Source organism: Poecile atricapillus, chromosome W (assembly GCF_030490865.1).
Source record: "Poecile atricapillus isolate bPoeAtr1 chromosome W, bPoeAtr1.hap1, whole genome shotgun sequence".
Lineage (NCBI taxonomy): Eukaryota > Metazoa > Chordata > Aves > Passeriformes > Paridae > Poecile > Poecile atricapillus.
The window spans coordinates 27,640,187-27,781,499 of NC_081288.1; the positions used below are offsets into that span (position 1 = coordinate 27,640,187).

Below are 141,313 nucleotides of genomic sequence, written 5' to 3' on the forward strand. Positions count from 1 at the left end.
ACTGTACAGGACACAAGTATTGTCCGGATATTATCTAAGTTTTCCCTTTATTCCCTGAATCATCTGGCTTTGATTGCAGACTACTCATGCCAACACAAAGTGAAAGAAAACTCTAAACCTGAAGAGTAAAGGAGAGAACCAAGTAATCCTGTGAACTGACATTGCCTTTTGGGTGTCACTCTGCATTCAGGATCTGGTGTTTCAAGAAAAGCCCATCCTTCTGTGTGTTCTGTTACTTTTGATCGCTTTAACTACCTCAGTAGCTTTTGCTACCTCAGTAGAAAAGGTCTTTCCTTAAAATCCTCATTGTTTGTTGCTCTTGCTTTACATTTGAAATCTAACAGGCACAATACAAGTTTTGTGTACCTCCAACTTTTCCCCATGCCACTTGGTATACTTAATTGATTTGGCTGCACTATATTTAACAGATAAGAAATATACTGTGGCAGAGATCTTTCCATCCTGTCACCTGGTATTTTCAAAACATTTCTATTGGAAAGCTTGCTCTAGATTGTATGTTGAATACCACTGAGTGTAGTTAAAAGGGTGGATGGCCTTTTACATGACCCATAACCTGAATTTGCCCTGGAAAAATTTTTGGAGTAGGTCTGATGTGGGCAGCTTGTCCCAACCCCAAACAATGACTAGGAGGATGTCTCTGTGAAACATTATTCCATACCTGGAGGAGAAGGGTTGTGAGCCTATGTACACACACCGTGTGCTTTTCTGCAGATTTCCCTTTTCAATTCAAACAGGGAGCAGCTGATTGTAAGGTACACCCTTACATTCCTTTCTTCAGTAATTAATTCAAGAGAAGTGCCTAAATCACAGAGCAATTTCAAACAGAGCACTCAGTGATGGATAATCTCTATTGCTTGTTTTGAATTCATTATTTCCTCTATCTTCTCAAGCCAGTCATGTCATTATTTTGCTCTCTTTTCAGACTCTTCCATTCAGTCTCTTGTAACCTGCTTGCACACAAATCATTATTTCATTTTATCTGGAGGTGGCTGGACTGATGATAATACTTAAAACATTTCAGGAAGTTTGAGGTCACCAGCATCAAGGAACAACAATTTCCCTTAGCTTCTTTATTAAGTGCATTCTTTTTTTTCAATAAAGTATTATTTTACCACAAAAGAGAAGTATTCTTGAAATTTATACTTGTTGCAGATATCATATCCTCTTCCACCAACTTTGAGATAGTTACATAAACCAGAAGATTAAAAATATTTTTTATTATAAAAATCTGGGCAAGGAAGAAGTGGAGTCTTTATTTCTAGCTTTTTTATGCATTTTAAAAAAGAGTAACATTTTAGGCAAAAGATTAACTGATTAGCAAAAGTTAACAATATGAATTGCAATTAATGAAGGTAAATTATTCTAGATAGTAAACCCAGATCTCATATTACAGATGGGAACCCAGAATTTTTAGATGACAAACAGAAATCTCTTCTAACTCTGTACCATTATTTTAGTTGTTCCACAGATACAGAAATCCACAGCTGAATTGTCTAAATAACTTATTTTAGTAAATAGAGCTCCTTATTCAAAGTACACATGCAAATAATTCCCAGCCAAATATTAGTTATTGACTTCTAAGTTAATGCACATTTTGAAGAGTTCCCAGTACCACTCTTCTCTTTTGGACATCCCATTAAAGCAACATGCAGTTTCTCACTTTTCTATAAGAAAAAGGCAATTTCTACATAAGGTGAAGAAAAATGTAATTTAAATAAAAGCGTGTTTTATTTTGGATATTAATATCTATAATAGCAGCTCTCCTGAAGAGAGAAAAAACATTTTCTATCTAAAGAGACCTCCTTAGCAGTTATTTTTGTTACATTTCTATGGACAATTCAGATAGTTTTTTAGAAATCTGTATAAGATACTGAGAGGAGCAAAGCTTATGATTTCATAAGTCTTATGAAGAAGGATGTTTTTCTCTTGTGCATTAATGTGTTTCATTGGAATTCCTGGGAATCTGTCCAGCTATACATAGTAAATGTTTCACATACCAATAAAGTGATTCCTCAGCAATTCAGCCACTCAGCACAAATGAGGTTTAATTTGTGATGGATATCTGCACCTGTTAAACAGTGAAATAGGCTCCTGATATAAGTGATTCTTTCATGCTGTTATTTCTCTAAATATTTTTAAGATCATATCTACCTAGATTTACCCCAGGACACTCATGATTTCAAAAACAGCTCATGATTTCAAAAACATATCCACATTTTGAAATTTCATATTGAAGAAGGAATTTATGTGCTTTTGAGCTAAAGTGCATATATGAAGTGTTTAGATCAACACCATGAAAGGCAGGCATGAAACATGCCTATTACTAAATTAGCCTTTTGTTTTGTATATCTAATGATAAAATCAATATGAGGCTCCATCAGAGGAGAGATCCATCAGCCTCCATCTTGCTAGCACTCAGTCAAGAGATTGAATTTGCAAACTTCAAGGGGGAGAAATGTTTCTCCATTTTTTGACAATCCATATTACACTAATTCAGACAGCTTTTACACAGAGCTGCAGCAGTTTACTCAAACATTGCTTTCAATATCATTTCATTAAATCAATGCAAAAGGTAGTGTTGACCTTTTAAGTATATATTTAAATCTGATCAGTGAAGCTTAAATCAATTTGGAACAGATTTTAGACAATTCTTAAGGCAAATAAGTGTGTCCACATGGGGTTCCTCAGCTGTTCAACGAATTGATGTGAAATCCAATTTAAATTAAGCCACTGCAAACAAACCATTGTTGTGTTGTAGGTAAGTCCCAAATGTGCCCTCCAAGTTTTTCAAGAACTTTCTTTCCAACTTGAACAGAGGACCCAAGGGAGATACAGTTAATGGAGTGAAAGCTGTTCATCCCTGTCAGGAAAGGAGAAATGACTAAGAAACGCAGTAAAAAGCTTCCAAGCAAACATCCAGGGTTCAGCCAAAAGCTGTGTTTGTAAACCTGTTCCCTATTGGTTTTTATTCTTTTCTTTTGACAGCTGTAACTGTAGTGAACAAGGAAGAAATGCCACCACCCACCAGATTCTGGCAGGAGGAAGCCTCTGTATCTCACAGGTTTAAAAGATCCAAAGTGAGTTCAAAGGAAATCCCCTATAGTTCATGTTTGCTAGGGATTGGGATACCCAAGGTTTTCAACCTTCAGTTTGCCTTTGCAGGAGCTTTGGTGTTTTCATAGTGTAGATTTTTACACTCTCCTAAAACATCACTGAAGACCTTTGCAGGACTGCAGAGAAGCCCCTTGATCTTCACAGGCCTGAGGTCTACAGGGGGACTTCAAAGAATGTGCTCTTAGAGCAAAGAAATGCAAAATGAACTTCACTCCATATTGATTGGTAATGCAAATAAGATGGATATTTGTAGAAGGGAAAGATTACCTGATAATTTCTACCTTTCAACAAACCTGAAACCAGGGTTTTTAATGACTGAGTTTAAAAAAACCAAAATCATAGAATCATACAATAAAATAGGCTATGAGAGAAAGCAGGGGTGAAAGCAGTAAGCAGGAGGAAATAAATTGAGGGAAAACTTGTTTAGTATAAGCAAATACCTGAATTACTAATCCAATAACATGGAAATGCAAGTTGCACTCCTGAACTTAAGGAGGCTAGTGGTCCCTCAAGCTCTCCCACCCACTCTTATCCAGATAAATTATCATCTGCTCCATTTTCCCCAGTCCTAGAACTGAGTGAACAGTTTTCCTTATATTCTCCAAAATGTTTTAATTATTTGACAGTTTTGCTGCATGAAAGAAGAGTTTTAAGGGCTCTTCTTCAGTTTCACACCTCTTTCTAACAGAAGGTTGCTGTTTGATAGGCATTTTAGAGCTCTCTTTGCCAGTCCAAACCCCAGCAGGAGAGAAATAAATGCAAAGGTAGGTTCTTGTATGAACAAAGGGACGTAAGAGAATGGGCCTTTGTTTTGTCTCCCCCAGGGATTCAAAAGGGTCTGCTGGTAACTGCTAATGGTTTGGGTGTGTGTGGTACTGGTAGATTTCTGGCTTCTTTCCAGCTTTCCTGGTTCCTCAAAATTACTTACAATATTCCCATTCAAACTTGTGCTGTTGATTATGTTGAATGGTTGCAGACTCACAAAAGGTTACAGGATGTGAGCCAACTTGAACATAAGGATCTTCCATGATAAACTCATGAGTATTTCTACATTTCTACATTTCTATATTGAGGTAAAGGAATTAACTCCATGGTACTAAGTGGAATAAACTTAGAACTTTCTATGTGTCTTGCTGAAACCACCCCAAAGCTGTTTCATCTTGTTGTATTCTTTTATTTTTTAAAGTCTTGTTGACTGCTGGTGAGTGGGAATGTGTTCCTAGTGCTGGATATGGCTCTTTCCTCTTTCTCCTAGCACAGGGCACTGAATCCTTAAACTGGGTTGAGAAATAAAATTTATTAATGTGGTGAGCAGAAGAGGAAAGAAAACCCACAAAGCCCCCACCATGACTGGAGAGAAGAAGAGACTTTGTCACTTTGCAGTGGTAAATTACCAAAAGCATAAACTAACAAAAGTAAAAATTACCAAAGCAGTAGACTCTGCACTTACACTTCCTTCTCCGCTTGCTCCTATTTTCTGCATTTCCTGTGGCTGTCAGAATTGGGGAACTCCTGTGTTCTGATCAGTGAAAGCTCACTGCCTCAAATGGTTCTTCTGTCCACTGATGTTCTGGAGATCCAGTTGTGCTGAATTTGGAAATTAAAGGAAACAGTGTTTAACAGAGCAAGATACATTTAAGGTATGTTCAGTATAGAACTGGCAGAGACACCACCTCTTGTGGGATTTGCTGACCTAGATGCTGTAATGAACTCTCCAGTGAAGTCTAAAGCAAGGCTACTGTCAGTATATTGACATCTAGGCATTCATAACAAACAAGTTAAATGCCAGAAATACTTTAATACTGCCTTCTGAGGACTGAGTTAGGTACCACAACTTTCTGTTCCTGCTGGTATGGGAGGCAGAGGATTGATCCCTCCCACACTCTTGGCTTCTTTTGTAATATCCATATAGTTTTTGAACCAGAAATTGCCATGTCTGTGAGCCACCTATTTTTTTTCCCCATTCCTTTGTGTATTTCTAAGAAGAAATGATATAAAATTAGTCAATTTTTTTGCCCTGAAATCACATCTGAACTCACTTCAACATCCCCCCTGCCTAAAACCAAACAAAACTAACAGTAACAAAAAAAAAAAAAAAAAAAAAAAAAAAAGTGACAGAAAAACTTGGATTGTTACAATTTTCGATTGTCAAATGGTGCCTTTGCTATGGCTACCAGGGACTTCAACAAGATGCTTTTACTGACAGCAGCATATTTCCTATTGTGACAAAGAAGCATGGCAAAGGCTAATGAATTATGTCTTACTGAGCAGGGCCTGCAGTTAGGAACTTGATTCCCTTAAGAGATCTTTGGAGCAATTTTGGGATACTGTATTTCTTGGGAAAAGAACAAAGAATTAATATTGGAAGACAAATGCAAAACTATAGCTCAATGGTTGTCACCTTCTTTTCAAAAATCATCACTATCTTCGACTCAGTGGAGGTAGCTTCCAGACCTCTCTTTTTTTGAAATTTTTTTGTCTGATTTTAGTGCTTGTTGCCTCTATATGACTCTCTCCCCACATTCAAGACTGTCAGGGAAAAGCTGTAGATAAGAATATCTGTAAACAGTGTTTTAGTATCTCCCACACAACAGTCTGGAACTGCCTCCCCTCCTGTTTCTGAAGGTTCATGGATTTCCCAAATCAGTAGGAGTTTATTGATTTATATGCAGGCAAGCTTGTGTTACTACTTTGGTTACTCTTGTGCTTTTTCCTGGCTACTGCTAATTAGCCTGGCAGATCTTCCAGTGTTGCTTACATGCAGTAGTAAATGAATATAACTACTTGTATTGAGTTATCATAATGTTCTTTTTTTTTTTTTTTTGTATGCTACTTAAGAGGATAAAAACTACTTTGAAAACTCTAATCTGAGCAATGAAAGAGATTCAGACTATGACCTGATACTGAGATCAGTCTCCTGCACTTGAGCTATCCCATAGCCTCTTGTCACCTCAAGCAGTTTTTTCTGGGATATTCAGGTTAACAATCATCACTCCCTTGCTACCTCTTTCCTGTTAGTTACCCTCTGAAAGGCTTGTCCTCTCTCTCAACTACAATCCTAGCCTGTCTGAATTCGCAATGTGATCCCAGCTCAGGTTAAAGATTCTTTCTCTCTTCCAAGGCCTCGCTCTTCCCGGTGTATAATTTTTTTTCCCCTCAGTTTCTGTAGGCAGTCTCACCCTTCTGTTTCTTCAGCCTTGTGAGTAACAGAGGTTCCCAGGCTGCAGCTGACCTAGAGGTGCGGCGACTCTTGGGCCAAGTCTTGCCTTCCCAGGCTGCAGGCGGTCCGTGAAGCCCCGGCTTCCCCGCGGCCCTCCGTGCAGGCTGGGAGCCCGGCTCTGGAACGTTTCCTTTCCTCTGAGCAGAAGCCAGGATGCTGCTTTCTCTCGGGAGGTGGCAGCACAGCCAGATGTGATCACTGTATGCAGTTTGACTCCCAGAACTGCAAAGGGGTGGCAGGGAGGTGGGGTTGGTGTTGGATTCCTTCTGAGATGGAGCTCCTTAGCTGGGAGCAGGGATTAAGATGGGGAGCACAGGGGTGCTCATGCATAGGAGGCATAGCTTCAAGCCCCTTCTTGAAGCAGAATGGAATCAGCCCAGCATCCTCACGGTAACATACTGGGATGCCTCTGTCCTGACCATGTTCCTCTGTATCAGCTGCAGCTGATTGTTAGGCGTGGTGTGGGGCCCGAGATGCCCACTGTGGGGACAGTGTCATTTGCTGAGCCTGCAGGCGCAGCCCCAAGTGCTTGTTTTAATCATGTGTGGAGAAGGGCTCTGCAGGAGTTTGGGCAGAGTCAGTATATATCCTGGGTTTTGCAAGCACCCGCTTTCCTGCAGCCTGCCAGAATGGTTGCATGTTATTTTAGCTATCAAGCAGTTTAAGGTAAAATGCCAGGAGAAAGGAAGAGCAGCAATCATTCACCATCCCATTAAATGCTACAACCTGCTCCTCTCTCAGAACCTCATCTGTTCTTTCTAGCCAGTTTGGAGGCTCCCATTCTCTCCTGATGTTTTAATAATGAATTATAAAGACAGGGGTACTGTATGGGGTTTAATGTGACCGTCATTTGGAAAACATACACAGAAGCAGGGTGTTTAGGTTTCCACTGAAAGCAAGCACAGTTTGGTCCAAAAATCTATGGGATATATTGCCTAATCTACCCCTCTGTCTCTGTTCTCTGAATTCAATTTCCCTGTGCCAAGCACTCTGGAGATGCTACAGAGACTTGTAGAGAGCTTTGTTGGGTGGTTGTCTACTTCAATTTTGAGAAAGTTTTGCGGCAACACAGAATAACCGTAGATTCAGCTTTGCCCCAACAGTAATTTGTGAATGCTGTCTGTGGGCTTGTGCATCCAAAAGCAAAGAGTGCTAGAAATCCCAGCTTAGGCAACTCAAATAATTTTACTAGCATCAGCAGCTGGAGGGCAGCCAGCCAGTCAGCCCTACAGTTCTTTAAAAAGTAATAAAGTGCACCTGATTTTTGCTCCTTGGATGGCAACCACTGACTGGCAACTGGTCCCATATACCAGGTAATTCCTGCTTGATGCTGCTTAGGGCACCATTGAAACTACACCTTAAGCAGGAAGCACTGAGAGGGTGAAGCAGAGAAAGGCACGAGAAAAACTGAGGTTTGTAAGCACTTAGGAAAGGGCCACCTCCCTTTTTTACCCCCCTCTTTGCTCTTGGCAGTCTTGGAAGGCCCATTCTTACTCTCAGGATGTGCTCTGAAGAGTGTTTGAAAGTGCTGCAATTCTCCTTCAGAACAGTTTTGTTCCTAAGTGACCCAAGTGCCCCAGAAAGATCCTGTCACACTGGAGGACTAGTCATGATAACTGCTCATCTTCTGTGGGGCTGGGAAGCAGAATGCAAACCGTTCAGGCAGTGAGGACTAAGCAAATCCACCTTTCCTGTCTGCATTTTCCTTCTAATTCAGTTCTGGGGGATCCTCCCACTGCCATGTGCCTCCCTCTACCCTGGAGGGACAAGTTGTGTTAGTATGACCACCACCAGGCCTTCTGCCCGGTCCCTGTGCAGGTGCAGAGCCAGAGCTGCAAGCAGCCACACCTCCAGGAGCAGTTCCACAGCAGTCCAGTCAGGAACATGCATTCAAAGAGTGCATGTAATGGAGGAGGGAAGTATTTGAGGGATAAATCGCACATAGGAAAATGTTGGTGACTGCAGAAAAATAAACAGCAAACCACCAACAGAATGAATGTATGGGAAAAGGGCAGTAACCAAAATCCAAGACACTGGCTTGACCTTTTGAAAGGTTGGCGGTACCTTGCCTTTTAGAACGGTCTGACAATTGGGAGTTTGTCTCATTTTAATGGGGACTAACCATATTCACAGTAGTTGTCACATGTCACCTAGTCTGTCTGTCTCCCTGCCTTTTCCATTTGGTAGCCTTCTCTTTTCCCCCTGCATGTCCCAGAGATTTGAAAAATGATCCATTCTTCAAAGCATCCCTGGTAATTTGGACCACAGTGTTACATTTTTGAGACTGATGCCTTTCAAAGCTGCAGCCTTTCTTGCTGCAGCAGTTCCTCACAGCCCTCTCCAACATATAGGCTTAAGAGGGGAAAACAGGTCTGAGGAGATGCACTTTTACTAGGAGGAAAGACATTAGAGATGGGACTAAATCAACAGAAAACAGATTGTTTCAAGCAGAGAAGGTAGCTTAGCCCTTTTTATGAAGTGTGGGACTATACTGTCACTAATTTCGCTTTGCAAAGTGTACTGGAAGTCTCTTCATGCACTTGTTGGTAAAATGTATCGGCATACACAGATCAGCAAATATTAATTAATTAAATATGCTTATGCATATGCGACATGTGTTATGTCCTGCACCATATTTGCTATCTTTTTTGTTTTCCTAAGAACACCCCCACCTTTTTAGCAAGACTTAAGATCTGTGTTGCTACGTTGTTTTTGCTGCCAGATAGGGAAAGATAAATCTAGACCACAGGATTGCTGGCTGCATGGCTTTACCCCACTGGCAACCACCTCCCCCTGGTGGGAGAGCTGAGGTAGGGAGACTATAATTTTATACTACAGTAGACACTTAAAGTGAAAACTAATGTTAAGATCTCGGATATGTGTATGCCCTAGTCTACATGTTTGATCAATGTCCTGGTTTCTTACTGAGAAATGTCCTACTGGTGATGTTGCCATACACATTTATGAATTAGAATTAGAATTGATGCTTCTATTAATAAGAAATCTTGCAAATTCTGCTTTGAAAAGAGCTATTTTCTTTAAGGTGAAAAGTACATTTTCTCAAGCACCTAACTCTCATTTTGAAAATACCCCTTTGCAATAGTCCTGAATATGAAGCAACAGGACAGAAACCTGCATTTGTGCAGCTGCAATTGAGATGCCTCATAACCAAGCAGCATCTGGGGAAAGGGCTAGTTCAGTGAAATGGAAGCTTTCTATGTATGTAATGAGAGGTGTTAAAGGGTGTTTATATGGTGGAGGGCATTTTTCTTCTTCAAACTTACGATTATTGTCTGTGCCACTCTCAGGCTCAGCCTGACACTGCAAATATTTAGGTATGTGTGTAACTCAAGGCGCAATGTCTTTCAAATATTAATCCCAAACCAATTATAAAAATTATTCCTACACATCCAATGACAGCATCATTTCATTCTTACTGAAGATCTCTGCTTTAGGTTTAAGTCTATTTGGAGACTGCCAGACACCCACCCCAGCAAGCACTGGGTCTCAGGAAAAAGCTGTATGCACACAGCAAGAGGGGTACAATGGAGTCAGACCACAACAGTGCTGCTGGGCCCGAGTACTTGTGAGAGGTAGAGTACAGATATTGCTTGCCTGTATCTATGCAAGAGAATGGCCTTTTAGTGCCTCTAGAGCTTCCTCTTTCCCACATCCATGGAGCAGCACAGTGCACAAATGGATTTAGAAGGGATGACTCTGCAGAGAGATCGCATCTCCAGGGACCTGCAAAGCTGGGTGAAATTTCAAGACCTGCAGTTGTCCTGCTGGGGAGTGTATTGCCCTCAGTTTCCAGATCATGGGGAATACTACCACCGACCTTCTCGGGAAGCTCCCAGAACCAGCTCCATCCTCGCAACACAACAGGCAAGGCTTGGGCAGCTCTGGCAGCACCTATAAACCCATGTTGATTATAACTCTTGTAAGCCCAAATCAGACACCCTAAGGTGAGCGTCCTGTCTCCAGCAATTCCACGTTCATTTAAAAAAAAAACTTGGACTGCGGGAGAACAAAAGGGCTACAGCAGCAGCGCCGCCCGCCTCCACCTCGTCCTGCACCGATTACAATGGGCGAAAACAAGTTAGAAGTTTATTGAGGGCTGAAGGCCCTCATATGAAGAGGGCAGGGAGGCAAATCCCAAGGGATTGTAGTGAGGGGCGGTACCGAGAGCCCGAGCGCTGGTGATGAGGTAACTGGGCGCGGCCCCGCCCTGGCTGCGGCCCTCGGGAGCGCGCTCACGTGACCGCGCCATCAGCCCCTCCACCTGCCGGCGCGGGGAAGGGGGCGGAGCTAAGGGAGGCGTGGCAACTGTGTGGCACCTCCCACCACCCCGCCTCCCCGCGCACGCGCGCGGAGCAGGACGGGCCGAATCACGCACCCAAAATGGCGGCCGCAATGGATGTGGACACCCCCAGCGGAACCAACAGCGGCGCCGGCAAGAAGCGCTTCGAAGTGAAGAAGGTGAGGCCCCGCCGGCGCGGTCCTCCGGTTGCTGCCGGAGGGACGGGGTGGGGGGTTGGGACCGGCCTGATGCCAGCGAGAGGGACGGAGACGGGGGCGACTTCCCGCTCCCCTCACGGAGCCGGACGCCCGGTTCCGCACCGGAGTGGTGGGAGGGGCGAGGCGAGGCCTGCGGGGAGTCCTGGCGTGCGTCCTAGCCAATGGCTGAGGGGGGCCGCCGCACGTGCAGTGGGAGCTGGCCAATCAGCGGGCGCGGCTGGCGGGGGCGGGAGCAGGAGCGGGGGTGCCGGCGGGGCCGCCCCGGTCGGGGGATGCCCCGGTCGGGGGATGCCTTCAGACGCTGCCGTCCCGACGGGCCTGGGCTGCTCCGTACCCAGAGCCTCTGGGCAGCTCGGGCTGGCGAGCAGCGCTGGAGTGATTGCGCCTCCCCATCACCTCCGACCGCTGTGGCCCAGCCACCCGGGCTGCCCCATGTGCCGCATAAAATGTTTTCTACAAATGTCTGTAGCTGACTTTTTTTCTCCTTGTTATTTAAGTCGAGCCATAGCAACGTGTTAGTGGGAAAATGTTCTCATGCCACCCTGGCTTTGCCTCCTCGCTCAGAGCAGCCATAATATGGCTTTCCTAATCCAGTGCCACCCGTTGGTCAGCTGGATCACGGTGATGGTCCAGGCTCTTCCCGAGAGTGTAGAGAAGCAGGGATAGATTGTGTGGGCTTACACTAAGGTATAATTAGAGGAAAAGTGACCCTCTAGACTGAATATCAGTAAACATTTCCAGTGATTCCTGCTTGTAGATGAGTTTGTTTGAAATGCAGCTGCCATCAGTGATGATGGAAACCCCGGATGTGTGCAGAAGGAAGAGTCTGGGTGACATAATTGCTTGTCCTTTGGAAATAGGGACAGATATAATGAGAGTGGTAGGAAGTAGCACCATGTATGTGTCAGTGGCATTACTCCTCCCCAGCTTGGTCCTACCAAGACCTTTATTGCATGTGTGGCTCAGTACAGGTGTGTGGGCTATCAGAGTAGACCGTGATGGGACAAGAGATTAAGTCCTGGAGAGTATGGGAGAGATAAGGGTGCTGAGAACTTTTATCTCAGCTGCCTTGAAGTATGGATGAAGTCCATGCGAGATGAGTAGATGGCCAGAAGGCCAGCTAGACTTGAAGTTGGGAGATTGGGGAAAAAAATTAGATTGCTGCTGGTGTATGTCCTAAAAGATCTAGCAGTATTGGGAATACTTTTTATATCAGTACTAATGAAAAATTGAAGAACTTATCAAAGTCCAGTACTGCCTATCAATACTTGGAAGTTGGCATTCCGCCTTTAGTGTCCCAGACTGAGGGAAAGAAATGAAAACATTGAGATGGAAATGGAGCGCAGTAGAGAATATTTACTATAGTACAGTCAGTGCAAATATATACTGAAAAACCGTAAGTGGGAAAAAAAATCTATACCACTTAAGTAGTAAATCAAAATTATTCTGATTGCCAGTAGAATATTTTGGATTGCATTGGATGTTGAAGGCAGACCCACTTATTTAAAGAGTTTACAAAAGACCTGATTATGGGTTTTGTCTGGATGAATAAAAAGGTACCATGTTTTTCTGCATGGCTTGCCCCTAAAGTCCTCAAACCCTTCCCCTGAAGTAGCATGGGATAGTGCTATTACTTTTTTATATGTATAAAGTAAGTCCTTGAAAGGTGGATTTGGTAGTACTTTGAAATTTTTATATCCAGCCTTGATGATAGGTTGTTGCTTATTAACCTTTTGTAGGGAAGATTATTCAAGATTCAGTGGAGAGTAGCCTTAGAGATTTAGTTCCTGACCCCAACTGCTCTGAAGGGTGATTCCTAGAGGAACTGCTGCAAATAATGGGAATTCCTCTTACAAAAATCTCATCTGAATTGGTCTTTCTCCAAGGGACTGTCCTTTCCTTCAGAATTGAGGATTTGGCATGAGCTGCACCCTTGCCATTGGATCTTGAGTAGAAATCCAGATATTTGCATTTGATTCACAAGAAGAAAAAAAAAAAATGCTGGGGGAGGAGGGGAAAGGTGGGCTGTGTGAGTTACTTTATTTTTGAATTGGGAAGGAGACATTGTGTCTGGGAGGTTTGTGAGAGGAATGTACCACTGCTTCCTAGTAACCCGAACTCATGATGAAGAATTGTTCTGGACTTCTAAGATTTTTTTTTTCTTAAATATTCCAGCTTTTCTATTTCAAAAAGTACATGGGATCTTGAAGAATAGTGAGGATTTCTGTCCACTGTAAATTAAATCAAAACTATGTTTTTCTTTTTTTCTCCCTCTCTCCAGTGGAATGCCGTAGCTCTGTGGGCATGGGACATTGTGGTTGATAACTGTGCCATTTGCAGAAACCACATTATGGATCTGTGTAAGTAAATGTGAGGGAGCACAGTTTGTACTTGTATGTGATGAACAGCTGAATTATATCCAGCTGAGGATATAATTCAGCAAAGCTTTCTGTTCGTAACTAACTCTTGTGCTCACCTCTATTTTATGTAATGCTGAAGTCTCATAATCCATTTTTGTAACCTCTGTCACCATACTGCTTCTCCCTCACCCTTTTCTTGTAAAGGGTAGGATCACTTGATGCCAGATCAACAGACATGATGCTGCTGAGTGTATTTTGAATGCAATAAAGAAGAAAAGGAGTAGTAATAAAGAGGAACTGAAATTATTCGGGGTTCACAGACATTGCTTCCAAAGAGAGGTATTATATTTCAGAGCTGGGGAGGTTGCTATGAGTGTCAACTTCTCAATGACACTCATTAAGATGAAGTCTTGTAACACTGTGTCTGTGTCTGGCAAGGAAAGGCATGGAGTAGCAAATTAATTTGACTCCTCATTCTATAAAACCTACCTTGCCTAACTAATTTAGTACATGTTATAGAAGGGGGAATTTTATAGCCACCTAGAAAAATATTTTTTCAGTTACAAAGGAGAGGAATAAAATGCCAAAATAAAAAGCGATACATTGCTAGTATTGGTTTGATTTGAATTTTTTTTTTTTGCTGTATAATCTTGATAGTTCATTGCTATAGTGAAATAGGACTGTGTGCATGAAGTCACTGTTTTCAGTCCCTTAGAGTATTAGTAATGAGTACAAACCTATTTTTTTTTTCTCCTCAAAAGTGACAAATTACTGTTGGCACCGTAACTGTCTGTCTTGTTTCAATCATGAAGGACAGAAGACCTTTTAACATACCCAAGATAGAAATTTGCCTATGTTCCTATAATGTGAAGCTGATGAAATCCCCCAAAACAAGCCCAGGTCCAAGGACAGTGCCTGGGCACAGCCTGTCCTGATCCCATTGGAATAGTTTTGTTGCACTTTGGTTTTATGCAGTTGCCCTTGGAACCAATAGTATTGGCAACTTCTTGTCAATAAGACTGTATGGGAATAAAGCACTGCAGAAAAATGAGACTTCAAGTTTATAAACTTGAACAGCTACTGAGGGATGCACCTAATTTTACTCCATATTTAAATAATAGTTACAAAATTACTCTCAGAAGCTTTGTTTGGGTGATTTTTTGTGATTTTTTTTTAATAAAGAGGAAACACACTGTAACACACCAGTCTGAAAATGGGTTAAGCAGGTTCACTTCTCTTCTTGAGGACTGATATGTTTGCATTTTGAGCCAGCTACTGCCTATCCATGCTTCAGTTTATTCTTGGTTATTAGACAGGGGATGATAACTCTAAAAAGAACAGGGATTATGAAACAAGTTGAGGTCCTTTAATGTAAAGATTTCTTTTTTAAGTGTCTCTAACCTGTACTGTCTTGGAAAGAAGGTAGACACTGGACTACTACTTAGTCACTCAGGTTTATAATATATTAGAGAGGAAAGCATTTTGCTGACAAAATGGAATTTCAAAGATTTATTAGAACATGTTACATTTATAGAATTTACGGATGTATAGAATAAATATATAAAGTCCTGTAATTCAAGGTAATTATTCATGATAAGAGGGATGTATTTTAAGATAGGAGATGCTGGGGTGTTTCTTTCTATCAATCTGCCTCAGAACTAATTGTACCTTCCATGACAGACCAAATACAGTCTCATATATTTGCTTTTTTTTTTTTTTTTTTATAAATAGCAAATAGGACATATGGGATGAAGGAGAGGTGTGGAGAAGCTGGAAGGAGAATGGACAAATTCTATTTTTCAGTAGTACATTTTGTTTATCGGTTCTTAAAAAATATTTTAAAAAGTCCTACCAATATGTGGGTGGGGGTTGAGAGTATATAGGTAGATTAGGAAAAACAGTAAAGAAAAAAGGCATAGGTAATTTCTTTTTCTTTTTTGAGTTGCTCAATCATGACATGTTATTAATTTGTATGAGCAATGTTATGAGAATCCTGGACTGCAAATGACAGACTAAAATTGACAGCATACAGAGTAGAAGGGATATCTAAATTGGTATTCCGAGATCAGTGTTGGCTCTGGATTTGCTTACTTCCTTATTACAGATCATTAATGTTGTTAAAAAACCCTTTAATTAGATTTTCAAGCATAATATGTGAAGTGATGGCAAATTGAGAAAAAATTAATAGAATGTGCAGGGAAGAACAACACAAGATTCGATTTGATAAAATGCAGGATCCAAATGTCTCCCACTCCTAGCGATGAAGAGAAGCCTAGAATGGGAAAACAGTAGGAGAGTGATAAGTAATGCCAGTCATGGCAACGAAAGTTTATTAATGTTGTAAAGTCAGACATCAAGGTTAAGGTGTCATGCAATTCTCCCCGTGCATATGCCTTATGACTGGGTAATAATGTGATTCAAAGGATCCCCCCTGCCCTTAGTTTGGTTTGTATTCAGTGTACAGAAGGGGTGAGTAGATTTCAGTGTTTTGGTTTCATTCTTCTCTGGGAAGGCCCAGGTTCTGTTTAGATTTTACTTTGGTCTGTCTTCAAAGGCTTGCTCTATGATGCTGTCACTGCAACATGGTAAGTTGAGGAGTGTTAACAGGTTGTTTAGTATATTGGATTATCTTTTGGTCTAAAATGTGTAATGGCTTATTATAGTAAAATGACCAGCTCTGAACTGTGTAATATGTGCTGTCAAAATACTGTCCCCTTGCTTTGACAGTAACATGCTGTGAATCCAGCTTCACAAAGATAGATATGTTGCACAAAATCCAGAGAAAAGTCTCAGGATGTTTATTAGATGGAATGGGTTTGGATTTTTCTCTTGATCTGTAAATATACAGTTGATTTCTGCAATACAATTTGCATAGGAACCATGGGCCGGTTCTTAAGATGTCAAGATTCAGAAGCTGCCATTATATAAGATGCATTTCTGCAACCCCCTGAGTTTAAATGCTTCCATTGCATCTTTCACAATTATTTACAGGTATTTCAGGTTTTAGCTGTATCTTTCTGTCCTCACCTGCAGATACTCTGTCAAAAGCTAGGCAGCAGGAGAGTCATTCAGTATTCCTCCAGTACCTGTTACTATCTGACTCTCACTGCTTCTTTTGGGTCAGCAGATGGTAAATAGCTTCTGTTTCTTTCAAAAGCCAGAATCATCAGCTTTTATTCTAGGATGGAGATTGTCCATGTGTGTTATTTATGGTTTGGTTTTTATTTGTTGATATGTTTTCCTTTTCTGAAATGAAGCAAGTAGGAGACCAAAAAGTGCTTCAGCTTTTGGGAGGCCCTTTTTTGGCAGCCAAATGTAGCAGTGCTGGCAGTAGCTACCACTCCAGTGTGTTTGAGGGAGCTAACCCTGGGTGTCTTGTTGGAAGGGCTTTTCATCACCACCAAGGAACTCCTCCTCAGCCACTTCCACCAAAGTTCATCTGTCCTCTTAAACTTTTTGGACTGTCATGCTTTAGACTGTCAGTGAAAGTTTAGGTTTGTCAGTGAAACTTTGAGTAATGCTTAAATGAATGTCAGTGCTGCTTCTTTTCTTTGCCTAAACCATCTTTCTTCCCTGTCACTCCCGGTAAATTACAGAGTCCTTTAAATCCCGCAAAATTAAAAATTGTGTTCAAGCAGCTCTAATGTTAGAGCCTCTTAAAAAATAATGGCTAGGTGGACTTCACATCTAATATGCCCAATATTTTGTTTCCAGCAGGGAAAGAGAAGAAACAAGATAAGTATATTGTGTGCTGGAGTATTTTCCTTGCTTTCAGGAGAAGCTTTCTGAATGAAACTTGGCTTACTTCTTGACTTTTCTCCCTTCAGATGAATTGCCTCATCTTTTCCTACTACTCATCTTCCCACCATTATCTGTTACTGTACAGACTCTGGCCAGATATTTAAAAGTTAATATACTATGCCCCATGACCATTAGTCTATACTGCAGTAACAGTAAAATTGTTGCAGTTATCTCAGGTGTAGAATTTTATACAAGTATCCAAAAAAATCAAAGTTCTTCAAGGGTCTTGAGTATCTTCCACATTCTTAACCAGATTTAGTTTTATTGCAGTATGTACTGAGAGATTTAGGAATTAAGACATCAGACCTTTCAGAAGTACTTCTATAGGCAGGCAAGGGATTGAGCTTTTGACTTCTTGCTGTGGTATATCATACCTTCGATGTAAACCATATGATAAATACAGGTTCACTCAAATCTTGCAGAACAGCTGTTGCTACTGAGTTTCTTTAGACATCAGTCTTGTTCTGAGTAGCTCCTCATGACCAAAGTTAATTGACATCTTTGCATCTCAGAAAAAGTGGGCCTTTTATTTTGTGCACCTCCACACCTGAAAAGCATGAATAATGGAGAAAGGGATGAACAAATAAAGATCACATTCTTCAGACAAACCTGTAAGATTTGAAAGTTTTTGAATCTTCAGTTGGTGAATCAAATTCCTTTTCCTTTAAGCATATTCAAGCACACAAAGAGTGAACAGAGAATTGGAGCTCATTCAGACATCTTCTTTGCCAGGACAAAAAATCTGAAAAACAAGAAAGCAGCAAGCCCTTGTATTGAGCTCTAAGCTGATCATCTCTCAGCAGATCTTTTTAATTCATTTGGGTTTTACTCTTAAAGAAGGCATCCTTTAGCAAGAAGTAAAATGTTAGTGTTATAGGTTTGTGCTGATGATGATGGAGGAGTTGGAAATATCTTTTTTTCTTCTGAAGTTTCTTCTTGAGCTGGAGCAGAAGTGAATGGTTCACTCTTTAGAATGAAGAACTGGCTTATAGGATTTATTTTCTCAGTATTGTTCTTCTTTCCTCACTCTTTTTCATCTCCTTCATCCATGCTATCTGACACAAAAGCCCAAAATATGACCCAAACTCATAAATAGTTAGGGCTGGGGATCCTCCTGGGTACTCAGCTTCAAGGCATAAAAAGTCCAAACCTGTATTTGCTATTGTGGATTTTTGGGATGTACTTACCTATCACATGACTATAAAATAAAGACAGTAAAGTTACATGAGCAAATTAATTTGCAAATTAATTAAAGTACATAACGTCTGACAGGAACATATAGGAATTTGTATTGAGAGAAACCTGGGTAAGAAGTTAATGTACTGTCAACTCATCTTCAAAAGACATCTCTGTGAACGCAAGAGGAAAAAATGGAAAATATTTATCCTTGAAATTTGCGAAGCAGACACATGTTGCCAGCAGATGAGCTATGTACTCTTGTCCTCTGGAACTTTGGAATACTAAAATGTAGAGGAAGGAGGAAATCAGGATTACGTATGTTTTGATATGATACTTTTGGAAAAACAGTACACATTAAACCATAGCTCATGATACTTTTTGGTGTGTTAAATACCACAAAAGAGCTCTTCCTCCCCTGCCTACATTTGCTATTATGAAGGAATCTACCAGTTAGTATTGTACGTACATCTTAACTCCTGTGTATATTTGTTCAATCTTTATTTTCACAGGCATAGAATGTCAAGCCAACCAAGCATCGGCTACCTCTGAGGAGTGCACAGTTGCATGGGGTGTCTGCAATGTAAGGAAAATTTTTATTGTGGAGCTTGTGTGGGGTGATGCTATCCTGCTTTTTTGAAGACATGGGGCAGAATGAGTTCTGTAGCGTGTTTCACATAATCTACCAGAAATAAGGATTTTAAAGTCCGTATGTTTACTAGAATGTAGAAAGGAGAGAGAAAATGAAAGATGGAGAGATTTAATAAGACACAGAAGCAAAGGGAGGAAGATAAGCCTTAATTTTTTTTTTTTTTTTTTTTTTTAAGGAATAATAGATCTTTCATTCTGAACATGATTTTCCTGATCATGGTTTGCCTAGGAGTTATACCTTTTCCTTTCCCCCAGTAATAGGATCGCTCGGATGTCAGCCTGCTTGATTTGTCTATGTGCAGGCTAATTCAATGAGTCAGTCTGGGATAGCCAGGTGATTTGCTTCCAGTTTTGGGGGAAGATCAAATCGACTGGTCACACTAGCACGTGAACTCCAAACTTGACTACCTCACTAGCCTGGGCCTGAGTTGGAAAATAAACTATTCCATGGTGGAATAACTTCCTGATCCTCAGTCCCATCTTTACTGTGCTGTGGGATCGAGTTACAGCGTGATAATGCTAGAACAGGACTATAAATGTTGCAATTCTGTTTGCAGAGGACAAGAGCAAAATTTTTAGCCATGTCAGGATATTCTAGTGTCAAAATTATGTTGTTGTGTATGAGACTCACCACAAGTAGAACTTTGATTTTAAGTAGCTGTGTGGAGTAAGAGAAAGGATGCTCTTATTAAACACATAAATGAGATTTTTTTTTTCTTTCTTTCTAATTTTGCAAATTCCTTTTTATTCAGGCTCTGGTATCTCCTGCAAACTGACAGAAAGCTTCCTTCAGCATTTATACATTTATATCATCCCTGCTACTCACTCTGAAATCCTCTCTTTTCTTTCTGATTATGCTTCTTATCAGCATCTGCTCTGCCAATTTTAGCAGCTGCTAAACTCTGCACTCCCTCCTTCAACAGAAGTCAGTCAGATGCCAATGAATGCACTGTGGAGCAGGCTCCCTGCTGCGGTTTCACTAATGTTTCCTCCTCTCTGAAAATGTGGATCAATTCCTTGGTGTTTATCAGCTAATTGACTGATCAGTTGTCCCCGCCTTTGCCTGCAAACTCTTGCTACTCTCTTCTTATTGTGATGTTTTCAGTGGTAGTTTTCACATTGAGATGCTTTCATACATTCTGAAATTATGTGATCTGAACTTTGTCTTCCAGCACGCTTTCCACTTCCACTGCATCTCTCGCTGGCTCAAAACTCGCCAAGTATGTCCACTGGACAACAGGGAATGGGAGTTCCAAAAGTACGTATCCTGCACAGATTTCAAGATAAAAAGTCTACTTGCCATGTAAATATAAATGATCAATGTCAGATTGGTGTGTCTGAGGGCATAATTACTGTTCAGAGAGGTTCTTTCCTTAGTCACCTGGGTCTGAGATCTAAAGGAAGTCCAAACACATGTGGAGTATGTGGGAGCTGTTAAAAAGTAGTGATTTCTACTGACGGTCTCTAAAGAATGGAGGGCAGGAGAGAAATTGAATTAGCTAGAAGTAGAGTCTCAGATGAATACTGTGCTGCTGCATGAGCAATTTGGGTTTAGGGAATGACCTGAATTCAGCTGCTTGGGTTCCAAAGTGTTGCTGCTGAGGTGCCAGACATCTTATTGTGTCCCTCCGTTATCTTGATGCTTTGTTTCATAATTCTGATAGCCTCAGAGATTAATAGAGCTGATTTCCTAGCATTTGGAAATCAAGTGTCCATTTAGCCATTCCTGCAGCTTTGGCCCATTTATTTATAATTGCTGTATTGTTTATTTAATGTTTTTTAAAGGTCTTATGTTAAGAATAGCGGTAGGTAATCCAAGAATGGATTTTTGAGGGATAATCATATTTTGAGAGGTAATTGTCTGTTGAGAGTAGTTAGGAAGTTTGCCTATCACTTGCTTCATTCTGCACCATTGATCTAGTAATGTTTTCTTAACTGTGTATTGTCCCTCTCCCCACCCACTTTAAAAAAAATAAATTAATTCTGGCCAGAGTCCAGACTAAACGAAAGCAAAACAGGTATTATAACTATTGAGGATTGTGTTTGGGCTCTGATACAGTCAGTTGTGCAAATCATCATTGACATGACAACTGAAGTACCATAGTTTTGATATTAGCATGTTTCCCTGAACACACAGTGAAAACTGAGTCCATGTTGCCTGGCTAATCACTTCATAATGCACGGGCAGCATGATGAGAAACAGAGACATGAATTAATATTTTCTTATGTGTGCTCAGTGTTACTTCAGGGGCTGTGACAAGCCTTGGCCTTGTTTCGTGCCAGATATATTTGAAGTGGGATTCAGGGCAGAAGGTAACTGGTACTGAGATCTCTTTACACATGGTGTTGTGGATTGCTCAGGCTCTCTTCTAACTGGTGTCTGGGTAGATTTTTTGGGGAAGTGAAATGTGGACAACTTCCTAAGATTTTCTTAACAGCATTTCACCTTCATCCCATTTACATGTTAATTATGTTGTGGTAGAATGAAAATAAATCCATCCAAACCAGCACGCCAATGAATTGTAGTTTTTAAGGAAGCATTAACATATTATCTATTTACAGGTATGGACACTAGAGAGATGGTCACACGCTTCTTGTTATGTCATCGAACTCAGTTGTTCTTGTCACTATGGGTTTGTTTTAGTGACTTGGAAAGTCAGTAATGTATACGATTCTTCTTTCATGCTAATTTCTTCCTATTGTATACCATTGAATAAAGTCTTGCTGGAGCTTCCTGTCAAAGTTTTTTGTCTTGTGTTCAGGAGCATGGGGGAGGAGAATTATCTGCAGACTGGGGACTTAAGCTAAGTTAACTCTTTAGATGGGCAGTGCTGCTTCTTTGCTGTGCCAGGCTTTTGACTGTGAGCTTGGTCTTACTCCCACACAACTGAGAACCACACCTTTGGCTCGCTGAGGTTGGTATTAAGCTCCATTGAGTAGTGCATTGGGTGCAGGATTTGGCCTAAGAGTAGTTTATGCAAATAGCTTTTCGTGTGGACATGCTTTATTACAGCAGAGTTGAAATGATGATCTATACAATTAGGGGTTGTGTCATCCTTAGAAACTATTCTCTCACTTCTGCTCTTGCGTTTGACTAGACCACCTCCCCTGCAGAGGAAATTTTCACTAACTTCCCAGTTCCAGCTGTTTAGCTTTGGGGAACGGAAAAGGGATGTCACTTTTTGTCAGTGTTCATAAAGCACATTCATGTGTTGAGTGAAAGTAAACTCAGGAAATTCATGTTCTAGATTGGATGGAAAGCTAAAAGTAAGCAGTCTATAAGAAGTCTACAAGAAACCCAATTCTTAGTTGGTTTCTAGTGGTCTTTTTCCCAGTTCCAGTCCAATTGGCCAAAAATCATTCCCCTGAAAACTATATAATGTTCTGTTTGGTGTCTCCTCTGCCAAATGGCCTGGTATCCCACTCATTGCATCAAATTTTGCCCTCTATGTCAACAGCTGCAGCAGATGCTGGGAACTGAAACAGCATTCAAGAAGTTTTGCCTGCTACAAAAGGCTGCCTTTGTATGTCAGCATTAGTGGACATGGTAGATTTCTGTCCTTGGCTATTCATGATGCCATCTTTGGATGTCATTTTTTTTGCTGGTTACTGAGGATGGGAAATTTGATAGCTGATGCTAAACATTAGTGTACTGTAGTGATAGGGGATAAAAATGGCCAATGACAGAACCAAAACTTGCAGGTTTTTCAGTAATTGCTGGGGCTTTCTCTAATCTGCAGCAAGCAAATGTCAGGATTATTTTATCAGTTGGTGTCATTGCTCTGAAATTATATTGCTCGCTGTTTTCCACCCTTAAGAAGAAAACAGGAACAAGTAAGACTGGAAGAGTTTATAGCTAGACAGTTTATTTACCATGTTTCTTGGTAGAAAGCTCATCCTGTATTTGCCAGGTAGTTTTGGTGATGGAGGCAGGAAGGGAACAGAAGAGGAGGGGGAAGATGATCTCAACAGTGGTCAAAGTATTCATCCAGGCAACAGGGTATCCAGGTTAAATGCCATTCCCTGAAATTTGAACTATTTAATGTCCTGTTGAGATGAGTGAAATGTCAGACGTTCCCTGTTTTTGATTGTCCATTTTGGTTGCAGTGTTTGGTTTTTCAGGACCTGGTACCCAGATGTTCACCAGTTTATATCCTTGAGAACTTTGTTTTGGGTCCAGCTACATTGTTCTGATTCATCCCCCTTTCATCTGTGCATATTGCCCTGAGCTTATTTCTTTTAGATGGGGACAGACACATTTTCCTCTCCTCTGTGGCTTCGTGTACATTTGCTTGAGGCTGTGCCTGCAGAAAGACAAGGGGGTTTGGTATTTTTTATTGCCTTTTTTTTTAATGTACCCTCCAAATGGCTGGCTACAGGCACTCTTCCCTAAACATCCTTTGAAACTCTGTTCTGCTGCAGTGCGTAAAACTCTGTTAAATTTGATTTCAGATTGCTTTTGTAGTGTCTGTCCCAAACCTGGTTTTCCCAAATGGAAAAATACAGAGTGTAAAGCACCAATTGCATACATCCTCAGGAAAGAAAATCCTTTCTCAGCTGCTGCCTTTTGCAGTAGCCCTGCTGCCATTTCCCCTGCTGCAAAGGTGATGGGCCATGGCTGCTGCAGCATAGGGCTGCTGGCAGCCCTGTTTTCTGTAGTGCAGAAATGCACTAAGGATTGTGTTTGGAGGGACAAGGAAAAGCTTCAGTGAGTGAGCTCAGAAAAGCTGTGTGGCACAGGCAGCACCAGGTGAAGGTACAAGAGATCTCTTTAATCCAAGGGCACAAAGTGCCCCATTTCCCAGGGAATGCTTGTTTGCTTGGGCTGGTATGGCTCTGTCCTAACTTTTACTGTTCACCCTCTCCACCTCTGCTAGATGTGGGAGAAAGCCCATTTATTCCCACTGCCTTTTCTCCTGAAGCAACAATAATTTTTGACTACAGCTTCCCCTTTTTGCAAAATACAGAGAGCTTCTTGGGGAGGAAGGAGGAATAGGGCACATTTCTAAGTATCCTGTGGCGAAGATAGGTACACAGGGGAGAAAAGACCATGTCAGTGCCATTTTCCCATCCTATAAATGGAGAATGCATTTGAGCTGTGGATTTGAAAATAAAATCAGGAGCGAATGACAGATAAAACTGCAGAGAACAGTGTATCCTGCAGCTGCCTGGCTTAGAGAAAAACAAATCACGGATAGACCTGCTGTGGAGCAGAAGGTAATTTTGACATTTCTGATTCTTTCTACAAGTCTATCAGCTGAAGCAGGCTGCATCACTGAGCAGACCATGGCAGAGAGCAGCCAAAATGACCAGACACTGGTTTCCTCCTCTGCCTTTTGCAAAGGAGACAATGAGCTCCAGGTGCTGTGTGGCATTGGCTGTGCCTCATATGCCCAATCCCTTAGTGGTCTTGCATTAAAATGCCAGAATCAGGACAATGAGACACCATGATGACACGGCACATTGGGCTGCGTGGAAGTACAAGGGGATGGATGGGAATTTTCCTGTCAAGATCACTACAGACTGCACATTTTAAAAAATGTCAGGCTGTCAGGGGTCTGCTGGTTGAAAATGTCTGATGTCAGAGAAAAATGGCTGAAGCCTCAACCAGGTTTGTAGCGACACACCATGGAGTGAACTTCATCATCATGTCCTCCTGCCATAGTCAGATAGGGAGGGAGTATCTGTGGAGATGCAGCTGTTTGGGCTGGGATGAGAAAGCTTTGCAATTGCTTTGTGTGGTCCTGTGCAAATACCCCTTGCAGGGGAGCCCCAGGAGCTGCTCCTGCTTCTCTATGGTCAGGTGTGATGGTGAAACCCCAACCACACGAGAAAATATGCCTTTGAGTGTGGAGCTGTCTGTGTGCAGGTAAGAAAGGGATGCACAGCTATCAGCCCTCTCGCAATATCTACTAATAAAGAAGCTAATGGCATCCCCAAGTGGTCTGGGACCATAGCAGCAGAGCAGATGTGAAGATGAGCTAAGTAGCACTGGTGGTGTGTGAGCTGCAGCAAAGCCTGTGCAGGCAGCGAGCTGAGCTTCCAGAAGGGGAGCACCCACTTGGGAAGATCTGCACTACTTCTGCAAAACTGCCTCCTCCAAAGGCATCAGGGCAGAGAATGACAGTAGCACCACTTCCCTGGAATGTGGTTCTGTCACAGGATAGCAGAAAGGCACTTGCAAGTTGTGGAGCTGATGCCTGTAAAGTGTTGCTTGGCCAGCATGCTGCTAGCCCTTTCCTGGACCACCATGAACTCCCATCCTTCTGCCCTATGGCAGCTGCTTTGCTGTGCAACAAAGGGATGAACCTCTTGGCACTGTAAGAGGAGGCACTGGCACCGCAGGTTGCTCACCCCAGCCTAGGTGACATCAGCCATCGCTGCCTGGAGGTCCTCAGGCCATGGCTGGAGAAAAAGAGGAGGAAGTGACACTGCTGAGGATATTTTTCCTAATGCAGTTTCCTCTGGGGGCTGGAGGGGAAGAGGAGAATGGGTTTAGAGAAGCATCCTTTGTCTCTCTGCTTTGCTCACAACCTTCTCCCCACAAAACCTGTGGGAAGACTGAGCTCTTCTTGCCTGCTTTTGCTTTTCCTCACAAGCTCCCTCTGCCAATATCGCTGCCAGTTTAATCTGCTGTGAGGAAACACACCATTCCCCCACCACAGGCTCCATACATTGCTCGGTTTTCCTCCCCAGTGCAGCAGGCTTTGCAGTAAGCCTGTTATTGCTCGCCACAGGGCACCGTGGCACATGGATGGTCTCCACATGCCCTTCACCCCACCACCACCCTCTCTCTGTTCCCTGCTGCTCACTCTGGGCTGTTCTCTGCTCTCCTCTTTCATTTCCCCTCGCTCTGATATGGTTCCCATGGAGATCCAAGGTACCAGTGGTGCCCTTCCTCCACAGCCTGAGGGAGGGGGTTAGTGGGGTGATTTTGGGCTCGCCTGGGTTGACATTGCATTCAATCCCAGAAGTCAAACTACAAGATGCTAGAAGTTCTGTTTTGTCTCTCTGCTACTTGACTCCTTCACAACAGGACATTGGCCTGCTCTTTCCCCTTTTTAGCAGCTTTCCAGCCTTTCTCCATTGGACACAGAAGCTCACCAGGTCTTTGCATCCTGCCATACCCAGCAATGGTCCTGATTGTAAAAGAAAAAAAAAAAAAAAGGCATTTAAGGTTTGATTTGAAAATCCATTGGAAATTAGCACCAACTGATTTTGGAGAGGACAAATCTGAGTGTGGGGATGCACCACTGCCTGTTGCCTTGAAGAATTTACCCACTCCACTGCAGCAGCCTAGAATTTGACTGTTTGCTGTCTTTTCTTTACATATGACTGTGAATATGGCTCAGTCACCTGATTTCTTGGTCCTTGCATGAAAGGTGACTCCTGACCTCACTGCTCCAACACATGAACCAGGAACACACCAGAGCAGTTTCCTCTGGAAAGTAATCAGATGTACTATCATGGTAGGTATCAAAACTCGGCATGGGAATGCAAAGTGCCAGGGTTCTGATGGTGCCCTTGAGAACGTGTCCTTCTCTTCTGGTTGTGCTGTTCTTACTCTCATATCCTCTTCACCTTATTTGCTGGGAAGAGTATTAAAGGGAGTTTTTTTCTCTTGAGATGCAGGCTGCCTAATATCCTTTTCATCCCACTTCCTCTCCTATGTCCTAGAAGACACCATTTTCAATGCAGATCAAAAAGGACATTCATCTCCTGTCCACTCACAGAGAGAAGTGGTGTACTGTTGGAGCAGTCTCTTCATTGCAGTTGTATTGGATGCATTGAAATTATTCATTTTGATATTTTAGACATGAAACATTATGATTTTTTAATGAAAAACATGGGCTTGGATGTTTTGTGTTCTCTTCCCCCTCCCACCCTTCACCAAATGTCAGTATTGTGGATTTTTGAAGGGCGTGTGCTTGCCAAAATCCATCCCAAAGCTGCAGCCTTTTCTGTAAAACATGAATCCAGTTTCACGTGGTTTCAGTGTACAAGTCATTATGCTTGTCACAAAACCCTTTGACTCATATTCGGTTTTGGGGATGAGAGATGGCTCCAGGTGCCAAGGCTCTGATGTCCTGCTGCTCCATGCAGAGTGAGTGGCCGTCCATCTCCCTGCTTAGCTAAGTGGAGACCAAACATTTAAATACTCATAAATCACTGATCTGTGTAGCATTCAGAGATGGAAGTCTACAAAGAAAGACAACAGCTCTGTGATGGTTGTCCTGAGCTTCTGGTTTCTACAGAAACCTTCCAAGACTCCCTAAAGGGATTTGTGTGAGAAGCAACACAAACTTGTTCTCACAATGGATATTTTGCGTGTCTCTTGGTGCCACTGTGTGCCTTTCGAGTGGGGCGGTAAGATGGCAAAGAGATGTTGCATAGGAGGCAAAATACCCCTTCCTTTTTGAGCCATTTTAGGACAGATATAACTTTATCCATGTGACATCTTCTTGAGATGTTGAAAGTAAACATGAATCCAAATGAGTCTATTGGCTGCAACTTCCAGGAGGGTAAAATTCAGAAAGCAGGAAGGCCTTTGCTGGATTTGCTTCAGGGGATATTTACCTATTTCCCAGACCCTGTTCCCATGCCCCCTGATTGTCACCCATGAGCCTCAGCTTCATTTCAGACAATAGTCAGCTGATGATAAACCCAAACCGCAGTCTTTTTTTTGGTCCAGGCATTAACCACCTTTAAAACCTGAGACTGACACCCAGAGATGCTCCTTCTTCTCTCATATTACATATGACATCTCGCTCAAAAATTGTTTTTAGTGTTTCTGCAACCATTATGCCCATGGAATATTTCTGTCCTGGGTTGTGACTGCCTCCACCACCTCACTGACACAGTTCATCCTGCTTGAAGCTGGAGACCTCCAAGGGGCAGGATAGCATCCATGGGAGAGGGACACAACAAATCCTCAAAATCACAAGCAGCTGCAGCATTTGCTCCACAAATCACTGTTAGAACCTCAGCTGTTACTTGTTTTGTGGCTGTTTCCTCACCTATGCTGTAGGTTGCATCAGCAGAATGGAGCTGCAGGTAATGACAGTGGCCCTGGATCTGAGGCCACTGTTGATCAGCCATCTACTGAAGCACTAAAAGCAGCTCCTGGAAGATGAGGCAGCCTCATTTACTTTCTCCTTTCCCGGTTCTCTTCTGGGATCAGAATACCAGTTTGGGCTCTTTCCCTTGAGTGCATTGTCAAGCTCTTTGAGCTGTCTATAACTGTAGTATCTTCATTAGTATTTAATAATCCCTGGTCATCCCTGAACAGCAGCCCATGAAGATGTCATGCTTCTGACAGGAGGCACTTGTGGCCAGTCCCATCTATTGTGGCAGCACGTGTTCATCAGAGCTTTGCACATAGAGCAGATGTGCCTGAGGTGAGGACAATGAGCTCAACCCAGATCCTTTCTGCTGCCCATAAATCACTTTAGAGTATATCAAAGCCTTGGACTGTCAGCACTACCTAGATGTAAATACCGTAATTATCTTAAGTAAAATTAACAGTTTATCAGACTTCCTGTGTTGAATCTTTTTATTACAGGGTTGCTTTTTTTCATCACAGATTTGATTTGCCATACAGATTATGTGACCCTGGATTACAAATCTCTGCCTTTCAAACACTACCTGACATCATGAGCTGTTACAGCAGCTAATTGGCAGCCACTCAGAGGCTTGTTTTGCTGAGGAGAACGCCTCTCTCCTGACTGCCCTGAAATCTTCTGGTCCCTTCAAAAAAGCTTTTCCAATGAAATGAATGATGTTGGATCCTTACCAAGGTCCTATGGGATCCAGGCACAGATGCAATCCTACACAAATAAAGCAATGAGCCTGTGCCAAGGAGAACATGGGGTGGCGAGTGTGGGGAGCAGGAAGGGCTCAAGCCTTCCTCATGCACATCAAGGCAGAAGGCAGCAGCGTCACACAGTGAACACGAGGATGGTCTCTTCAGCCCACCATCCCCACCAGTGACTGCCATCATGGGCTGCCTCCACATTAGGGGAGGCTGCCCACAGCCCCTACCAAGGTAGGAGCTTCAGAGAGGCACCTGCACAAAGCTGTGCTAATATCACAAGTTAGTTATTACACAGTCAAAGCTTCCTAATGATTGTATCAGGCTGCGCAGTTCAAGTCATATTAAATAACCTTCTTTTCACCCTGTCAGAAAAGCCATTGAGCAAAATTACTCCAGTACAGGGAAGCACTTGACAAAACCCAGTGCTGCATTTTCCACTGCCCACCTCCCTGCAGCAGAAGAGAGGAGAGTCAGCACAGGCATTTCACCGTGAGTTACAACTGGCAAAAAAAAGGGTGCTGTGTTTTGAACACATTAAAAAATGAGCCTTTTTCTATGCACACATTTGCACATTAGGAGACAAGGAACATTATTGCTTTTGTCCCAGTGGATCCTGTCATGAGAGGTTCATCTTGGTATTTTTCCTGCCTGTTCAGTGCCTTTCTACCAGATCCACACTTCCTGAAGATAATTTAGAACACGAAAAGTGACAAAACAAAACTCATTTTAATAGCTTGTTTTGGCCAAGGCCAACTAGGAATATAGCTGTGTTATTATCATGAGCTGGAATGCAGAGCTATTTACTTCATTCACAGGAGCAACAGCAAAATAGCAGCCTGTGGTGTTGGCATGGGTAGAGCCATAACTAAAATATTGCATACAAAATAGAAAAAGACCTGGAATAAACTCCTTATTATGGATCTAAAATATTTTTTTCTTGGACAAAATAGGCTCAGAAAGCTCCAGCAGCTTGTGAGAGTCTCCTTGAAAAGCGGCGTTTTGTCCAACATCTGACTGGAAACCTCTGACACCCTGAGCATGAAACACTGACCCTCCTGCCTCCAGGATGAAAGCCAGGGTCTGAATACTGGCACTACACTGATGAGTGAAAACTTCAAGGCTGGAGACTTAAGAAGGACAGAGCATTTAACCAAAGTGATTTTACGTTTTGGACTGAATGCAGTTCTAGAACCAGAGCAAGCATTGAATATGTATATCCATTCCCAGCCATTGAAAAATGAGAGCTGCAGGTACAGTAAAGAATAGGCTGAATTCCTCATCATGAGACTAACATAATTAGGTTGGGGTTTGTTTTGCTTTGCTTTACTTTTAATTAAAAAGCTCTCTGTACAATTTTTATGAGTATTTTCACTGTTTATGGATAACTTTTTTCCAGGGACAGGTTTCATTCCCCAGCTGGACCAGGGCAGCCATGTGGATACAGAGGTGTTTAATTCTCTGGAGACAGAATTTCATCTGAAGTACACAACAGGAGGATATAACGTAGAAATAACTGCAGTAAAATCTGCTTAACTTTGAGAGAGGAACAGACTGTTTATCTGGTTGTAACAACATAATGTGTTTCAGTTTTGTTCCAAATTTTCAGTCTATCTTGGACTATCTTTTGCATCTTAAATGGATCAAGCTGTCCCTAAATGCCCCATGAACATACCTGGAAGCAATATGTGCTTGTACCTCGAGCCTGCCTTCTTCATCAGCCCACTGGAGAAATCTTTTAAAACAGCTCTTCAAAGTACCTTCCAAGAGAAGGAAGGGTTCCCTCTGTAGGATTTTAATTTTCTCTCTCTGTTTTGGACACTTAGTCCATCCGCCCTGCTCTGCGCCTCCCCATTTCCCCAGCCGTGCCTCCGCCTGCTTCCCATACACTTGCAGGTACTGCTGGAGGAGGCTGGTACCACCAGCTCTACTGAGCCAGGAGGTGGCTATGGGAGGCAGCACCAAAGATCTCCAACAGCTTCTTCAGGAAAATGGCTTGGGTTTGGGATGATAGGTCCTCTTACCCTCATTCCAAACTGCTGTGAGTTGAAGACATGGATACATGTGCTTCCCCCAGTCTGTGTGTGCCCATGCCAACTTTAGGAGGAGACATAAAAGTTGTCAGAGCTGCCCTGGCTTCCTTCTTTCCTTGAATTTCCACCACTGTTTTTCCCCTCGCTTGTGCTTTGGCATCAGCTGCAGTATAAGCCATACAGAGGCTTGAAGAAGACGAGGTAATTGTGCATCTCCTGGAAAGGATGAGCTTCAAGGTATTTAGTCCATGGGCACATTTGCATGCAGAATGGTGTTCAGAAGGACAGCAGAGAAAGAAACACAGACAAGTCCCAGCTCTACCTTTGTGAAAAGGCTGTGTGCAGCAAGAGGAGCTGAAAAGCTCTGCCATACCTGTGCTCTCTCAGTCTAACTCTATGGCTTTTCCAGGACATCAGACTCATCCTCCACCTCAGCTTTCTTGTTGGCCAGCCCAGGAAAGCAACACAAACATCTGAAACACAGGTTTAGAAGTGATTACTCAGAGCTTACTACACTTTGGATCAGAAAAGTGCAGGGCAAGCACTTTTATTTATTTATGTCCTAGACATGTATGGTAATTACTCAGTGCTTGTGTGTTTGGGTGGCTTTCTAAGTTTGAAAAAAACCCAGACTGCCACGAATCAGTCAGCAGTAAAGATGTCTCAAGAAGACGAGCTGAGGTAGGGAAGTTTCTGTAGTGAGTCACGGCAAGATCACAAGTAATTTGTCAGTAAGCTCCTGTCCTCATCCTTGGCTGTCCAAGACATTTCCCATCCCATTGGGTGGCCTCCAGGCAGTTGTGTGCTGCTGGTGCCAGTACCCAACATTCCTGCACATGGTCCCTGTCCTCACCTGTCTTCTGTGAGCAGCAGTGCACAGGTCTTCCTGCACGCCTTTGTGCACATCTTTTTTCCTCAGCAAAAATCTACTCTTTGGGGTATCTTTCAAGTATTATCCAGAATGTAAGAGAGATACATGTTGGGGCTGAAATGTAAGCTCTTCCTTTAGCAAGCTATACTGTTTTGATACAAGGAAAACAAAAAAATCAATTTGCTCCCCCTCCTTCTGCACACACATTGTTAGAAACATAGACTAAATTAATTGCAGGAAAATCAGGCACCAGGGGGTAGAGAAAAAAATCCAAAGCCTTGTAGTACAAATCTAACAACATTTCATGTTCTCTGGGGTTTTCACTTCCAGTGATTCTGAATCAAGGTTTCAATCACACAATTTAATGTGAATTTTTATTCTGCTCATTCCATGCTGGGGACATGCACTTGACCTCTGTGAAAGTACACTTTAAGGCCTCAATGCATCAGTGCTTTTTGAATCTCAGGTATGAGTAGGCCCCCAAAATAATTTCTCTCTTTTGTGCTCTAACTACAAGCTTTTTCTTCCTTTCTTCTCTCTGGGTCTGGATTAACAAATAGACACTATCCATCTGTGCCAAGGTCCCAGCTCCTGGGCGAGGTGATGAAATTGAAATTTCAGCTTCAGGAGCTGAGATTATTTCTTTTAATAAATTAAACATTCAGTCTTTCATCATACTGAGAGGAAATTTGAAAACATCACCTACAAGACGTTGGTTGAAGTCTGTGGAGATGCTGGAGCTGTAGATCAAACAAGAGATGCACTGCACCATGCATCTCAACCAGGACTTAATGAGAAGGGTTGTTTCTACAAGGGCTTCTTCCTGGTTTATGGCTGGGGTGGCCTTTCACTGGCCTATAAATCTTGCTGCTGGGTTAAAAGATTTGGCAGGGGTCTCTCTTACTCCCAGAGGTGTGGAAGTCTCACAGCCCAATGACACCATACCAAAGATAGGGGACATTTGACATCATACCGAGGGTGGGAGACTCCCCACCACTGAATTGACAGCAGAGGGTATTTTGGATCGCCTTCAGAGGTCATTTGAAGGTTAGAAGATTGCAGAGTGCATCTGGCTGCTGGCACAGAGCAGTGACCTCTGCAAATGTGCAGTGTTGTCCCTGGGGGCTCCTGCTGCAGCCTCTTTTGCAGGACTGGTTCCAGGATAGGAGGTCCTGACAATCTTTGGAAGCACCTGCTTCCCACCAGGAGTGCTGTGATCACTGCAATCTCTACCTGTTTGTTTCTGGGGGTGAATTTTTCCACTTCAGTGACTGAGGTGGTACAGCAGGGAGCAAAATGATGTGATAAAGGTCTCCAGGTGCTTGTGAGCAAAATTCCTGTCTTCGAAAATGGATCCACCAATATTTTATGTAACCAAACATTTTAAAACACATGATGCTGAATTTTCTCTTTAGATCTTCTCTATAGGATTATCTTCCTCTCAGAGCATGTTGGAGCCCGGATGTGTCAGTCCCCTGGCCCATGGAGCTTTGCTGAGAGGACAATTATTTTCTCAGCTCTGAGTGAGAAGCCTTGTCAGGTAAAACTGCAGCAAGGAGTAGCAAAATTCTGATCACTTGTTTTGCCATTAGTGTGTGCACCTTCTCCAACAGAAAGATTTCACAGCCATCACTCAGGCACTTTCAACCGCTATACCATACCGGTAGATTGTTCTGGCTTTTCTATAATAAAGCAGCTCACTTTGGATCCTGCTGATTTCAAGTATTTACTTCCTCTTACTATCTTCTTTTTTTGTTTGTTTGTTTGTTTGTTTGTTTGGGGATTTTCCCTTGAGAAAGCAAAAGTAATTTGCCTGTTCTTGCAAGATCTGTTTTGCCCGCTCCCTTTCCCAGGACTGACGCATGGCTGCTGGGATCAGGAGGTGACTAAGGGCTTTGCTGCAGCCAAACACCGAGCAGAGAGCCCTTTGCAAAGTTGTGTGTTATATAGCGGGAAATGCTAAATATGACGAAACAGTTTCAGGGCTCAGCGTTTCAGCAGCCGATTACTCCCAGTCCAGGATGAATCACCCTGGAGCTGCTGCAACCTCAGGCAGGTGCTGCCTCCAGGAGCCCTCCCACGACCTTCCCCATGGCCTTTCCCATCCCCTCACAATGTTTTATCCAGCAGCAGCAGCAGCCACACAGGCACTTTTCTCACTCAGCATTCCTCTCCCCTCATTTCCAGCATGATGGCTGGAGCCTGTCTGGCATGCTGGGACATCGCCATGGACCTACTAGACAGCATCAGCAAAACAAGAGAGGGAACCTCTAGCTGGGATGTTTTAGGGTCTCTCAACCATCTCTGGGTTTCCCTGAGCCTGTGCGATTTCCTGAGAGCAGAATCCGCTGCTGTTGGATATACTTCATTCTCTGGAGAGGCAGAGGGATTCAACAATCTTAACAGCAATAAATACCAGCTGGAGTAAAAGTGGCTGTAGGGTCAGCTTCACTCAGAGAAACACAGAAACCACGATCACAGGGTAGGGGTGATCTTGAGAGGGAGTTTATAATCCCAGTGAGTTCAGCAATCTGTTAGCATGCTGCCCACATCACTGGCTGCTGTCCGGTCCTGGGGTTTAAGATATCCATGCAGTGTTTCTGAGGAGCTCAGGATTCCAGCTCATCCCTGCTTTTTCCTGATTGCATAAATGACCCCAAAACAACACACCTCTCTTGGGGTTATGAGGGGCTGAACATGCTCATCGCCGGGTCTCCCACTGGCAGTATTCTGAAGATGACTTCCCTGCTTAGCATAGGTGCTGCCAAACAATACAGCTGGGAGATGTGTCCTCCTCTGCTTTGCTTTCTGGATCCCCAGGGCTCTTCCTTGTCCCACTGTGCCATGAAAACTGGGATTAGTATCAGCTGCAGAGCCTGTACCACCCAGAGGCATCACCATCCACTTCTGGATATCCTGCTCACACCACTCTGGGAGCTACTTGTAGCTCCAGAAAACAGACACTTGAGCAGCTGCTGCAGGGTAAGCTTGTGACTCAGTCCAGTTAAATGGTGGTTTGTGATTGAGCTGGAAACTGAAAGTAGGTCTATCAGCAAAGTTGGGTGACCAGAAGATGGTTGGCTTCATAGTTGGAGACAGGTTATATAAAAAAAGAAATAAAAAAAACCACCAGTGATGTGATCTTTGATTGTTTTGTCCTGAATTCAGTTGATGTTCTTTCAACTCCCTAAGATGAAAATACAGTAAAACAGGGTTTTTTCAGCCTCCTTTTCTTTGTAGCAAAAGATAAGATTGAGCCAAGGTACTGAGCTCTGCCATGAGATCCTGGGTGCAAACCTGGCCCTCCATTCCTTGCCTCAGGTCTCTTCCCATTGCCACACCAAGGGTTAGATGAAAAAGAAAGGTTCTTTCCAAACGGACTCAACAGAACAGATTCCCAGTGTTTTGGTTCTGTACATAAAACTGAAAGGTTTATCTAAACCTGCTGTTGAGATACCCTGTGCCATTTAAGCACATTTATTAAGGAACGCTGCTGTGTTTTAGAACACCAAATCTAAGGGCATCCTGTCATGCTGTATAAGTAAGAACATTAGGATATCTAAAAAGAAAGTGGTTTATTTTGACAATCCAGAATGAACGAACGCTAGTAACCAAACTACATGAAAACACAACGAAAACCATAGTCCTTATTTTCTGTACATGAAAGCATTCAGTTTTTCTCCCCAATAATCTCTTGACTTCATGTCTGTACATTTTTATTATTAGTCATGTGGCAGCTCTTTTTAAACTACATTTTGAGAAATAAGATTTCCTCACTGATATCTCAAACCTTCAGAGCAAACCATGAGTTCCCAACCAAAGAGCTCTTCCCACGTCAGCACAAGATGCAAAATTTTGAAATGCAACATATGTAATGAGAGGTATTTAAATTCCTTTGAAAGAAAATAACTCCCCAAAATATTACTGTCAATAGTGCAGAAGCACTAACATTTGTCAAAGCTGAATAGATCTTCACTCCCGTGGAAGAGAGGTCTGAGCAGGTGGAAGAATATGCAGAAGGCAAGGAATAAAAACTCTCTCTGACAAACATAGGCAGAAGTCCTGAAGAGGGGTGGGCCAAGGTGTGATCCTTCATTAAAATAATTGTCAAGTCAGAAATGCTATGACCTGGCAGGTAAAAGCTTTAGCTTATAAGCTGGGAGAAGTGACCACCAGGGTTTGAAATGTCCCTTGGTGATAAGCAGGTGAGCAAAGGTGGGTGTATTTACCATGTGCACACTCCAAGGCTTCACCATCATTGCTCCTCTGTTTCATTCATCCCCTAGTTGAGTTGGGAGCACCAAGAAGATCTTCCTGGGCTACCCACAGGTCTGCTCCAGGGAAAAATTGCCTTGTGGCCCTAAGGGTTCTGGTCCCCTGAGAATCGGGGCAGGAGAACATGTGGGCAGCTGTGCTGCTCCTCTCAGTGCCACAGCCACCCCAGCTGGATCATGGGGAGCAATGTGGTGAGTTTTGCATCCAAAGCAGGGGGTGAAGTAAAAAATTTTCTTTCTCTCTGATGTTCTCAGAGCAGTATGACAATGACATGAAATTAATATAAAATCAAGAAAAAGTCTATTTTAATTATTAAAAAAAGAAACAAGTGCAACAGTGAACCACATAGGTTTCTGGAAGTTTTTCCTCACAGTGTATCTATTGTTTCTCTCTCGAATTCAAAACCACCCACTAGTGAATTTGAATGAAAATCACTGAAAATATAAAAGCTTCAGAAGCGTTTCTGATTGAGAGAGGTGGACAACAAACAGATCATAAAGCTGCACACAGTCTCCATAGTGACAGGGCTTCCAAAAGGACACAGGAGAGCCTCAGCCTTCAGGAGCATCACCAACCTCCACCACACCAGGAGAAGCAGGAGCATCCCAAAAGGGACGCTGGGAGTTTTTATTCAAAGGAAGGATGTCCCTTCAGGGAGACAGGTGGGAGGCTGTGCAGACAGAGTCCTTCCTGCTGGCCCTCTTAACAAAAGAATCACTGAGCAGATGTGGAATTTGGGATTTTGGGAAGAGACCTTCAGAAACATGGCCTTAGGACAGCTATTGAGTTGTCTGGACTTACCTCAAGCAGTGGATGGGAGGTGATCTCAGGGTCTTTAGCAGCCCAAATTTCTATTTGAGACTGAGTCCTGAAGAACTTTAAAAAAAAAATTAAAAAACAACAGAGGCCAGAAATCAACCAGCTTGGCTCCAAAAAATCTTCCCTGTCATGCACTGATTAAAAAAAGAGCACTGAACACTCCTGAGTCCAGCATGGGAGGCCATGCACGCAAGATTTCATCTCATATGGAAAAAAACAAGATGAGTAAGGGAAAGGATTTCTCTGCTACCCAATAAATAGCAAAAGCTATTGATAAATACTTTCAGTAAAGTCAAAGTCCTTAATACTCTTTTTATTATCAGCCTACAGTGAATATATTGCTGCCGAACAGGCAGCCAAGACAGGGAATGAGAAGCAAGCTGGAAGGAAAGAAGTGGTTAGAGAGCACACAGATGAGGTAAATGTTTTCAATTTCACTGTGCAGGAGCAATTTCACCCAGCACTAGTTGACAGTGGTGGTTAATTTGGGGAGTTAGTGATAGATATGCCAGGACCCCCCAAGTTTAAAAGGCCAAAGGAGTTCCTATGAAGAGAAAAGGGAAGACAAGTGAAGCCAAGGTAATTGTAGACCAGTCAGCCTAGCTGTAACTCTTTAGAACAAATAATGAATTTATTTGTAAACATCCAGGAGATAACAATGAGATGACAAGCAGCCAACTGGATTAGTCAAGACCAAGCTATACCACACCAACCAGCTTTCCTCCCGAAGCAGACTAACCTGGAAGTTAGAAACTCCAGAGGTAAAGCAGCTCAGCTCCAGACAGGCTGTGGCCCATTCTCATGCAATGTCCTGCTAAACCAGGAAGAAGAGCACACTTGATAAAATTAGTGGAGGGCTAGTGGCAAAGCCCTGTGCTATTCTGGACTTTAAAGGTGATTTATTTTCCAAATGAAAGGCTGGACCAAGTGAGGGTGAGCCAGGATCTGTCCTGGACACAGGCCTGTACATGACTTTCATGTAAATTATTTGCCTGAAAGATTAGGTTGATTAAACCTGCAGATGACCCAAAGCTGTGTCATGTTGCAAGTAACAGAGATAACTCTCCCTAAAAATAATACAAAAGAAGCTTTATAAAATAAAATAAGATATTCAAATTTCAGCTATGCTTACTAATAGTATCTCAGAAAGACTGAATATATATATAGATGAGATCAGTCAAAATCCTTAGCTACATATCACCCTAAATCAGGAAATTACTTTCCACCAGAGCACTGTGCAGAGCTCACCCCCTGATTTGTGCTGTCTCTGCAAAAGGAGAGCCACAGCATCTTTTATTTTACTCTTTATTTTTTTTATTTTTAAGGCCCACATATTGCCTCAGGCATGCTATAATTCACATTGGTGACAAAGAAATTTGAAAGCCTTCCACCACATTACCAGCAAGCCTGGGGCCTCCATGAACTGGGAATTCAAATACATTTTGACCCTTGCTTGGACTGGACATTGTGGGATGATAATAGACCCAAAGTAGAGTCAATACTGAGAAAACTTTAATGGTAAAATACTAATTAATGTAACAGTGTTTTGTAGGTTTAGATCAGAAGCCATGAGAGTAACAGAAAAAAATTCCCCAAGTTAGCACCCCAATAGTTTTCCATTAAGAAATTCACAATATTTTAACTGTACAAGGAAACTGTACCAAGGAGCTGTGTGCTGAGCAGGATACCCAGCATTTTTCTGGAAGTTGGGAGATTTCCACCAACAGCATGTAATACTCCCTTTACCTCTGCTGCAAGAAAAACTTCCCCTTTACTGGCAAGGCTTCCACCTACACATCTGTATTTTATATTACAGATATATGATCAAAACTGATCAGGCAAATTTAAAGGTCACTTGCTAGTGGGACTTCCCGACACAGCTTATGAGGGACCTGGATGACAGATACCATCCAAACCACCAGGGTTTATAACTGGCCTGACAGCCCTGCAGTGTGAACCCAAGGCTGGTTTAAGTAGAAGTTGTACCTGTACAAATGCTAATGATAACGATAAGAGAAACGTGATTCTTTTGTATCATCCACTACCCAAAATAAAAACATGAACATGCTGCCTTAGCTGCAGAGGAAGATGAGCTAGACTTGAGGGAAGGATCTCATGGGGCCGGGCAGGCTGCAGCCTGTTCTGGGGCCACATCAGACTCCAGGCTGTGTGCCCAGAGGAAGCCTTTAGTGTTGTGCTTGGTGTAATGAAGAAATATGGAAGTGAATTAAACCCTCCAAGGAATGATGAAATTACATTGTTTATTTTTACCTTTGTTTTAATGAATCGATTCCATCTCTTCTTGGTTTTCTATTGGTATGAATGGGTGACCAGGTGTGCTTGTGGGAAAAATCCCCTTGGAGGAATACTGGAACAAAGTAGTAAATTAGTTAAGATGGCAGGTTTTGGAGCTGAAAACAAGATTATTCAGAAGTAGCCAGGGTTACCTAACTACCCCTTCTGCTTTGGCAGTGGAGAAAAACTGGGCCACTTGCGAAACAGGGTGTATATATAGACAATAAATGTTAATATATTTTAAAGTAAAATTAAGGTTTAAGATGTGTTAAAGGAAAGTTACCGTGGTGATGCCTGTCACGTTACATCCCCAAACACAGTGAAAACAAGATTACCATATGACCTGGGTCATACAGCTTGGCAAAAAATCCAAAGAAGACTGGCTATCCCCCTTTGAAGCAAGAGAGATATCTCCTTCAATATCATTATATCTTTCAAAGGCCTATGTTCTTCACTGCTGGAAAGCTCACTGGGGTTTTAGCCTGAAAAGACTCTGCCTCGTCGTTGAAATCTTCCTAGACAAGATTAAAATCTAAGTAATACCTTCAGTGGCAACCTCACAAGTCATTTTGATAGATATACAACCTGCTGATCAACCATTTGAATCTACTGATTTATTGATTTGATCTTAATCATGATCTCAGTGTGATCACTTAATTGATCTGCCTTTAATTAGCTTAGTAGAAATAATGAATTAATCTAGTGATATCCTTGCTCAGGTGTTCCTTCATGTGTTCATCCTTTTTAATCAGCTCTGCAGGGAATATACAAGGTAGGTTTACACTATTAAATAGTCACCGGGGTCACAAACCTGAGGGCAGGAGTAAATTTGGGTAGGGCATATGCCAGCAGCTCAGCTCTGCATCTCTCCAGCCAAGACCTCATACACCCTGTGAATAAACTCATCTCCAGCCATGTTTGGTCTCCCAAAGATTCCCATATTGCTGAATGAAGGGCAAGGAGGGCTTTGTCTCAGAAGCAGTCAAACATTTCAAGGATATCTTTCTCCGTGGTTCACAACCAAAGAGGAGTGAACAAGGCATCCTGGACCCCACAGTGGATTATTTATCCTCCCTTAGCCTTCAGTCATGAGCACAGAAAGCTCTGACTCTTTTGAGTCCTTAGGGAAAAAGTTGTGACTGAATTAAACTGAAAGAGAAGGTAAGATTTTGAACTGTAAGATTTTGAATAATACAGTAATGGGGAGACAAGCATCCCATTCTATTGGGTTTTTTTTTTGCATTGTCACTGTTCTTGGATACCAGGAGAGATCACACACTCCTGTGGGATAGGTAACACACAAAAACAAGTCTCGATGGACTTTTACGTGAGGTGGATGGGTGGTAGAAGGAAATGAACAGTTGAAATCACACAAAATCACTCAGTATTTACACCTAGATGGTTAAAATTTGAGCAGAAGAGCTGAGACTTCATGCTTGTCAAATGATGTGAGTGAACAGAGAAGGCACTGGGCTGATGCCCATGGAGTAACCCACTATCAGAGCATGAGCTCCCAGTGCCCAGGCAACTCTTCTTTCAGGACTGATGCCTTCAAATTCAGGTCAAATGCATAACCACAACAGAATGAGCAGGGAAAAAAAAGAAAAAGAAAAAGAAAAAAAAGCTCACATAAGCTCATATTACCAGCTCTGAGTGGGTAAGGGATGCAGCTTTCAGTTAGCTAATTTTGTTCTTTACGGATATTGCTGTTAGCTTTGTAAGAAAATCAGAAGGCATCATCTGAACTGGCTTAGAAATTACAAACAAGCATTTTAATTTTTATTTAAACTGGAGAAGCTGTTAGAGGCCTGTTTTGAAGCCAGTTTAAGTCCATGGAAGGATTTAATCGGGCTTTGTTTGCAGGCGTGGCGGCAGCCTCTTTTAAAGTCATTCCTTTGCTTATAATCAAGCCTTGCCCTCGTCAGATTTTAACCACTTCTTCCTAGGTTAGGCACCGGCATGGGCTGCAGTCGCATACCGCTCGTGTGGAGCTGGCGCTCGAAGCCAGGCTGCTTCACCGTTTCCACTGCCGACTGTTTGCAAACGCGGGAGAGGAGCTGGGAATGAGCAGAGCAATGCAGAGTCGGGGAGGGAGGGGTTTGGTGGCTGGGCTGGAGTTAGTCACCGCAGACTTCCATTTCCAGATCGTGAGGAAGGACTCAAGCCATTTTAGGCATTTTCTTGGACTTCCTTCTCGGCTTTTAATTGAAATACCCAGGAGGGATGGAGGAATCCACGGGCCCATTTTGCACCGACGTGGGATACTTCTGTGCAAGCACAGACGTGCTCCCCCTTCACATTGTAGTTCAGACCACTGTTGTTAGTCCTTGGCTCCGTTCCTTTGCGTGGCAACAGGGAATCTTCCACACATCTCATCTTCTGGAAGCTGATGCACTCCTCTGTGGAAGATGCTCACTGAGGTGAAAATAATTTTTAAAGAATTTTCTTGCGGGAGCTAACTATGCTGGGATGTCTTGAATATTCAAAACAAAACACATTAAATTCTGATACCTCTGAGGTATATAAATATACATGTACATTTATCCATATATCTCTCTAAGTGCCACAGATAAGAACACATATGAACCAGCAAATTGCAAAATCACAAGAGGCTTTGAACACCCCTGTTCCTCTTTAGCAGGAATTCAGATGCCTACATCTAGCACAGCAAACAAGAAAAAACCCTGCATAGCTGCCAAGACAACTGACACATCCAGCTGCCAGACTTCACTAGGCTTCTCACTCTGGTGTTGTAAGTTTTGCATCTCCCCTTGTCCAGCAGCAGTGTCCTTTTTGCCAGAGAGCTGTTTGGGAAATCACCCTCAGGACGTCGCAGGGGGGACAGGCAGCAGGCATGCTAGGAGCACATCCAGCACAGCCAGCCAAAGTCCCCTCTGTCCAGTCCCAAACAGGGGGCCAATGCTCAATGTGCAGGGCAGCAGCAGGAGCAGCAGCAGCAAATGGGTTTTTTGTGTGGTTGATGTTACAACGCTTTTTTATCCTGCTGAGACAAAAGAATTTTCTCTGTCCATGGGATCTCAGTGTCCTGGTCACCCAGAGAAGCTTGTCCTGGGCACTGTGCAGAGCACCCATGGCCAAGCTCCTTCACACGGGACCCATACATCGGCACAAAATACTTATTTATTACCTGGTGAAAGAACCAATGTTTCTGGCCCTTCGTGATGTTGATTGTGCACCTCGAGCTTTGTGTTTTGCTTTCTTGAAGCTGATTCTTAATTAGCAACAAAGTTGCAGTCACAGAAACATTGAGGACAGAGGAGTAACATCAACCTTTAAATTGTTACTTTTCTGACCACTAGAAAAGCCCTCTGCCTTCCCCTAAAAGCTACTTAAATGTTTCTTCACTTCTAGAGAATGATAAACAAGTCCTTGCTGACAAAGTATCGTGGCAACCACAACCTTCCTTTCTCATTGGGGCCTGCTGGTGTATGAAACAATGACCAGTCCAGCCATCTCATAAGGTTTTAGTTTAACTCCCAGGTGGTTGCACCTTTATTATGGTGCCTGTGCTGGACTGGGTGACTGGCCTTTCCCTGACACCCCACTGATGTGGTTTGTGACCACCTCCATGCACTGAATCTGGAGAATCCTGTGGCACCCCTCTCCCATGTCTGTCCTGCAATCAAAGGGAAGGCATCTGAGATGGAAAAAGAGATTGGAGTAAGTATCACAAATCAGCCCATAAACCTCTGCTCTGCCAAAATGATCTTTCCAGGGACTGAGGCAATGTAGAAGCACAAGGAGGGAAAGTGTGCTGCTGGGGGGCTGCCAGAGCTTCTGCATTCTGGCTTCTCTCTTGGTGCCTTTTAACAGCTTTGCAGCATCAGGGGTGATGTTCCCTTCTCCAAGGCTCCCAGGTCTCGCATGAGGGACAGGAAGGGAATGAGAACTGAATGTCTGGTGTTGCCTGATGTCAGCATCCCTTGCTACAAGAGACCAAATAGTAAAAAAAAACCCTCATAGACAATGAAATGTGAGGGTTTACAAGGAAATTTCTGGGAAGAGAAGTGATAAGTCAGTATAAATTAGGAAGGTAGGGAACTGAGGATTTACCCTATTGTTTTACACACAGTGGTTGCATTAGAATCAATTGTATTTTGGTGTTTATGGTTAATAATTGACTTCTATTTACACATAGAAGGAAAGAATTCATGCCAAAAAGCCAAGAATGTGCAAGATCTTTTTAGAGAAAAGCAGAAAAAGAAAAAAAGAAAAAAACCCCCACAACCAGACCTATATTTCTGGTGTGATCTTTTGCTTCCATGGCAGCTGTAAAACCAGCTCACATTGTGTTAACTAAGTGTATTATCCTGTGAACAACAGGGTCCCATTAGCTCTATCAGAAGGCCAATACCCTCTGTACTGAAAACCTCTTGATTCAGTACATTTCTCTGTCACAGAGTAAATTTTTGCTTGACCCCATTGAAGGAATCGGTTTAAATCTTGAAACATGAAAACTATTAAAGCAGAAAAAAAAAAACTTTTTCCCTCTCTTTGCCTTTTGATTGCTGACATCAAACACCACGTTGCAGTTCAGCAAATAGAAGAATGTTGTAGCAAGTAAAAAAAATAAATTAGGAAATACTGAGAAAAAAAAAAGAAAGACAGGAAGGGATTGTATGGCAGTAATAAATGTATTCTGTTCTTTATAAACACATGTGTGGTGTGGATTTGTGTCTGTGGGACAATTCAGGAAAAAAAAATGAAAAGATAAGTTTTAGGTTTAAACTCAGCAGATTTCAAAATGCATTGTTTATACCCTCTGCAGTGCAATAAAGCTTATCAAGAACTTTTCTACTGGATACAAGAGTCAAAAGTAATAAGAAGAATGTGAACAGTATGCTTCCTTTGGGTTGCTACAATATCTGTAATTCTTTTAGCACAGATTTCCCATGTTAGCTTAAGCTCTGTCTCACAACCATCATTTTCAGCAGATAGTCGTAAATACTTTGCTGAGCTGAGTTGTTCAGAGATTTGCCATCATTTCACTCTCCACAAGCTCAAAGCATGTGGCAAGTTCAAGGGCCCTTAATTAAAAATGTAATACTTTCATTCTAGAAGCTCTTACTTGCATCCTGGCAATACTCTGGGATAAATCAACTGCTGATGTAAATGCATTAATTTCAGTGTAATTTCATTTAGAAGCTACAAGTGTACTAAATTTTTATTTAATGATTTGAATGTACTTTCTGTAAGAGGGAGCAGGATCACCTCTCCCTTAAAAAGGGGAGAGCTGAGCCTGGGAAGTGGGAGGCAGAGATTTGACCAGCCCTTGGTAAAAGCAGGGAAAACATACAAGCCTCTCACTCCAATCCATGTTTGTACTTTCAGCATGAACCAGGACATCGAAACGACTACTAAAATACGTACATTTCAAGCACGGGATTTGGCACCAGACCTCAAAGCTGCAACATTTTCTAGGCAGAATGTACTTCTGCCCCTCTCTTAAATTGAGAGGTCAATTTTTGTCTTCTTTTCCTATTTTGCTCTTGTAAGGGAAGACAGCATGGCATGTTTGTTAGACTATAATGTTGCATTTAGTAATTAAATAAAGTGGGGTTTTTGGGAGAACTTCTTTTAAGCGAAACCATGTGTCCCAGGGAGGAAACATTCTTCTGGTAAACAGCTGAGCCCTTAACATTTAGCAACATAACTCTGTGTTTGCAGCTATTGAAAACTGTGTGACCGAGGAAGCCTGTGTTTCTGAGACTGAGGACTGAAAGCATTTTGCTCGCTGTCAGAACGCCAGCCCTTTCTTTTATGTATACGCTAAAAGCAAAAAAGAACCAACTATTGGATGGTCGCTTCTTATGGTTTTAATAAAATTTCTCTCATATCAAAACGCTGCTGGGTTTTAATGTTGACACTGCACTAAGCAATGTTCTCTGCCCTGGCACAGCTGGCTCTTGCTTTCCAGCTTTTCTTGCTGCACCCTGGCATTACTTGCAAAAATTGCAGCCTTAAATCATTTCCTCATCCCTCTGACCTGTGCAAGGAAGGACCCTCTCACTGGTACAAAGAAGGGGAACATTCCTCCTCCCTCCCCAGCTGCTGTGTGAGCAGAGTGCTCAGAGTGGCAGGAGGTAGCTAAGGAACAGAAGTTACCTGCCAGACATGAACAGCAACCTTGGAAAGCTCAGGGAAAAAAGATAATAGAGCTGGAAACTACAAGCAGAAACAAGACTGAGAAAATGGGAGTGCTCTGTCCCTGGCTCCTGCTTTCCATTCCAAGAGTCCACATCTCTCAGAGACACTCGAAGGGCCACAGGACTATGGGACAAATCCTGCTGAGGGGGAGCAGGGAAGTATTATTTGGTACAAGTGATTTCCTGAGCAGTGTTCAACCAGGAGGGGGCTGGTTGACTTTGAGATCTTACACTGCTTCTCCATCCAGCAGCTGGAAGGGGAAGGCCACAGTCCCAGCTCCCTCTGGGCCAAAGGAGATGATTATTCCTTTGCCTGCTCATCTCACTCAAGCTGGGCTACTGAGCTCTGACCATCACGTTGACCTTTTCAGTACAAAGGGATCTTATATTGTTCTTTGTAGCCCTCAAAGCAGCTGGGCATGCTTACAAATTTCAGTAACTACCAGATAAGGCCAAACAAGATCCCACGATAAGAGTTCAAGGCTCTGCATTCCTCTCTGATTGCTTTCCTGAGCAGATTCTCATTTTAACTGGACTTATGGTAGTTTCATCCAGTTATCTTAAAGTACGTAACGACTATGGTAATTACTGACAATAATGAGTTAATCAATTCTTCTAGGTATTTTCAAGGGATAAATATTACTGTCCTTGCTGTAATAATGGGGAAACTGAAGCAAAGAGAAGTTTTTTGGTAAATGTACTTTACTTCTAATATTTTGATATCCTTCTGGTTTTATTTGTATAGGTTTATGTATTTGCTTCTTAGTATGTTTTGTGTTCTGTTATTGCTTTCCAGTAATGTTATCTGGCATGGGTTGTGTGTGTGTACTAAGGTGCATTTAAGAAAACAGCAGTGATTTCAGAAAACTTAACAGATATTGAAGAGTTTTTTGTCATTGTTTATATATATATATACACATACATATTTGATTTATCATAACCCTATTTTCCTGACTTTCCTCTTTCTTCCTCCTTCTTTTATTTTTGATGCCTTCTTTTTTAGAAAAAAAAAAAACCACACAAATAACATTATTTTCTATTTCTTTTCCATATACTTCAGCTTGCATTTAAATCTCTAATGTGGAAAGCCAACAGAATATGACCTTCTAGTGACTAAAGAACTAAGATATTCTACTGGATAGGAAGCTTGCAAGGCAGAGTTATGGCTTTACTAAAGTATCAGCTAATCCCTTATATATATAATTAATATTCAAAAGACATACGTTGCTTTGGTAGCATTTATGTAAATGTTTAAGTTTCCCACAGTTCAGGTATGCTTTCCTGAAGTCTTTTCAAGGATAGATATACAGGTAGCCAGATCAGGGGCTAAGCTGCACCAAAAAACAAAAACAAAACAAAAAAGACAATTTTGTTTGTCAGCACAATTTCAGGTGAATTATGTGGGAGGATCTAGTCTCTAGACAGGAACAAGTGCCACAAAACTCTTACTTGACACATTTTCTTTGATCCAAACTTGTTTAGTAAGGACCTGACTTCTAAAAACATTAAGGTGTTTATGTGCACTTCAGCATCTTTATAAAGCCAGCACTGATTCCTTATTGAACTGTGGACTAAGGGCCTCCAGATAGTCTGACAACTTTATATTGATTTATTTCAGCCAACTTCTAATTCTAAGGAGACGAAAAGGTTAAAATAAGACTTAGCCGTGTTAAAAACTTGCTTCGCAAACAAGGAAAACAGTCATTCTGAAAAAAAATTGAGGTAATATAAAATCTCTATAACTGGAATATTTTGGGAAATTTAGAAACAATAAAAGGCAAAAAAAGCTGTGAGAACCACTAACATAGTTTCTAAGGTATCACTGGTAAATTTAAGGCTGTTAGCCCTGACAGCTTTAGTTCTGAGACTTTCTGCTTTACAGAATATTTTCCTGAGGCTTATTTGTCCTTGCAAGGCTCCCTCCACCTCTCTTAGCGTACTGCCTATGCCTTCAAGACTTTTCAGGAAGGCTAATCCAATCTTTGGGCATTTTTGGAGTGGTTTGTGTTTTCCTTTTTGTGCTGGGGGAGACAAGAACAATCTTGCTTAATGTAAAACCCAAACAAGGGAAACTGAAGAGTGGGAGTATGTGAGGGAGCTGGTGGATAACTTACAGGGCTGTGAATCTCCTCCCGCCTGTAGACTCCTCTTGCAGGCTGCAGTAGGGATTCTGTGTTTAGTCTAGGCTCTTCCCAAATACCTGCTTCGGCTCTTACGTGGATTGCAGAGAGCTCAGCCCTGCGGGTGAGCGGCAAGGGAAGTCCGCCTCGCAAATGTCCGGTTTTGGATCAACACCCCCTGATTTTCCATTAAAAACACGCACGTGCCTGCATTTCCCCTCCACTCCTATCCCGTAATGGTGTGCGGCCCGACGGAGTCCAAACGCACCGAAGGGAAATGCCGGGTTGGGGCATTTCCTCACGGACGAGCCCTCAGAGATTTGAGGAAAACTCGTGGCGGGTCCGTAACCTCTGTGACGGCTCAGGGGCCGAGAGGGCTGGGGAAGGACCGCGCTAGTGTCACCTGTGCCTGCGACAGCCCCTCTGAGGGGCGGGTGCGCTGTCAGGGCTCTGCGATCCCTCAAACCGTGCCCTGCGCCATCTCCGGCAAGCGCGGGGGCCTGGCAGAGAGCGCGGGGCTTGTGCGCTTATTTACCCTTTGGCATACTAGTGTGGGGTTTTGGGGTTTTCGTTTATGTTTTATAACGCCGACGGGAGCCTGAGGCAGCTCTGGACGCCCCCGGGATGGGCAGCACAGAGCGCTCCCAGATTAGGAGGAATTTATTCACAGAGAGGGCAATTAGGCATTGGGAGCTGCCAGGAGTGGTGGAGTCTCCGTCCCTGGGGGTGTTTAACGTAAGACTGGACGTGGCACTCAGTGCCGTGGTCTGGTTGACACGGTGGTACTCGGTCGCAGGTTGGACTCGATGATCTCAAAGGTCTTTTCTAATCTAACTTATTCTGTGATTCGTACACGCACTCGCCCACCTCGGGGCGCGGGCCTCGCCCCGCAGCCCCTTTGCTCGCTGGCCAGGGACTGCCGGCCCGGGCTGCCATGTCTGTGGCGCAGCACGGCCCGGGATCGGCGGCAGGAGCGCCCCGCCCGCCGGCGCCGCGGGGAACCGGCCGGGAGCCGGCAGCCGGGAGGGAAGGAAGGAGGGCGGCGGCGAAAGAACCGCGCTCTTCCAGCTGGCGCCTCAGCCCACCGAGCCGGGCAGCAGACACCGGGTGGTGCAGGAGGCCAGAATGGCCGCAGGGTCCGGCCAGCCTTCCCCGGGCCTACGCCGCGCACTTTTCGGCCGACAGATAAGGGCGTGTGGGGCGGGGCAGGAAGAAGGAGCCTTTTTTTTTCCCCTTTTTTCCAAGGGAAAAACCCTTCGCCTTTAAGGGGCGGGGCCACAGGAGTTTGCGGAAGAGCCGGGCGAGAGGCGAGCGGTGATTGGATGAACGCAGTCTCGTGACGGCGGCTGGGGCGGTCCCACCCCCCCCAGCCCGCCGGCGCCCCGCGTTCCATTGTGTGCGCTAGCGCCGCCGGGCCCCGCCCCGCCGTGTCCCCGCCCGCAGGGCTGACCACGCCCCCGGTGGCGGCCCCGCCCCCCGCGTTCTCTTGGCTCATTTCCGGCCGCCGCCGCCACCGCCGCTTCCCTCCGAGGGCTCGGGAGAGCGAAGGAACAACAGCCGCCATTTTGTTTGTGTGTGAGCGACGGAGGGAGGAGAAGGGAGCGAGAGGCCGAGCGGACGGGGCGAACCAGGGGGAGGGCAGCGCACAGAGATCCAGGGGCTCGGACAGGGGACGGGGAGAGAAGCGAGGAGCCCAGACACCCCCCCCCCCCCAACCCTAGCCTGCCCGTCCCCTCGCTATTTCCTCTCTCTCTGTTTCCTTTTCTCTCTTCTCCTTTTCCCGGAATTCTCTCTCCCCGCGCTGCCCTCCGCCCCCGCTTTGCCCGCTCCGCACACACGCCCCCGGAGCGCCAGGCAGGGGCAGTAGGGAGCCTGCGCTCGGCCCCCGCGCTGCCGCCGTCCCGCCCCGGCCCCCCCCGCCGGGCAGCGCCGGGGACCCCCTCCCCCGCCCGGCCATTCCGGAGCGAATTCCCCCCGCCTCCCCCGCCGTGATTTTTCTCCTGTTTTATTATTTTAATTTTACCTCTCCTCTTCTCGGAGGGGTCGCTGCGCGGCCTCCCCTCCCACCCCGACTACAAACCTCTTCGCTCCCTTCCCCACCCTCGCAGAGGCGAACGGGGAGTCCCCACCGCGCCCGAGGGTCTCCTCCCTCGCTCATCGTGCCCCGCATCGCCCGTGGGTCCGGGGGAGCTGAGACAGGCAGCCCCCTCCCTGCCACCGTCCTCGGCCGCCCGGGAAGGGGGAAGGTAGGCAGAGAGGGCGGGAGGGGCCGGCTTCTTCTTCCTCCTCCTCCTCCTCCTCCTCCTGCCGCTGCTGTCGGATCGGCCCCTCTGCCTGCGCCGGAGAGGGGGGGCAGCCTGCTACTGCGAACGAGAGAAAGAGGAAGGGGAAAGAAGAGGAAAAAGGGGGGGCAGAAAGGGTGTTGAAACCCGCCCCCCACCTTCCCATCCCGCGATCGGTGCTGCCTCCATCAGGACAACAACCCCTCCTCCTTCCCTGCACAACAAGATGTGAAGCGGAGACTCCTGGGACTTATCCTCACCCTCCTCATCCTTACAGCTCCCCTTTCTGCAGCCATTAGCGACGGGCGAGGAAGAAGCGAGTGGAGCTGGGGACCCCGCGCACGCCGTGCCACTCCCCCCGCCGCCTCCCCCCCAGCCCTGTCGCTGGCGGTGGGTATTTTTTCGCAGGGTGGTGTTGGAGGGGGAAGGAGCCGCTGCTAGAGGACGGTGATCTTTTTTTCTTTTTTCCTCCTCCTCTCCCCTCCTTCGCCCGCCTCCTTGTGGCGATGAGGAGGAGGAGGACGGCGCCGAGGAGGAAGAGGCTGATGGCGGCGGTGAGGAGGCAGCAGGAGGAGGAGACCCCACGAAGGATGAAGATGATGATGGTGGCGGCGGCGAGGAAGCACCAGCACAACAGCCGGGATTAATTTTACTAAAAAAAAAAAAAAAAATCACCAGCCTCCTTTTTTTATTTTTATTTTTAATTTTTTTTTTTTTTTTTTTTTTTTTTTTTTTTTTTTTGGCGGGGGCTTTACCTGCTCTTCCTATCTTCGTTCAGCCCTTTCGCCTGGGGGAAGAGGCCTCACCCCCTCCCGCTCCAGCTCCCACCTCTCCCGGCTTCTCCGCTGCCGCCCTCCCAGAGCCCGAGGAGCAGAAAAAGGGGAACTTGGCCCCCCTTCTCCGCCAGATCCTCCTCGCTAGCTCTCGGCGTTATTGTTGTTCTTCAGCTGACTCGGGGCCCCAGAAGAACGCGAAGGTTTTGGGGTTCACCCCCCACCTTCTCTCTGCTCTGAGTGATTGTCTAAAAAATTAAAAATGGCCGAGAATGTGGTGGAGCCGGGCCCGCCTTCAGCCAAGCGGCCTAAACTCTCCTCACCGGCGCTCTCCGTGTCCGCCAGCGACGGCACAGGTCAGTCTCGGGGCCCCAGACCCTCCCCGCTTCTCGTTGCCGCAATTACTGCCCCTTTCTCCCCGATTTTGCCTAAATCTCTTCCTCCCTTTTGCTGCTCTTAGCTCGAGACTGCCTTTCTCCTTCGCGTCTGTTTCGCCTGTTCTCGCTCCGTTTGAAGCTATTTGCGTTAATGGCATAGGGAGGGTGTTCGGATGTTTTTGCCCTTCTGTTTTTTTGGAAGTGATTGAAAGCAAAGCTGTTCAGTTTATTGTGCTTTTGATCAGCTGCAGATAGAACTTAACAGTTCGTCATTTTCGTGTCTTTCACAATAGTAGCGATTACCGAGCTCCTTGCTAAACATAATGCCAGTTGCAGAAAACGAAGTACTGCTAAAGACGGTGCTTTTGTATATTTTATTGTTAAATCACGTGTGTACACACAAATGTCTTGGTTTTGTATTTTATTTTGCGTATATGGGGTTCTTTTACAGTTTGTTTAGAAACGAGTGATTTATTTCTCTGCTATTTTTCTTTTTCCCTTCTTATGTGCAGTCTGCTTATATGATTTACTTTTTACAGTCTTCTTGTTCCTTACAGAAGTGTATCAAAATACTGCTTTTCTGATTCAAATAGCCCATCGGCTTTAGGAAAAACAGCTAAAACCAAAATCCAGATGCCATGCTTGAAGCATAAGGTTTATTGAGACTCTTATCTTCTTAGAGATGAAATTTTATTTCACCTTATTTGCATTAAGAATCAATATGGAGTGTAGTTAATCTTGCATCTCCTGTTTCTTTGCTGCTAGACCAAAATGTCTGAAATTCTCCTGTAGTCTTAAGATCTGTGAAGAGAAAAGGGACGTCTCTGCAGTCCTGCAAAGGTCTTTGGTGATGCTTCGAAGGCAAGCTAGAGAATGGAAATTTTAGGTGTCCCAATCCCTAGCAAATATGAACTGGTGGTATTGGGAGGGGGGAGAAAGTAACAAAGGGCTGTTCAGCTTTTTAATGCTTCTTGCGAAGTAGGTGAGTATTTGGTGTCATTCTGCTATGAGAATACTCTGTTACCTGTCCCACAGGAGTTTCTTTGAACTCATATTAGATCCTATTAGCCTATGGGATATGGAGGAGGCCTCCTCCTGCCAGTCTGGTGAGTGGTGGCATTTCTGAAGGCACCAGTGCTCTTGTTCAATGCAGTTAACAACTGGCAAGAAAAGGGAAGAGTAGTTTTGTTGTTGGTGGTGTTGGGTTTTTTTGGTTGGTTTGGTTTGGTTTGTTCTCTCTGAAAAGCTCTCTTTGACAGTTAACACCAAGTTTTAACAGCAGGTCTTTGAGGAGTGAGTGTGATTCTACTGGGGATCATCTCCAAAATTTTGATTTTGCCTTTTCTATTCTTGGTGAATGACATATTAGTTTTGAAAAATTTGTGTGTGACTTTTAGTGCATATTAAATACAGCCAATACTATGTTGTAATTGGAGGACATGACTATTCCTTATATCAACAGGTCTCTAGTAAGAGTAGAAGAGGGTTGGAGAAACTACTCTTAACTAGAACTAGTTGTTGTCTGGTTTTGTGCTACATCTGGAAAACAGTGGTTAATTCAATAGTAATCATTTTTTATTTGTCTTGATAGTGGTTATTTTTGCTCTATTTGGAGAGGTGAAATAATATTTTGTGAGAAAAGTTCTGATACTGTAAAAATATGAAAGTTAAAGGCACGTTTTGATTCATATGTCATATGTATGCATACATCTAAGTTTGGACATTTGTGATCAAATAAGGGTTGGATGTGAATGTATTTCAGTTTATCAGGTGTACTCTTTCACAGAATTCTGAGTCTTTAGTTGTTAACTTACTGGGCAGGTTTTTATAGTTAATAAATGAACTTTTTACAGTTTTGGTGAAACACTAGGGACTGGGGAGTTTCAGTAAGTTTCAGACAGTTTCAATTTTTCCCAAAGTGATTTGGACTGTCATCACCTAATAGCAGAGGTTTATAGTATTGCAAGCACTTAATATGTGCTGCATAAGACCTATTAAAGAGTTCTTAATTTTCTGGCTATTTCTTTTTTTTTATTGCCAACTAATTATATGAATATGGGACAGTTTTACTTTCAATGTTTTTTAACATGACATATAATACCTATTTCTGTAAATAAAATCCAACCCATGAACCAATGAATGTATTTTGAGGGTTATATTTTTTCATTTGCTGCTTGTGACTGCAGTTTGTTTTGTCATACTTGTGTTGTGGGAAATGGCTTTGAAGTTTACAATTTTTTAACCTATCTGCTAAATCTGCTTTGAAATAGTGCAAGCAGCTGTTATTAAGTAAATTCCACATATAGAATCTTGTATTGTCCCTACTCCTTGGATAATTATAGGAAATAAGTAACATGGTGCTTATGTACTTACTCAAGCACTCTTTTTGAAACTGTTAGTTTCTCAGCACCATCAGAGGGAAGGAGAAAGAAATTTGCACTGTTCATGAAACTTTTTGCAGCACCTGTGCTTAGTGCTGTTTTTGCTGTTAACTTTTTGATTAGTTTCTTAATCTCAAACGTTTTAGTTTGTTAGATACGTAAAGATGATGATTGACTCCTGTTAAGTTATTCCCAAACTTGCAGATGTTAAGTATATTTGTATTGAAGACTAAGAGGAGTCTCTAACTCATGCTTTCACTGTAGACTTGGATGATACTCATATTCTGGGCCTGGAATACACTAAACTCTAACATTGGTGGCTTTCTCCTAAAAAGTAAGGAGTGATTGTCGTAATATGCTTGATTTATTTGCAGCAGCTGAATATAGCTGCATTTCCCACTTCTGTTGCAGTGCTGCATCTTCTGTCTTAAAAGTTATAGATGGTTCATGTGTTCCCTGCTCAGAATTTCCTTTGCCATGGAACATACTGTGTTAGTGTGCTTTTAAGTTGTTTTATTAATGCCAGTTCATACTTTAGTAGGCAAACTGAAATGTTTGTAGCACATCTTATAATAAATATTTTGAAGTAGTTTAGAAAGTCTTGGTACTTCCAATGTAGTATATTAGAATTTTTGAATGGTCTCATTTTTTCTTTAACGTTGTGTAGCTGTGGAATAATTTCAGAGACAGGACTGTGTGGGATTCCCTTGAACTACACAGGTTTTTCTACAACTTCCCTCCCCCCCCCCCCCCCCCTTTCCGGTTTAGGTGTTAAATTTGTTGCGAAGAAGAATGGTAATGATCAATATATCTTGTCCTGGTCTTAAGTTTTCTGAGGGCCAATACAACTCTAGAGTGGGATCATCTATTGGTAACAACAATGACTTTGTCACACTTTTGTACCAGCAGGATTACATTGGGTTACATTGATAGAAGATGAAACTGGCTACATTGCCAATGTAGCTCCTTTGCTTACCTTTCCGAACTGGTAGCAACATTTTTGATATGTTTCACCTACTCTAACAAGACTTTCTTAAACATTATGTTAGCAAACTGGTGCATTTTAGTACCCCCACTACAGCAGAATACCATGAGTGCATCGTGAGGAATTACCTCTTGGAATAAAATGAGTGAAAGTTGTTCATAAAGATAGATTCTTAATTGGATGCTTTAAATCACTTGTTTTGGGATTTTTTTTTGGGGGGAAAGGGGAAAGATGTCTTTTTATTCATGAATCCCTTAACTTTTCCTGCATTAATGCAGCTGTGCTGAAATTGCTATGTTCAGGTTTCTATGTGGTATATTCAGGGCAGGAGAGTTTAATTGTATTTTACACACACACACACACACAGAGCCCATGTACTTCTCTTGCTTAAAAATAACCTGTTTTCTGTGAACTGGGAAAGTGATTTGGGCTCTGGGTTCAGAACTGCTGTGTTTCTTCACAGAATAAAAATGGAGTACACCCCCTGCTGCAGTGTGCTTGTATAGTATCATGTCTTTAGGCTGCTAGATCTGAAAATAAGATTTTAAGGGCTTAGTGTTTTGGGCTTGCTGGGACACTGGAAGTCAATTGTCTACAATTAGTTGGCATTTGTGTATTTGTGGTATGTGCCTCAATATCCTTCAGTTTACTATATCCAAAAGTCACGTTTCTCTGCGCGGTAGCACATCTTCAATCTCCCTTGAAATATCCATCTTTTGTAAAGCCTGGATGTTCCTTTTTGTCAGGAGCTGTTTCTAACCTTTGAAAGTTTACTCTTCCCTCACATCAAAGGTCTAAGACCTGTAATGTAACTTTAACTTCTCTTCTGGACTATTGCAGTTTTGACTGATACTCATCTTTCATTTGTTCTGAATGGATCAGGATGTTTCTTTTCTCAAAATGAGTTGTGTTAATCTTGCCTCACTGCCCTTTTCAAGTCTCTTTCTGAAAGCTGTGTGGTTTTTGCTGGTGTTTGTACGTACTACATTTAAAATTAACAACTTTTCATCAATCTGTTTTCTAGCGAACGTTAAAGATTGACTAACTACATTTAACTTACAGCCATCACTTAAATGATGTTTTCATCCCTTCTTGTTAAAAGCCATATTTTTGCTGGTTTTGCCTTAAAATGTCATATGATGGATAGCATATACTATAAGTCAAGTATTGTAGTGGTGGATGCTTGTGTGACAAAAATGAATGTTTTCTGTGTAGCTAAACAGGCTCTCAAAGTAACTGTTTTAGGAATAAACATAAATTAAGAAAATTTAAGTCTGTGAGACTTATTTAAATAAGTAAACCAGTCATTCATATAGTGCTTAGTGATTTTTTTTTAAAGAAAATCTTGCAGACTTCTGAGCCTTATAAGTTTCCAAAGTGCTGTATCTATTCTTTCGTGTCTTTCACCATGTAGACTCTGGCATAGGTAGGTACTTTTTCTGAGCAGTGTTAGAAAGGTACCTAATTAAAAAAAATGAATGCTCACTCCAACACAAGGACCATACATACCACGATGTAAAACTGAGTGTTGAGCACTTAGCAATAAAAAGCCTTTGAGACTGGAAAACCAGTATACAATTGCAATTTAAAACTAGATTTGCAAGTTTAATATTGCAGGGAAAAACTTCTGTTTGGGAAAACACTTGGGAATTTAAATCCTAGTTAAAAAAAAAATCTTCCAATTTTTACATATTGTTCCTCACAGTCATAGAGCAGGGCTTGCCTTGAGTTCAGTTTATTGGTCACTTTTTGCAGAAAACCAAATTGTATCTGGGAAGGGTCTATCAGACTCTAGGTTTTAGTATATGTTTTTTGGGGATGTGGGTCTAATAAGATACTGAGGCCAAATGCTGAACTTCTACTGTAGGAATTCTGGTTTTTTGTATCATTATAACTTGGAGAAAACCACTTTATTATTAAGTTTGAATTTTGTATGATTTAGTGTGTATTTCCTGCATCTTCTCTGTAGGCTACTTGATCATCCTCCAGGGTGTCACCTCAGTGTCTTTCTTAGCTGCTTAGCAGAAGCAGCCTTTCAGTGCTTGTTCCAACTGTGTAATGATACTATTTCAACCTTTCTCATCTCTTGAATTTGTGGTCCTTCTGAGAGGGTTTGCCCAAAAATAACTTACATTTATAGTTTGACAAATTGGAGTAATTTTGCTGCATAGATTTCACTGACAACTAAACAATGCACACCTGTCTCCAAGGATTTTGTTTTTCTGTCTTCACTTAAACTGTAGCAGCAGGCTGAAGTAAAATACATCTGTCTCTGCATATGGTGGTGTGCCTGATAAAAAACTTCTGTGTCTGCCTTGAATTTGTAGAACTTAAACTAGGGCAGAGATCCTCCCCCTGAACAGTATCAGGCAACCTATCATTCTCTTCCTAAACAGCAACAAGTTTTCTTTAAATGCACTAGCATATGAATGTATTTAAAGTTCTCTTAAAAACTCAATGTACAATATTCTCCTTCAAGCACCTATTTCTTCCAAATCTTTTTGAAGAAAATTAGGAGTGTTGAATTTTGGGGTCTCAAACCACAGTAACTTGTTGCTCCTGTAAACATACCTGACATCAAGCATGTGAAGTTGGAGACCAGTCTAAGATTTTCATTAAAAAGTGCAAGTTAGATACAGAACCTTGAAAAACAGATTATTTTCTATTAGTGGTCGTTGTGAGATGGGGCAGATAAAGATTTAGCTCTTTCCCATTTGATGCTGTGAAACACCTCTGTACTGCCTCTTTCTCTGCTTGCAGAATCAAGATTTGGTGTTTCTTGTTTTGTAGGACTTCAAAATACCACTGAATAGACAATTTATCTTGTTTTAAGAGAGATTGTAACACACTCCTACTGTTTTAATGAATGAAAAGATAGCTATTTTCAGGGTTTTTTCCTTTTTGGAATCCTAATAAAAAGTAAAATTCCAGCAAAATGCTGATATATGGCTTGCTCAGTACAAATTTTTCTGAAGCTAAACTCCCTTTTACATGTTGCTGAATGTAATTTCAGTAAATCTGGACTATTACTGGTTTCAGATAAGGAAATCTGATCTGCTGACTTAGGTTATTTTGTTTACTTGTATGTTTTCTGTACATAAATTCAGCATTGCTTTTTGCTTTTATTCTGGAGTAATGGGGAATGAACTCAGAAAAGTGACTTGACTTCTTGGTAATTGTATATGCAGATTGCATCATTTCAAAGTCGTTGTTAACTTGACAATGAAATGAACTTTACTATTTCTTGAAACATTTGTAATCACTTCTAAAGTGGATTCAGTGTGTTCTGTGTACATGAGGGTGTTCCCATCCTGTCTGTATGTACCCAGTTTTTGTTCACCAGCTTCTCTAACTTTCTAGACCTGTGTGAATACACAGATGCCACTGGGAATAAGAATACTAATTTAGAGACTTTTGACTGAAGTTAAAGGTAGCCCAATGAAATTTATGTAAATAGCAACATGTTCATAAGGAAGTTATGATGGTTTGACTTGAGCATTTTGGAATTAAAATGTAAAAACTTCATATTATGTGGGTTATCAGTGTTGGCAAGACAAGTGCCTTTGTATAACAGCATGAATAAACAGGTACATAAATAGAAATGTCTCTGCAATTCCTCCTTAAGTAATATTAAATCTTTAAACATACCCTATTCCTGAATTTTGACCCCAGTCTTTTCCATATGATTACACCACTTCTCTTTCCCTAGAACAATTACAATTATATATTCCAGACTCATAACCATTGTCTTTTCACTGTGGTTTTCTGTGGTTAACTCCTGCTATCATCTGTATCTCTAAATACTGTTTTTTTGAGGAACTTTGAATATGAAACTGAAAAGTTTGTTATAAATACTATTTTATTCTAAAGCTGCAAAAAACATGCATCAATCAGAGTCTATTAAATAGGCATTTCAGTTGATATTAGTTTGGGAAAAGTATGACTTAAACTTGCAGATTATTGAGACTTCACGAAATTAAGACTATTGTCCTTAAGCAAAAGTTGATGTGTTTGACACCAGTGTTTGAATAGAGATTAGAATAGCTTAAAAAATTGAGAGAGCGAAGTCCTAATTTTAGGACTTCAGTAGATGTTGAATGATATGCTGTTGCTGCTTTAGAATGATTTTTGTTGTTGCTGTTCACATTTGTATTTACATTTATGCCTGGTTGTTACAACTTAATATTGGAATAATGTACATTCTAGATAGTGAATTGGGCTTTGATCAACAAATGCTTAGCCGTTTTTAAAAATATTTGTGCCAGAAATTGCTACCATAATGTGGCAACATATTTTGAGCCTTTGTGTTTGTTGTCTTCCAGGTGTTTCGAATAAGGTTTTTTAAATATGTTTTCTGTTTGTATGATTTACAGTCTCTTACCTCAAAATACAATGTTTCTTGATGTAGTGAAGAAATTCAGGTTTTTTTCTGGATTGGCAGGGAAGGAAGATGGCAGTGCTTTCCCAGTTTCTTACAGGGAACAGAATTAATATTGAAGTCTAATGCTGAAGACTGTTACTCAAATAGCATAATACAGAACACGAATTCTCAGTTGCTGTTGAGCAAGAGATCACCTCCCATTAGGGTTTTACAGGGAGTGCTCTCTGAAGATTTTTGGAAGTGGTAGCTGCAATGATGACTCTTAATATGTTAGGCTGATGTGGTTGTTTTGCCCCTTCATTTTGAATCGGTTCAGTAGATGAATTTAAATTAATTCTGTGTTTTAAGTTAGAACATTTTGACAGAGCTTGCGTTATCATTGGGTAATTGTGGCTTCATATAGGATCTACATGAAAAGTCCCCTCTTTTAATGGATTTGATATTCTGATCTCCAAAGTGCAATATAGCAAAGTTCCTACCAGATTGGTGTGTGCTTCTTTCTTGAGCATGTGGATTTTTGTTTGGGTTTTTTCTTCCCTGAAAAAACTGCCTGGACTTGTCTAGCTTAATTTTCTGTCATTGTAGAGGCCTTGGGAATTGATGACTTTATTAGCACTTTGTTGTAAGTTTGTGCTTCACCTTTTCTTCTGAATTTTCATGGATAGTTGAGGATTATCCTATGAGATTGTGTCTCCTTATCTTCTATCTTTTTTTGGTTTTATGTTTTGAATTTTGGGGTTTCTTTGGTTTTTGTTTTTGTTTTGTTTTTTTTGAAGGCATTTCAGACAGTGTGCTTTAGGGCCTGTAATGCTGGTGCTTGACTGAATGGCTGATTTCTCTGGAATACTGGTGGGATCTTCTGGGCACTTTCTCTGTTACTTGTAAGCCCTATTCAGTTATAGGTAGCCCTTGTATCCCCATGCAGGGAAGATACTGACCTCAGCACCTTTTTGTCCTTCTTTGTCTGAAAGCATGGCAAAGGTGTTGTGTTTTCCATGTGGTCCAACATCATCTGCAGTTCCTGTCAACCCTGTAACATGCATGCTTTGTATTCAGTGTCCTGTATTAAGCCCTGTCTGCTTGTTTCATAGTGAACCCAGTGACTGTGATAAAAGTTGATCCACGAAGAGGTTCCTGGGCTTCAGAAACATTTGTGTAAAAAGGTGACTGTTCAGCAGCTTTCTAAGTTGGTGTGTCTCTGTTTGGAATATACTACATGGGAAACAGGAACAGGAGCTGTTGAGTTTCTTACCTCTTTGCTGGTCTGGCAGAGGTAGGCTCAGGAGTCCGTAGCTGTCTGACCTATCTGCTGTGCAGGGTTCTTGAGGTGTGACTGATCACACGTGATGCTTTTCCTTCAGCTTGTACCCGCTCTTCTCAAGACTGAATGCTGTAATGTCTTGAGTCTGAGGGTTCATACCTGTGAGAATAAAGTGTTGCTATTTTGTAGCACATGGGGAAGTTCCTAGAAAACTAGAATTGTTCACTGCAGCCTTTTTGCTAGGACCAGATAGTTTGCATACAGACAGAAATTCCTGCTTTATTCTGGAAGGTGAGTAAAGGTCTGTTCTCTTAATCCAGAAATGAGAAAATGATGGAATCCTGACTGTAGGCTATAAAGCATGTAAAAGAAACTCATATGTGCCACCTGAACACGTGTTGATTTCCTTGCTAAGTAGTTAGTATTGATATATTTTCCCTGCTTTGTAAGCACTGTCATAAATTGCTACATTGCCTGCTTTGAGAGCTGTTGCATCACTGGTGCTACCAGGTGCTCTTGCAGTAAAACTAACTTGAAATAAATACTTTGTAGCTAATTTGAAAATTGATCACTTGATAAGACTCTGAAGTCTTATTGACTTAAGGATTTTGATTGCACACTCTGCATATGTATTAGTTTAAAGTCCATTTTGGTGCCAGATGGCTTTTCAACCCAGGCTGGAAGTTTCCTTGCATTTTGCAGATTTGACATTGTCAAAGACAGACTTTTAGAAGTAGAATCCAAAATCAAGAAGACAGTCCATAGTATGCAACGCAAGTTAGTACACTGATTTTTTAAGTTGCCTTCTCGCAGTTTAGGGCACATTTAATCCAGTCTAGCTGAACTGCCTCTGATAGAGATGGGCCTGCTTCTACTGTCTTTTCTGATTTTCTCACTACAGATCTAATGTAGCCAGGGCAAGTTAGATCAGACTTTCGTGACTTTTTTTTTTTTTTTTTTTTTTCCCTAAAGACTTGCTAAGTGTTCAGTAGTGGTACAGTTCCTAAATGGAATTATGCCTTTGCATGTTGAGATGGTCACAGGTTAAGACTTTCGGATCTGCAACTTAGATGTTGTTTGGAGGAGGTTTTTTCTTTGCCTCTTGGGTGGCAGCACCAATCTATTCTATATGTTCGTGTTACCTGGAGAAAGAAATACACTAACAATACCATGAACAGTATAATGGGGAATCGCTCTGTGTTGCTCTACTGAGATCAGGATTTAGCTTTACCACTGCCACTTCCTTCCAGTGTATTACTGGATGATTTTGGGCTTTAGGCCAGATACTGTCTGTTCTGTTACATCCCAATTTTCTTTGTGTCAGGATCTCTAGAGATGATGAATCAGGTGGACAAACCTTTGCAGGACTAATCTTCCTCCTCTGCCTGCCCACAAGCTTGATTTTGTTAGCAAGAAATCTTTGTGCATATCCTTAATGAAACAGATTGCAAGAGTAGCAGTGAACTCAGTGTACTGGAAAGTCAATTGGTTCTCTGAATTCTTCTCACCATTGTCTTAAACTATGCCTTTGGCTCTTGTGTGAGTGTATATGATCTTGTTTTCACATGGTTTGTGAGCTGCCTGGCCCAGCCTTGACTGTTTTTGGCTTGTGATAGGTAGAACTCTCTACAGTGGCCTTTAGGGCACCAATTCTATGTAGAAGACTGAAATGGATTGCAATTGTTAAATATACACAGGATCCTATTCATCTTTATGATCATTGAGATTTTGTTTCAGTCCTGTATCAGAAAATTTCTGCCTCACAGAAGATGACTAAAAATGGTTTTTTTCATAGCTGACCAGACAATTGAAAGTTTTTTTCCTATATCTACTGGCTAAAGAAGACTTTGAAGATTTATTTTTGGAAAAGACTTCTAAAAAGAGTAAACTCACACCAGAATATTACATTCTTGGTAGTTACTACTTACTGTTCTGGCTAATAGTTGACAGTATTCTTTAGCATGAATTGTCTGTAGCATATTCTCCAGGATTAAAAAATCCTAGCAAGTTAGTTTTATGTGAAAGTTTTATTGGTATGTCCTAGATGTTTTGATGTAAATAACTAGTCCAGTTAGGATTATTTCACAACCATTCAGGTTGGGGGTGGGTTTTGTTAATGTAGTTGGTGCTACATTGTGTTTTAAGGCATTAATAAAAAGAATTAATGCCACTTACAGTTTTTATGACATTTTTCTTCTTGTTCACTGATGTCACAAAATGACCAGCCCAAGGAGCTCAGCTTGTACCCAGATGCTCCAGTTAGTAATGTGCAAGTAAGCCTTAAAGCTGGAATTATCTCCTCGTTTATGAAGAGGGAGAATTTCAAGAAAAGTGAGGTCTTCAGAGAAGAAGATTAATATTTTCTTGTGAGTCAAGATGATCAAAACTTTGTCTCTCAAAACAAGAATTGCACTGCCTCTTTGTGGTGTTACATCTGAAATCATCTATATGGGTCTTCCTGAGAAAATACTGTGTGGTATTTTGATAAACAAATTAGTTTTTCATATTTAAACATTTATCAGTCATTTTACAGTTGGTTTTGTGAAGGGCTTTGTATGCAATGGTCTGAACTCAGGAAAGGTGAAGCGAGGACTTAGCCTGTACTGGAAGTTGTGTTTGTTCAAGAGCAGAAATTCTTTGCTCAGCTACAGTCAAAAACTTGGGCTGTGTGGGTGCTGATGGGGAGGTGTCTGGGCTGCCATGATGGTTATGTTGTAGGTACAGGCTTTGTGCTGGGTCATGCTTTTCCAGTCACTTTACTTTCGTTTTCAGTTTTGTTTGTTCGTCATTGAGGCCAACAGACTAATTTGTGAATTTCCTGATCTTGAGTATCTTCTACTCCTTCCTCACTCATGGGCTCTTTGTCAGAATGTTAGCAGGGTGTTTTCAGGATGTAGTGTTTCAACAGTTGTTTGTGAAACATGTCCTAACACGCTTCTTAAGGTGCCAATGGAAGCTGATTTAAGCTGTCATCAAATTTTTTTTATAGTATTCTCCAGTTTGTTGATCTCTAATTTGAGGGTCTCTTCCATTAACTCTTCCCATGTTCATTAAAACATAATTAAGCTAAACACTGAGCATTGTAAGTTGGTTTTAGTTTTTTGTTCTGTGTTTTTTGTGGAGATGGAGGGGTGTGTGGTGTGTTTTTAGATGAATCTACTGACACACAACATTAAGTTCATTATTTTAGATGAAAGACAACTTGGACAAAGATTCATTCTTCTGATTGTTCCTTCACTTTTAAATCCTCAAAAATACCAGCATGCAAAAGAATGATCAGTCCATAGTGTGTCTCGCAAAGCACAACTTCTAGCACGAGATAAATGGCAATGAAGAATAGGCTACCTGCTTTTAATTGTTTAAAAGTTCTTTAATGGAAACTTTCAGTCTTTCTCTGGTGGTTTGTAGTAATGTAGAGTGTATAAAAGGAGTGTTAAAATCCCTGTTGTGGTGTACCTGCATTCTTGCCAATCTCATACCCTATTTTCAGAATTCTAAACTGATGATCTTATCCATGATAACAGTTGTGAAGTTGTAGGAACTCTCTTAATCCAGATGTTTGGTAATTCGGATATAGTATCATGAGAAACATTTTAAACATAAAGAGATGATCTATAATGCTGATGAACTTTTCTGACTTACATACTGTTCAACTGTATTCCTTTTCCACTAATATTTGGACCATTTGGATCTTGAGCTCCGCTCTTTCTGATTACTGAAGCCAAGGCTGCATTTGAGCTTTGCATTCCTCACCAGATACTCATTGTTGGTGAGAACAGCACACCATCTCCTCTCTCACTTGGAGAGGGAAGTTGTCATTAATGCATGTCAGAAACCATAAGCTTTCCAAGTTATTTTTTGTTTAACTACTGTAGATAAAGTAGACCAATGTATGTACTACTACCGTAGACATAGGAACTTGTTCTTTTTAAAAAATCGGTTCTGGGAATTGGGAATGTGATATTCTTGTATCTATATATTCCAAGTAGCAATCTTTCGCCACTTAGTTACTTTTCATGGGCACTTGAGATGGGAATTTGTTTTTTCATCCTGGTGTTTTTCACAGCTTTGTGGCAAGGAGGGTTACTTTGTTTTTTGACAGTGGTTGTTGTGGGAAGATACCAGCTTACTGAATTTCAATGAAATTCGGCAGTTCAATGCTGGTGATGACTGCATATGGAAGAATAAAAAAACCAGCTAGCCAAAAAAAGAAACCAAACCAACCAACCAAACTAAACACCAGAAAATCCAATTCAACATAAAACCCTATAACCAAACCTCTACTGATTATTTTATAAATAGTAAACTTTTTTTAAAAATTATATTGCTGTATTAATTACTGCTGTTCCAAAAGTGACAGGGCTTAGCGAAAGTTATAAAGGCAGTGTTTTCCCGTCAACCTGCTAATTCTTTCCCATAATTGCTCTTTAATTCCACTGGCGAACTCAGAGATTTCTATATGTATTTTTCACTTCCCCGTTACTGAAATTCTCAAATTGAGAGATGATAGGCTGAGCTATCCAGTGATCTTTCAACACAAATTGTAGAAGGCTGAAGTAGAATGGTTTTCTCTAGTTTAGACCCCATAAAGTTGAGAATTACTTTTATCTTGATGAATTAGATAGCTTTCAGTAACAACTGATAAGAGAATTTTGCTCAAATTTGAAAGGTCAAGTTTTGCTAGTTACTGGAAATTAAAAAGTAGAAGCTTCAAGACAGTTAATTACTCTGACTTCATATACAATCTGTTTTGTTTTTCAGATTTTGGATCACTCTTTGATCTGGAACATGACTTGCCAGATGAACTGATCAGCTCCACAGAACTTGGACTCACCAATGGTGGTGACATTAATCAGCTGCAGACCAGTCTTGGCCTGGCACAAGATGCTGCCTCTAAACACAAGCAGCTGTCTGAACTTCTACGGGCTGGTAGCTCCCCAAATCTCAATATGGGGGTTGGTGGCCCTGGCCAAGGCATGGCCAGTCAAACCCAACAAAACAGTCCTGGAATGGGAATGTTAAACAGCATGGTGAAAAGCCCTATGGCACAGGCTGGCTTGACTTCTCCCAGTATGGCGATGGGTGCAAGTGGACCAAACCAGGGTCCTTCTGCTCAATCCACAGCAGCAATGATGCCAACAGTGAACAGCCCAGTTAACCAGCCTGGCATGGGAATGAACACAGGGATGAATGCTGGCATGAATCCTGGGATGTTGGCAGCAGGCAACGGACAGGGGATGATGCAGGGGCAAGTCATGAACGGTTCCATTGGAGCAGGCAGAGGGCGACCCAATATGCCATACCCAAACCCGGGAATGGGCAGTGCTGGCAACTTGTTGGCTGAGACACTGCAACAAGGCACTCCACAAATGGGAGGGCAGGCTGGACTAAGAGGGCCACAGCCTGGAGCCATGAACAAGGTAAGACAAGCTGAACTTTATTACTTTTCCTCATTGTTGACTTTGATTAGTAAAATGAATCCTCTGCACTGTGGAGTCTGTAGGGTTTTTTCTTTAAGAATCCTGTATGATGGATTAAATAGTTTATAAAGTGCTAAAGTGGAATTTGTGATGGCCATAGGAAGCAAAAATTGAATCTTGCACAATAAGCAAGACTATGGCTAGATTAATAAGCCTATTTTAGCAATCTTGTGACAATACTGATTATCCATAACGTTGAAAAGTAACTTAATTGTATTTTATTCTGTTTTATGCTTTGTCTTCAATTGTATTTTTCCATCTAAAGTGATGCTGGTATTGCGAGTGTGATGGGAATCCATCAGGATGTTTTAGATGTTGTGCTGCTTTTTTCTGTAGGACAGTTATTGCAAGTACTTGTTTTCTGAGATCAGCTGAGTGTTTGTGCTGTAGCAGATGCTAAGAGATGCACACAGGTTTGAATTAACTGATGTACTCACTGTATGTGTTCTTAAGACTCTTAATCTGACTCAGTTCTAGTTCTAAAATTTGCAGTGGCTTTGTCTATTGGAGAGTAAACCAGAAAGCCGGGAAAAAAGAAATTAATACAGAGAGGGAAATAAATGTGCTTTTGTAAAACAGGTTGCAAGAAAATTGTTGTCATAAGTCACTGAAAAGATGAGAGAAGACCTACTGGTTTAACTAGCAAAAGGATGTCTGAATTTAATTCTTGTCATGCACAGTTAGGCAGCTTAGAGTAGGAGCCATTTATTCTCCAGTATTCTCCATTTTTTTGTGTTTTGGTCAAAAGCCTAGAAAACACTTCAGTGTTTCAGTTTACTTTAAGTGGGTATTTTGTGTTTCTTGGCTAATGAGGGGAGAGTTCTTTTTAAGTTGCTTTGCAATACCTAAATCTATCTCAAAATGCCTATAGTCCACTTGGAGAACTTGGAATGATAAGTAAGAGCCTATAAATGTATTTGAAATGTACATTAAAATTATGCTGTGTATTAATAGTTTTGTCATGCTTTAATATATTAAGTGAAATTACTTTTGTGTCTTGTGAACATTAACTGTGAAATTCTTTGGTCTTAGTTGCTATACATATATATATATATATATATATATATATATATATATATATATGCTTAGTAATGAGTTGGTTCTGTAGTCTGGTGATTTCAGGTATTTTTGCCTGATAGAAAAATGATTCAAAGCTTGATTACTAAAGTAGAAAATTTATATGCAGCTCACAGTGGTAAGAAATATGTAGCTGCTTGAAATATTCTTGCATTGGAATTATATAACATCTCTTTCATTATTCCTTGATCAAAAAAAATTTTTGATCGTCAGAAAGCTATCTTCAGAGGTCAAAAATTGACATATTGAGTGTTTGGATGAAATGCAACTTCATCCTTACTTATCAGAGCTGAAGTAGAGTTATGCGCTATAATAAACTAATTTATCTAAAAGTAAAGAAAGGATATAAAATCAAGCTTTTGACTGATTTAGTCTAAAATTAAGTTGTCCTCTTTCCTTACTTAAATTCCAAAAATTCTGTACATGTAAATTAAGAACACTTTATGCTTTTGAAAATATTCAGACCAAATACACAATAACTTCTGTTATGAAATTCATAGTCCCAGACTGGTTAAAAATACTTAGGGTTCTTTAATTACTGATAAAACAATCTTGAGACGTTTGGTGTTAAGCATAGTGGGTATAGTGCTCATAAAGGAGTTGAAACTGTTGGATGAGAGAGAACAGTCTGAAATGGAGGCTGAAATTCCAGAATGTCTTCAATTGGTTTGGTTGTTGGCAGGGAGCCTGTTTCACTTCATACAGTAGAGTTAGCAAAGTCTGACAACAGTAATGTCTGACCATTTTATCTCCCCACCCATCTGCTTTTAGGTTTATCCACCTACAAATCTTCAAAAGTAGATGAAGACAGAGGACCTTAAGCAAAGTGTTTTTAAAAGCCAGTTTTTCTAATTGGTAAATTCAGTAGTGTGTTGCTGTTAATGTGGGAGTTTGTTTAATAACTTCTGTAGGTTTCCTTCATTGCGGCAAAAAATGGGCATTATCCAGAAGCTCTCCTTCAGTAGGAGGAAAAAAAAAACCAGACGAGATGCTTTGGTTATGATTGTTTAACTTCATGTTAGCTTGGCAAATGCAGCCCCTTTAGGTGATGGGAGGGTTGCTTCAGAGAGTTCTCTCTCAATGAAATAGAGGTGTTTAGTGCAATGGTTTTTATGGAACAGCTTAGGTTTCCTGTGATGTTGAGTAATTGGGAGGGAGGATGTTGTGCTCTTCTAACAGGAAAGATGAACTCCAAGGGGCTAGTCAATTTGGAAAAGTGAAATTAGTTATGTTTCTGCTTTGTTCTGTTACTGTGTGGAGTTACTGAAATTTTCTTCCTCTTTTCCCAAAATGTTGACTAGCAATGGAGTGGAACACTTTGCTCATTATCTATGTACCTCCAACGTTCTCTAGTTGTACATATTACTTTTAGGACTTTAAATCCCAAATGTCACTATAAATTATTTCTATTCATAGACTTGTCCTGTCACAATCTGATGCTTCCATCCTGTGGTTAAATGCTGTAGTTTTCTGTCCTGATGTTAGCAGTCACTGACATATGAAGGAGCAGTTATGTCTGGATGCTGTCTCTGTGCCAGTTGCATGACAGGCTGTGTTGAGAAACTAAACCTGACTGAAATTGAAACTCAGGTGGTCATTAAAAAAAAATTAATTTCAATTTTTTTTCAGGTCCAGTTTATGCTCATCAGTTGGAAAGCTAGTATCCCTGTGTTAGGGAGGGGATTTTTTAAAGCAGTTGATCTTGCCTGTCAGAGGGGGGTGTGAATGCTACGTTGGTGACAGTTCAGGTGTAAAGATGCCTGTGAAAGTCTGTGTTAGCCCTGAAAGGATGTGTTAGAAGTTTGGAGGGGATGGAATTGTAACAAGTTTTGCATTCTTGATAGTTTTTTTTCTTTCTATGTTCTTGGTTTTGTGCAAGTTAAGAGGATAACAGACATGCCTTTTACTCTTGAAATAGTGTTTTGGAAATTGTTTGTAATGCTTGGGTTCTGTCATCATTTAAGTATTTTCCAGGCATTTTGTTTCACTAGATAGTTTTACAGCTTTGATTTAAATGTGAGCAGGTAACTTATTACAAAGCTCGAATTTGCTGAAAGCTGATTCATGTTTCTGGTTTTGAACCATTCTTCATTTGGAATTTTATCTAGTTAAAACCTTTGTTCTGTTTTTCCACTGGGTTCTGTTGAGGGTGCCCCATTAGAGTCTTAACTGTCCAGCCTTGTATGAAGGGAGGAGGGTATTTTCAGTATGAGTTGCTCCATGCATTTTTGTCATAGCAGTGCTCTACCACAGAGTGCTAGACCTGACCTTCAGGTCACTGACATTTCCTCTCCGATTCAAGAAATTCCCTTACTCCACTAACAAAGTGGATGTGTAGGCAGTTCAGATTAGTAAGGGCATTACTACTACCTCCGCTATCTGAGCGTTTCACTTGAAACGTTTACTTCCAGTAGTAATTCTTTGTGACTTGGTTTACTCTTTCAGTAAGTACAAAGATGTCTGCTGTTATTTGCTTTAGCAGTTTAACATCTGTTAAGAAGATTCAATGGCAATATTTTACAAAGACAAACATAATTTGTCAGAATCTCCTTAACTTCCTCTGAGCTGAACAATAAGAAATTTCATAATAATAAATTTCTGTTCAAAGTTGAAGGGATTGAAGATTTCACCCTCAAATTGTGAAATTAGATTAAGAAAATAAAAGCATCTAATAGCGTCTATCTGACACTATTCCTTAGTGTCAGCATATTCAGTCTCTCATTTTAGATAGGTGGTAAGTGTACTTGGTTGCCTTTCTTTTTTCAGTAGCTATTGGATTCAACAGTAAGTGTATCCATACTGTTGAGAGTCTGTTACTAAGCTTACTGTATGATCAAGTACACAAATCCGTTCAAAGGGTAGTGTGAGTTCCAGTCCTTGTCTTTCTCTTCTTTGGTAAACCAAGGTGAAAAAAAGAATAACTGCTCACTGTATACCAGAATAAGAGAGGAATATTTGTTTATGAGGGAAAAATGAAGCAGTGAAGACTTGGAGTCCAAGTTTCTGGAGTGGAATGGGGAGTTTCTTGCAGAAATAGCGGTGACATAATGCTGGTGTCCTGAAATAGGCATCTTAAAATACAGGTTACTGCCAGGTCCCTTGCAGTTAAGTGCAAAGAATAATAATCAATAACAGTCCTTGGAAAGAATGCAGCAAACACCACTGGCAAAATGTAGTTAGGGTATGCTTGAGTTCAGTAATGCTCTACAATTCAGTAGAATGACACCAGGAAGTGATGTACAGTAAATTCTTGTTTTTAAATACACAGCTGGAATTTACTAAAACTAAATTTCCTGTTTGGGTAAAGTTAATTAACTTTCACTTGTGAACCTGCGGATACGGTAAGATACTAGATATTATCAGTATAGCCTTAAACTAGTCTGTGCACTGCAGTTTCCCTGATAGAGATATACATAGTTGATGCTGTGATATGGGATTCTTTGAAAGAATGTTATTAAAACTTCATTCTATTTGTTTACTTTTCCACGCTTATGATTATCTTTGCAAATCTAAAAGCTGGTCATGGTTCAGTACTACTGCAGATATCTAGCTGTCTTTCAAATATTAGAATGTAAATGACACAGTTGTTCTTACAGAGAAACAGTAGAATATTTGCAATGTCTGTGTGCATACCTGTAGCAGGTATTCATTTTCAATTTGTACTCTGTGGTATTAACCAGAGTAAAACCAGAAGCAGAGTTAATCACTTGACCTTCTTCTGAACTGAAGATGCATGTGTTTCATGGCATTAGAACAAAACCTTGGGGAACTTCCTCTGCTTTTGTAGTTATTCTTCATAGATTGGGGGGAGTACCTGAACAGCCCTGTCTGATGCTGCTTGTAAACTACGATGTTTCCTGAACTCATGTCATCTGTGGTGAGAGATACACACCTTTCACCATTCTGATATTGACAGCCCCTGCTTCCCCTGGATGCAGGCAAGTCATGTTGTTTTCTGTTGTGTATATAAAAGGTAGAATCATTTAAGATCACCTTTGCTTTCTATTAGCCACCTATCATCATTTTCTGATCTTCCTTGTTTTCCTCTTCTTTACTGTCAATTGGATTTGGGTCTGCTCTTCCTTGTGTGCAAGTTCTTGCATACGTGATGCAATTAAGTGGAAGCTGTGAGGTGAGGAAGAAAAGCTTTGGATGAATATGAAGAGAAGTAGGAAGGGCAGTGAGAGGAAGTGGTGGCTAGGGGAAGAGTAAGTAGAGGTTGCACTTGCTGACTTATGGCTCTAATTAAGGCATGTATGTTTTTGCATTGTATTGCAGATGAAGCCTTGTACTTCTCTTATGCAGTGGTACTAACACCACGGTTCTTTAGCTGTTTCTTCTGCAATTGGTTGTTTATCTGTCCCCTCCCAAAGATCACTAATGTGCTGACGAACTGTGCATTAGTCTTTCTGGTTGTTACATACTGATAAAATTATACAGGATTTTGATCTTCCTTCTGTAGTCATGAGGCCATACTTTTCTTCCTGTTACATGTTTTCTTTTATTCAAGTTTCTCAACTTGTCACAGCAAATAACATGAGCATGCTCCTGCTTCTTGTGCAGGAACACAAGGCCACCTTGTGCCAGGTGGAGAATCTCCCAAATGACCCTTCTCTTGACTCAGTCTAGAGGTGCATGCAGGTGGTTGCTGTCAGGTTAGTCTATGATGGCTGAACTGGGGGACATTGCTGTGAGGTTCAGCTGAGGATCTGGCAGGTGTCAATCTCACCTGGATCAAGTAATGGCTGCTGATTTGTTTAGAGAGACCTTGAGGAATTTGGTTTTTAGCATCTTAGGTGTTACTTGAGTGTCTGGCTTTGAGTCACTTTGGTGTGCTTGCCTGTCAACCTGGCCTGAGCTTCTCTGGTCTTTGCCTCTCCACCTAAAATGGGAGAATATTACCCAGTAAGGAGCAGCTAGGCTGAGCTGGACAGGTGGTGTTCTGCTGCCAGGTCCCTTGGCACAGTGGGGTGGAGGGGGAGGGGAGCCCTGTGTTTCTGCCATGGAGAGAGCCTTGTTGGAGGGGACTGGTCTTGCAGCCCAAACAATGCCAATGGCTGATGCTTGAGAAAGCATCAGAGATCCTTGTGCTGAGCCAACTTGATGAGTAATTTGAAAAAGTCAGAAGCTTCACATAAAGTTTGTTTTCAGCTTTGTTGCAAATATAAATGTTGATTGGCTTGGTGAAACCTCATCTGTGAGTTTTATTAGAAAGTTGTTCTGAGTGACATAGCAAAAGTGTCTTTTTTAAGTCTCAGTTTGAGTTTCTTACCCTGTAGTCAGGACAGAGCCGGCTCACAAGACCACAGTTACTCTGAATCCTTTGATACCTGTTTGTGAAGTCTCCAATTGTTTGAATTGGGTGTCTTGATTTCTCCCTGTAACACCAAGTTGTGAAAATGTGCCCTTCAACCTTTAATTCTGAATTGTTTGGTTTGTTTTTTAAGGCTGATAGCAGCATAAGTTACAGAAGTCAAATGGGGCTTCTGATAGTGATAGCCAGCATAGTCTGTGCTTTGGTGTACTCTCAGATGTCAACTGACTTTGGGAGCTGTGATTGTCAAGGAACTTAAAGCTTCGCTCAGAAATTTATGGTTTTGGGGATGCCCTTGCTTTCAAAACTCTCTCTGGAGTTTTGAGATCCCCTCAAGGGGATCAGGCTTTCTTACAGGAAAACATAGCTTGTTTTCTAAAGGGTCTGATTCTCACTGTCAGGCCTTCACTGAGCCTTGAAAACCTGTCTGTCAATTTGAGATGGCTGTGACGATGGGGAATATTTCTGAAGGTGTGTTTGCTGGCTCCTTATGCTTTTCTTCTCCCTTTGCCTTCTGCTTAACTTGCACATAAGGTCTTACTAGTCTTCTGAGGGAGAAGGAAGATTTCAGGTCTTACCTGTCCTGGATATGGCAGCAGCTGCTTCATTGGTCACCATTGGTGTATTCATTGTGGCCGAGACATGGCAGTGGGAAGGAAGGCTTTCAGTTCTGCTTGATCATTACATAGTTTGTTTGTCTGCCATGTGTAGAGATTCTTTTCATTGCTCTCTAATGAATTACTGCTGTGTGATTATGGTTATTGCTTATGTGTGGAGGAGGGGGGCTGTCCTCAAGTGAATTCACTTGCGCATATCAGATGTCTAAAGTGGCAGGTTCTTTAGCGAATTTTGTATTCCTTTTCCTGTAGCTTGAGTTTGATCCTGCTTTGTTTTATAAATGCAAACTGAAGGCTGTTATAATGGATTGGAGGCTGTTAGAGCCTGAAAAAGGGAAGTGTGACTAATTGCAGGTAATCTCAGGGCATGTTGGTTACTTCTAGTGCAGGTTGAAGAAGCCTGGTGAGCAGAAACAAGGTGTTTCTCCTAGGGGAGGATGCTTTGAGGATAAATGTAGAAGTGATTAGAAACAAGCCTGCCATAGGAGTTAAGTTCTTCTTTGAATGCGGGAAAATGCTTTGAACCAAAGAGCATCAAGGAGACTGGACATTGTCTAGTCAAATGCTAATGTGAGTTGAAACAACACAGCTCTTTAAAGTATTTTTGTGCCTTTGTTTTTGAGTTATGGTTCCTTGAGGATCCTGCCTGAGTAATGGTGAGAACGTGGTAATCTTAACGAAAATCTCCAGTTTTTCTGGTCCTCTGTCTAGTTCTTTTGGTCCTAGAAGGCCAAATTTCCCATGGAAAATAAATGGGAATGCAAGGAATGGAAAAAAATGTCAGAGGAAAAACAACTTTATTGGCAAGATTGCTCCTTGTTCTTTAAGTTCTGGGCATTCCAAGACAACAAATGGTATTCTGGTATGCTAGAACTGTTGAATATGGCTTGTATGAAACATTAATCTATTTCTCCTGTGGGTGAATGGTTCAGTAGATTTGTTTTGTTTGCAGACTTTCTATCTGTCCTCTCCTTTGACTTCTAGTACTGCAAATGAGTTGGTGTGACTGTGAGGTGTTACCTATGACTGTGGTGTATCCTTAAATTGGAAATGGTTGTGTACTGATAATGCAGGCATGCATTGTTATGCCTGTCAGGAGAGGAGCTGTGGGAGTGCTAGCAGTTGGGTAGGATGTTTTTGGGATAAACTCTGCTGATATGAATGAAGATGGTGTTTGTCTCCATTTGGAGTCTGCACAAATACAGGGGGGAGAACTCAAGTCTGGAAGAATTATGTAGTCCATTGTACAAATCTGTGATTCAGAAAGGTGAAATGAGAAATCTATTGAACCAAATATTTTATAAAGAAATAATCAGACCACTTCTGTCCAGTCAGGTTCAAAGATTGCTAAATTAGCTTTGTTGTATTTACAGGATCTGTCTAGTTGAGGAGTTTGTTGTGTGATGGGTAAATCTATGAACATGAAGGAGGAGGGGAAGCATGTGGATCAATACTGCATTGCAGCCATGGCTGTTGTTCTTGCTTCTCTGAAGTATAAATTTGCCTTTTACATTGTGAATTTAAACTATCTGACTTAAACACCTTACCATTTTAATTCCTAGATGGGAATGATGAGCAATCCTAGCCCTTATGGCCAGCCCTATAGTCAAAATACTGGGCAGCAGATTGGAGCCAGTGGACTTGGTCCTCCAATGCAGAATAAAGCTGGACTGCAGAATAGCTTACCACAGTTTCCAATGGACAAGAAGCCAGTTCCTGGAGCAGGAATGCCTAATATGGTAAGTAGAATGAAAGGTGTATTCAGAAAATGTTGTGGTAAAGAGGAGCAATATGCTCTGGTCTTGCCACATTGTAAGTTTTTTGCAACTGTCATACCCAGTGTGAATATGTGCTTGGAATCCACACAGAATGCACTTGTTTCAACCCCTAAGACTGATACGCAGGAGAGGGCTGAGTTGTGCTTTCCGTGTTGATAAACTGCATCTCCACTCTTTGGCCTTCAAACCCTGTTAACAGGGAAAGTGAAATGGTGCTCCTTAACTGAAATGAGCTTTGCAACCTATTTGGGTACCTCTGTTCTCCTATCCCATCCTTTCCTATGTTGTTGCTATCTTGGGCCCCTTCTCCTCAGAGTCTCTGTCTGGAGAATTGTTTTCCTGGTTGTACTTGCTGATGCTTTTTGGGAAAGAGAAGTGTCCCTTCTCCAACGGATATTACCCATGATAGGGCTTAGAAACCCCAGCTGTGTGTTCATTCTTGTGAGTTTTACGAACATGCACAACAGTCCTGATGCTGGAGGTGAATTCCCTGGCAACTGGGATACCTTGATACCCTGTCCTTTTACCTCCAGTCTTATTACAGCAGGACTTAAGGAAAGGGGAAGTAAGAATGGTGGGAAAAGTGGATGACCCAAGCTTGTAAATGCCAGTGCCTCACCACATGCCTTAATATTGGATTCCCTGGCTTGAGCTTAATGCTGATGCCTCATTTTCAAAGTTAAATTTGTTAGGGGCATGCAGCATTTCTTACAGTTTTTTTTTCCCTATATATATAGATATTTTTATTTAAGAAACAAATTCATGTTTCTGAATATAGCTTGTGTTTCTCTCTGCTTCAAATTTCACTCCCACACACCCCCTGGGAGGGTCCGTCTATTTATCTTACTAACTGTTGCTGAAAAACCATTCTAGTTAACTTTAGTACCTTTAAATTAAAAAGAGCTGCATCCTGTGAGTTTTATTTAATTTTTTTTTAAGTTGAGCATAAAACATTGGAAGATGAGCAAACCAGTTGGTTGTATGAATCAGTAAAAAAGCAGCCAAAGCTTGTTCAGAACCCCAGCTGTCAAGTTTGTGTTCAGTGCAGAGCATATAACTCTTTTGAACTGGTACCCAGCTGAACGTAAGAACTTGAAGTTGCTGTCTCAGTTGTTGTTTAGAATGCCAGGCTGTGAATATTTGGATATTGGAGCATGCACAGACCCTGAGAGCCCAACTTAATTGTAGTGAAGTCACCTTGTAAAATGAAGGATAGTCAGGTGCTATGGGAGAAGTGGGGTTTAGAAATACTGGTAGCTGGATCTAAAGATCTGGAGATCTCCAGAATCATCCTGTAGAACCTCTGAGAGTCAATTAGAAACTGAAGTCTGTTGAAATGAAGTGATATAGGCAACATAGAGTACCTCAGCCTCTCTTATTTGAGTATTCCTCAAATGTCACCTGAAATGAAGAGTTCTGAACAAATAAACAGTAACAGAGAAGACAAACTAGATGTTGCCATACCTGACATTAGTTCTGTGGTGTTTATTATCCTGAAGTTGTGCTTCATCTCTAGCAGAGACTAGGAGATGCTTGTTTTGAATGCCTGTGTGCAAGTTTGCAGATGTAAAAAGGTTAAAAGCTTCACAGAAGTTCCCTTTCCTTCTCCTTTTCTAGGAGCAGTCAACTTGAGACACCATATACTGAGAGGGAAAGCCCTATTAATTCTAAAATGTGTTTTCTTCCATTACTGCAAGAATTGTGGATGCAACTTCTTAGCCTCCAAAATTAGGAGATTTGAGATCTAAATGCTATTAATATTTTCTGGTTGGTCTAGCACTGCAAATTAACCTGTGAGCCTGTGCAAAGGTCTGCTGGACATTGATAAGGCAAGAACTAGGACTAATAGAGTGATATGGGGAGGAAATTGTGGCTGGCAAGAGAATTGCCAGGACTGTTGCTAAGGGACATTTTTAGTGAGTCCTCCAGAGCTACACATAGGTGGGCTGTTTCCTTAATCAGAGAATGTAGTAATAGTTGTTTCTCTTATTGGACTTTTTCTGGTGTTGCTGTTTACTTGCCAGATAAATTATTTTCAAAAATAGATTTATTTCCAGGAATTTCTTTTTCAACTTCAGGGCCAGCAGCAGGCTCCCCAGGTGCAGCAAGCTGGGATGGGGCCAGCAGCTTCTCAAGGAATGGGGTCTGGAGCACCGACAGCAGATCCAGAAAAGCGCAAACTCATTCAGCAGCAACTCGTTCTCCTCTTACATGCTCACAAGTGTCAGCGTCGAGAACAGGCCAACGGGGAGGTGCGACAGTGCAACCTCCCGCATTGCCGAACCATGAAGAATGTCTTGAACCACATGACACACTGTCAGGCTGGCAAATCTTGCCAAGGTAAGTGGGGGAGTGGTTATGTAAATGAGGTCAACGTTTGAGGGAGGAGAAGGGCTCCTAGAAAGAGATGGACTGGTGAGTGACTTGGGATATAAGTTAAAGAAATTCTGTCTTATTTGCTTAAGACGGGGAATTGTAAGCAAATTCTGAGCCTCTAAAGTTTAGGCAAGTTAGAGGGGACAAGATAAAACAAAGAGATGAGTAGAAATCTTTTGCTTAACTTTGTAACTCACTGTAAAATATTTTGGATTTTGCCTTTAAAAAAAGGTAGACACAAACCAGGAATCTGCAAATAGGAGTCTGCCTGTCTTCCTTAAACTGAAGAGATGAATCCCGAACAATACCAAGCCATGAATTTGACTGCTACTGGCACTTGCAATCTCTCTCTGTCCTACTAAAATGTAATCTCCCTTTTTGGTAGCCTTGGCTCATCTGGATTGTGCCAGTTGTTAACATCTCAGTTGCTTGGCACAGTCTGCCTGATACCTGAGCTAAATGGAGTTATCCTTCAAGCCATGGAGACATAAGCTTGGGTGTATCATGTAGGGTTTTTGAGTAGGCTTTGGTTGAGCCAATAGTCCAAGAAGACATCTGGCTACATTTTCAGGGCTAGTTAGTGCTGAACTATTTCAAATAATACTTTTTTGACTTGTGTTGATATAGATGTGTGCCCTGAGAGAAAGTGCCACTCTCTACCCAGTTTGTGACAACCATGTGGAGATACTGGCAGCAGTTTGTAAATGCTTTTCCATTCCTTCTTTTTCTCAGTGGCACATTGCGCATCTTCCCGACAAATCATCTCACACTGGAAGAATTGTACAAGACATGATTGTCCTGTATGTTTGCCTCTCAAAAATGCTGGGGACAAAAGAAATCAGCAATGTAAGTCTACTGGGGAATTCTGTGCGTTGAATAAACCATAAAATGCATGTTTGGAGTTAAACTTTTTTTGCACCCATATGGTAGCAGTGATGCTCTCAAACCTGGGAACATGTTCATGTGATTTTTCTCTTGTTTTAATCTCAGAGTATTTTTCTGGCTCTGATTGCTATTGTTTATGAAAGCTTTCTAACTTTATTGTATTTTTCTATCAAGAGAGTGGTAAGGGCGAACAAATTGTAGCTCTCTCAACCAAATGTTTGGCTTTTCATTACTGTTTCTTCCAGCTGGATAGTTTCTGGAGACAGATGTGCACACACACGCACATTGTCATTTTAGCCCTGATACTTGGTTCTGTCTTCGTTCTTTGTTTGCATCAGATGTCACTTTCCCTTTCTCTTTGTGTCCTCTTGGTCTCCCTGACAAAATGTTTGGCAAGATTTTTGTCACTGTGTTACCTGTATGGGGATGTTTTCCTCCCTACTTTAATGTTGTTTTAGGCTCTTCTCACAACTAATGTGAGCTATTTCTTGGCTTAAGAAAACTGAAAAAACCCAAAAAGGGCAGAAAAGGCATTGCAATGGCTGGTGGAAAGCTATATGTACATTTCTGCCTTTAGCCTCTGTGACATGGTATGCCTCTGTTTTCAGTTTGAAGCAAGCAGATGTGTCCTAAATACTTAAGAGCGGGATTTCCTCTGAGCAGCCCAAAGGGAAAACAACACGTTGGATTGGCTGGTTGGGTCAAAATTTGTCTCTCTGTTTCGTGACAGATTTTTCAGATCTGTTCCCTGCATGCTTCCAGAAGGAGAGGCTTTAACTCTGAGCAGCCTCACTCTTTGTCTGTCCCTGTGTTGGTGGGCCTCTCTGGCCGCCTTCTGCTCTCCTCACTAACTCGGTGTGTCTCTCGCAGCGCTGCTGGGCGGAGCTGCAGTAGGACTTGCCAATGCCGGCTCTGTGGGCGTGGGGCAGCAGACAACGCCCAGCATCAACACTACCAGTCAGATAGACCCCAGCTCCATCGAGAGAGCCTATGCAGCCCTCGGACTGACCTATCAAGGGAACCAGATGCAGACACAGCCCCAGGCTCAAGTGAAGAATCAACAACAGGGACAGTCACCCCAGGGTCTGCGCCCTATGAATCCTATGAGTAAGTTTATCTGTTAGTGTTAAAATGCAAACTTCAGGCAACTTCCCCATGCTACATCTAATGCAAATTTTCTCAACCTACTAGCTTAATACTGCTAGTTAATTTGCAAAAGGTAGGGCTTTGCGACATTTTAGACTTGAAATAGCAAGTTACTGAGTGGAACATTAGAGGGCCCAGGTGCCTTCTCCTGGTAAACAAGTTCTCTGGAAAAACTAATTTCTTTGGAAAAATTATAATTTTCCAAGATTTTTTTTCCTTTTTTTTTTTAATTTTCTTTTTCTTTCTTTTATTTTTTCCTGCTTTATAATTGTACTGTAATGCAAATCTCAGGCTACTAGGAAGTTTTTAATTGGATATGCAGGCATTGGAATGCCAGCATTCAGGTGTACTTCCCTGTCACTCAGAGTGCAGCATTTTACATTTGTATCTCAGATATGTAAAGTTTGTTAAAAAAAATGAAAAATAGGAAATAACTGACATCCTCCCCAAATCCTGTCACGTGATCTCACATAGCTCTAAATTGTCTAGGTGGCTTATAGCAACATTGTAGGATTAGGTAAGAATTTAAATTCAAAGTGCAGTTAATTGGAACCTGGCTATCAATGGTGTCAAATGAAGTCATCTTTAACTACCAAATCTAAGTTTGATATTTTGAGATTACATCACAGGACTTTTTCTCACTCTCAGCTGTTTGCTTGAATTGCATAAGTAGATGTGGCTTTTTCAGTGGAAAAGAGGAAAGAAGAGCTGGTAGTGATTTATCACAAGCTTGTATGGGATTGCAGTGATCGTGCCTACGCGTCCCATGACAAGCTTGTGTGCAGAATGAGACATTGGTGCAGAAACGCACAGACTGCAGCCTGAAACCAACTGCTACTTTGCAAAGGGAATGCTGCTCCTGAGTTACTCAGGAAAAGGCTGCTGGGTAGAGTAGACTTGTTAATGAGATGACTGGCCCTCATAGATTACATGACTTGCTAAAACTTTACCTTCCAGTGTATAAAAACAGAGGAAAGAGCAAGGGTTGTGAGAGCTTAGTCTTAAAACAGTTAGGTTAAAATAATATTATTTTCTATTGTGCCTTAGAGTCTTTTCTGAAGCAAAATGATTCCAATTTTTTTATGTATGTAATTACTTATAGGCAGTGTTTTGCCTGCACATTCCTTGCAGAACAGGGGGCATTCTTTGCACAATTGCTAAGAAAATCCAATGAAATGGGATTGAAAAAACTCTTGGAGTTTGGAGAACTACAGCTTAATGTAGAAAGGACAAGCATGGAGAGTGTAGACTTTTGACTCTTGCTTCCTTATTAGGAGTGGGTGGGCTAAGGAGGGAATTACAACAGGTGAGGTAGGAGTTACCAGGCCATGACCTGCAGGATTTGGTGAGGACTGCTATGTGAAAAGCTGCAGTCCTAAGTAGCTCAAACAAATGGAGGATTTTGGCAATTGAAAAGGGGAGAGTTAAGGTAAAGGTTGACTATTGTCTTGCATGCCAATATGCTTTCAGATGGCAAAGTGGATTTGGGAAGAAGGAAAGGATTAAAGGAAGGGAGATTTTGAACAGATTTATGAAAAATCTGTTAAATACTTGGTTGTGATATTAGGTATCAGGCTTGATACAGTTCTCTTCTGTGGTTTTCTCCTGTATGCAGTGTGTAATTTTGCTTGAAATACAGATTCTGTGTGATTCAAATGTTCTAAATACATGTGAAGCTTGGTCATGGCTTTTATGCTATTTGCTACTTGCTTTCATGCTACTTGATCTGTTTGGAAGTTCCAGACAGAAATATGCTGCGTTTTTCTTTACTAATTGAGAGGTGACTGTAGTTTATGAAGAAGATAAGAAATTTTTATGGTGATTGAAATCTGGTATAATTCAGAAAATCAGATTTTGTTATGCAACAAATTGCAGGTGTTTCCTGCAAAGGATTGTCAGATTTCCTTCTTACAAGCCTTGTAGTTATAGGATCATTAAGTATGGAGTGGGTGAGAAGGGACCTTGTCTGATGGAGGTGGTAGCTGATGGTTTAAGTTTTTGAGGCCTTTGTGAATATATATTCTAAGATTCTGAATGAAAAAAAAAACCCAACTGCTTCTAAACAAAAAAATAGAAGTGGTTGGAGTCTTTCATTAGAGAATCACAGAACATAATATTTGCAGCAAATTGAAATCACTTTTTTGTTGATAAGTTCAGGAGGATGTGCAGAGGAATAATGGGGTTAATGCTTCACTTGGAGGTCACCAGTGTTGTGGCTCAGGCTTTTTCTAAGTTTGTAAAAGAAAGAGGGTGAAGAGAGCAATAGGTAATTAAATTCCCTTCACAAAAGTCCAAGTACTTGAAAGTTGAAACACTTGTTATTGATTATTAAGTTACTGATTTTGTGTGGTAAATGGGCTCTTAATTTTTTCTGTATTCTTCTGTTTTCTAGGTGCAAATCCAATGGGAGTGAATGGAGGAGTAGGGGTCCAACCCCCTAATCTGCTGCCTGACTCAATGTTACATTCAACCATGAATTCTCAAAAGTAAGTTGAATCCCTTGTACCCCAGTGATTTTGCTTTGCTCTCATGGCACTTCTTGCATAAACAGTGAAGTAAATGCCATTGATGGCTATCTCTCCCTTTGGATTTTGCAGCTTTTGTTGCAGTTTTCCAAGTCCTTGGGTAGAACAGCATGTACTGTTTCATGGCGTTGTTTGGTGTGTGTGTGTGCAGCTATTTCTGCAGTTTGTCCATTGATTAGGGAATGGCTGAACTAGCACTTTGTCCTAACATTATTCTAAAAGAGGCTATGACTGTAAGATGATTAAGCTGGGGCTAGACTTTTGCACTCAATTCTTGCTCTGTTTTTGAAGCCCCATGATGAGTGAAAGCGCCAATGTTGCCAGTTTGGGAGCCATGCCAACAGCTCAACCATCCAATACTGGAATTCGAAAGCAGTGGCATGAAGATATTACTCAGGATCTCCGAAACCACCTTGTTCACAAATTGTGAGTAGCTAATATCAAAAACATCTCCTGTTAGGTGAGCTGCTGCCCTAGAGGTGTATTGGAGGCAGAGGGGTTGCAGAAGGAAACCTGACTTGCAAAACTAGAGGGCCAGGGAGTGAATTTTGTCAGGATGCATGAGAAGGGAAAGCAGAAGCCCAAAAGATGAAGCTGTGTCTGCTGGTTTGGGACTCTGTTGTCTTGGAAGTTTCCCACTCTGTGCTCAAGCCATCTACAACATCTACTGCCCCTGGAAGAGTAGCAGTAGCTGCAGTCTGTCAGCAGATTTACTTGCTGCTTTGTGTTCAAACCACTGGGTTTAATGCTGTTCTGGGAACATTCTAATCACTTGCATGCATTTCTTTAATATTTTTTTTCTTCCTACTCAGAGTCCAAGCCATATTTCCTACTCCTGACCCTGCAGCACTGAAGGATCGACGTATGGAGAATCTGGTGGCATATGCTCGGAAAGTGGAAGGGGACATGTATGAATCAGCAAACAGCAGGGTGAGATGCCATCCCCTGTTGTCTAGTTCTGTGTATTTCTACCTTGATCCTGTAGTGACTGGGGAGGAAGAGGAATAGGGACTCCCAGGCTCAGGAAACAAATGTTTAGGGGCTGCTGGATGGAGTCTAGGAACCAGCCAGTTGAAGGCTGCTGCCTGGGTGTGCCAGGAGTTGAGATGTACTGTGTCTGAGACTTGTCATGGTCCCCTAAAAGCAGTGTTGAAGCTCTTCACTGTGATTGTCCCAGAGAAGTGTTGGACACAAGAAGAGAATATATCTGGTATTCTAATAGTTGAGAACAGTGCCCTTAGCAGTGCTCCTTTTGCCCCTCCTGTCTGTCTGACAGTCCCTGCAAAGGGGAAGACCACGTCCCACCCCAAGCCAAAATGTGTCTGTAAGGCCACTTTGCAAGTTTGAATCACTGGGACCAGTTGCCTTTTCTTAATGTGTGTCTCATTTCCTTTCTTGGCTTTTATTCCTCTGCAACAGGCTGAGTACTATCACTTGCTAGCAGAGAAGATCTACAAGATTCAGAAGGAGCTGGAGGAGAAACGAAGAACCAGGCTGCAAAAGCAAAATATGATCCCAAATGCTCCAGGCATGCCACAAGCTCCTATGAATCAAGGGCCCAATATGGGACAGCCACAGCCAGGAATGTCTGCAAGTAAGAACCTTTGGGTCACTGATTGCCTGGTGTGGGAAATCCTGTACTGTCATTTCAGTAGCCTGGTGACCATTTAGCTTTCATGGGTACCTGAGTTGTTTGTGAGCTGCTGTTCATTGCTGTACTTTGATAACGTGTTTCAAATTTGTCCCCAGTGGCTGAAAGCTGATTCTAAGTCAGAGGATATTTCTGTCACTGGGATGTACTTCTATTTTCAAGGAGGTTCTTGAGTTTGCCTCACACTTTGAGGACTCTTTAATAATGTTTAGTTACTGTATACATTTACTTTCTTTGTACATGAGTTTTAATGTGTAATTTTCACTAAAATGTTTGGTGGATAAATCCTGGTGGTCTTCTGAATAACACTATCTTATTTCAATGTCTTTTTTTTCCAGATGGTCCTCTTCCTGACCCAACCCTGATACGTGCCAATGTGCCAAACCAGATGATGAATCGCATGCAGGCACAGCCAGGTAAATACTTGAAGAAAATTTGCTACTGTGATTTTTGAAGGAATCTTGGATTTGGATAGCTCTTACTGAAGCATCAGAGATCTTGTATCATGTGTGGTTTTTACATTTGATTAAGAAAAATAGCTATCTCTATAGCATAATTCTTACATAACTATATAATAAATATAAAATACTATCTCTAGTAGCATTTCATCTTGTGATTTTGAGCTGCACATTAGCTGCTTGCTTCATTAAATAAAGAGCTTGATGCTTTTGGAATTTTTGATCATGTGTGCATAGGATTGTGGGATAAGTCAAACATGGTGAGCCCAGCCAACTCAGGTGAGGACATGGTGGTGGCAGAGGGAATGTGGTGAGAATTATTACTCAGAAAAAAGGGGCAGAACCTTTGTTATACATTCAAGATGTGTTACAGCCAGCATGCAAAGCACTTGAACTTAAGATACAGTTCGAGATAAAATAAATGAATTTCTAATATGTAATTATGATAATGCAACTTTCTGTGGAAAGTTTATCTTCAACAGCAGGTGTGACAATCAGTATTTGTCATGTGTTACAGTAGTTCTCAAACTTAATGAGTTTTAATAACAGTGGAAACAGATGTCTTGAGGGAGGGAAAGCTGATCTGTATTCTGAAAGAATAGGTAGCTTGAGCACTATATTTAAAAGAATTCCACATAACTAGTTAATAGAAGGCAATATTTGATTGAAAGCTGGTTGCTAGAAAGCAAAATTAGAAAGAAACAGCATTTCTTCTCCGAATGTTGAATGATGCCTAAGGGAGATTTCAGACCTTTGTTTACACATGTTTTTTTGGCACAAACTCGCAGGAATGAATCAGTTTGGCCAGATGAACATGCAGCTGTCACCGATGGGACCCCGACAAACCCCTCCTCTTCAGCACCCTGGACAGCTAAGTCAGGCTGGGGCCATGAACCAGGTCAGTGCGCCTTCCCTCCAGGGCTGAGTTCACAGGTTGGCTTCTCTTGTCTGTGGTTTCCTTAAAATCAATAAATAAAAGAAATTTGAAAATAAATCAAGCATCACTTCTTCATTCTCTTGGCCCTTTGGTTTCTGTCTTTTGCTTCTGCTTTAAAATCTGCCTGATATATAGTAAATCTTTAGATCTTTGTGGTAAGACTTGCCTAAAAATTTAGTTGAAGTGGCTTTTTATTGCATTCTTAAAACAAGGAACCAAAATAAATCTTAAGCCACAGTCCCAATCTGAAATCAATATCCTTTTACTTTGCTTTTGGGAGAAATCATCATAAATTGTGTCTTTTGAGAGGAGCTATAAGCAGGCTTTTCATGTTGTATCCTACATTTATATGGCAAGCATCAATTTCTGATTGATAAAAGTTTTTTGGGTTTGTTTTTTGGGTTTTTTTGGTGTTTTGTTTTTTTTTTGTAAAATGTTTTGAAGGTGTATGCACATTGTGTGAAATGAGTTGCTTTTTTTTCACCAGATGGGATTTCCTTCACGTATGCAGCAACCAGGAGTTGGCCAGCCTTCTGGTCAGAATCAATTTCTACAACAGACTCAGTTCCCTGCTTCTTCCCCGGGAATGAATGCAGCGAGCATGCCTATGACTCAGCCTGGCAATCAGACACCAGTATCTCAAGTAAGTTTCTGATTTCTTGAAGTGCTGTCAGTGACCTTTGTCATATACTGGTTATGATTGTTCAGTTTGTAGTAATGGAGATGAACTTGTTTCCTTGAGAGACTTTTGGAATTATAGTCAACCAAATTCATATATTGAGACTTTCCATTCCTGGTATAGCACTGGGAATGGCAAGGGTGAAATATTGTTGACTTGTTCTCGGGCTTTAATTTAAGTGTTAGAGAGGAATTGTTTTAGGTTTATTTTTATGAAGCAAAGAAGAAATTGTGACTCAGCATGCAGTAGTTAAGATTCTCTTGCTGAACAGCAAAGCAACAGAGCCTGAGAAATTAAGAGGTGGCAGAATAAGTCATAAAAAGGCATGTCTATCCAGGCCTGTGTGCTGCTGGCTTTGGGGAATTAGGAGGGTTATCACTACTGAAGATCTGAACTTACAGTCTAGCAGTTTCCTTTCTGTCCTCTCCCTCTCCCTTTTCAGCAAGAACCTTTCAGGCCAGGAAGAAGTAGGGAACGTCAGTTTGCTTCTCATTGATGCTTCTTCCTAGTTTGCAGGCAAGATTATTGTGGAGTTACAGTTTTTTATCTTGACCAATACATTTTTTTTTTGTAATTTTATAATGGTAGAGTTACAGCTGTACTTATTTGTGATGATAAATTCAGTTTCTAATCTTGGGGGTGGAGGCATGGGCACACTAAGTGTATTTGAATGCAGTTTTTCACTGTGGTGTATTGTCCCATATCCAGGATGTACAAATCTGCAGTTTTAGAAAGAAATGTTTTGCAAACCAGGAGTGTAGGTGTGCCATTCTTTTAAGTTTATCAACAAGTATGTTATTCTATTGAAACTTCTCTAAAAGAGATGAATAAATTATAAAATAGCCTTATTTTTGGGTAGAACAAAATAAATCAAGTAGACCATTTCTGCTTTTTGAAAGAGTTTTTAAAAGTGAAGCAGATGGTTTGTCACATTTTATAAAGTATGCTGTGGGAAAGCAGACGTTTGACAGTAATTTATCTTGCTTTTGTATTTCAAGTCATTCCAAATGTGTACCTGTTTTCCCACAGGCACAAATGACCAGCGCTTCCTGTCCTGTCAACTCTCCTGCAATGGCTCCAGGTTCTCAAGGGAGCCATATTCACTGCCCACCTCTTCCACAGCCTCCCATGCACCAAAATTCTCCTTCTCCGGTACCTAGCCGAACCCCAACACCTCACCACACGCCCCCAGGCTTGGGATCACAGCAACAGCAGGCGGCAGCAGCTGCTGCCACCACTGCCCCCACACCTGCTCCTCAGGCAATGCCACCTGGACCGCAGTCCCAAACTATGCACCCCCCTCAAAGGCAGACTCCAACGCCTCCGCAGGCACAGCTGCCTCCACAAGTCCAGCCTCCAGTTCCAGTTACCCCTTCTGCAGAGCAGCAGCAGCAGCCCTTGTCACAGCAGAGCACGACTGCGTCTGTTCCCACACCAACAGCACCGCTGCAACCTCAACACCCCACAACACCTGTAAGGAAATACTTTAATTGTGCTTTCCCTGCAAATGTTTGTGTGTAAGGTTTAATTTTCAGCTGTGTGCTTCTGGCATGTTTAATATTAAAACACGGGATTTTTTGTATGTGGGGAGTAAACTTTTTCCATCAAGGCAAGTCTGTAGATCATCTGTTGTTCCCAGAGAGGAAGTATTTTACAGAATTCTTGCACGTTTTTTGAAATTCACTGTGAAACATGGGTGATGTTTTTGGTTACATATATGTATGCATAGGGCTTATACATTAGGGGAAACAATGTAAATTTCTATAGACAAGGCCTTCTAGTGCATGCCTCTGATACATAATTTTCCACTAGTTGAGGTTGTGGGACACTATATTCTTCAGGGAGAGCAATTAGAAGGGCTCTGGAGTGCTTTTAAACTCTGTGGAAATGTAGCCTAAGTAAAACATAGATTAGGAAAGAAAAATAGGTTCATTAGAAGCCTGTTTGTAATGTTTTGTTCCCTCAGCTTTCACAGCCAGCTGTGAGCATTGATGGGCAGGTATCCAACCCCCCATCCACCAGCAGCACAGAGGTGAATTCTCAGCAGACTGTTCCAGAACAGCAGCAGCCACCCTTGCAGGAAGTGAAAATGGAGATTAAAACAGATGAAGGGGAACCAGAACAAACAGAGATGCAAATGGAGGAGAAACCTGAGGTGAGGTTGTTGGTCTTGATCAGATGTTGGGTAGAATACCTTCATCTATTACTGCTGGATGCTTTCTGTCATTCCTTCCAGAATTCAGTGAGAGCTGTAGGTGCTACCTGCTGCTGCAGTTTTGATTGTTGTATTTTGACTTATTCCTAAAGAAAAGTTTGTGTTTTCTGGTGAAATTGTGATAGAAGTCAGTGGCCACAGGAAGGCCATTATAATGTGGTTGCTATGAAGCTTTTCTTTGGTAAATGCCAGCTTTTATATATAAAAATACCAGTGAGTGAGAACGCACTTGGGTCAGTTCTATAGATGCTAAAATAGCAGATACTAGGATGAGGGGAAATGGCTTCAGGTTGTGCCAGGGGAGGTTTAGATTAGATATTAGGAAAAGTTTCTTCACTGAAAGGGTTAGCAAGCATGGGAACAGGCTGCCCAGGGAAGTGGTTGAGTCACCATTCATGGAGGTATTTAGACGATGTGTAGATGTGGCACTTTAGGATGTGGCATAGCAGTGAACTGGTCAGTGCCATGTTAATACTGGACTTAATCTTAAAGGTCTTTTCTAACCTTAATGATTCTATATGTACATGGTGGGATGCTTTACTGGGCTTTGAGAACTTGTCACAGAGGACAGCCTGGAGTGCGGCTGCCAGTCGCATCATCCTGGCAGCTCTGCTGAATGAGAGGCTGTTAGAACTGCCTGAAGATGTACCCATGTGTCTGCTTGCAGATCAGAACTCGTTAGCAGCTCGTCATTGCTACTACTGCAGTGTTTAAAGATGCATTCTAACACATTTGCTCAAGTTTTAGGCCAAGTTTTGACTACAAAGGAGATAGAAGAGTGGGTGGGCAGTGTGACAGATAGGTTTAAAGGACGGAAGTGTACATGGGTGGCCTCCCAGGAGATTTAAGTGACAGGTTTCAATCTGCTTTCCAGGTTAAAGTAGAACCAGTCGTGGAGGAATGTAAACCAGACCCAATGGAGCAAGAAGAGAAGAAACCTGAAATGAAGACTGAAGTACCAGAGGGGGAAGAAAGACCTACTACTCCAGCAACTCAGTCTTCTCCAGCAGCTGGGCAGTCTAAGAAAAAAAGTAAGCAGAAAGACTGTTTTTACTTAAATTCACTGCATCTCCCTAGAGAAATCTCTGCAGGGAAAAAAAACCCTGGGCTTTCCTTTTTGGTACTTAGTGGATTATGTGGTACTTATATGGATTGTTCTTTGTGGCTTTTGGACAAAAATATCTAATAATACATGTGCTTATAATTGGCTTTGGGCAAGTTCTTTAAGCCTTTAGAATTAGACACTAAGCCGTAGTAAAATTGTCAATACAATGGAGATTTGAAATACTGAGTTACAGATTCTCTAGACAATTTTTTTTCTCGGGGCCTCTGAGAGGGGATGTATCTGGAATGTGAACCATCTCTACTCATCAATGTCGTCTTATGATCGCCTTTTCTTCTGGTGATCATTTTAATATACTCCTCGCGACTCAGTGTTTTAGAGGATAAACAAGCCATGCTAAGTACCTTAAACCCATTGTCTGTCTGTCTTTTTCCACAGACATTGCATTTTCTAGCAGGTTTCTTCCTTCCGGCTGTTTCTGCTATCTTTCTAATGTTGATTGTTTTCCAAAGTTTTCAAGCCAGAAGAGTTGCGGCAGGCGCTTATGCCAACACTGGAGGCACTTTACCGTCAGGATCCGGAGTCTCTTCCATTTCGACAGCCTGTGGATCCCCAGCTACTAGGAATTCCTGTGAGTGTCTTAGCAAGATAATTTCCTGGTTTTAATTCAAAACTACTGTATTTTGACGTACCTGTTTGAGAAGAGCTTACATCTGTCTTGTTAACGTCTTCATATTGACGTGTTTGGGGAGGTTTAACTTCGCCGGTGGAACATACAAGGTCTGACTTAGGAAAGTTTGTTTGGTTCTCTGTTCATTTTACTAAATAAGCCAGATGTAGCATGCACTGGAATGATTTACCAGCAGAACCCCAAGTGCTGTATGGCCTTTTTATGGTAGTTGCTTCATGTTGTGATGCTCTTATTGCTGAATTTCAGAGGTGTTTCTCATCATGTATAAATCTTGTCTGAAGATGTGGGAAATTATGCAGATCAAACCCACTTTAAAATATCCATCAATGATTATTATCAGTTATAGGAAAAGAAGAAACAATTTAAGTTAGAGGTTTCTTTAGATTAAATTTTCTGCTCATTTTAGAATTGTCTTGAGAAGACAATTATCCTTCAAGGATCTGTGTTTTTATAGTCTCTGAACTGACCACACAAGTTCACAAAATATAAACAAATACACAGATGTAGAAGTCCTTTTTAGGTGCTTCAGACAACGTGTTTTGCCTGAAAGAGTTTTGATTTGCTGTTGGTGTGGGGTTTTTTTTAAGGCAGATACTAGGAAACTTCAAGGCCTGCTGTATTACAAGCATTTATACACTTGCTAATATTTTTAACAAGCTTTCAATTGACTATCATTCTGCAGACTTTTGTATATGTTGCACTGTATCAATGGTGGATTGGAAAAAGGCATTTTTAAGTTTTATTGTAGAATAAAGTTTTTTATTTTTGTTAGGTTTTCTGGGATACTGGAAACAGTTGCTTTATATTAATGTTCTTGTGTATGTCTTTGGATCACAATGGCTGCAAAAATATTGGCATTTTCTACTATTTGTAATACTTGTTTTGTTGATTAAAATTAGAGTGACTTGATTTCATTAGTTGTGAATGAGCAACAGCACTGGGGAAATATAGGAATAATGAAAAGAAAGCACTGAGGAATTATATGCTATTACTTAGAGATTGCGTTCTGTGTGTCACAAGTAGTTTGACAATCAAGTCAGGGAGGAACCTGTTTTTCTTGATGAGAAGACTTTATACGCTGAGAATGCACATGCTCTCATGTCACAACACAGTTCTCTAGGAGGGTTTTGATGTGCTGCGTTTTCTTGCAGGATTATTTTGACATAGTGAAGAATCCCATGGATCTTTCTACTATCAAGAGAAAGCTGGACACAGGACAGTATCAGGAGCCGTGGCAGTATGTAGATGACATCTGGCTCATGTTCAATAATGCCTGGTTGTATAACCGCAAAACATCCCGGGTATACAAGTACTGTTCCAAACTGGCAGAGGTGTTTGAGCAAGAAATTGACCCAGTTATGCAGAGCCTTGGTTATTGCTGTGGAAGAAAGGTAAGAAAGTAAATATCTTTAGTCTGTTGCTTGCTTCCTTGAATTGAAGGGGGAAAATATAGCGGTTGCAGTTATCAGTTATGGTGGGTCCAAAATTTCCAAAGTTTACCAGGATTTAGCAATCCTGAGTAATCTGAATTTGAGCATTTTGTGGGTCTTCTAATTCTATCTGGTCTTTAAATAATCTATTTAAAGATAAATGGATTAATCCCCCTGCCTTGAGGGGGGAAAAAAGCCTGCAACAGAAGGCTTATTTTGATTAGGACAAACGTTTGCTATTGCAAACAGACATGTTTTTATTACTTCAGAAGTTCTGTATTTCACTGTATATTGAAATTCTCTTTCCCTTGTTTGATGTGCTTTCTGTCTTTGGAGAAGAGTTAACTTGAAAATAACAGCCCACTTAATGTCTTCTGTGACTAGCAGTGCGTACCCTTTGCTGTACAGAGAGATCCATGCACAGAGTAAGGTGGATCACTGTCTGGGTTACACTTGCTTCCCACAGAGAGCAAGTGAAAATGTGTGAGTACTAAGACGACCCATTCCTCTTTGCAGTTGGAGTTTTCGCCACAGACTTTGTGTTGCTATGGCAAACAGCTATGCACGATCCCTCGAGATGCCACTTACTACAGTTACCAGAACAGGTAAGGAAAACTCAGTTGGTGCAGTTTTGTGCATGCTGCAATCAATCTGTTACAGGCATGCATGTATTTACATAGACACCCTCTTTATATGTGCACACCTTTATGTTTTAAGATAAAATTTTTTTGCTGGAAGTGCTCTTGAATAGTTTGCCTTGTGTGTTAATAATGATTTTTTTGAGGAAAAGTTCACTGCAGCCTTTGTTCTTCCCTCCTTTGTTTGCAGAAATGTGATGTTTTATTACATTTTGATCCTGCATTTAATTAAATGTTCAGTTACCTACAAATCATAATACAAGTCTGTTGCCTTTGCTTCCTACTGTGCAGCAGTATTTTTCGTGCAGAACACTGAGTAAACTATGCAGAAAGTGTATTAGTGCTCATAATACATATTGGTTTTGGCAAGTCTTTGTTTTTCTTGTGATGTTAACGCTGAAGAGCAAACTTACCTCTGTATTGCACATCTTAACTGGAAGATCTGTGTATTCAGATCTTCAGCAGATTGGTGCTTGCTTTTTCTCACAAAGTTTCCTAAAGGGAATTGTTTTGGCAGTAGCTATCAGTAGCTCTGTAAAATGCTGCCCCTTCTACAGCTCTTTTGAGTATATTTTTTACTTGAAGTTTATTAAAGGATTTAAACTTGACTTCTGGAAGGAAGTTTCTTGCTAGTAATCTGACAGCTGAGGAAGTGAGGCAGGAAGAAGCAGGCAAACACATGCTTTAACATTCCCATATTCCCTTGCCTGTCACAAGAATGCCCCTATTAGAGCAGAGAACTGCTTAACTCCAAGATCCACCAATTTATTTAGTTCCTGCTCTCCATTCATTCAAAAACCTCAAACAAACAGAAAAACCAGCCCCAAAACAAACCAGAATGACAAAAACATGTATGATTTTACCTCAAAGCCAATTTTCCAAGATTTGTAGCTTCCTTAAGCACCTGGTCTGATAAAAGCAATCAAAGATTATACAAGTTATATCTTAATCTTTTAAAGCTTTATAAAGGTTTATAGCAGCAAATGGTGATTTTAAAATTTCTCCTACTTTTTTAGTCCTGTAATACCCTACAATAGCTATTGTAGTGTTAGACTTGTATGTAGTCTAGAGCTTGTCATGTCAGTATCTTCTGCTTATATTTGTCCATGGGCAAGTACTAGAGGAACCGAAAGACTTGCTCAGAAATCTGACATTTGACGTTTTCAAATGTTAGAAGGGAATGTCTGCATTCAACAGGTGCCTATGTGTGACTTGTAGATTGCATCATATGTACAGATGCATCTATCTATAGATTGAAATGTATAATTCCAGAAGTACTGTTCTCTGCATTATCTCAGATGAAAACTGAGAAAGGAGGTTGAGACCTGTCTTTTTAGCCTGACAGTTGCTAATAACACAGATTAGTGTGGCTTTACAATGAACTTGTTTGAATATTTTTATTTCTATTTTTAGCTGTCTTGTGCACTCAATTAACATGCCTTATAATGGAGAAGCCACAGCTTTAGACCTTTTTTGAAGGCTAGGGTAGAATCATGAATTAATCTCTTATTTTATTGAAGTAAAAATAAAATCTTTCTCTGTAATGCTTGCTGTAGTGATGGCAGGACTGTTCTGTGTGCAGGCTGGGCTATGGCAGTCATATCCATGGTAGAGCATTATGTGTCTAGTTAATGTTAGTTAACATGCAGTTTGACAGTTCTATTAGTCTGTAAGAATTCTGAGGACAGATTTTATTGTTCCTAAAGTTTCTGATATTTAGCTTTCCCTTTCAACTGGGAGAGAATTCTGTGACCTTTCAGCATTTATACATTTAAGATGGAAGGCTACCTCTCTTCCATTGATCTCCTGCAGATCCTCCTCCCAACAGAACTGCTGTGCTGATGTACAAGTCAGAGTAGCAGTTCCTCCTTCTTTCTGCTCTTTCCCTGTCTCATTTTAATTCTTTGCTGTACGTGGCATGGATTATTAAAATGAAGAGGGTATGGGTATGCTAAAATGGAATACTCTTGTTTAATTTGTTTTTATCGTTTGCTGCTTGTGAACCCATTTGAGAGATTTAATGCTAATCTGTGCTTTGCCTTGGCTTTCTGCTTTGTGTTGTCTTGTCTTGCTTCTATGTTTTTGTTTTTGTCCTGCAAACCCCCATTTCTTTGTTTGTGTGTGTGTTATTTTTTTAATTTCTCCTTCATGCTTGTCATTGTCTGCACTTGGCTTTGATTGCGCAAAAAAAAAATCCAAACCAAAAAACCAAACCAACCAAACACAATGTGGGGCCCATAAATCTGCATCATTGAATATCCTTGTCGCCGTTGATGACCTGCTCTCTGCTCCTGTCCCTTCCTTGGCCTGCTGTGATTGGTGGCTCCGTTGCTTGACTTGGGCTGTGTTGTGTGGACGGAGCAGTTCACCCAAATATGGCCTTCTTGCTGACAGGTATCATTTCTGTGAGAAGTGCTTCAACGAAATCCAAGGGGAGAGCGTTTCTCTGGGAGATGACCCATCACAACCTCAAACGTGAGTTATTTGTGCTTGCTTGAGCTGTGCTTTTGTGACCTGTGTCTTGGCCTACAATGCTTTCTGTAGGGAAGGGGGTGGGGTTCAGCTGTAGGTTTTGAGGCTAGTAGAAGGTGGATGATAGATCCATCATAAAATCCTGGACTTGTGCTTGTCTTCAAAACCTGGACTGTCTGAACTAGTGAAAAATAAGCACTTAGTGCTTAAAAATTGCAACTGTATCAATAGAAGGGAAAGAAGAAAATGGCTTTTTTCCCTGAAAAAGAAGTGGAAGTATTCTACTGCAGAAAAATAACTAAGCCTGCAGGCAAGTGTGTGACAGACATAGCTTGAAATGTCAAATGTACTGTTTTCTTTATACCCTAGCTATGCTATTAAACTTGTATTCAACATCAGGTTGTTTTTCATCCAAATTAGAAGCAGGCAAGCTCCTTTTGCCATACAAACATTTCACTACTGGAATGCCATCTGCCTACAAGAAATACTGTGCGGTTGTTGAGGACACAATAAAAGGCTGTGCATGTATTTTACCATGTTAGTGGCAAACTATTGAGGCAGCCTCTCATTTTGCTGCATCCTCCTCATACCTGCCCTCACAAAAAATATTGAAACAGAATTTTTGGAGACTATGGAAGCCCTTGAGGGACAAACGAGTGCCAAGCAGTTACTCTGAGCTATTCAAGAAATCCCTTTGCAGGAAGGCAGTGCAACAACCAGGTAGAACAAAATGAGGAATTCAGGAAGGTCTGAAGTCAGAGGGAGAGTTGCTGAAGTTGGTAATTGGACAAGCTGAGTTAACTTTCATTTGGAGCCAGATTCTGGATGCACTAATGGATACATACAGAACAGTACTGGAAGTATCTGGGTTTGGGATGATGTAAGTGTACTGAAAGAGGGTAGATTGAGATTAGATACAAGGAAGAAGTTATTCACTCTGAGGGTGGTGAGGCAGTGGAACAGATGGCACAAAGAGGTTCAGAATGCCCCATCACGAGAAGTGTTTAATGACAGGTTGGATGGAACTTTGAGCAACCTGGTCTAGTGGAAGGTGTCCCTGACAGTGGCAGGGGGTGATGATCTCTTAATGTCCCTGCCAGTCCAAACTATCCTAGGATTCTGTGATCTACCTTTCTGGAAGGAAAAAGGAAGAAACAATGTTGTATACCAGTCAGTGCAATGGGCCAGGTCATGTCCCTGTGGATAAGTGGATTGCTATTCTAAGTAGAAGCAAAAATCTAAAGTTTAATCGTTCTAGAGTCATAGGAATATACATGGTGGGTCCTGATTAAGTTCCCTGCACCTTATTATAAGAGTAGTTTGAGATAATTGAGATTTTTGACTTCATCATTTATTTTATAAGGAGCTTCAAGTATTCAGAATAAACACTGAAATAAGAGGAGAATAAGCGGAAAGTTAATTCATCTCATGCAAATTGGAGTCTGTGTCATTGCATTTCAGAGAGGGACATACTGATCTCGTGTTATGGAGAACACTCTTTGGGGCAAGTTCTCATGGATTTGAGTGTTCTTGTATGTTCTGAACCAGGTCATTTAAAAGATACTTGGGACCTCGCTGTCAAAAAGATGGAATTTTAGGCCTTGAAAATTACGTAGAGAAGGTATAGATAATGTATAGTAGTGGCTGGGCTGGGGTTGCAGGGTTTGGAAGCTGAAATTTATCCTTTGAAATTTATGTAGGAGGAGGAGGATTAGGGGAATCTGAAAAAAGATAACCTACCTTTCTCAGTAATCAAAGATAATTGGAATTCTCTGCCTGCAGAACATGAGAGGCATATCAAGCAGTCGTTTCACCATTAAATACTGATAAGACCTATCAAAACTTGAATTGTCAGCAAGCTTTAACATTTATCCTGTAGTAAAACTGAATATGGGAGCAGTGTTCTCCAGAAGAGAAAAGTAATGTTTTCCACAGACAAAGTGGAGTGGCGTACACTTCAGTTGTCTGTCACTGTAAAATACAATTAGTTTCCTTGTAGTGCCAGTGAGTGTTTAAAAATTCTGCTTGTAAGTTTTGTCTTGGTTTGTGGATAGGTGTGGTATTGCATGGATGTTTGTTGTCTTGTGTTAAAACTGAGTTTTATTGCCTGTTTCTCCATAGCACAATAAACAAAGAACAGTTTTCAAAAAGGAAAAATGATACACTGGATCCTGAGCTGTAAGTATTGCTGTCCCTCTTTGAATGATCCTCATTTTATTATAAATCCCTTGTAAGATACATGTTATTCATTCACCGTCAGCTTTGTCTTTGAATGTTTTCCAATTTCATGTAGCTCTGTTAGTTGGTAGGGGCTGCTCACTAATCATCAGATCTGGCATTCAGTGCTGAGAACCCAAACCACTGTGGCTGTGCTTGAGAAATACATAACACTGGATGTCTGGGCTGAAATGACTCCATTTTGTTGTCTTGCATGTGGATTCTACAGAAGGATGAATGCAGATAGCTCTGCTTTGAAACTTTGTTGCAGCAAATGCTCAAGTCTCAGAACTCATTTGAGTCATTTGGCAGTAGCTCTTAGTGCCTTTGGCGTTTCTAGTTGCTGCATTTTACAGGCAGCTGTAGTAGAAGGAAAAGTTGCTATATTTTGGATCAGCCCGTTCTCTACTGCTCTGAAAGCAGAACTGTAGTCATTCAGTAGCATTGAGATGATGGTGACTCAGCTGCTTTTGCTTTTCTTTGTATTCCTGAGCCATTTTTTGAAGCTGCTTTACATGGTCCTGCATCATACACCTATGCTTCTATTTTGCAAACATCATATCAGTTCTCAAATGAATGAGCAAAAAGGATATTTATTGTTCCCACACCATCCTTCTAAAGGCACAAGGGTCAGCCAGTTCTTCTGTTTTGCAAGGGCTGTGGGAAGGAGAGAATAGTAACTTGATTCATAAATTTTCTTTCTCTTTGTTAAAGTGAAGATAGAATATAAACCTAACTTACAGTGTGATACGACATGCTCTACATAGATTGCAACTATTCATTCAAAGTCTCAAGCTTTTAGACAGGCATGTTCAAAAGGAGTCAGATTGTCCCAATACCAGAAGCAACCTTAGATATTTTGGAGAATTATGTTCACTGACATCTGGGAACTAAACCATATGACTTGTCTCAGCTGTTCTTAAATCTCTGCTGATCTTCTGAAAGTGACTTAGGTATTTGCTTCTGTGTTCTTCCTTCCCACCTTTCTGCAGCATAGTTGTAATATACCGCAGGGTTCAAGCATAGTGGGGCAACTAACAGCCAAGTATTTCATCTGGTTCTTCCTTTCTGACATGTGTGAATCCATTTTCCTCTACTCTTTATAGCAACAAGCAGTTTACAGATTTTATCCTTAAAAGGGCTTTACTTGAAAAAAAAAAGGAGTGGATAGTGGTAAGACAAGCAAATGGTAATGGTAAATGCAAATGGTAATTATATGCCCTTGCATAGTCTGCCTGACTTGAGCTGGCAGGTTCTTAATTTATTCTGAAGGCTGTTCTCAGCATAGATGTGCTCTCTGTGTTAAACAGACTCAAAAGCCTAAATGCTAGAAGTGTTTGAATAAAATATTACAAAATATACAAGCAAGCAGTGTTACTACTAACCTTTGCTTCCCTTTGCCTTTTTCTGCCTCGTACAGATTTGTTGAATGTATAGAGTGTGGAAGAAAAATGCACCAGATCTGTGTTCTTCATAATGAGATAATCTGGCCTTCTGGGTGAGCAATTTCTCCTTATTAAGTAGTTAGCATGTTTACTGTTTGGTAAAGCTCATGCATAAACTTCCTTATATTGGTTATATTTAAAAGACTGTTTAATGGAAGAAGTTACATGCCCTGAAAATTTTACACAATCTATAGAGTAACATCAAATTTAGACAGTATATCTTACAGTGTTTTGTGTGAAGTTTTCTAATCTTTAATATTTCCAATGTTTCTTTGTGTGGAAGAGAGCATTTCAATTTCGGCCTTTTATGTTTAGAGATTCTCAGCCTTCATGAAAAGATGTTTTTAATTCTAGTAACAGTTTCAGACTGATCTGTTTTCTGTACAAATCATACTGCTTTGTCATCTTCAAAAAATTTTATAACAAGGATTTAACAGGTGAACCAACTTTTTTGACCTCAGTGATCAGATTGCATATTAAAACAAATATAACTTTCTTTTACTCCATGGTTCTTGATCAACGTATGTGTTTTCTTCTAATTGATTAAAAAACTTTAAGAAGGATGATAACTTATATGTTGAGGAAGTTTTATAAGAGCTTAAATGTCCCATTTCTTGTCAAAAAAGCTGTGAGTTTAGCATTCTGTTGTCCCATCCACATTGCTGCAGAAGACTGTGGATGCTGCAGAGACTTTTACTCCTGTGAGGAAGAATCATAGAATCATTTCAGTCTACAGTGTACTTGGGCATTTAAAAAAAAAATCAGCCTTGTGCTTGGTGTTGCAGTGTCTTATCATGATCAGAGGCAGCAGTTTGAGCCTGTTTGCTCCAAGAATACTTTGAGCTGATATTGTCAGACCTGGCAGTGGAGACTTCCCCGGGCTTTCCAGAGGTGATGTGGACAACTGATAGGGCGTGCAGAACCTGGAGCTTAGATCCTCCTTTGCAGCTCTGAAACAGTTGGGCTGTTCTTTGTGCTTTTATTTCAAATTTCAGTTAAGGTATTTTTCAGATCAGATAAGATCTGGTGAAGGAGTTTGCTTCTAATGCTAAGATGCTAGAGAACTTGGTGGTCTGACTTGGGGTGACTTCACTTTTTTTTTTTCTTCAGCTTTGTCTGTGATGGCTGCCTAAAGAAAACAGGACGAACCAGGAAAGAGAACAAATTCTCTGCTAAAAGTAAGATTCTTATTTAGATTTATTTTGCACCAGCAAATTTAAATAATAGGTTAAGAATGAGGAAGAGGTGGCTTTTAAACTTGTGTTGTATTTAAGTGTTTTGGAGCTCAAGGAGGATACTTTTGGGCAGTTTTGACCATCAGTTCTGTAGTGTTCAGAGTGTTTGCATTCACAGGTGGGAGTGTTAGTTAATAGTCTGTTTTAGAGGGCTAACATACTGTTTTAGACCACTTCCATTATTGAAATATGTTCTTTTGTTAAGTGGAGATACTAACTTGGCTAGTACGGCTTTAGAGACGGGATATACTTCCGAATGCAATGTCTGCTTGTGAAGATATGTCTGAAAACGGTGTTTTGTAATCCGGTTTAAGTAAGTTTAACACCTATTCAGGAGAAACCGTAATTGTGATTGACTTTTAAGACAAGATAAAAGTTGGGTTGAAATACAGATTCTTTATTCATTTAAATAATGTATAAGCCATAAATGTGCCTGCAGGGGAAAAGCAGCTCACCCCATCTAGAAGTGGAAGGGTTTAAAGATAAAGCTTTAATTTATGTTAACATGCTGCGTGTGTTAAGTCATTTTTCATCTGATATCTGAGTAGAGAAATCACATATGAACAGTTCAGTTTTGTATATGTTTAGAGCTGTATTTTCTTTCTGCAGGGTTACCAGCTACAAGACTTGGTACCTTCCTGGAGAACAGAGTCAATGATTTTCTAAGACGACAGAATCACCCTGAGGCAGGAGAGGTCACCGTTAGGGTGGTACACGCATCTGACAAAACTGTGGAAGTAAAACCAGGAATGAAAGCGAGGTATGTTTGTTTAATTTTGCTTTCTTTTGGTGGAAGTGGGAGCTCTTTGTACTTACATGATACACTTGATAAAATAGACTCATTTAGGTTGGAAAATAGTTTTAAGCTTGAGTCCAGCTGTTACCCTAGCACTGCCAAGGCCACTGTTAAACCATGTACATCTACATATCTTCTAAATATCTCCAGAGATGGTGACTCAAACTCTCCCCTGGGCAGCTTTTTTCTATACTTGACAGTCCTTTTTGTGAAGAAATTTTTTTCTTAATATCCAGTCAAAAAAGATTTTTGTATTCAAAACCTCATCACCAGCCAGTTTGTTGGTTGGAACCAGGTGTTCCAGCAGCATAATAATTTTTTGTGATGAGTGTCTTTTTCACAGTAAAAAGTGAGTCACTCATATTTGAGTAGTCTGTAAACTACTTTCAAATTTCACTAAAATTACCCTTAGAGTAGCCTTGATCTTTGTTGCCTTCACCTAGTAACATGCAGTCTCTGATATGTGAATATATTTGGTATTCCTCTTTATCTTCTGGTCTGCAGGTTTGTAGACAGTGGAGAGATGGCAGAGTCTTTCCCTTACCGAACAAAAGCGCTTTTTGCCTTTGAGGAGATCGATGGAGTAGACTTGTGCTTCTTTGGGATGCATGTGCAGGAGTATGGCTCGGACTGCCCTCCACCCAATCAAAGGTGAGGAACCCTGTGAAAGTCTGTTTTACCTCGGTACTCTCTTTTTTGGATGAACCTCTTGTAGTTCTGGATAGAGATTCTCTGTTGCTTATGAGAGACCTGTAGTGCTGCTGGGTTCTAGAAACAAAGTAGCTTCTGTAATGTCAGAGTTGTTTCTTACTGAGGATGCTGGCTGGCAGACAGCCTTGCCTTAAGGATCACCTTATCTGTGTTCTCAAGGAAGGAGTTGAATAGTTTTAGGCTAGGATATCAAAAGAAGGCCAAGTTTCTAAAGGTAAACTAGAATCAGAGGCTTTGCAGATTGCTGTTGTAATGGATGCTTCAGATGTATAAAATAACATTAATAAACTTGTAGGATTACTTCAAAAAGTCTCCTCTTTCTCATGCTTTTTGTTGCTTTTTTTTTTTTTTAGGCGAGTGTATATATCTTACCTTGACAGTGTTCATTTTTTCCGCCCTAAATGCTTGAGGACTGCTGTCTATCATGAAATACTAATTGGATATCTAGAATACGTTAAGAAACTAGGGTAAGTATCTTACAACATTTTCTTCTGTGTAACATTTGTACTGAGTAGTTCTTGCAGCAAATTAAATTACTACATCCTCTAGTAAAGAATATGGGGCCTAAGTATCAACCTGTGATAGAATAACTTGACAACAACTGTGTACAGTTGAAAAGAAGAGAAGGAGGTATTGCAGGCTTTTCACAGGAGGCCTCTGCTTCAGATATTTTTATTTCCAAACTTATGTAAAACTTGAAGTCTAAGTAGAAACAGTAAGCCTCTTCTCCATAAAATGTTGCTGTCATTGTGTAATGCCACGGCTTTAATTAGGTCATTCCTTTGGGCTAGCAAGTAAGTCCTTACCCTTGTTTATAAGGAGAAAGTTGTGTATTTTGTCTGTACTGATGAACTCATAAGTTATAACTTTGTAACAGTTGCATAAAGCCACTAAGAAATCTTATTTAGTTGAAATTATGAGAAACTGAAGAGTTAGGAGAGAGGAAAATATACTTGGACAGCACAAAATAACACAGAACACTGCTGCAACGAGAAGGGTGGAAATTAAATGACCATGGTTACTGGAGTAGAAAGGCCAGTGAAGTAAACATCCCACTATTGTCAAGGTACCTAGTGTAGGCTGGTGAAGTTATTTGTGGAGAAATTGTTACGGACTACATTTAAAACATTGATAAGAAAAGTTAGGGGAGTTGAAATGGAGGTAAGTAGTACTATCTTCAGTACCTCAGTGAGGTGGTGTGTTCTTTATTAATTCAAAAGCATACATTAGGCTTCTTTCTGTTTTTTTTTTCTTGTCTATTTTCTAACTTTTGAGTCTGTACATTTGGTGCATAGAATTCAAGCCTCAGCTTTACTTAATGCTATTTTCTGTGCTAATGGGTAACATCAGGTTTTCATTTTGGAAAAACAATCTTGGTCATGCAGTATCATCTCTCTATTCTCAGGCAGAAGGAATGACAACTGGCTGCAGCTCCCAGGGCTTGGGGAGGGTTCTGCAGAGCTGTTTCCCAACAGGGAAAGGATGGTTATTTTTCTCTGATTATTCCTCCTACTAGAGTTCTCTTCAAAAACTAATAAAGAAGAACTGAGGATGAAGAACTGATCTTAGGTGTTATATTCGCTGCAGCTGCTGCTAATTGGCTGTCATCTGTCTTAATAGTACTCGAGACTGTGCACTCAATACTATTGTTTGGCAGTGCCTGTTTATTCCCAGATATAATTCTAAAACTTTTTCAAACCAATTCTCAAAACCCAGAGGATCTACAATAGAAATGTGAATTCTGTCTTTAAGTAAATCTGTTTTTAAAATGTTGCTACCTGAAGTAATACTGCTCTGTCTCAAGATTTCGCTACTTGAATACCTAGACTGCATCTTTCTCCCGTTAGTTAACTGGGAGATGGCAGTTGCAGGTTTGTGTCAGGCTTTGTTTTTTATGTAGACTGTAAAATGTGCACCCTTTACATACAAGTGTTCGATATATAGCGCTGGATTTTGGAAAATCAGTGAAAAGATGGAAATGTTAGGTCCGGGAACAGCCGCCAGCTCGGTGGTGGCGCCACCTGGTGCCAGAGAAGAGAGTGCGCGAGTCCATTGTCAGAGCCCACATATCCCGGTTTTGTCTGCCCACACCAGGTATACTACTGGACACATCTGGGCGTGCCCGCCCAGTGAAGGAGATGACTACATCTTCCACTGCCATCCTCCTGACCAAAAGATACCCAAACCCAAGCGACTGCAGGAGTGGTACAAAAAGATGCTGGACAAGTCTGTGTCAGAGCGCATCGTCCATGATTACAAGGTCTGTTAAGGGTGTGCTTGGGGGAGATTGACCAATCTTGTTCTGATTTCTTCCTTGCCTTAAGCGTTGTGCCTGCTTATTGGTGTTTACTGCATTAGTTTTAAGTGAATTGAGCACCAAAAGTTTAGAGTTAAAACTTACTCTCTTCAAAACATGTAGCTTCTGAAATCATTCTAGCAAAAGACTTCAAGTAGTGCCTTAGAACAAACTGCGTTCTCGAGGAATACTGTAAAAGAGCAAAAGAATGTACATGGAATCTTAAATCTTGTGTTAGATCAAATTGCAGAGTTAGGGTGCTGATGCACTTAGAAGTATGTAAAATCTTTGGAATTATCAAGACTAAAATGAGAGTGGAGATTATGGTGATTACATTGTCCCAGTTGGTAAGAACGCACATTGAAATCTAGCACACAGTAATGATGTCTTACTTCTGAGTGGGAATATTTGAAATATATTTGACAAACTGTAACTAATACAGTGTTAAATTTGCACTTAGAATGTGCTCTCATAAAATGCATTGAAATAGTAAGCTTTCCTTTGTTTAGTCTGCTGATGCCTTTTCTTGTCACTCATTGAGAACATTGCTTTTCATTACGTGACTTGTAATAGTGATAACCAAAAGTGGGTTTGCTGTCTTTTAGGATATATTTAAGCAGGCAACAGAAGACCGTCTAACAAGTGCAAAGGAGCTCCCTTACTTTGAAGGGGATTTCTGGCCTAATGTTCTGGAGGAGAGCATTAAGGAGCTAGAGCAAGAGGAAGAAGAACGGAAGAGAGAAGAAAACACTAGTAATGAAAGCACAGATGTAAGGATGCTTCTGTTTTTCATGATCTAATGTAAAAGTTCTGATTATATATGGCTAATGATGAAAAAAAAAAGAGGGGGGAAAGGCACTTCAGTTAACTGGATTTTTCACTCTAATACAAATTTCAATTTTAGTTTAGAAACGAGAGCTGATAAAATACCACTAAGCTACATTTGGATGAACAGTGGGTGTTCATATGGCTATAAACTATCTAATTACCTGTCTTGGTAATTTTGTTGAAACAGCTGCTAATTGAATATTTTGATGCTGAAATCCAATTGTTATCAATGATCATGTTGCCACCTCAGCCTGATTTGGAAGTTTTATCCTTAAGCATTACCTTTTTAATAGTGGCTCACTCTTTTCTTTATAACTTAGATGTTATGACACAATCTTAGCAGAATGTTCTGAGAAAGTAATGGAATGCTGTGAGTTAGTACTTGATTCTCAATAGGTTTTTTTAGTGGCATTAAGGATCTGGAGCACAAATTACTGCTGATCTATTGTTGGGCTGCTTTAAACTAGAGAAATTTCTTGCTGGTGTATGGTGCATTTTTTTTTTTTGGAGAATGTACAACAGTGTAATCAAGTTCAACAAAAAATCCTCTCAAAAATAAAAAGATGCTTCTTAATTCAACAATAAGTTTGAAAGTGAACAGATGCAGAATTTATGTATCTGCCTATCCTTGGATGCTGTGAGCTTTTATGGAAGAGGTTGTGAATCTAGGGTAAGGTTAGTAGTTTTGTTCATGCAGTAGTATTTGTTAGTTAACTCTTTAAACGCCTTTGCTTTGTCACCTTATCAACTACTAGATTTTTTTGGCAGGTTAGAATTTTTTGTTGAAAGATCTTTGGATCAAAAAAAGTTAGGTTTAATGTTACAATTAAAACCTGTGATTCTCCTGTGCTGCTCTTTGCAATACCTTCTTTCAAGGACTTAGATTAAACAAAGTGCAGGAAATTAAGCAATATGATATCAAATTTGCATTAAGTAACATCTTTCTTAGGAAGGTATTGTTTGCTTCCCACAAGGTATAGCTTCAAGTCCTCATCTTTCTAATACACCCAGAAACCACTTGTGAAAGATCATTTAGCTGTCTGTGAGGTTGGTCAATATTAAGTTGAGCCTTCACAGCAGTTTGGCTCCAAAATCCTGAGGTAGGGCAAGCTTGCAGTACATTACTATTTAACTTTATTATTATTACTACAAGTATTTTTAACTCTTTATTGTTCCTATGTTGCACTCTTGAAGAAGGGGCAATAATAAACTGTACTGTCAAGTGACATGATATTTATCCATGTTCACTGGGAATTTCCATTCTTGCAAAGTTATTTCAAGCTTAGGAAAAGTGTTTGTTTGGCTAGCAATTACTTTGATCCTTGATCATCTTATGCTGTGGGATTTTGAGGGGTTTTCTGAGCAGCCCAGTGAGGAATAAAGTGTTCATTGCTAACAGAATATAGTTGAAATTAAGGTGACCTGTTTTGTTTGACTCCTGCAGGGTATGTGACAGGTGCATGCTAGAAGTTGCAGAACAACAGTTTCATTCCAAAATCAGTTTAATGTAGTCTGTTAAAAGTAAATCTGTCAGAGCTGTAACAAACTAAATCTAGGTGGTTTAAGTCTGTCTTACCTTTGTTTAGTTCAGTATGAATTGCACTTGGCAGTTATTTTTACCTTTGAATTGCATGAGAATTCATCTACTGAACCCCTTTGTGGTCATCCAAGGGTGTGTAGCTGTAACAGACAAAAAAGTTTCACTATATAATGTTTTGCTTGTACATCCTGAATATCTATACTTTTAATATTTTTTGCGTGTATGTATTGCTGATCTTGATATATTTTTGGAGTAATTCTAATGGAATTAATTTAATGTTTCTGGGGACCCTACTATGTGTCTTCAGAGTAAATGATTGTGAAGTGTGTTTTGTCCTGCAGCTATAGAATATGTAAAAATAATAAAATGGTGATGTGGTGTTGCTTAGATACCTGACATAAAATGTCTTTAAAATTGCTAGGTGAGCAAAGGAGACAGCAAAAATGCCAAAAAGAAGAACAATAAGAAGACAAGTAAAAACAAGAGTAGCTTGAGTCGTGGCAATAAGAAGAAGCCTGGCATGCCCAATGTGTCCAATGACCTCTCCCAAAAGCTGTATGCCACTATGGAGAAGCACAAGGAGGTAAGAGCTGATTGAATGAGGAATGCTTTTTTACTTTAGTAAAGAGGTGTACAAAGCTTTGATACTTCAAACAGAGTCATGCCCTGTAAATTATACAGGTTTGGCTGGAGAAGTGAGTGGCTCACCCAGACAGACCAGTACCAGTAAGTCTGGGTGCTCTTGGCTGCAAGGGAAGTGGGAATAAATGCAGCTGTGCATTTATTGCTTTTATATGCAAAACTTCCTAACCTTCCTAGATGGCCACATCAGTTCTACTGTTACTGTTCAGTTCAGTGCCCCTTTCCTGTCTCTTCAGAGGAAAGTGAACCTGCAGGGCACCCAGAGGTCCAAGATTTCCCAGACCTCACAAGCACCCCACCTGGCGGCAGGTCATTCAAGTGTTAGCTGATCCTGGAACTGTACACTCTGTAATGAGGTTTGGTGATCAAAACGTCTTGATAAGTGCTAGCATAATAAGCTTTTTTATTTTTCAGGTCTTCTTTGTCATCCGTCTCATTGCTGGCCCTGCAGCCAACTCCCTGCCCCCCATCATTGAGCCTGACCCGCTCATTCCATGTGACCTGATGGATGGGCGTGATGCTTTCCTAACCCTTGCTAGAGACAAGCACCTGGAGTTCTCCTCACTACGAAGGGCTCAGTGGTCAACCATGTGCATGCTGGTGGAACTGCATACCCAGAGCCAAGACCGCTTTGTTTACACCTGCAATGAGTGCAAGCATCATGTGGAGACCAGATGGCATTGCACTGTCTGTGAGGTATGTTTGGTAAAGTTTTCCCTGCTTCTGTTCCTGTATCTTTGTGCCCAGACTGTTCTTTATCTGAACTGGTTTCACGTTAGTAACTGGCAGAAAAAGATCTGTGCAGCTCATCTGCTGGTAGTGCACAAAGGAGGGAAAACATTTTCTGTAACAAGTGGCTCTCCTAATGTGCTGCTTGGTGTGATTTCTGCCTTGTGGAGAGCTGAAGGTGCTGCCGCCTAAGAAACTGGCCACTGTAGCCATGGCTTTAGCTGGAATGGTAGGATTAGCTGATTTTTCTGAAGAGCAATGCATACATTTTCCTTCCAGAGTCAGAAGTGTGGGGCTGCAGTATTTCTGTAAAGATGGCACTGTTGGTTTACTGGCACAGAGGTTCTGCTGTGCTGCAAGTCAGATCCCAGTACTCCTGTGACTCCTTCACTACTCTGTAGAATGCTGCAAACAGCATTTGTGTCTTCAGAAGTGTTTGCAAAACCAGTGTGTTTGAAGATCAAGTCCAGGGGTTTTAGTGGTTCAATGCCCACTGGAAGCTGGATTATCAATGTATCTGGCTTCTAACTTATTTTTTTAGCCTGCTGGAAGGGAATGACTGACTCAGATTTGATCCTAATTACAATTTGATACTTCTATTTCCTCTGGTTACATATATAAATAAATACACACACACGTGTGCATGTGTGATTTTACCTTCTTGGTATATACCAGAAAGTAAAGTCTGGATTTTCTATGGTTTAGTAAATCCTGAGAACTTAGGTTTTTTACTTAAAGATCAATTACGGAACCCAAACTCGTGTGCTGTTGCTTTCACTGAATGCCTTCTGTTCTTTCACCACTCTCTGTTGTTTAACTCACATCTGCAAACTGAAAATGCAGCTTTCATTCTTTTTTGAAAGCTGGTACCTCTTCTGCCCTCTTCTTTTGAAGAAGCAGAAGCAGATGAGCAGCTATTCGTCCCCTGCCTATTTCTTCTCCTTTCCTGTTGGGATTTTTCTGGCCCAGCTGAATAATGTGGGATTTACTAGCTCAGAGCCAACTTGTTTTTCAAGGTTTATATATTTGTGTAGCTTCCAGACACCCTTACACCCACACACTTTCCCTGGCTATAATTTGGATTCATTCCTTCTCTAGTACCTCAACATGGCATGAAAGATTGAATTTTTCCCTAGAGCAACAATTTGCCTGCAACAGACTGGGAGTAATTTGTTGAGGTGGCATGACATCATTTATCATATGGAGTTTCAGGAACACTGATAACTCCTCCTTTGTTGTCTTTTCAGGATTATGACCTGTGCATCACCTGCTATAACACTAAAAACCATGACCACAAGATGGAAAAATTAGGCCTCGGTCTAGACGACGAGAGCAACAACCAGCAGACGGCCACGACGCAGAGCCCTGGCGATTCCCGCCGCCTGAGCATCCAGCGCTGTATCCAGTCTCTGGTCCACGCCTGCCAGTGTCGCAACGCCAACTGCTCGCTGCCGTCCTGTCAGAAGATGAAACGGGTTGTCCAACACACCAAAGGCTGCAAACGCAAGACCAATGGAGGGTGCCCCATCTGCAAGCAACTCATTGCCCTCTGCTGCTACCACGCAAAGCACTGCCAGGAGAACAAGTGTCCCGTGCCCTTCTGCCTCAACATCAAACACAAGCTCCGTCAGCAACAGCTCCAGCACCGCCTGCAGCAGGCGCAGATGCTCCGAAGGAGGATGGCGAGCATGCAGCGCACGGGTGTGGCGGGCCAGCAGCAAGGATTGCCCTCACCCACGCCGGCCACGCCGACAACTCCAACGGGCCAGCAGCCCCCAACACCACAAACCCCGCAACCTCAGCCTCCACCCCAGCCTGTGTCACAGCCTCAGCCTGCACCTCCCAACAGCATGCCACCCTACACCATGCCAAGAACTCAGCCCCCCAGTGCTGTGTCCCAGGGCAAGGCAGGTGGCCAGGTGACACCTCCAACTCCACCTCAGCCACCACAGCCACCAGTTCAGGGTCCTCCTCCGGCAGCAGTGGAAATGGCCATGCAGATCCAGCGGGCGGCAGAGACCCAGCGCCAGATGGCACATGTTCAGATCTTCCAAAGGCCGATTCAGCACCAGATGCCCCAGATGCCACCAATGGGAATGAACCCCCCACAGATAGGCAGAGGTCCTGGTGGCCATATAGATCAAGGAATGGGGCCAGGAGGAATTCAGCAGCAGCCACCGTGGGTACAGGGGGCCTTACCCCAAGCTCAGCTGCAGCCGGGAATGCAGAGACCATCCATGATGTCAGTAGCTCAGCCGGGTCAGCCGATGAATATGGCCCCTCAGCCAGGAATGGGTCAGGTACCTGGCACTGCTCAGCCCAAACAACCACCTCTGCCCCAGGCGGCCTTACAAAACCTACTGCGGACTCTCAGGTCTCCCAGCTCACCCATGCAGCAGCAGCAGGTGCTTAACATCCTTCACTCCAACCCTCAGCTGCTGGCTGCATTCATCAAGCAGCGGGCAGCCAAGTACGCGGGGTCCCAGAACCCACAGGGCATGGCGGGGCAGCCTGGCATCCCGCAGGGGCAGCCGGGGCTCCAGCCGCAGCAGGCCATGCAAGGGCAGCAAGGAGGGGTGCACCCCAACCCCGCCATGCAGAACATGAACCCCATGCAAGCAGGAGTGCAGAGGCCCAGCATGCCCCAGCAGCAGGCGCAGCAGCAGCCACAGCAGGCCATGGCTGGGATGAATCCTCAGGCGCAGCAGATGAATATGAATCACTCGGGGATGGCTCCCCAGTTCCGAGATCTCCTGATGAGACGGCACCAGATGATGGAGCAGCAGCGCCACCAGCAGCAGCAGCAGCAGCAGGGAGCGGGACCGGCGCTGGGGCCAGGGATGGCCAACCACAACCAGTTTCAGCAGCCCCAGGGTGTCGGGTATCCCCAGCAGCAGCAGCAGCGAATGCAGCATCACATGCAGCAGATGCAGCAAGGAAACATGGGACAAATAAGCCAGCTTCCACAGGCCATGAGTGCAGAGACAGGAGCCAGTTTGCAGCAGGCTTTCCAGCAAAGGCTGCTTCAGCAGCAGATGGGGTCCCCAGCTCAGCCCAATCCTATGAGCCCCCAACAGCACATGCTCCCCAATCAGGCCCAGTCCCCGCACCTCCAGGGCCAGCAGCTCCCTTCATCGCTCACCAATCAAGTGCGTTCTCCGCAGCCTGTACCCTCACCGCGGCCCCAGTCCCAGCCCCCTCATTCCAGCCCATCCCCTCGGATGCAGCCTCAGCCTTCTCCACACCACGTCTCCCCGCAGACCAGCTCCCCACATCCAGGACTGGTAGCTGCCCAGGCTAACCCCATGGATCAAGGGCACTTTGCCAGCCCGGACCAGAGTGCAATGCTTTCCCAGCTTACTAGCAATCCTGGCATGGCAGGCCTCCATGGTACAAGCGCCACGGAACTGGGGCTCAGCTCCGAGAACTCAGACTTGAATTCAAACCTTTCACAGAGTACACTAGACATACACTAGACACGTTGTAGCATTTTGGGAGCAAAAAAAAAAAATAATTAAAAAACAAAGAAAATAAAAAAAAAACTTATTTTCTCAAGACTTTTTGTACTGAAGACAAATTTTTTTGAATCTTTCTTAGCTAAAACGACATTTTTCCCTGGAACACATCTGAACTCTGCAGCAGTAGTTTATGGTTTTAAAAACAAACCGACAACGAACCTGAGGGACAGTAGAGTACAAAGAATATATTTTTGTTATGGCTGGAATCATAACCAGTCCTTTTTCTTGGCTTTTTTTTTTCCTCGTGTGCGTTGGGGAGGTCGGGGGAGGAAGGTGTTCTTTTGGTTGTGTACCAAAGGATGCCCTGCTCATGCCTCCAATAGGTTTTATTTTTTTTTAAATTAATGAAAATATGTAATATTGATAGTTATTATTTACTGAGGCAGATGGTAAACATTTTCCCTATTCTGGTTTTTCTTCATGTCACTGCAAAAAAAACCACCACAAAAACAGAACAACAGAAAAACACAGGAGAACCTTTTCCTAAAACCGGAGGACAAAAGGGGTTAATGTTGCTTTAAAAATACATTACATATATAAATATATATATATAAAAATAAATACCAATCTTTTCCTCTTTGGGTGGAAATATGTCAATTCTTTGAAAAATGTAAAAATATTAAATAACTCAGTCCCCTCCTGAAGTCTACTTTTGTCCTCCAAGAATTTTCTATACAAGAGTCTGAGCTTAAAAAAAACTTCAAGTATTAAAGTAATTTGTACATGTAGAGAGAAGACAACATTTTTGGAAATACACAGGGGCAGCTGCCAAATGGATGTAGTATATATATTGTGGTTTCTGTTTTCTTGAAAGAATTTTTTTCGTTATTTTTACATCTAACAAAGGAAAAAAAAAACATAAAAAAGAGGGTAAGAAACAATTCCAACGGGATTATTTCAACCTGAGAAAAATCCCTGGGGTTTCTTCTTTATGCTTGCTTTCTCTCTCCCGTGCCCCTTTCCCATCCTCTTCCACTTTCTGTAAAACTTGAAAATAGAAAGCAAAAAACCCTCAAATGTTGTATATCATGCAATTCAAGTTGGTTACTTATAAATAAGAACTTTCGATCACTGTATAGACTGTTAAAATTGATTTCTTATTACCTATTGTTAAATAAACTGTGTGAGACAGACAGCCTGTTTTTAATGTTTCCCTTCTCTCCCACATGTGTTGCTTGTTCTTTAAATGGTGGGGGTAGCGGAATATGTGCTACTTCAAATGTTTGCTATCTAGACATCGGAGAGCTATTTAATGTATATGACTGTTTTAAAATGCAAATCTCTAATAAGGGATGTGGAGTAATAATTAGTCTTCTAAATGGACTCTTTTGGTACAACTCTGCATTCGCGTTGTTCCCGGCATGTATCTTACCAAAGAAATGAGGTCTGACCTCGACAGTTGTGCCAGTCAGCTGTGCCCCGCCCTGCTCACACAGCCTGGGAGCAGCTGATCTTCAAAGGACCTATTTTGCATTTTGAAATGAGAACTATTTGTTTGGATATGTGATATTAAAAGATCCTATTTCACTTGGAGTATATTGTGCGCCTTTTGCCACTGAAGTGTGGGCACGAGGTAAGCTGGTGTGGAGGTAAGCAGGCAGGTGCCGCATCAAGACAGTGCATGGGTGCCCAGTCATCCTGAGTCACATCTGGTGACCTGCTGGATGCAGGGGCATTCCCGAACAGATGTGCTGTCGCCATGGAGCATGTGTGCAGTGACCCCAGTTGTGTGCCGCCCGCAGCTGCACTCACATGCAGTTAATCCGGTCATGTCGTGTGTTGTGCACAAGCTGCTTGCGGTGGATGTGGCTGGTTCATTGAGGGCTTTCCAAAATCCAGCTGTATGGTGTGCATCTGCACTTACTGCCTAGGGAATAACTCACCACCAGGGCCTTACGCACCTGGAAGATCCAGATGGGACCAAGGATGTGACCAGAGCACGATTGTCGAACACCGGCTGTTTTGGGAGCATCAGTGTATCTGCAGATGCCAGACAAATAGTATGAGTAAGCTGACCGCAGGAGGCTGCTGGTGGAAGATGATGGAGGGGGTAAACATGGATTGATGGGAAGCTGAGCCAAGTGCCAAACAAAAGTAATGGTGTATTACAATGTGAGTAGATGTTAGAGATTTTCAAAAGTGGGAGTAAAATGCTTGGGTTTTGGATATAAACACAATTAGGACAATGAATCTTGTATTTAAAAGGGGGTTGGTGGCAAGCCTTTAGCAAGATGGTGGGAAGTTTATGGCAGGCTTAAGGAAAGCAGCCCTGGGCTTTGGTATTTGCCCTTGGCTAAAACCTCATACTGCTCACCCCAGTATAGTGCAGAGCTGGTCTGCACCAAGCCCACAATTACCCTGGTGCAGTGGGAGGGACTGCTCCTGACCTAAAGGAGAGCAGAAAGCAAAAAAAAACCCGTGTGTCAAATGGCAAGACAGCAGCCTGGGATTGTTTAGATTTGCAGTCTCCACAGTAAGCTTTCCTCTTCCTTCCCTGCCATCAAGCAAAGCCTAGTTTTGCTTTCAGCCTTGGGGGACTTCTCAGGATGGAACATAAATAAAATTCCTTCTAACCATATACAGGCTAGTGAAGTGAAAAGTGTGCCCAGCCTTCTAACTTGTACGCTTTTAGTGCAAACAGCTTTCATTTGTGCTCATTTGTGCATTTGAGTTAGCACACAAACCATGGTTAGAATTTCCTGACCTGCATCAAAGGATCTGAAGTGGGGAAGTCCTGGGACCTTGCAGAGCACGCTACAGATCTTCCAACTTCAAATGCCAACATAGAGACTTGCTTGAAAGATGCCACGATGCATTCTGTGCAACAGCACAGCTGCTCTGTCTCCATTTGTACGTGCTGACTCTGAGTCAAGTTCAGTTTTTGAGGTGGTGTGGATGATCTATAGTCTTAAATTTGTATAGGGTTTCTTTTCCTGACATCCCCCCACTTCTGCTTTCCCTGGTTCTACTGGAGAACCAGATCTCACCATTTGAGGAACTACTATGGCTGTTTCAAGTAGTAGGAGGATTTCAGAGTGATGACAAGATTAGGTTGTCATCTCTACCTCTCTTGCCATTCAGTTGTGTCCAAGTAAGAGTAGGTTGTTTCACTCTGGTTTATTAGACTCTTGGATCAGCAAAAAGAATCCACACTCAAAGTTCTAGCAATCCAATCAGTATTGATTGTCCAGTTACAATTATGCTAATGGTTATACTCAAATAATGTGTTCAGTGATGTAAATTTTCTAATGTCTGACCTTCCAATGTCCCAGCTCTCTCAGCCTCTCCCCATCTGACAGAGGCTCCGGTCTTCACATCACCGTGCTGCCCATTTGCTGAATTTACTATGCCCATGCCCAAGACAATGTTGGTAGCAATCACCTAGTCATTAATAGCAAAACGAGCTACAGCAGCTCCTGGCAGGTCAAGACAAGCCCAGGCAAAGCCTGGCAGAGCCTCACGTAATGCAGAGCTTGTGGCCTCTTACTGGCAGTGGCAGCACCATGACAAGGCTGAGGTAGATGATGTGATGGCGACAGCCATTCCCGCTTCTGTTTCATTTTTCCAGCATTTTTTCCCAGTGTATGATACGCAGTTTCTCTGAAAGAAACTCCATCTCCTGTTTCCAAGATGGTCTTTTTGCTGCTTTCAGTTTCATCCAAACTCAAGGCCTCCAGCCCATCATCTCTGGACAGTCTGGAGCAGGTGCTGTAATGAAAGACAGCAGCAGTCAGAAGAGTGCTCCTAAAGACCAGTTCTGCCTATGTGATGAGGCTTCTTACCCTAAAAATGAGCTTTTATTTGAAGACCAGACACAGGGTGCTGTGTCTGGGCAATGTTTATTTTTACAAACCCTCTCAGAAGCTGCCTTCCTACAATACAACGCTGGGGTATCTGCCAGTTTGCCCAAGGAGCCATTACTTCCCTCAGCTTGTCAAAGAGGTGTGCCATAGATCCCAGCCTAGCCTGGCCCCTGAAAGTGTAAAAGCACAACATGCTTCATCCACAGAAATTGTAGCAGGATCTGTGCTTGCATCATGGCTGAAGAGCTACTGAGCTGCTCTGTCAGCCTGGCCAGTGTGGCAGGAGCATCAGCATTTGCCTGCCTGACTGCAATCTGGCATTTTGTTTCAAAATGTTTTGATGGTTTGCTCAAGTTGCATCAGTTGCACTCCCTTAGAACAGGGTCTTGGTTTTAACTCTCCAGCAGGGGATATTGGACATAGAAAGGAAACCTGTTCCATGACTGGTGCTGTGGGTAGCTGATGGGCAATCAGCCATGGCTCTGGTCTACTCTCCCTGTTGTAGGGAGTGTGTTGTAGGGAGGGTGGAGAAATTACTGTTGGCACCATCTCCCTCAGTCATCTTTAAAGCCCTTCCTAGCTCCTGGTAAAGTTGGCACAGCTCAGACTCTGGTTTTTCCCAGGTGTGCTGGGTGGTGGCAGGCTCTGGCATATCTTGGGAGCACAGAGCTATGTGGGATGCAACCACTTGCACTGGCAGTGGGTATTTTGCTTCTCCTCATGCCCCTGCAGTCCCCAGGGCAATAGCAGGAATTGGAAGGTCATTACCAGAAGAAAGTTCATTGCCAACCTTGCTCCTTTGGCTGAAAGTGCAGAGCTTCTGTTGCCCTGAAAAGCAAGGAGTCTTTTGGTTTTTTTCTCTTCACGTTTACTTTTCATTATCTGTGTTGTCCCACACCAGTGTGGCACTGAAATGAGCCCCAGGACAATGTTGTAGTGACCAAAGCTTTGGGAGCCATACAGTGGATAATCTCACCAGGCCCATTGATGGAAAACCAGGGCAGGCTGAGGTGTGACCTGGGTCTTACCACCACCCAAACTTCCAGGGCTTGTAACCACATTCATGGCCTGAGTTACAGCCATCAGATGTTAGAACTCCAAATTCATGAGTTAAAAAAACAAAACAAAAAAAAACCCAAACCACCTCAGGTGCTCTTCTGTTTGCCTGCTGTTATCTCAGTTGGAGCTTGTATTGAAGGATTTAAAGCATTCTTTTATCAGGTGGGCCCAATTCTCCCATGTCACCACAAACAGTGAGAGAGCCCTTAACTGGGACTCGGGAAAGGATGCGTAAAGGGATTTCCACCTTGGTAAACAGCTTATTTTGTGTCAGGCCTTGTGGATGGTGTAACATCTTCTGCCATTACCTGGATGTACTGATCCAGGCTGCCCTTTCTGCTGGAGAAGGTGACCTGGCAGGACATGGTGGTGCCCCATGTCTTCCTTGAAAAGTTTGCAGAAGGATCAAGAGGCAGCACATCTCAGCTCTCAAAAGCCAGATTTCTTGGGGGTCTGGGATGGGATAAGCACTTCAAATTGAGATTTATCTCCTAGGCAGTTAACTCTTCCCTCTCCTTGTCAGAATAGCCCTGGAAATGGGTGTAGTTGCTTTTTGGGGTTTTGGTTTGGTTTGGGGTTTTTTGTTTGTTTTTTGAGTTTTTTTTTAAATTTCGACAAAAATTATTCACTATTTCATTAGTATTTGTATGTAGAGTTGTGCTGACATATATTGACAGATCTAATGTGGTAGTAAAAGAGCAAGGAAGGACAGGCTAACTTAGGATTTGTGCCCTTAACTGGGTTGCCTGTTGGGTCTGGGGTTGGCTTATTTGTTCACTATACAAACTATTCAATTACTGTATCTATTGTACAGTGTAACTTAGTGACAAGTGGCTGTAAATGTGGAAGAACATCAGCGTAACATTAAGGATGATCTGACAAGGGTTTTCTGCAAGATCTGAGAGGTCTAGAAAACAGCAGCCTCTCAAATCTCCTACCTCCAAGTAGGCTGTTGCCTGTTCTTACATAGTGCAAGACATACCTCTCTTCATTTCACAGTTACCTTCGTAAAATTAGTCTGCCAAAGGTTAAGCAGAATATGTTTTCTTCTATTATTCCTTCTGTTTGCTTGTTGGTTTTCCAAGCTCATCTACCCTATTTTCCTTTTTCAAAGACAGTACTGTGAATGTATAGCCAAGGCTTATGTGTCTATAAATACTTTTTCTTCCAAATGGTTCCCTTCCCAGTCCTCATGACAGATATTAAACCCTTCAATGTCTTTTGGTTACTCACAGTGTCAGCTAGGAGAAGCCTTACAAAAGCCATGTGCCACTTCCCACTGCACACAAGAATTTGGGTGTCCTGTAACTGAATGGCTGCCACTTAGTGCTGGAAGTGAAAAAAGGCCCCTGGAGCACCAGGATTCTCATAAGCTCTTTGAAATAACAGAGTAGAAAACTGAAAAAGGAGGCTCTGGAGAAGCAGCAGATGAATTTATGAAGCCTGGGGACCTGGAAAATGAGCTCTGCATCCCAGAGCATGAGTGATAAGATAGTGCCAGTAGACAAGCACAAAGAGCCAGTGAGACAATGCTCCTCAAGGAAGTTGTGGTGATGAGGGACAGAGCAGATGCTGAAGTACCAAAGCTGCACACCTTGGAGCTGAGTGCCTGAGGAAGCAGCCTGGCCCCCTGTCCTGCAGCAATAATCCCTCCCATTGCAGCCGGGACACCTTTGGTCATTGCTCCTGACAGCAGCCCTTTGATGCTGATCTTTCTGCAATTTTCATTGCAATGATGTCAAAACACAGACCAAGCCCAGAATAACAGTAGGGAAGGAGATGGGAAAAATGAAGTCTAATCTAAGTGTTGGGTTTTAGATACCTGAGATTGTCAGTGCTGTTGTCTCCCTAAAGAAAGGAGCTGGCCTTACAGAACTATTATGATTATTGTTACATAACGAAGTTTTTATTATTGGAAAAGAATATAAATATTCCTCAATCAAATTGAACTTGATTAACATTAAAACGAATTTATTTAAATGCTATTATTTATTGAAAAGGCTTATTTAGAACTACAATGAAAATTGAACAGCTGTGGTGTGGGCACTGCCTTTAAGCTTGTTCTGTGTCAACACAGAACTCGTTTCTACTTAAGCTTTCAAGCAGCCTTGAGCCAGCCTGTGTGTGACCTAAGGGAGCAGTGCTGCTTGTTCCACTCTGGGAAGGGAGCAGGGGATGCACACCAGTTATAGCTCATGATGTGCTCCATGAAAGATCATTGCAGTAGAAAGACTTAATGAGCCTTTAATTTTGTATTGTGTCTTTTCTGGAAACAGCTTTGCTGTCTGCCATGCCATGGAATGTCTAGCATTTACAAGGGAATAACAGTAGTTATGATTTATTTCATTATTAACTATATTATTTTAAAGGAATTTTCTATTTTTAACATTGCTGGAGGATTGTTTGGAAAACTTGAATGTGGAGGATCCCTGATGCTATGGAAATTTGCTGATCAAGTTGCAGACTGGTTTTGCCAGCTCCCCACCACTGTCCCTCTGTAATTAGGCTGTGACCACTACCCTGGATTCTCAGTGTGTTTCACATGGATAGTGACAGTCCTTTGTGTTTAAATCAACAGGCTGTAGCCTCACGTTAGAGCCTTTGGATTGTGTGGAAGAGCAATCCATATGTAAGGTAAACGTTTGGAATGAACCTTTTCTATGCTGCTTTACTCCCACCTGCAGTTAAGTCTGTACAGTTGTGCTTCACACGTTATTTGTTCAGCCACTCACTACAAAGCCTGTACAGACTGGGAATAGACTAGGAATGCACAGTACAGCCTTTTTTTTTTTTTTTTTTTTTTTTTTTCCCCTCCTACAACGTCAACACAGTGACTGTGGTAACAAAATAAATGGGGTAGGGTGGAAAATAGAACTGCCTCCAGGGACTTACCTTTACATAAGCTTCTTGACAGGCTGACAGAGCTGGGATTGTTCAGCCTGGAGAAGAACAGGCTCTGGAGAGACCTCACTGCAGCCTTCCAGTACCTGCAGGGGGATTATGAAAAGGAGGAAGATGGACTTTTTATACGGGCGTGTAGTGACAGGACAAGGGGCAGTGGTTTTAGACTGAGAGAGGGCAGGCTGAGATTAGATACAGGAAGAAATTCTTTGCTGTGAGGGTGGTGAGGCACTGGCACAGATTGCCCAGAGAAACTGTGGATGTCCCATCCCTGGGAATGCTCAAGGTCAGGCTGGACAGGGCCCCGAACAACCTCCCCTAGTGAAAGGTGACTCCGCCCTCCGCAGGGGTTTCGAACTGGACGATCTTTAAGGTATCGTCCAATCCAAGACATTCTGGGACCGAGTGGGCCAATCCCGAGCTACAAGTAAGAACGGAGCCGGGGAGGCGCCAGCGGGGCCTGTTCCTGGGCGGGACGGCCGCGAGGCGCCATGGCCGCGGGAAAAGAACTACAGCTCCCGTCGTGCCCCGCAAGCAGCGCGGCGGGAACAAGCTCCCCGCTGATTTGCTGTGCTTTCAGCTGCTCTCGCCAATCAGATGCACAGCTCGCGGGGGACGCTCTCCACGCGCATGAGGCGGGCTGGCGGCGTCCCGGGAGCAATGGAGCGGGACCGGGGAGAGGTGAGCGGGACCGGGGACGGGACCGGGACGGGACGGGACGGGACGGGACGGGACGGGACGGAGGCTCCGCTGGGGCCCAGGATGGGCTGCTCCTGGAGGAGGCGGTGGGTCTGTCTGATCCCGGCGGGATGGGCCGGGATGCGTCCCCCTCAGCTTCCTGAGGAGTCTCCAGGTGATGCTGCCCTTTCCTGGCAGCCCTGGGGACTTGTAACATGTCCGCAAGTTTTACTCACCTGTTGTGGAAGAGTAACGATGCAATGGTCCTCACGTCCTACGAGCTGGTGTAAGGTGAACCCACACAGGGATTAAAAGGTGATGAAAAGATTTCTTTTTTAGAGGAGTTCAGGCCTTTCAGACGTAAGGAATGCTGTCTGAGGGCCTGGATCCGCAGGAGAGCAACTTGTTGTTCAGGGAGCAACTTGGGAACCTTGGGTCTGTTTTGTGTGAAAGCCAGAGAGGGTAAAGCAGGGAGACAGCAGCGAGTGAAGTCTGATCTTTCTGTCCACGTGTCTATAATGATAGCGAGGAGCTAAGGATCAGAGGGAATTTAGCACTGGAAGGTGATGGGCTTGCTGCTGATCTTTCGTTGTTGCGCACTTGGAGGAACAATTGTATCCTCCTGCCTCATGTAGCTGTTTGAATCTGCCTTTCTGTTCCATCACTTCCTGTCCTGATGTTGACTTCTTGCTGCTCCTTCATGAGTTGCTAACACATTTTCCCAGCTTCATTTGGGCTTATTTGGAGCCTGGCTCAAGATTCTTCTAGTCTGAGACACACTGGTTTTCTTTGCTCTTTCTTCAGTCTGGGCCTCACAGTTCTCCTTCTGTAACAGCAAGGACAAAGAGCTAGTGAAGATGTTTAGCTGTGGAGGCATCTGGTTTTAAGCAAAAACCTATAGCAAATGTTCTGCCATCCTGCTGGTGTAGTTTCTAGACCAAGGTCAGCTGTGGACTGTGAAGTTTCCAGAGGACATGAACTGTCTCCAGGACTGAGTTGGCCCTGCTGACTTCCAGGCTGTGCTGGTCTTGTGAGCTGTGGTGGTGGGAATATGCGGCTTGTGCTCTGTTCTGGAAGTGTGATGGTGTCTGCCCTGCTGTGCTGTGCAACTGTGTTGGGAGGAAAATTGCCTGGAAGGACACAGTCTCATCTGTCCTTCATCAGCGTGGAAGTGCTGTGCCCTGTATTTCTGCATGTTTCTCAAGCTGTTTTTTATCCAGCTACAGCCCTGTGATACTTTCCTCTTGGGAAGCAGCCTGTGGAATGCCAGTAATGGGACCTGTTTGGGGGAAGGCATTCAGAGTCCTGCCTTTGGCGTTGTTATGTGGACTCTTTGCTCACCCTGAGGTCACTCCCTGGCCCAAGAAGGAGCTCCCCTAGCAGCAAAGGCAGGTTTATTGTGCACTGGAGTATAAAGTCTCTATTTTAAAGCAAACTGGCTCTTTTTGTAGTTGGTGTCTGCCTTCTGCCACAAAACTTCATCTTTGGAGCGGATGGAGGAGGAAGGCGATGACGATGAGGATGATGATGAATTGGACATCTTTGGGGGTTATGACAGCCTCACGTGCTACAACAGCAGCATGGGCAGTGACAGCAGCTCCTGTCTGGAGGAGTCTAGCGATGATGAGGTGGCAGACCGGGAAGCTGGAGAACTTTCGACCTCTCCAATGCACCAGCCATCCACAGGCCGGCTCACAGAAGACAGTGGCTCCGAGCCAGGTACTGCCTGTGCTGCCTGAAACATGTTTGGGGGCATTGAAGGGTGTGTGGCTGCACCTGGGGATGCTTTGGGAGCAGCTTTGGATTCAGACTGCATTTTCTGGGCTATGTGGGGGATCTGCTCTGTATAATGACTGTTAGCTGGTCTCAGTTCTGTCCTTGTAGTGCATTGACTCTGCTCACACTTTTCACCTTCCTTCTCCCAGCTGTGTGTGAAATGTGTGGGATTGTGGGCACCAGGGAGGCTTTCTTCTCCAAGACCAAGCGTTTCTGCAGTGTCTCCTGCTCCAGAAGCTACTCCTCAAATTCCAAAAAGGCCAGCATCCTGGCCAGACTGCAGGTGAGTTAAAACCTTTCCATGTGGCTCTCAGGCTCCATTGTGCTTGCAGGCTCTTGTCATGCTGGGGGACTTCAACCACCTCTATACGTGCAAAAAGTAGCATGGCAAGCTGTAGGCAATCCAGGACACTCCTGGAATGCATGGGGGATCATTTCTTAAGCCAGGGAATAGACAGCTGTAGCAGAGGGAAGGCAACACTAGATTTGATAGTCACCAAGGTAAATAAACTAATTGGGGATGTCAGGACTGGAGTGGCTCCAGCTGCAGTGGTCATGCATTGGTGGAATTTGTAATCTTGAGGAATATAGGGCAGCTAAGGAGTAAGGTCACACTCCTGAGCTGAAGGCAGCCTTCCATCTCTTCAGGGAGATTCAATAATTCTGTGAGCTTTCCTCCGGATGGAGCAGGATGTGGCTGCATGTAGGGGTAGGTGATTGCTTTCTAGTTAAATATAAGACTAACATTCCCAGTGGCTTCCAGCCTGACATCCCCAGAGAAGGCATGACAGCTTAAAAGTGGTTCTGCCTAAAAGCTGAAAAAGGACACACTATTTCTTGTTTCTGTGAGCATTAATAAATAATGTAGTAACCTGAAAATTGTCCCAAGGAAGGGATACATACCCAGTTGCAAGGTGTGACTTAGTCTCCTATGTCATTAATGTTTCTAATGTTCCTTCTTTTGCAGGGGAAACCACCAACAAAGAAAGCTAAAGTTCTGCACAAGGCATCCTGGTCAGCCAAGATCGGGGCCTTCCTCCATTCGCAGGGCACGGGACAGCTGGCGGATGGGACACTGACAGGCCAGGATGGTGAGTGTAGGTGAGATGTGAGGAGGTGCAGCTGCTGGAGTCACAGAAATGGGGACACCTTGAGGACTGAAAGCTCTACAGTCCTCCTCCTCCTCTCTGGTACACTGTCTTGTATGATGTGTGTGGATTGCTCTGACACAGGCTGGCAGAGCACAGGGCACATGATTTTTTTCCTCTTCCTGCCCATCCACTATTGTAGCCTCATCCTCACTCCTCGTACAACTTGACCTGGAGCATAAGTTCTGTGGTCCCAATCCCACGAGGTGCTGGCTTCTGCTGGCAGAGGTGACTTAAAGGTGTCCTGCTTCTCCCAGCCATCCACTGCCCCACTGCTCATGGGGAGTTACATTTGCCCCAAGTCACTCACTGATAAACTTGAACAATGAACAGTGACTGCAGCTGAACTAGCAGCAATTTACTGTGTTGGGGAAAAGGGGCGTGCTGGGGCATGGCAGCAGCAGGGACTGATCCCTGAGCAGACTGCTGCTGGAGCAGAGCTGTAGCCTTCACAGGAGTGACTGTGGTATTAATCTCTCAAATTAGTATTTCTGATTTTCCCAGCACCCTCTGGGAAAGCAAGCACTGCTGTTATGACCCTGCAGTGTCGCTGCTGAGAGGCAAAGATGTGAAGTGGTTTAACCCTGAAAGGATGCACTCTCCCTGGAGTGCTTTAGGCCTGGGCTGGACTTGACCCCTTTTATTGCTCTTTCTGCCCCCCTTTCCAAAAGCAAGTGACAGCAAATATTGATTAATAATATATTTTGCCTCTTGTGGGGGTTAGTGACCACGCACTCACACAGGGTCTAGTTTCCCACCAGAAAAAAATGCAGTGGAATGTGTAATCCCTGTGTGCTGTGTCCTAGTGCTTGGAGACTGCAGGCTGTAGTCCAGAGGTAATTGATCTCTGTGCCTGTTCTGTGATCTCATCTGATTTTTCTGCTCTGATGTCTGCTTGTAGCACTCGTCCTGGGCTTTGACTGGGGAAAGTACCTGCAGGAGCACGGCTACAAGGCAGCTCCTGTCAGTTGCTTCAAACACGTGAGTCCTACTTTGCTGTGCATGGCAGGGTGCATGGGGCATGTCACATGCATGGGGCCCCCCTGTGCTCCTGTGGCAGGTGGTGAGCAGGGGCCCAGCAGGGGGTTATTGAGATCCAGGTGATGCAAGGAAAGGACTTGGGGTTTCTTGCAGCTGAGAATGGGAGTCTCATAAAGGGTCCAGGAGTTGGGGGGAAGGAAACAGAAGGGGACTTGACAGAAACACTGTCGGTAGTGATGCCTAAGATTTTTAGTTTTTTATGTTTTTCATGTATTTGTAGCTTTGTAGATTGCTAAAGTATGGCTGTAGCTTCTAGTATTTTTCTTCCCTACATTTAAGAACAATAAGCTAACCTTATAAACATATTCAGATGTGTTTCAATACACATATTGTAGTCTTATTCCAAGAAGAGAACCAGCTACTAGTATGTTCTATTTTCCAACCAGAATCTGAACCAGACATAACAAAACTGGGGCAAAAGAAACCTCTGGACTGCTTCCAGTGGGTCAGAATCCCACAGAGTATTACCTTACCAACTAACATTTTAACTGGATGGTATATGATAAATATACTAATTGACTAACCTTATAAAAAATGTAGAATTACTATACCACATGTGATTTTTGCCATATTGTGTACCTGAAAGCTTTCAAGTAAAGGTTTGCTTTTATATTCAATCTAATATTGTTGGGAAGATCTATTTTCCAGGCATCAGTAGCGCTGGCTCAGTGCTGACTGGGAACAAAATTAGTTCTGACTGAGGATGATAGTGAGAAGCTAATTTTGCAGTTTGTATGGCAGAGTACAAACACAATTTTGCAGTTTGTATGACCTAGGATGATGTGCAGAGAGGAATTCTGTTTATGTGAGCCTGGCAGTAGCTGTCCCTCCAGCATGTCCAATGTTTTTAACACTTGATATATTCCTCTTGAGGCCTAATAATACTGACAGCATTTCATTTTTCTTGAGGATAAGTCAGGCAGACATGGCATTTTTAATGATTGTTTGGTATTTTTATGCCATAGAGGAATGGCAGCAGCTACTTTGGAATAATAGGACATCTGGCAGTGAAACAGTAAAGTATTGCTATATGGTATTCTGCCTTTTGGGATCCTCAGTGAATATCCCAGTGAGATGTTTGGGACAGTTGAACTGTATTTTAAGATGTTGGCAGATCTAGGAGGGCTAAGGCATGCAAGCTTGTGTCTAAGGTGAAAGTGTAGCTGCCCAAGACACATCTCTGAAAGTTAGAAGGGCCTGAACCCTACTGTGATTTCCAGCTCCCTCTCCCAGCATGGCTGTCTCAATCTTTCAGGTGCCACTCTTCGATCAGTGGGATGATGTGGTGAAAGGTATGAAAGTGGAAGTGCTGAACAGTGATGCTGTGCTCCCCAGCCGCGTGTACTGGATTGCATCCGTCATCCAGATTGTAGGTAAATCTCCAAAGTAATCTTTGACAGCTGGGCACAGCTAAGCTCTGAGGGAAGCTTTAGAGAGCTGAGTGTAGATGGTCAAACAAAACAACAGCTCTTCGGAGAGCTGTTGAGAGATTTTGGAACAGGAAATACCATGGTGTGGGAGTGAAAGGAAACCAGCACATGGTTCTTCTGGTTGCTGGGCAATTTGCAAGAAAAGTTGCCAGAGAAGTTCTGGTAACCTGTGCAGAGCTCTGAAGGCCATGTGGTGGGTACTAAGCCTGTGGTGCCAAATTCTTGGACTCTAATGCCTTTGGCTGTCTGCTCTGTCCTGGCAGGATACAGGGCCCTTCTGCGATATGAAGGCTTTGAGAACGATGCTGGTCATGACTTCTGGTGCAATTTGGGCACAGTGGATATTCACCCCATTGGCTGGTGTGCCATCAACAGCAAAATCCTGGTACCACCACAAAGTGAGTGTGGGGCAAGAGGGCTCAGCATATGCCTAGGCATGGAGAAGCTTTAGTTTCTGCCTAGCACGTGGGGACAGGTGCTCCCACTGCATGTAGGACTACAGTTCTATCTGTGCTTTGAGTTAAAAGCAGCAGTTTGAGTTTGGGAAGCTGGAGACTGCTTTGATTGCTCCCTCTGCATCCCCCTGTCATTGACCTGGGGATGCTGCATTCAGAGCTGATGTCAGACTTGTGGGGGCTAATGCAGGTGGCTTTTCTTCCTTCTAGCCCACATGGAGGCTGGACTTGAACTTTGGGGGAACTTTTTGGTCCTATATTCTGGGCAGCATCTCTGGTAAGTGCAGTGACTCCAGTCGCTGCACAGCTAGCTGTTCAGAGAAGGATGGCAGTTTAGTGGAATTCTGGCAAGCTGAGATTTGCTTGGTATGGCTCATGGCTTTTGCTCTCTTACCACTTCCTCATCTAGATCAGTGTAGTTGAATGTCTGCTTGGCCCAGTTCATTCTGTAATGGTGATCCCTTCAGCCAGATGTGGAGGCAAGCTGGCAAAACAGAGTACAGAATCTGAGTGTGCAGAAGGCCTTTTTGTGCTAATGGACTGTTAGAGAGATGAAAGGTGTGATGCTGTAATTATTTTGGTCATAAAGATGGACTTTTTCCCTGCCCATATGTAGCTATCCATGCCAAGTACACTGACTGGAGAAGTTACCTCATGAAAAAACTGGTGGGAGCTAGGACCATCCCAGTGGATTTCCACATGAAGGTAAATGTGGGAGGCTGCCATTTTGCATGGGGGAAATGAAGCTGAAGTCAAGACATGTGCTCAACATGTCTCTTCTGGTTCTGATCTGTGTGACTTTTGTGTGCCTTGAAACCTGGGCAGGGGCAGTGAGTGCTTCCACATGCTCCTGAGAGAACTGTCGTGATACTGTGGGTAATGGATGTCACAACCTCCATGCCCTCTCAGCACAACAGTTTCTGCTTTGTGTCACAGTAAGCTTTAAAATCTGTTGTCACATGGTCTGCTGGGAAATACTGGGGATGATGTTTGGCATTTTGCTGGAGGGAGAGGCCAGTGAAGCTCCAACCTGGCCTTTTCCTACCCTGCTTCAGTGCCAGGGAATAGCTCTGAGAGTCAAAACACTTGTCTTCAATGTTGGTAGCAAAGCAGCCTGCAGGGAGTGAGAAGGGCACAGGCTTCCTTTAAGTGCCATGGCCTTAGCATCTTTATAGCTCTCATGATTGTTTTTGTGTAGCCTGCACTGAGATTAGGTCTTGTTAGAGGGAAGAGGGTATTCTGTGGCTAGGAGCTTTGGAAATGGCAAATAAGGAAGACAGTCCCAGAGGCAGCAGGCAGGAAAGCAGGCGATAGGCTTTTCTGTGTGCAAGGTAAGTGGTGACCCTGAGCTGGAGATCTGGATGTAGCTAGTGCTTCCCATTACTTCTCAGAAAGTTAAGAGTTAAGTTTGTATCTGCTTGTTCCTGGGCCTCACCTTGTAGCTGGAAGTGGTGAAGGGAAACAGACATTGCTTTGGTCTTACTCCCCTCAGCATCTCTGCTCCCACTTAATAAACAGGAGATGGAACTGTCTTGGGATCATAGTTCTAAAATGTCAGGGGTTCTGTAAACACCATTGGGCATTTGTGGATGAGTAGGGCAAGGATGTATGAGCAAACCAAAGGTCTCAAAGTCAGAAAGCAGCCAGTGACTCAACATACCTGTGCCTTTGGGTCAGTCTGCAGAGTAACTGGCTTTAGATGCGGAGTTGGCAGATAGATCATCATGTAGTTCAAACTCTGATCAGAATAAAACGGTGAAAATAAGAACCCGACCTCTTTTGAAGTCAACTGAAAATCCTGTTGCCCTTTGGGAAGCTACACCTCTAACTAATTGCAGTCTCAAAATCCTTGTGATCTCTTTCATGACTGAAAAAGGCACACACAATGCCTTACTCAGTTCTTTGTGAACAGAAGTTCTCATTGGGAACATTCACACAAGGTGGTGGCTGGGCATGGCTGCTGGGGGGGGCAACTCTTATGAGGCCACATGACAAAAGGGAGACCCAGGCTGTGTGTGCTCAACTACACTGTCACCTAGGGCTGCCAGCTGTTTGTACTCCTGATGAACCCACTCCTGTGCATCCCTTCCTAGTCAGCTTTGGGCAGTGCCAGGATGCATGTCTGTGGGGGAGGTTGTTCTCTGAAGTGTTTGGAGAACTGTGGTTGATCTCACCTTCTCTGTGGGTTGTTGCCAGATGGCAGAGAGCATGAAGTACCCATTCCGGCAGGGCATGCGGGTCGAGGTGGTGGATAAGAACCATGTGTCCCAGACACGTATGGCAGTGGTGGACACAGTGATTGGGGGCAGACTGAGACTCCTCTATGAGGATGGTGACAGTGATGATGACTTCTGGTGCCACATGTGGAGTCCCCTCATCCATCCTGTGGGCTGGTCACGGAGAGTGGGCCATGACATAAAGAAAACAGGTAAGGATCAGGCCACTGCAGTCGTCTTCTGATTTGCTGATAACTGCCTGCACCCTGCTTTGACACCAGTCTGGACATGCTGGGAGTGAGGCAGTTGCCTCAAGACCTAACAGGTGAAGTCTGCTTAGTTTTGTGTCTGCTGTTTTTTTATCTGGATAGATAAAAGCCCTGTGATCACAGGTCAGAACAGGGGACTGTAGGGTTTCTTACCTGAAACAGGCAGTCTGTTCTGTTAGTGTGGGTATACAGACTTTGCAACATGACAGATGTTTATAGTCTTTTTGAGGAAATTCATGCAGGCTTCTGTAACACTGGATGCCATCAGATTGTATTTTTCTGGACTTTACCGAGAGGAATTGCTGATTAACTTACTCTGGCAAAGTAAGACAAAGTAAAAAGCACTACTTGAGCTCTGCTGATTCTTTTGGTTGTGTCTCCATTCCTTGCTGCCTCTCCCTGGTGATAACATATGTGTGTAGAGGTGTTATCAGTAGAGCTCAGGAAGCTGAGCTATCTGCTTTTGAGCAAGCCCTTCATCACAGCCTGTTTTATGAGAGGTGTAGAGAGACCTGTTATTTTTATTAAATGGTCTCATATTGAGGCAGTTTATAACAGTTAAGCTCTCACAGGAAAATTAATAACCAGTCTATTTTCTAACTGCAGTTGCTGCAGGTTTTTTACTTCTCTGTGTTTATTAATTTCCTCACAGAAGAAAAACGTAATGACATGGCAAACCATCCCACCTTCCGGAAGATTTACTGTGATGCTGTCCCCTATCTGTTTAAGAAGGTAGGACAAGTCTGCCTTTCTGTGGGGGTCACAAAGAGAGAAGCAGTGATAGCACTTCCTTGCTTGGGCATACATGCTTGCCATGTGGGTTGTTGAGGGTTGGCTTTCTTATAGCTAAGGGCAGTAAGGTCTTTGGGGTGTCAAGGCTGTTGTTAAGCAGGACCAGGTCAAAGGAGAAAGCTAAAAGAATGAAAGGACAGTGATAGATTGAGGGACTCAATTGGAGGGCAAGCAAGGGAGCTTTGAGATGGAGAAGGAAGTGAATTGCATGGGAGAGACCAGTCCTGACAAGGAACTGGATCATGCTGGTAAGGATTGAGATGAGAAGGAGGCTTGCTTTGTTGTGGAGCAGCAGTTGGGCTTGGCTCTCTGACTGACCAGAGTCGTGGTGAGGGGTTGCTGACACAAAAAAGTGTTGGTTTGGCTGCCTCTTTGTCTGTAAGAAAATATTCTTGTAATATTTTTGCTTTCCCCTTCCAAGTTGAGCCAAGTGAAGAAGTGCTAATCTTATTTGCATTTGCTGTGCTTGGTGTCATGATGGGACTGTCCCATACCCCTGGCAGCACATGGTACCCCAGAGTCTCCCTTAGGTACGAGCGGTCTATTCTGAAGGCGGATGGTTTGAGAGAGGCATGAAACTGGAAGCCATTGACCCCCTGAATCTGGGCAACATCTGTGTGGCCACTGTTTGCAAGGTAAGTTCAGTGGGCCTAAAGGGATCGGCAGTGTTTGCTTGAGATAATGCAGCTTCTCCTCAGGTCTTTTCAAATTAATAAGACCAGGTAGGATTTTGCATGGGAGAGCAGAGAGGGCTGTCAAGAGAGGTGGACAGCTGTTGTGTGGAGGGAACTGGGGGGTTACCTCAGAGTTCTAACAAGCTGCTGTCCATGTGTACTGAAATGGACAGCATGAAGATGAGCATGCTCATCTAGATTGCATGGTCTGCAAGCTAGTGGAGTGTGTGTGACTGGCAACCACCCTCTTTCTACCCTTGGGCATGCAGTAGGGAAGATTCGTTCTCCAGTTCTGAGTGCACAGAGAGACCCCTGTGGAAAGAAAGGAAGAGTTGTGGGGTGACCTCCATGTGGGGAATGGCATGAGGAAGCTGAGGATTGATGTATCTCCTTCAGTTTCTTGATGAGGTGGTTGTAAGCTCTACTCTTGTGCTAGTGTTGAGAAGTAAATTCCTTGCCCATGTTTCCTCATTGAGGTGTGTTGAACGTTGAAAGTATATCATCCATCTGGGCTTTTCCTGCTTCCTCAAGAAGCTGTTTGCCCTCAGAGAACCCAAGCTGAGGACTTTGAGACTTGGAGTTTGGCAGTGGGATGCTAGGAGAGCTGTTTATGTTTAAAATGTTCCCTTCAGTCACTGATTGGAAATGGAAGAGTTTGGGACAGGTATGCCTACTGCCTTTGGTAGGCACCAATTGCCAGTGAGTGACAGGATGAGACAAGTCTTGTTGCTATACAAGGTACCAATTCCAAGGATGGTGCTCCTTCCCTTCTATCCAGTAACAAATTCATGATCTTGCTGATGGGGAGAGGGTTTTTGGGCTGCCAATAAAGTGTTTCTGGGGGAGAACAGAGCTCCTGACCATTTACACACAGTCCTTTCACAAGGCTCTTAGTGTTATTCCCAGTCCTGCAGAAATTGCTGCTTTGGGGATTATCTTGTGTTGACTAACATATTAGGAGAAGCTTGGGGCATATAACATTGCATTTTACTGTCTAGTGGCAATTGTGATTGATATTTGGGGACTCTTGAGAGAATCTTTTGGGAGGAAGAGAGGCTTTAGAGCAAGTAGAGCTCTACACTCATGCCTTCACTCCCATCTCAGGTTCTCTTGGATGGGTATCTCATGATCAGTATTGATGGAGCAACATCTGATGATGGCTCTGACTGGTTCTGCTATCATGCCTCCTCACATGCCATCTTCCCTGCCAACTTCTGTAAGAGGAACAACATTGAGCTGACCCCTCCAAAAGGTGAGATTTGGACTCTGCCCTGTGGTACAAACCTGCATGCAGAATCTGATGGGTGGTGTGTTTCTGAGAAGGGTCAGGTTCAGATAAATCAAAACAAGGTCCCAATCTGTTTGTTTTTCAGGGAGACAGGGCTCAGAGAGCCAGTCTGTTTGAGCTCTGCCCATATACCAAGTTTTAGTTAGCTCCTGGCAGATCAGTGGGAGAGGTGTATGATCCTCAAACTGAACAGAATAAAAGCTCTAAGGACAAGGAGGGTGGGAAGGGATAAGTAGAGCCATTGCTGCAGGAGTCAGTACTTAAGTGTCCAGAGCTCTGTTCTTTTCTCTATGAATAGATCTGACATGAGTATTTCTTCAAACTCCTAAGAGATGATCACCCTAGGAGTGTTTTTGCTTCCTCATCTAGCCATACCCAAAACAGCCTGCTCTGAATTTCTGTGTTGCAGCATTTTTGTGCAGTGCTGTTCCATCTTCCTTTGATATTCCTGTTGCTGGAAAAAAGAAAGATTGGTTTTAGTGGTGTGTTTTGAACATACTACGTCCTACTTGCTGCTGGTCCTTGCCTTTCTCTGTGGTCTGGGTCTATGGCTGACAAAGATGTTCAGAGCTGCAACTTGCACTTTTCTGTATTTGCCTGCTGGGGAGGGGTGCTGGACTCCCATGGAATCCATGCACTAGGTTCATGTCCCAGATCAGGCTGTATGTGCTGGTTCATTGACCTGCTCTGCAACCAGTTGCTGTGCCTCCTTACTGCCTATTCTGTCTTTTGTCCCAGCTGGCCAACCCAGTGATTGCCTTTTCACCTCTTGGTGTTTCTTCCTTCTGCAGGGCACGATGCAAAGACATTCAGCTGGGAACGTTACCTGGAAGAGACAAAATCAAGACCTGCTCCATCACGGCTCTTCAACACAGTGAGTGCTGCCAGGAAGAAATTATGTGTAGGGATGCTTGGAGTAAGTAAGGAGGAGTGCAAGAGCTCTGGCTGTCACAAGATCACTGAGATGGAAGTGACTTCTTGTCCAACACCCCTGCTATAGCAGGGTCACCTGTAGCAGATTGCTCAGTACTGTGTCCAGATGGATGGAGGCTCCACAACTATGTGGACAACCTGTGCCAGTTCTCATTGGCACTTATGGTAGAATGTGTCTCCTGATGTTCACAGGGAAACTCCCGTGTTTCAGTTTGTGCCTGTAAACTCTGGTCCAGGCACTGGGCACCACTGAGAGGAATCTGGCTCCATCTTTGCACCCGCATTTTAGGCATTTATATACATAAATAAGGTACCCCTGAGCCTTTTCTTCTCCAGGATGAAGTCACAACTTTCTCATACAAAAGATGCTCCAGTTCCCTCATCATCTTCCTGGCCCTTTGCTGGACTCTCTCCAATATATCCACATCTCTCTTGTACCAGGGAACAATTCAGGTGCGGCCTCATTAGTGCCAAGCAGAGGGGTTGATCAAGAGCAGTGCCATTGATCTGCTGAGAACAGGTTACCATTAGCCTTTTTTTGTTCCAAGGGCACATCCCTGGCCCATGTTCAACTTCATGTCCACTGGGATTCCCAGGCCCTTTTCTGCCACACTGCTTTCCAGTTAGTCTGCCCCCAGCTTGTGTTGCTGCCTTGGGTTCTTCCTCCGCACGTATGGGACCCTACAATTTCTCCAGCTTGTCAAGGCGCCTCTGGAGGGCAGCACAACCATCTAGTATATTCTGTCTCTCCTACCAGTTTTCTACCACAACCAAGCTTGTTTGGTTTGACATGACACTGACATAACATGTCATCCAGATAATTAATGAAGATGTTGAATAGCATTGGATCCAGTATTGACCCCTGGGGTAAACTGCTAATTACTAGCCTCCAACTAGATTTTGTGCCACTAATAACCATCCTCTGGGCTCAGTCACTCAGCCAGTTTTCAGTCTCTCTTGCTGTCTCTGCACCCAGCCTGTATAGTTCAATCATCTTTAAGAGGTTCTTATGGCAGACAGTGTCAAAAGCCTTCCTGAAGTCAGGATAGACAATATGCAGTATACACAATATATGCAGTCTCTGCTGGGCTGCAATTTGCTGGTTTAAGCAAGCACTTTAAGGAGAGCTTAAAGGCCTAGGAGTATGTGTTCTCCAAGTTAGGACATCAGTGTCCTGCCTTTGTGGGTCCCTCTGAGTGTCACCTGAGATTCTGTAGTGTTTCTGTGAGCTCCAGGCTCCTGGTGGGCTCTGCATTGCTCATTGCCTGTGGATGTGTGGCTGGCATATTGGGTGGAGGGTGGGAGCTGCTTTACATCAGCAAAACCGCTGCAGTGCCTGGGCCTATGCTGGTCTTTCTGATTTCCTAGGGGTATGTCATGTAATTGTTTGACTGTATGCTCCTGAACTGCTGCTGCCCCCACATCACGATCTTGCTTCTAACGGCTGGGCTGAGGTTGACTAAGGACACAGTTGGCCTTGGATCTGTTTTTGGATCTATGGGCTTGTTGTCTTGTCTGCTTGCTTTAGGTGGGAGGCCAGCCTGTGCGAGAGTGGTGTTGGCCAGATACGGGTTTGGACTGAGTGCAATGGCCTTAGCTTTTCTTTTTTCATGTTTCCATTTTTTATGCACCCAGGACTGTCCAAACCATGGCTTCAAGGCAGGCATGAAGGTGGAGGCAGTGGACCTGATGGAACCCCGGCTCATCTGTGTGGCCACAGTGAAGCGTGTAGTCCAGCGTCTCCTTAGCATCCATTTTGATGGCTGGGACAACGAATATGACCAGTGGGTGGACTGCGAGTCTCCAGACATCTATCCTGTGGGGTGGTGTGAGCTGACAGGCTACCAGCTTCAACCACCAGTGGTTCCAGGTGAGTGAAGATTTTACTGTGGTTTCAAATGCTGGAGATAAAGATTTCCTTCCTCCTGCTCTGTGAGTGGCTCCTTTGATTTTTGGGCCTTGTAGGGAGAAGCAAATGGCTTCCTTGATTTGCATTGGCTACCGTAAATCTTCCTCTGTTGCCTTGTTCTAGGAGTTGGCAGAGGGAGGAGCCTGATGGGGAGAAAACAGCCTGAGTTTTGAGGTTGGCTCTGTTCCCCCACACCAACACAGAATTAATTACTCCTGAGGAAGCTGGGTAGAGTTCCAGGTGGTCCTATCCCTGCACAGCTCCCTTTTATTAAGCATATCTATAACCTTAGCCAGATAGCAGCAGGAGCTCGCCTCATGCTCCCTTTTCTTATCCACTCTCTGACTCTGTCTGTAAAAGGTAAGAGCATCCTCTCAAGAGTTTGTTCCTTCCCTTGTCACAGGGAGGCCACTGCCTCACCTTTGCAGATGTTTTCCTTCTTGTCCCAGACTACAAATCTTGTTTCTTAACTGCCCCTACCAAGTCTGTACTGGGCCTCTCTCCCCTGTGCTGCCCCAGCCTGTCAGCCTGGGCCCTCACCTGGAAGCACAGACAGCAACTGCACTAGAGCCTTGCTTTCTCCTCAGCTGGTTGTCTTGGGAAGAGGGCTTTGGCTTGGGGGGACGGGTATATCTGTTTCTCGCTTATGTCACTTCATCCCAGTTACCTACTGGTTATGGGACTTGGCTTTCGTTTCCCTCTCGTCTCCATGACAGAGCCCACAACTCCAGCGAAGGCCAAGGAGGTGCCCAGGAAGAAGAAGAAACCCTATGGAAAGAAGAGTGAGTGATGTTTGATTAGTGCCCTCCCGCTCGCTCGCAGGCTGGGCCCAGTTAGAGGAACCCTGTCCATGTCCCATCAGAGCAGGAGAGAGAGGCCTTGTCTTGCTGTGGATGCCCTCAGCTGGCTGTGGGTTTGCCAATACAGCTTCATCCTTCTTACCTGCCCTGTTACCTTAAGAGCAGTGAGCTGTGTGTGGGAAGGATCTGTTTTGCAGTCTGTTTTCTGTTGGCCGAGGTATATATGGCACTTGCTTCCAGGTGTGAGGTTGTGCTGCTTTCTCTACTGTGTCCATGTTGGAGGGAGATGTTTGCTGCAGCTGGAGGGTAACTGGAGAGCAACTCTGCTTTGTGCTGAGGGAAAGAAGGCCTTAAGATGGCTGAAGACACCAGTATAAACCATTTTATTGTTTCATCTTGTCATTGTTGTTGTCATTGTTGCAGTAGCTGTGGCAAATCATGTAGACAGACAAGAAATTCCTTCCTAGGGGGTGGAGGGGAAAGGACTTCTAAAGAATATAAAGATTTTCAGCATAAATAAAAAGGTCAGTTAAAAACCAGAACATTATGGTTACAATGCCTGTGCCTTGCAGCAAATATGCTCATTGCCTAGGACTAGACCCAGACAGGTAAGCAAAGCTGACTCCACACTGATTCCAAGAGGACCTGCTCCTTGGAAGTTAAACACATGCTGAGATGCCTTGCCTTGAATGAAGGAGAACATGAAGGAGCATATTTTGAGATGATGACTATAGATTTTTTCTCCAGTAGGCTAATTCTGTTGTATAACCAGTTGGCAGCTAATGACCATGTAGCTTTCTGTTCAGTTGTGCTGGTCTCTGGCCTGTGGTTTCTCAGAGGAACAGGGTTGCTGATTTTCCAGAGGAAAAGAAACACTCTTTTGCTCATACTTTGTTATCCCTTTGTTAAGGAAAAAAGTTACCTGCCAAAGCCCGCAGTGTCAAGCAGACTGTCAAGAAGCCTTCTGCCACGAATTCAAAAAGAGAAGCAAAAGCTGCCAGCCAGGCTTTGCCAGAGCCAGCACCTGATGAGAGTAAGGGAATGAGTTACTCTACCCTGCAGCCACATCCACCTCTCCCAGTACACCCTCTTGGCCACTAAGTCATGGGCACCCTCAGGCAGGAAAAGGCAGCAGCATGTCAAATGTCCTTCCCTACTCCTCCAGAGACACTCCAGAGAGTAGAAAAAAGCATTTGCTTGCTTTTGCTTTTTGCCTCCCAAGAGAGTTTGGTGGAACCAGGACTGCTCAATATCTCAATGCTGCTAATGCCTGCTGAGGGCCTGGCTGCCCTGCTGAGCAGTCTGGATGTGCGAGGTCAGGGAGGAGAGACAAAGTGGTTATGTCAGAGGTTTCTGTCACATCCCAATCCCCATAAGGACTGTTTCAGCACGTGAACACAGCCTCTCATGCTGTGGTGACCAGAAGAGCAGCTAGCTTACCTGCCAACCCTAGTGGGTAGAGGGAAGGAGGGTGGGTGAGGTGCCTTGTGCACATGGGGATTAGAGAGTCATGAAGGTCCCTCTTGTTCATTTAAGTTCCCCTGTGTGAACCCAGACAGATTGAAAATGGACCACACCAGCTTTTCATCCCTTAGGAATTGTTCTTGGGAGCTAGCAGCTGAATGCTGCCAGGGTTTAGTCCCATCCTGATTGCTGCTGTGACTGTGATAGATTTGCAGTGGCATAACAGGGCTGCCTGTAGTGAGGGACCCTCAGGAAGTGGGCTTGCCCCAGGGCCTGGGGCATTTTGAGGACCTGTATGGACAGAGCTGGTTTGGAGATGCTGCAGGTAATGCAAGTCAACATGGGTTGATTGTATTTATTTACTTTTCCCTCTGTCTGTCTGTCTCTTGCTAGTCATTGCTGTGCGGGTGAAAGAAGAAACCATTGATCCTTCAGATGCAGAATTTGGAGAGACAGAGCTTCCTGTTCCCATCAACAGCATAAAGCAGGAGGACACAGACTGATCTGGAGCATTCCCCAGCTGGCCACAGCGGTTTTACCTTGTGGCTCTTTAGGGAAGGTCCTGGCAAAGGGAAATGGGACCAAAAGGGCCTTCCTTTTGTAAAGCAGACCACCCTGCAGCATCACAGCTCTGCTTTCCTGGTGTGCAAGAAAATTTTCCCTAGATTTGTAATATTAAGCCCTGGGAAACAGCAGAAAGACTGCAGGCTTGCTGAGGAGCATGACCAGGGTGGCTGCTGTGGTTGTGCATGCCTGATTTTGAAGGCACCTTTTGGAGCAGGAGGTCAAAACAGGGAAAGAGGCTGCCAGAGCACAAAAGGCCAGTTTGGGTTCTTGGCTGTGGCTGGAGACGATGAGCTGCTGTCCAACGTGATGAGTGCAGGACGTATCAGGAAAGGAGCTTCCCCCGTAGGACTTCGGTGCTGTGCTCTTTGGTCTAAGCACTGCGAACCCCAAGAAAATCAGGACAGGAAGAGTGGAAAGAGGTGAAGAAACAAAAAGAGATGATGGTGCCTGCTGAAGAAGTGAGACCTTTTTTCATAGAATCATAGAATGGTTTGGGTTGGAAAAGGACCTTAAGAATCTCAAGATCCTCATCTAGTTTCGATACCCCTGCTGTGGGCAGGGACACCTTCCACTAAACCAGGTTGCCCAGAAACCCATCCAGTCTGGCCTTGAACACTTCCAGGGATGAGGTATCCACAACTTCCCTGGGCATCCTGTTCCAGTGCATCATCACCCTCACAGTAAAGAGTTTTTTCCTAATACATAATCTAAAACTACTGTCTTTCAGTTCAAACCCGTTCCTCCTTGTGCTGTCACTACATGCTCTTGTAAATGGTCTTGTCCCATCTTGCCTGTATGTTCTCTTCAGGTAGCAGGAGACTGCAGTTAGGTTACCTTGAAGCCTTCTCTTTTCCAGACTGAACAATCCTGATTCTGTCATTTCCTCATAGGAGAGGTGCTTCATCCTTTTAATCATTTTGGTGGCCTCCTCTGAACTTACTCCAACAGGTCTATGTCCTTTTTGTGCAGAGGACCCCAGAGCTGGATGCAGCACTTCAGGTAGGGTCTCACCAGGGCAGAGGGGGAGAATCCCTTCCCTCACCCTGCTGGCCATGTTGCTTTTGATGCTTTCACTCATCTCTTGATGCTTGATTGGCTTTCTGGGCTGTGAGTGCACATTGTTGGGTCATGTCCAGCCTCTCATGCACATGTATCCCTCAGCCCTTGGCAGGACTGCTCTTGATCCCTTCATCCCCCAGCTTGTGTTGATTCTGGGGATTGCCCTAACTCAGGTGCAGTACCTTGCACTTGGTCTTGTTAAGCCTCATGAAATTCCCATGTGTCCACTTTTGAGTCTGTTCAGATCCCTGTGTATGGCATCCCATCCTTCAGGTGAGTCAGGAGCAGCACTCAGCTTGGTGTTATCTGCAAACTTGCTGAGGGTGCACTTGATCCCTTCATCTGTGTCATTAATGAAGATATTAAATAACACAATTGGTCCCAGTACAGACTCCTGAGGGACACCACTGGTCACTGCTGCCCATTGGGACTCTGAGCTGTTGATCTCTAGCCTCTGAAGGTGACAATCCAACAAATTCCTAATCCACCAAACAGTCCACCCATGGAATCCATCGCTCCAGTTTGAAGGGAGTAGTTGTGGGGGACTCTGTCAAAACCTTTACAGAAGTCCCCCTGGCTCAAGAAGCTGACCTCCATGCATTGCAGGAGTCTCCTGGACTGCCTGCAGCTTGCCTTGGTACTTTCCCAATAGATGTCAAGGTGGCTGAATTCCCCCAACGGGACTGGAGCGTGTGAGCATGATGCCTCCTGTAGCTGGGGCAAGAAGGCTTTGTCAATGGCTCCCCTTGGTCCAGCAGCTGTAGGAGAGCCCAGCTGCAAGGTTCCTTTTGTTGCCTCAGTGTCTGATTTTTACCCACAGTCTTTCAACCTGCTCATGGCTGTTCTTCAGAGACAGCTCTTCACACTCAGTGCACCTCTAGATGTAGAGAGCAATCCCTCCACCTCTCCCTCCTTTCTGTCTCTTCTGAACAGCTCATGGCCATTGATAGTCACACTCCAGTCACACAATTTGTCCCACCAAGTTTCAGTAATGGCAACAAGGTCATAACTTCAACCTGGTGGTTTCCAGCCCCTCCTTTGGTTTGTTGCCCATGCTGCGTGCTTTGCTGTAAAGGCACCTTGGCCAGGCTGTTGGCTGCATCACCTGCCTAGTGGAACACCCCTTAATTCCTTTGAGATATTTCCCTGCTGGTATCCTTGTTGGCTTCTGTTACCTCAGGATTCCCTGGCTCACTTCTGTAAGACTCCAAGTGTGCTCCCCTGTGTCTGCTACCTCTAAAAGTCACTTGCAGAGGGACTTGCTAGCACCCTGTCTCTCTAATCTTTTCATACCATCCCACAGCTTGCCAGGGAAGAACCTGAAATTATCCCACTCACATCTGGTTTAATCAAGCAATTGGATTACCCAAGAAGGAGTTCAGGACGATTCACCACAACCATAAACACAGTGGTGGCTCTTAGATGCTCACCTTAAGGGACAGTCAAGGAACACCTTTCACTGCACTGATTGATATGATCTACACCCCAGAGGAAGCCATGGGACTTTGGAATTCACCTGCACGGAGTTCCTTAGTTTAAAGCCCATCTCACCAAATTAGGCAGCTGCTGCCAAAAATTTTCTTACCCCTTATAGACAGGTGGATCCCATCCATCTAACATGTTAGAATCATTAAAGCACACCCACAGTAATTTTACAATCACTAAAGCACACACCATTGTCTCAAAAGCTAAAACCTTCTCCGTGGCGCCAGCCTCAAACCCAGATGTTCATCCACACTATGTGTCTGCTTCTGTCTTTTCTTGCTTTTAAACCCAGAACTGCAGAGGACTTGGAGCATGGTTTGAGTTTTTAATTTTTTGAACAGTTGTACTGTAAATTTGATCTACAATCATACCCTGAAGCCCTGTGACCAACTTCGGGAAGAGGCCTAAGGCTTGCATATTGCTTTCCAGGCCACCAATACCCAGAGTTAGTCAAAACATATCTGTAAATTTATCTTTTAAAGCCTTTTCAGTTTAAGCAAACTTCTGGGGCCTGGGCTCCCAACCTATGCAGTCATGGGGAATAGGTTGAGCACATTGCTTATCATGGGATTACTTGTGGATCACTGATCAAATTCTGCAGGAAATAAAAAGGCTTCCATGTGCATCTTTTAATTCTGAGGAACTGCTGGGAATCAAGGCAACATTTTCACTAATAATTTTTAAGCTTTCTAGCATAGGATTTGTGCCAGTGCAGGACCTTACTGGATGGTGCTGGTTGCAGCCGCACTTAGGGTTCTGTTATGATTTTGCAAGCTGGGAAAGTGCTCTCAAAAACAAAACCAACCTTGTGGATATCAGCTTTTCCATAAGGCTGGAAGAAGCCTTGGAAAGAAGCAGCAAGTATTTGGCTTCATTGTTTGCATCACCAAAGTATGCTGCAGACTCTATGGAATGTGCCTCTGTGTCCTACAAAACCAAACCCTGCATCTTTGGCAAATCAGCATTGTTTTGGTTGGCACAGGCTCTCCTTTGCACCTTGGGCTATACTCATGTCCCCATGGTGGGGACAAGTCTAGAAAAACTGCTCTAGCCAGACTGTAGATATGGCCCAGCACATGTCCTACACACCTTAAGAAACCCTATGCTCTGCTCTTACTGAAGCCTCTGGCTGGAGGTTTTCCCGACCTCTTTTTCTTGCTGGGCTTGCTTGCAGCCTTAGTCTTGTTAGGATTGTTTTCCGCAGCCTCGCCGTGTCCCCAGCCAGGACAAGTTTGGAAAGTGGTGGAAAGCTTCACCTTCAGTCCCTGGGCTTCTGCAGGGGACCCACAGGTGGCCCCTATGCGAAGGTTGAGTTTGTTGATCCACCTAGAAATGTGGCAGAAGATCAGGGAAAAGAATGAGGCAGAGCAAAAGGAAGGACAAAAGCCTATGCCTGTAAGTGGATAATCACTTCTAAGTAAGGCCAGGTCACCTGGGTGACCTCTGAATATCTGAAAATTTGCCCACCCCAGCTTGTGGCTGCTTTCCCTACAGCCAGAAAGCCCAGGCAACTTCCATCCTTGCACATAGATGTGTGCTACATCTCACCACCACGGGAAAAGACCAAAAACAACCAGTGTGCTGTGAGCTTGTGCCTTCAGCATGGGAGGTCCAGCCGTCCCCCAGGCAGATCCCTGGGGCTGTTCCCAGCTCGCAACACTCACCTATGCAGAGGAAGGAGCTGGCAGTCACAGTGGAAAGGCACATCCTGCAGGTTGAGGATCTCCAGCCCCGTGAAGTTGCTCATGTCGGGTATGTTACTCATTTTATTGCTCTCCAGGTAGAGGCTTCTGATCTTGGGACCAAGACCAGTGAAGGCATGGGGGGAAATCTGCAATGGAAGAAGGGAAAGTCAGGGACATGCTGATCAAGGCAGGGGAGCAGATCTCTGCCCCTGCACTTCTGATCAACTTGGGGGACCTGACAACTTGTCCTGAATCTGGCAACCCCATGAAAGAGCTGCTTTAAAGAAGGGAAACTGTTAATTAATTCAAGCAGTTTCAATCATGTTTTGGAACTCATTAGACCCCTGTTCAGTCTTCTTAGAAAGAAGTTCATATGCAGGAGGTCTCAGAGTGATACCTGGGTGCTGTGAAGATACACACAATTTTTATGAGGGTGCTGCTAACACCACTTCCTTGAGAGGATGGAAATACTTGGGTTAATAGCAGTGAAGAGTCCTGCAGGACAGCCTGTAATAAGAGAAAGAGAAATCTGGCCAGAGCTGGGGTAAGGAGGTGATTTAGGGAATGGTCTGGACCCCAGTGAAATTGGGTGTTTAAGGACTGGAGGGAGTAAGCTTCTTCCAGGGGAGCCAGGACCAAGGTTGAAGCAAGGCAATGCTATAGCTGAGCCTGAAGAGATCTGGCTTCCCAGCCAGAACATCTCCTGAAGGCTTGGGAATTCAGGGATGTCTGTTTCAATTCCCCTATAGGAATCTGTAATATGCCCTGTGATGCCACTTCCCCTTGGGAGCCCCATAGTGCACTCACCCACTCCAGGCCCATGTTGTCCAGGTAGAGGTGCTGCAGGCTGGAGGCCACCGGCAGGAAAACACCATCCCCCATGTGCTTGATGGGGTTTCGGGACAGCTTCAACTCACTCAGGGCAGGCAGGCCCTGCAGGGCTGCTGTGGGCACCTCTGACAGGTGGTTTCCCTCCAGCTCCAGCTTTTCCAGCATCTTGGTGGGAGCCAAGGCAGCAGGGGCAATGTGCCTGATGGCATTCCCAGCTAGGTAGAGCCAGCGGAGCCCCCTGGCTCCAGCCAGGTCGCCCTCTGCCAGTTCCCCGATGGCGTTGTGCTGCAGATGGAGGGAGATGAGGTTGGGCAGGAGCCGGAAGGTGCCTGCAGGCACATGGGTGAAGGCATTATGGTCCAGGTCGAGGTAGGCCAGCTGCGGGGCCCCCTCAAAGGCAGCAGCTGCCAGGGTGGAGAGGTGGTTGTTGGTGAGGTACAGGTAGACCAGGCTCTCCAGCCCCCGGAGTGCCCCGGGGTGCAATGCCCTGATGCTGCACCTCTGCAGGTGGAGTGACACCAGCTCCTTCAGGCCGAGGAAGGCATCTGGTGGCACTGTCCTGAAGGGGTTTCGGCGCAGGTCGAGAAGGCGGGTGTCCTCAGGGAAGTCCCGAGGAATCTCCCGCAGGTCCCTGTTCTCACAGGACCCATGATGGAAGTCGGGAGAGCAGACACACCCCCGGGGGCACTGCCTGCTGCTGCCTGCCCTTGGCTGCTCTGGCGGTGCAGCGGGGCTAGGGGGTGGCCGGAGGCGACTGCATCTCATCTCAGGGGACTTCAGGGAGTTGAGGGACCGGCCACGGAGGGCAGGGGGTGCAGCACAAGCACCCTCGGCCTGCACCCGTGCCCTTGCCAGCCACCTGTGGAAGGGGCGCAGGAGGCAGGAGCACAGCAGAGGGTTCCCATCCAGGCTGACCCTTACCAGCCCCCCCGCCCCAGCCAGGGGTGGCATCCCCTGCAGCTGGTTTTCCCGGAGGTCCAGCATACGGAGCTGGGGACTGCGGGCAAAAGCATCCTGTGCCACATCCTGGAGGGAGGCATGATCCAGGAAGAGGTGCCTCAGGGAGGCCATGGCCAGGGCTTCTTCAGCCACATAGGTGATGGGGTTGTGGCCCAGGTCTAGCCAGGTAGCCCCATCCAGCCTGGCCAGAGCCTCGCCAGGCAGTGTCTGCAGCTCATTGTGGTCCAGGCTCAGCCTGCGCAGGGCAGGCAGAGCAGCAAAGGCCTCATTGCCCAGCACATGGAGGGCATTGTGCGACAGCCGGAGCCATCTAAGAACCTGTAGACCCTGGAAGACCATGTCTGGGAGGTAGACCAAAGCATTTGCCCTCAGGTCGAGGACAGTGAGGGATCCCAGATGGCCAAAAGCACCAGGCTGTATCTCTTCAATGCGATTCCCCTCCAGAATGAGCTGCTGGAGGGAGGAGAGCCCATCCAGGGACTCCTGGTAGAGGAGGGCTATGCCATTGGAGGCCAGGTTGAGGTAGACAAGCCTTCCCAGACCCCGGAAAGCCCCTTCTTCCAGCCTCTCCACCTTACAATGCTGGAGGTCTAAGTGTGTCAGGTAGGGGGTGGCAAGGAAGGCTCTCGCTGGGATGACAGTGAAACTGTTGCCACGAAGATCTAGTTTTTTTGTGAGCTGTCAGTCACACAAATAAAACACGGCGTTACCCCAGGGCTCCCATACCTATCTTCTCTCCCCATCCCTCGACCTTTATTCCCCTTGCTCACCTCTGGGATGGTGTCAGGGATGGCCGTCAGGCTCCCATTGACACACAGGACGTGGGCACGGAGGTTGTCGCAGACACAGGGTGTAGGGCAGCGGGCAGCAGCTGTTGTCCCCAGGGCTGCTGCGAGCAGGAGGAGCCCCCAGGATGGCCCCATGTTGGAGGGCTCCTGTGGCTGGGGAGAGACAATTTTTTTTGTAAGGCAAGCAGGTGTAGCCATCCAGGGAATGTGATCACACAGGC

The 141,313-nt window shown here is 43.1% G+C and overlaps 4 protein-coding genes and 2 long non-coding RNA genes across 10 annotated transcripts in view; 4 read left to right on the forward strand and 2 right to left on the reverse strand.

Annotated features, from left to right (window-relative positions):
• Positions 1–13,153: 13,153 nt before the first annotated feature.
• On the forward strand, positions 13,154–21,603 carry LOC131591385 (uncharacterized). Its single transcript, XR_009280350.1, has 4 exons — positions 13,154–13,233; positions 18,723–18,793; positions 20,034–20,119; positions 21,424–21,603. It is a non-coding gene; the product is annotated as an uncharacterized LOC131591385 (long non-coding RNA).
• Positions 21,604–37,440: 15,837 nt separating this feature from the next.
• On the reverse strand, positions 37,441–41,252 carry LOC131591386 (uncharacterized). The gene is made up of 3 exons (XR_009280351.1): positions 39,777–41,252; positions 38,942–39,038; positions 37,441–37,484 (listed from the first exon to the last, which is right to left on the reverse strand). It is a non-coding gene; the product is annotated as an uncharacterized LOC131591386 (long non-coding RNA).
• Positions 41,253–48,058: 6,806 nt separating this feature from the next.
• LOC131592078 (uncharacterized) lies at positions 48,059–50,181 on the forward strand. The gene is made up of 4 exons (XM_058863354.1): positions 48,059–48,445; positions 48,974–49,498; positions 49,812–49,924; positions 50,046–50,181. Exons 1-4 carry the CDS (start codon positions 48,059–48,061, stop codon positions 50,179–50,181), a joined length of 1,161 nt encoding a protein of 386 aa, XP_058719337.1.
• Positions 50,182–50,260: 79 nt separating this feature from the next.
• LOC131591384 (histone acetyltransferase p300-like) lies at positions 50,261–110,614 on the forward strand. The gene is made up of 31 exons (XM_058862002.1): positions 50,261–50,663; positions 64,454–65,112; positions 73,743–73,919; positions 76,037–76,298; positions 77,067–77,180; positions 78,090–78,326; positions 80,758–80,851; positions 81,182–81,316; positions 81,703–81,820; positions 82,310–82,484; positions 82,880–82,957; positions 83,788–83,897; positions 84,424–84,579; positions 85,645–86,088; positions 86,582–86,770; positions 87,705–87,861; positions 88,406–88,524; positions 89,736–89,975; positions 90,531–90,619; positions 93,047–93,127; positions 95,246–95,302; positions 96,762–96,839; positions 97,897–97,964; positions 98,631–98,781; positions 99,322–99,468; positions 99,882–99,995; positions 101,623–101,788; positions 102,430–102,594; positions 104,614–104,775; positions 105,249–105,530; positions 106,811–110,614. Exons 1-31 carry the CDS (start codon positions 50,570–50,572, stop codon positions 109,037–109,039), a joined length of 7,347 nt encoding a protein of 2,448 aa, XP_058717985.1. The 5' UTR covers positions 50,261–50,569; the 3' UTR covers positions 109,040–110,614.
• Positions 110,615–117,314: 6,700 nt separating this feature from the next.
• Positions 117,315–137,683, forward strand: LOC131592065 (lethal(3)malignant brain tumor-like protein 2). 4 transcript variants are annotated; one of them, XR_009280518.1, is made up of 18 exons: positions 117,412–117,525; positions 118,974–119,241; positions 119,448–119,581; positions 120,266–120,389; positions 121,348–121,427; positions 122,743–122,860; positions 123,181–123,315; positions 123,989–124,077; positions 125,569–125,800; positions 126,510–126,589; positions 127,180–127,284; positions 128,428–128,575; positions 129,403–129,485; positions 131,180–131,414; positions 132,170–132,235; positions 133,164–133,286; positions 134,111–135,283; positions 136,647–137,683. XR_009280518.1 is itself a non-coding variant. In XM_058863326.1 (17 exons), the coding sequence occupies exons 1-17, from the start codon at positions 117,442–117,444 to the stop codon at positions 134,218–134,220; spliced, it is 2,205 nt and encodes a 734-aa protein (XP_058719309.1). In that variant the 5' UTR covers positions 117,315–117,441; the 3' UTR covers positions 134,221–137,683. The 4 variants fall into 4 exon arrangements, 3 of the variants coding, with proteins under 3 accessions (XP_058719309.1, XP_058719310.1, XP_058719308.1); XM_058863326.1 differs by having other exon boundaries at positions 117,315–117,525; positions 120,266–120,380; positions 134,111–137,683; XM_058863325.1 differs by having other exon boundaries at positions 134,111–137,683.
• A 143-nt stretch (positions 137,684–137,826) lies between these two features.
• LOC131592064 (chondroadherin-like protein) overlaps positions 137,827–141,313 on the reverse strand; it is a 5,399-nt gene continuing 1,912 nt past the window's right edge. Inside the window, exons 3-6 of one of the 2 annotated variants that reach the window (XM_058863323.1) lie at positions 141,075–141,245; positions 139,321–140,982; positions 138,493–138,659; positions 137,827–138,154 (exon numbers count right to left, since the gene is read on the reverse strand). In XM_058863323.1, coding sequence (XP_058719306.1) covers positions 137,929–138,154; positions 138,493–138,659; positions 139,321–140,982; positions 141,075–141,245 — 2,226 coding nt within the window. In that variant the 3' untranslated portion in view covers positions 137,827–137,928. Of the gene's footprint in view, positions 138,155–138,492; positions 138,660–139,320; positions 140,983–141,074 lie in introns of both variants that reach the window. The other variant, XM_058863322.1, reaches the window with a different exon arrangement.

Bases quoted from the DNA above. Each gene is read 5' to 3' on its own strand.
- LOC131591384 (XM_058862002.1), top strand. From the start codon at position 50,570: ATGGCCGAGAATGTGGTGGAGCCGGGCCCGCCTTCAGCCAAGCGGCCT. The intron at 73,920-76,036 runs GTAAGTAGAATG...TTTCAACTTCAG, and splicing joins GAGCAGGAATGCCTAATATG to GGCCAGCAGCAGGCTCCCCA. The intron at 81,317-81,702 runs GTGAGTAGCTAA...CTTCCTACTCAG, and splicing joins AACCACCTTGTTCACAAATT to AGTCCAAGCCATATTTCCTA.
- LOC131592065 (XM_058863325.1), top strand. From the start codon at position 117,442: ATGCACAGCTCGCGGGGGACGCTCTCCACGCGCATGAGGCGGGCTGGC. The intron at 126,590-127,179 runs GTAGGACAAGTC...AGTCTCCCTTAG, and splicing joins TCCCCTATCTGTTTAAGAAG to GTACGAGCGGTCTATTCTGA. The intron at 129,486-131,179 runs GTGAGTGCTGCC...TTATGCACCCAG, and splicing joins CATCACGGCTCTTCAACACA to GACTGTCCAAACCATGGCTT.
- LOC131592078 (XM_058863354.1), top strand. From the start codon at position 48,059: ATGATCTCAAAGGTCTTTTCTAATCTAACTTATTCTGTGATTCGTACA. The intron at 48,446-48,973 runs GTGTGGGGCGGG...CCCCAACCCTAG, and splicing joins TTCGGCCGACAGATAAGGGC to CCTGCCCGTCCCCTCGCTAT. The intron at 49,925-50,045 runs GTGGGTATTTTT...TGTGGCGATGAG, and splicing joins CCCCAGCCCTGTCGCTGGCG to GAGGAGGAGGACGGCGCCGA.